This window comes from Heterodontus francisci, chromosome 42 (assembly GCF_036365525.1).
Source record: "Heterodontus francisci isolate sHetFra1 chromosome 42, sHetFra1.hap1, whole genome shotgun sequence".
In the NCBI taxonomy this organism is placed as follows: domain Eukaryota; kingdom Metazoa; phylum Chordata; class Chondrichthyes; order Heterodontiformes; family Heterodontidae; genus Heterodontus; species Heterodontus francisci.
The window spans coordinates 15,755,719-15,899,897 of NC_090412.1; the positions used below are offsets into that span (position 1 = coordinate 15,755,719).

A 144,179-nucleotide genomic window follows, 5' to 3' on the forward strand; every position below is an offset into this window, starting at 1 on the left:
GTGATCTGGAATGCATTCCTTGAAAAGGTGGTGGAAGTAAATTCAATAATAACTTTCATAAAGAAATTGGATATATACCTGAAAAGGAAAATAAAATCACAGTGCTATTGCGAAAGGGCAAAGGAATGGGATTAATTGTATAACTTTCAAAGAGCTGGTAAGGTACAATGGGCAGCAAAGCCTTCTTCTGTGCTGTATGACTCTTTGGCTCTAAGCATCTCCAAAACCCCATCAGAAATTGAAGCTACTCTGCATAGTTGCCAGTTTTACTGAGTTTTATTTTCAGTAACAAAAAGTAGCTCTTTTAGCGAACATTGGCAGCTTGTAGAGTTGCAGCTGTACTACTGCAGGCTATTGCCAGCCATTGTTACTGGTCTAGCGATGTGCCTACCAGCAGGAGCTCAATCAGAGCTGGGAGCTCATTGTGGATATATAACATGAGAAATCCAGCAAGGCTGGCTTTGTGATGTTGGAGAGTGCCAAGATTCTCTCCGGTCTAGAAAATCATCCAAAGTGTGGTTTGCAGTGCACTAAGCTGGATTTAGTAGCTGAATCCTGATGATAGGTCATTGACCTGAAACATTAACTCTGTTTCTCTCTCCACAGATGCGGCCATACCTGCTGAGTATTTCCAGCATTTACTGTTTTTATTGCAGCTGGGTCAAAGAGTTACTTGTGCAATCGGGGTCCTGTGCTAATAAAGAAAGCTTCAAATATTGGAAATTCACATTAGATCATCTGTAAAGAGAAAAAGCAGGCTCACATTTTGGGCAGAACTTTCTTCTGCACTGCGTAACCTCCAGTGCTGGAGGGGGCGCTGTGTCTGGAGTCCGGGCTCCGTGTTGTGCAGGGGACGCTGTACCTCCTGTGCTGGAGAGGGCGCTGTGTCTGGAGTCCGAGCTCCATGTTGTGCAAGGCTGCAGGGGACGCTGTTTTATGTCAGTGTGTGGAGGAGCTGATGATGAAGAGGCGTTGGGCTTCCCTGGGCGTACATCTGACATAGGGGCCAGGCTCCAGTTTTGATTGAAGAAGCAGAATCCTGCTCCTGACGCGGAGCGGATCTTTGGGGTAAGTCACAGCCCCGAGGGGTCTTGGACCAACCGACAGCGGGGCTGTTGTCAAGGCCCAGCTGTATCGGATACGCGCGCAGGGCTGCAGCTGGGGCTCAGAGCTCTATCGCTGACTCCTGTTACCTTTCAATGCCTGAGCGACGCTGCCTGTATATTCTCAAGCCTTTGCCAAAAGAACATGCCTTGTGCCATGAGAAGCAGGTCACTAAGAAATCTGTCCTATTTATTTTATTTACTTAATCTGGATGAAGGTCAGTGAAACCTAACATACAGATAAATACTATACTGACTGGCAAATAAGTTTTAGAAGCTCCTCCCATTTGTTTCCAGTGAGTAGATTGTTTTCTAGATCTGAATTGCTTCATCTACCTATGTACATATACTCCAATTTTCTTTCCTGTGCAATGTAAGTGGGAGCTTTGTTCGTTATTGCTCCGACTGGAAAATATAATTGTTGATATGGAAGTTGTTGATGCAGCAAACTTGATCAGACAGATATTAATTCTAATGTATGTAAATTGGCTTGGTTTCTCTTTTTGGATCGGATAGGCAGTGTCATTTACAAAAATAAATATGATTTAGTTGATGAGGTGTGTTGGTATCAATGGATTTTATTCGAGAAGGCAGTTCCTCAGAAAGATGGAAGATTAGTGTCAGATTTGTAGCACAGTGTGTGAAGTGTAACATCAACTTACAGTATGTAAGTTAATATTTTTCATGTGATAGATGGCACTTACTGTAGTGAAACCTTGTTTGTGACAAACAATTCATTGATTGAGGCTTGGTGTCTGTTTAAATTCATATTCTAACAGACAACAGAACTTGAAATTAATTAACTCTCATGTAGTTAAATCCTGGTACAGTATTCTCTTTCTCCTTAAGCCTAACATTATACTCTTTAGGAAGGTTTCTGATATTGAGATAGTTTACTTCAAAATGTACAAGACTATTGCAGTCCATCTGATTTATCCTGTAATCTAGGAAATATTGTATCCTATGATAGGTGTCATGCCCCTTTCCAGAAATTCTTCCAACTCTCTTGAATTTTATGCAGCCCATCCCACTGAGGCTTCTCGCAATGTTACTTTGTGAGGTCTGTTGCAGCCAATCTCTACCCCACGCCAGGCAGACCCACTTGCCAGAATAATGTAAGTGACCCTAAACCAGAAAATGAGCTGTTGTCAGGGGTGCATCTGTGGAAGGGGGCCATGCCACACTGAACATTTACTCAATTTCTACAAAAATTTAATATTTAAGCCAATATTATATCATAGGCCATGGCATACATCTTAGTGGCCCACAAAGACAAAATGTTTGAATGCTTTATGAAATAATTAGCTTTATGCTTGAAGAATGTTATTTAATTTGGTGTAACCTATTTAGAGTTGCTAATGTCATTTTGTATTAATCTGTCATTTTTTTTTAAAAGAAAAGGATTCAACAGTAGAATTAAGCGCTTGCTTCTCCCAAGAGCTGCCAAACTGAGAGAACTGACTTCATGATTCGTATCAATCTGCGAACTGGCCTGGGTTCTTGGGCAGTGGTGGAGCAACAGTCTGATGAACATTTAGTAACAATGTGGTTTTGTTCATTGCTCAAGTGATAGTGACATCATCATGGGCCTCCTTATTCTGACTCATGGTTGTAAAGCTTGTGATCTGTAAATGGCATTCAGACTTTAGTTCCTTCATCACCACCCTTCAATGTCCTGTACTAGAATAGGTTTGGACTGTTGTCATAGCCAAATGCAGTTCTCTTTACCCATGACAACCAGTGTTTACAAAAATGTTATGAAGTTTGACGCTTTGAAAAATAATATTTAGCATTTCCAGAAGTCATGCAGCAACCAACCGCTACAGCCGTGCTGGTTGCCCTTGATCACTATCAACACTTTGCCTCTGAAGGCATGAAGTGAAAGCCTTTTGGCAGCTCTGGAGTAATACAGGTAGCACTATATTAATAGTGAGCCAACGTGCATGCCTTCACATGTGGCAAATCAGTTAAGAAGTTTATCCATATTCCCCCCACCAACCAGAATTTTCCCTCTGTTTTCTTGACTGAAATTGCATCCAGAGATATGCATGTAATGCGATATCAAATATGCAGAAAATAAATGCAGGCTGTGCAACATGTATTTTGTAGGCTCAATTTAAACTTTGCAACCTAAAGTAATCAGCTGGTGTAAATGAATGAACATGTGAAGTTTTCCTCATAACAATTCTAATGCTATTGCTGGGCATTACTAAAAGCAACCATCATCTGGTCTAATATTCTAGGCTTCTAAAATAGTGAATACTGGTAAATGGGAATGGCTATGGCAGCTGCATATTTTGCTTTATGCAGAACATGCATTCGAGCAGAAGTCTGTGTTACGGAACACTTATGAATATGGAAACACCAGTTTTGCATTTTGTGTCTCTCTCGTCTTCTTTTGCCTGTAAATAGCCAATTAGAAGGAGATCCATAGGCAGGCAGTAACCTATTAAACTTGGCGAGTTCCTGAGTTAGCACCTTGGAGACATTTTCTGAAAACTTCGGAAATTACCTGTAACATCCTATGGATATTTGGGGAGCTTGATGCAAGCAGGAGAGATACAAATTTGCTCATTTTTGTTCAGTAGGTGAACTTGAAAGCAGTTAGAATGTATGATTAGAATAGGTTTGACCCAATTCAGTTTTTCTAAAGCTATCAGAGAGCAAGGGAGCTGTGTGAATAGTCAGCAAGGCTCCCTCCCCTCTCATAAAGTAATGGTAAGGATCCAGTTTTACATAAAAGTTTTAGTGAAATACAGGTAACTGATTTTCTATGTTCCCAGGCAAGAGAAGCTAATTTCTATGAATCTGGTTGGCCTTTGCTACTGTTTATTTATCTATTTACTATAAATATTTTTTCTTTTGGGCCTCCTTATCTCGAGAGACAATGGATACGCGCCTGGAGGTGGTCAGTGGTTTGTGAAGCAGCGCCTGGAGTGGCTATAAAGGCCAATTCTGGAGTGACAGGCTCTTCCACAGGTGCTGCAGAGAAATTTGTTTGTTGGGGCTGTTGCACAGTTGGCTCTCCCCTTGCGCCTCTGTCTTTTTTCCTGCCAACTACTAAGTCTCTTCGACTCGCCACAATTTAGCCCTGTCTTTATGGCTGCCCGCCAGCTCTGGCGAATGCTGGCAACTGACTCCCACGACTTGTGATCAATGTCACACGATTTCATGTCACGTTTGCAGACGTCTTTATAACGGAGACATGGACGGCCGGTGGGTCTGATACCAGTGGCGAGCTCGCTGTACAATGTGTCTTTGGGGATCCTGCCATCTTCCATGCGGCTCACATGGCCAAGCCATCTCAAGTGCCGCTGACTCAGTAGTGTGTATAAGCTGGGGGTGTTGGCCGCTTCAAGGACTTCTGTGTTGGAGATATAGTCCTGCCACCTGATGCCAGGTATTCTCCGAAGGCAGCGAAGATGGAATGAATTGAGACGTCGCTCTTGGCTGGCATACGTTGTCCAGGCCTCGCTGCCGTAGAGCAAGGTACTGAGGACACAGGCCTGATACACTCGGACTTTTGTGTTCCGTGTCAGTGCGCCATTTTCCCACACTCTCTTGGCCAGTCTGGACATAGCAGTGGAAGCCTTACCCATGCGCTTGTTGATTTCTGCATCTAGAGACAGGTTACTGGTGATAGTTGAGCCTAGGTAGGTGAACTCTTGAACCACTTCCAGAGCGTGGTCGCCAATATTGATGGATGGAGCATTTCTGACATCCTGCCCCATGATGTTCGTTTTCTTGAGGCTGATGGTTAGGCCAAATTCATTGCAGGCAGACGCAAACCTGTCGATGAGACTCTGCAGGCATTCTTCAGTGTGAGATGTTAAAGCAGCATCGTCAGCAAAGAGGAGTTCTCTGATGAGGACTTTCCGTACTTTGGACTTCGCTCTTAGACGGGCAAGGTTGAACAACCTGCCCCCTGATCTTGTGTGGAGGAAAATTCCTTCTTCAGAGGATTTGAACGCATGTGAAAGCAGCAGGGAGAAGAAAATCCCAAAAAGTGTGGGTGCGAGAACACAGCCTTGTTTCACACCACTCAGGATAGGAAAGGGCTCTTTAACAATATTAATATACTGTTATTAAACCTATTTGGTAGTTTAATAGCATTAGCTGCATTTTTAATTCAGTCACTTCTCAAAGACAAAGGATTCACATGAAAGTGTGTGATGTACTCAATAAGACAAAATACAGTGAGTTTTTATTCCAAAGCTCACTGCAATGACCCAGATATTGGGTATGTTAAGGCATACTCCAAGTATGTAGTGAGGGCTGCTATACAGATATGGTCTCTGTTGCTGATCATGAGGAAAAAGGTGAAAGGCCAATAAAATTTTGTGTGGATGTCTACTTACAGTTAAGGGGGAGGCAGTGGCGTAGTGGTATTGTCACTGGACCAGTAAACCAGAGACCCAGGGTCATTGACCTAAAACGTTAACGCTGCTTCTCTCTTCACAGATGCTGCCAGACCTGCTGAGTATTTCCAGCAATTCTTGTTTTTATTTGATTTCCAGCATCCGCAGTATTTTGCTTTTATATTATTATGACCCAGGGTATTTCTCTGGGGACATGGGTTCAAATCCCACCACAGCAGAAGGTGTAATTTGAATTCAATTAATAAAAGATCTGGAATTAAAAAGCTAGTCTAATGAAGGCCATGAAACCATTGTCGATTGTTGTAAAAACCCATCTGGTTCACTAATATCCTTTAGGGAAGGAAATCTGCTGTCCTTACCTGGTCTGGCCTACATGTGACTCCAGACCCACAGCAATGTGGTTAACTCTTACATGCCCTCTGAAATGGCCTAGCAAGCCACTCAGTTGGATCTAACCGCTACAAAGTCAATAAAAAGGAATGAAATCGAACGGACCACCCGGCATCGCCCTAGGCACCGGAAATGACTACGGCAAACCCAGCCCTGCTGACCCTACAAAGTCCTCCCGACTAACATCTGGGAGCTTGTGCCAAAGTTGGGAGAGCTGTCCCACAGACTAGTCAAGCAACAGCCTGACATAGTCATACTCACGGAATCACACCTTACAGACAATGTCCCAGACACTGCCATCACTATCCCCAGGTATGTCCTGTCCCACCGGCAGGACAGACCCAGCAGAGGTGGCGGCACAGTGGTATACAGTCGGGAGGGTGTTGCCCTGGGAGTCCTCAACATCGACTCCGGACCCCATGAAGTCTCATGGCATCAGGTCAAACATGGGCAAGGAAACCTCCTGCTGATTACCACCTACCGCCCTCCCTCAGCTGATGAGTCAGTACTCCTCCATGTTGAACACGATTTGGAGGAAGCACTAAGAGTGGCAAGGGTGCAGAATGTACTCTGGGTGGGGGACTTCAATGTCCATCACCAAGAGTGGCTCGGTAGCACTAGTGACCGAGCTGGCCGAGTCCTAAAGGACATAGCTGCTAGGCTGGGTCTGCGGCAAGTGGTGAGGGAACCAGAAGGAGAGAAAAACATACTTGACCTCGTCCTCACCAATCTGCCTGCCGCAGATGCATCTGTCCATGACAGTATTGGTAGGAGTGACCACCGCACAGTCCTTGTGGAGACGAAGTCCCGCCTTCACGTTGAGGATACCGTCCATCGTGTTGTGTGGCACTATCACCGTGCTAAATGGGATAGATTTCGAACAGACCTAGCAATGCAAAACTGGGCATCCATGAGGCATTGTGGGCCATCAGCAGCAGAATTGTACTCAACCACAATCTGTGACCTCATGGCCTGGCATGTCCCCCACTCTACCATTACCATCAAGCCAGGAGACCAACCCTGGTTCAATGAGGAGTGCCGGAGGGTGTGCCAGGAGCAGCAACAGGCGTATCTCAAAATGAAGTGTCAACCTGGTGAAGCTACAAGACAGGACTACTTGCGTGCCAAACTGCGTAAGCAGCATACGATAGACAGAGCTAAGCGATCCCACAGCCAACGGATCAGATCTAAGCTCTGTAGTCCTGCCACATCCAGCTGTGAATGGTGGTGGACAATTAAACAACTAACTGGAGGAGGTGGCTCCACAAATATCCCCATCCTCAATGATGGGGGAGCCCAGCACAAGAGTGCAAAAGATAAGGCTGAAGCATTTGCAACAATCTTCAGCCAGAAGTGCCGAGTTGATGATCCATCTCAGCCTCCTCCTGAAGTCCCCAGCACCACAGATGCCAGACTTCAGCCAGTTCAATTCACTCCACGTGGTATCAAGATACGACTGAAGGCACTGGATACTGCAAAGGCTATGGGCCCTGACAATATTCCGGCAATAGTACTGAAGACCTGTGCTCCAGAACTTGCTGAACCCTTAGTCAAGCTGTTCCAGTACAGCTACAATACTGGCATCTACCCAGCAATGTGGAAAATTGCCCAGGTATGTCCTGTACACAAAAAGCAGGGCACGTCCAACCCGGCCAGTTACTGCCCCATCAGTCTACTGTCAATCATCAGTAAAGTGATGGAAGGTATCATCAACAGAGCCGTCAAGCAGCACTTGCTTAGCAATAACCTGCTCTGTGACGCTCCGTTTGGGTTCCGCCAGGGCCACTCAGCTCCTGACCTCATTACAGCCTTGGTTCAAACATGGACAAAAGAGCTGAACTCGAGAGGTGAGGTGAGAGTGACTGCCTTTGACATCAAGGCAGCATTTGACAGAGTATGGCACCAAGGAGCCCTAGCAAAACTGAAGTCAATGGGAATCGGGGGAAAACTATCCACTGGTTGGAGTCATACCTAGCGCAATGGTTGTGGTTGTTGGAGGTCAATCTTCTGAGCTCCAGGACATCACTGCAGGAGTTCCTCAGGGTAGTGACCTAGGCCCAGTCATCTTCAGCTGTTTCATCAATGACCTTCCTTCAGTCATTAAGTCAGAAGTGGGGATGTTCGCTGATGATTGCACAATGTTCAGCACCATTCGTGACTCCTGAGATACTGATGCAGTCCGTGTCGAAATGCAGCAAGACCTGGACAATATCCAGGCTTGGACTGATGAGTGGCAAGTAACATACGCGCCACACAAGTGCCAGGCAATGACCATCTCCAACAAGAGAGAATCTAACCATCTCCCCTTGACATTCAATGGCATTACCATCGATGAATTCCCACTATCAACATTCTAGGGGCTACCATTGACCAGAAACTGAACTGGAGTAGCCATATAAATAACGTGGCTGTAAGAGCAGGTCAGAGGCTAGGAATCCTGCGGCGAGTAACTCATCTGACTCCCCAAAGCCTGTCCAGCATCTACAAGGCACAAGTCAGGAGTGTGACGGAATACTCTCCACTTGTCTGGATGGGTGCAGCTCCAACAACACTCAAGAAGCTCGACACCATCCAGGACAAAGCAGCCCGCTTGATTGGCACCCCATCCACAAACATTCACTCCCTCCACCACTGACACAGTGGCAGCAGTGTGTATCATCTACAAATTACACTGCAGCAACGCACCAAGGCTGCTTAGTACCTTCCAAACCCATGACCTCTACCAACTAGAAGGACAAGGGCAGCAAGTGCATGGGAACACCACCACCTGCAAGTTCCCGTCCAAGTCACACACCATCCTGACTTGGAACTATATCATCGTTCCTTCACTGTCGCTGGGTCAAAATCCTGGAATTCCTTTCCTACCTCACATGGACTGCAGTGGTTCAAGAAGGCAGCTCACCACCACCTTCTCAAGGGCAATTACGGATGGGCAATAAATGGTGGCCTCACCACAGACGGCCTCACCACAGACGCCCACATCCCATGAATGAATTTTTAAAAAACTTGGTCAGTTAATAAGACTTTGTCATGCATATTGTTTATGGATTTCTCTAATTAGAGCCTATCTAAGGCAACATCTTCAGAAACACGCCTGAACAACTTTCTGAGGTGGTCCTCAAGACAAGAGTCTGAGACAAGAGTTCCGAAGAAGGGTCACTGACCTGAAACGTTAACTCTGCTTCTCTTTCCACAGATGCTGCCAGACCTGCTGAGTGATTCCAGCATTTCTTGTTTTTGTTTGAGTCTGAGACACTACACAGACTCAAATAACCTCATGAGCTGAATGATATTCTAGAATGTTTTATTAAGTAGCCAAAAGGTGCTGAAAAGCCCCTAAAATGTGAGATTTGTTTGGAATAGAAAAAGTTATTTCTTGCTTTTCTTCAGTTGGATTTTTGAAGATAGATGTCAGCTTTTCGGACAGATCAGAATATTATGTGTTCGAGGGATTTTGGAACAAATTACTAAGTGTTGCTGATGCTGAGACTTGTTGGGATATGCTTTAACAATGCTCTGAAAGACCTGGCCAGTGCTATGATTGTACTGAATTCCACTTACATCTCTAGTTGAGAGTGGGACTTCAGCATACTGAAAGCTGCAATGTAACATGAGTACGTAAAGTTGCTTTTAGCCCCACTGGTCTACTTTACCTGCTTTCTTGTATTTATTTTCAAATCCAGGTTCTGTACAGATCAGATCAAGTTTCACAAGTAAGCAGTGGAGTTACTTTGAAAGTAAAATTGCATACTTGCATTGGAAATTGATTACCAATGAATTTTACATAGCTCGTGCATTTGAAGCTTGGCGATAACAATATGAAAGCAGTATGGGGGAAAAAATCTGCACACCTTTTTAGTGCTAATTATTGACGGCTTTCAATTGGCAAGGAATAATTGCATTATGAACAAGGGTGATTTTTATACTGTTGCCAAGGTGGTGGCGTAGATAAGAACATAAGAAATAGGAGCTGGAGTAAGCCATTTGGCTGTTCAAGCCTGCTGTGCCATTCAATAAGATAATGGCTGATCTATCTCAACTCCATCTTCCCGCACTATCCCCATATCCCTTGATTCCCTGAGTATCCAAAGATCTGTTGGTCCCTGTATTGGATATAGTCAATGGTTGAGCATCCACAGCTCACTAGCTGGAGAATTCCAAAGATTCATAACCCTTTGAGTGAAGCAATTTCTCCTCGTCAGTCCTATTCAGAAACTGTAACCCCTCATTCTGGACTCCCCAGCTACCGGGAGCATTCTTCCAGCATCTACCCTGTCACGCCCCTGACGAATTCTCTATGTTTCGATGAGATCATGTCTCATTCTTCTAAACTCTTAGGAAATTATTGGCTGAGTCTACTCAATCTCTCTCCATAGAACAATCTCCTTATCTTAAGAATCAGTATGTGAACCTTTTTAGCACTCCCTTAATGGCAGATTTCATTCTTAGGTAAGGAGAGCAAAACTATACACATTACTCCAGGTGTGGTCTCACCAATGTCCTAAATAATTGCAGTATTATACTCACTCTTATACTCCAATCCCTTTGTGATAAAGGCTAACATACCATTTCCTAATTTCTTGCTGTATCTCCATGTTGGCTTTCTGTGATTCATGTAAAAAGACATCCAGGTCCCTCAGAGTACCAATATTTGCCAGTCTCTCTCCATTTAAAAAATACTCTGCTGTTTAGCCTACTGAAGTGGATAACTTCATGTGACTCCGCATTATATTCCATTTGCCATGTTTTTGCAACTCACTTAGTCTATATCTCTTTGCGTCCTCCTGACAGCTTACTTTCTCACCTAACTTTGTAAAGTCAGCAAACTTGGATACACTTGGTCTCCTCAACTAACTCATTGATATAGATTGTAAATAGTTGAGACCCAAGCACTGATCCTTGCAGTATGTCACTAGCTATAGTCAACCCAAAAATGACCTGCTTTTTCCTATTTGATTTCTGTCTGTTAACCAATCCTCAATCAATGTGACTATATTGCTCCCAGTCCCATGAGCTCTAATTTTGTGCAATAATACTCTTAAAACCTACTTATTCAATCATCTTCCCTAATATTTCCTTATGTGGCTCACTGTCAGATTTCTATTTAATAATACTCCTGTAAAGTGCCTTGGGATGTTTTATTATAAGTACAAGTCATTGTTATTGACACCTTATCGAATACTTTTTCAAAATCCAAATACAGTACTTTCACTGGTTGTCATTTATCTACCTTGCTTGCTACAACCTCAAAAACCTCACAGATTTGTCAAACATGATTATTTTTCATAAATCCACGTTGACTGTCCCCAATCATATTATGAATTTCTAAGTGCCTTGTTACCACAGCCCTAGTAATAGATTCCAGCATTTTTCCTACTACTGATGTCGGGCTAACTGACCTATATAGTTCCCTGTTTTCTCTCTCCCTCCTTTCTTGGAAAAAAGGGCTTACATTTGCTAACTTTCAATCCACAGGGTCCATTTTAAAATCTAGGGAACTCTGGGAGATCAAAACCAATGTAGCCACTTCTTTTAAAATCCTAGGATGTAGACCATAAGGGATTTGTTGGCTTTTAGTCCCACTAATTTCTCGAGTGCTATTTCTGTACTGATACTAATTTCTTTAAGTTCCTCATTCTCACCAGGCCATTGGTTCCCCACTTTTTCTGGAATGTTTAAATTGTGTGTGACAAATCTGTTGGAGGTTTTTGAGGTTGTAACAAGCAGGATAGATAGAGGGGAACCAACAGCTGTACTGTATTTGGATTTTCACCATCACAATGGATACAAAGTATTTGTTTAATGTCTCTACCATTTCCTTATTTCCCATTATAATTTCTCTTCTCTCCACCGCCCTTACCTGGTCTGGCTTACATGTGACTCCAGGCCCACAGCAATGTGTTTGACTCTTAACTGCCCTTCGAAATGGCCTAGCAAGCCACTAAATTGTATCAAACTGCTACAAAGTCTAAGACGAGGAATGAAACCAGACAGACCACCCAGCATTGACATAGGCACCAGAAACGACTATGGCAAACACAACCTTGTCGACCCTGCAAAGTCCTCCTTACTAATATCTGGGGGCCAGTGTCAATATTGGGAGAGCTGTCACACAGACCAGTCAAGCAGCAGCCTGACAGAGTCATACTCACAGAATCATACCTTGCAGACAATGTCCCAGACACCACCATCCCCATCCTTGGGTATGTCCTGTCCCACCAGCAGGACAGACACACCAGAGGTGGAGGCACAGTGGTATACAGTCGGTAGAGTGTTGCCCTGAAAGTCCTCAACATTAAATCCGGACCCCACAACGTCTCATGGCATTAGGTCAAACGTGCGCAATGAAACCTCCTGCTGATTACCACCTACTGCACCCCCCTCCCCCCACTACCTCGGCCGATGAATTCGTGCTTCTCCACATTGAACACCAATTGGAAGAAGCAGTGAGGGCACAAAATGTACTCTTGGTGGGGACTTCAATGTCCATCATCAAGAGTGGCTTGGATGTACCACTACTGACTGAGCTGGCGGAGTCCTAAAAGACATAGCTGCTAGGCTGGGTCTGCGGCAGGTGGTGAGGGAAAAACCTACTTGACCTTGTCCTCACCAATTGACTTGTCGCCGATGCATCTGTCCATGACAGTCTTGGTGGCATGACCACCGCACAGTCCTTGTGGAGATGAAGTCCCTTCTTCACACTGAGGTTACCCACCATTGTGTTGCGTGGCACTATCACCATGCTAAATGGGATAGATTTCAAACCGATATAGCAACTCAAAACTGGGCATCCATGAGGCACTGTGGGCCATCAGCAGCAGCAGAATTGTATTCAATCACAATCTGTAACCTCATGGCCCGGCATATCCCGCACTCTACCATTACCATCAAGCCGGGGACCAACACTGGTTCAATGAAGAGTGCAGGAGGGCATTCCAGGAGCAGCACCAGGCATACCCTAAAATGAGGTGTTAACCTGGTGCATCTACAACATAGGACTACTTACATGCAATAGACAGGACTAAGTGATCCCACAACCAACGGATCAGATCTAAGCTCTGTAGTCCTGCCACATCCAGTTGTGACTGGTGGTGGACAATTAAACAACTGACAGGAGGAGGAGGCTCCACAATTATCCCCATCCTCAACGATGGGTGAGCCCAACATATCAATGCAAAAGACAAGGCTGAAGCATTTACATCCATCTTCATCCAGAAGTGCCGAGTGGATGAGACATCTCTGCCTCCTTCTGAGGTCCCCAGCATCACAGATGTCAGTCTTCAGCCAATCTAATTCACTCCACATGATATCAAGAAATGGCTGAAGGCACTGGATATTGCAAAGGTTATGGGCCCTGACAACATTCCGGCAATAGTACTGAAGACTTGTGCTCCAGAGCTAGCTGCGCCCCTAACCAAGCTGTTCGAGTACAGCTACTGGCATCTACCTGGCAATGTGGAAAATTGCTCAGGTGTGTCCTGTACACAAAAAGCAAGACAAATCCAACCTGGCCAATTATCGCCCTGTCAGTCTACTCCTTATCATCAGTGAAGTGATGGTCGACAGTGCCCTCAAGCGACACTTGCTCAGCAATAGTCTGCTCCCCGACGTTCAGTTTGGGTTCCACCAGGGCCACTCAGCTCCTGACCTCGTTACAGACTTGGTCCAAACATGGACAAAAGAGCTGAACTCCAGAGGTGAGGTGAGAGTGGTTACTGCCCTTGACATCAAGGCAGTATTTGACTGAGTATGGCATCAAGGAGCCCTAGCAAAACTGGAGTCAATGGGAATTGGGGGAAAACTGTCTGTTGGTTGGAATCATACCTCGCACAAAGGAAGGTGGTTGTGGTTGTTGGAGGTCAGTCATCTGAGCTCCAGGACATCACTGCAGGAGTTCCTCAGGGTAGTGTCCTAGGCCCAAACATCTTTAGCTGCTTCATAAATCACCTTCCCTCCATCATAAGGTCAGAAGTGGGAATGTTTGCTGATGATTACACAATGTTCAGCACCATTTGATACTCCTCAGATATTGAAACAGTCCATGCCCGCTTGCAGCAAGACCTGGACAACATTCAGGCTTGGGCTGATAAGTGGCAAGTAACTTCTGTGCCACACAAGTGCCAGACAATGACCATCTCATACAAGAGAGAATCTAACCATCTCCCCTTGTCATTCAATGGGATTACAATCGCTGAATCCCCCACTATCAACATCCTGGGGGTCACCATTGACCAGAAACTGAACTGGACCAGTCAGATAAATACTGTAGCTACAAGAGCAGATCAGAGTCTGGGAATTCTGCGGCGAGTAACTCACCACCTGTCTCCCCAAAGCCTGTCCACCATCTACAAGGCACAAGTCAGGAGTTTGATGGAATATTCTCCACTTGCCTGGATGGGTGCAGCTCCAACAACACTCAAGAAGTTCGACACCATCCAGGACAAAGCAGCCCGCTTGTTTGACACCCCATCCACCACTTTCAACATTCGTTCCCTCCACCACCGATGCACAGTGGCAGCAGTGTGTACCATATACAAGATGAACTGCAGCAACTCACGAAGGCTCCTTAGACAGCACCTTCAAAACCCACGACCTCTACTACCTAGAAGGTCAAGGGCAGCAGATGCATGAGAACACCACCCCCTGCAAGTTCCCCTCCAAGCCACACACCATCCTGACTTGGAATTATATCGCCGTTCCTTCACTGTTGCTGGGTCAAACACCTGGAACTCCCATCCTAACAGCACTGTGAGTGTACCTACACCCCAAGGACTGCAGTGGTTCAAGAAGGCAGCTCACCACCACCTTCTCGAGCAATTAGGGATGGGCAATAAATGCTGGCCTGGCCAGTGACGCCCACATCCCCCAAACGAATTAAAATTAAAGGGAACCCGCGTTTACTTTTACTAATCTGTTGTTTTTTTATATACCTATAGAGGCTACTACAATTTTTTTAATGTCTCTTGCTAGTTTACACTCATTCTATTTTCTCTTATCAATTCTTTGATCATGCTTTGTTGAATTCTAAAATTCTAAAATACTGATCTAGAAAATTATCTTAAATGCATTCCATGAGCTCGTCCTTGACACTATTACTGCAAATTTGGTTTGCCCACTCTATATGAAGATTAAAGTCCCCAGGATTACTGTATTACCCTTGTTACATGCATCTCTAATTTTCTGATTTATGCTCTGCCTGACACTACAACTACTGTTGGGGGGCCATTGAATTACTTCCGCTCATGCTTTCTGTCCCTTGCTGTTGCTCAGCTCCACCCAAATTGATTCCACATCTTGTTTTACCAAGCTATGATCCTTTCTCTCTACTGTCTTTATCTCATCCTTTATAATCAGGGCTACCTTCCCCCTCCTTTTTCTATCTCTTTTAAAAGTCAAGTATCCTGGAATATTTAGCTCCTAGCCATGGTCACTCTGCAACCACGTCTCTGTAATGACTGTTAAATACAACCCATTTATTTCTATCTGTGCTATTAATTCATCTATTTTGCTGCGAGTGCTTCATGCATTCAATTATAGTACCTTTAGCTTTAACTTTTTTCTTTTTTCTCCTGATGTCACCTTCATCATGCCTACCCATTCTGCTTATTTTTACTCAAACTGCTACTCTCCTGTTTGGCCTTGACATTTTTCTTACTACTTTACCCTTTTCTGAATCCTCCCCCCCCCCCCCCCACCCCCCCCCAGCCTCTTCATTAGTCTGTCTACTGCCCTAGTTATCCGATTCATCAGGTCAGTGGTCCCATCCCGGTTTAACTGAAGCCTGTCCCAGCAGAACAGTTTTGATAGAACAGCTCCCTCTTTCCCCAGTACTGGTGTCAATGCCCCAGGAAATGAAACCCCAGCCTCCCACACAACTTTTTCAGTCATTCATTTAGCCTTCTAATCTGTTTGACCCTATGCCAGTTTGCGCATGGGTTCGGTTACAATCAGAGATGTTACCTGGTGGTTACGTGTTTTAATTTCCACCCTAGCTACTGAAACACTCTTAGCAGAACCTCAGTCCTAGTTCTATCCATGTCATTAGTTCCTGTGTGGGTCATGACAACTGGATCCTCACCCACGCACTCCAAAGTCTTCTCCAGCCATAAGGAGCAATTCTTAATCTTGGTATTTCTGATGTTTGTTACTAGGTGGTTAGCTAATTTGTCCTAACTAAATTCTAACTCCCACAGGAATATGCTTCTTGCATCTCAAAATCTTTGTGAATGTGAACAGACAACACAACATTCAGAACTCCCTATTGTGGCAGCAAAGCACAGTATCAATATTCCCCTGACTATGCTGTCCGCCATCACTACAACATTTCTTTTCATTCCTTCCACTTGCATGACCTCCTGTACCACAGTGTCATGGCCAGTTTTCTCATCAGCCCTGCAGACTTTGCCCTCATCCACGCAGGCAGTAAGAACCTTGTACCTGTTGGATAAGGAAAAATGCTGAGGCTCCTGCAGCATTGGGCCTGCGTCCCCTTATCTGCCTGACTCGCAGTCACGCACTCCTGTAACCGACCACTAACCAGACCTGTACCAGCAGCTAACCTAAGGGGTATAACTGGCTCCTGAATCAAAGTGACCAGATAATTCTTTCCCTTCCTTAATGCCCTGCAAATGTCTGCACCTTTGATTCTAGCTAAACAATTCTGAGCTGAACTTCCCCGGGATGCAGATGCTTAATGTGGATGTGCTTCTCTGGGATCCTGATGCTCTCTGCAAACTCCTATAGAGGCTACTACAATCTTTTTTTAATGTCTCTTGCTAGTTTACACTTATTCTATTTTCTCTTATCAGTTCTTTGATCGTGCTTTGTTGAATTCTAAAATCCCCCCAATCCTCAAGCTTACTGCTCTTTTTGGCAACATTATAAGCCTTTTCCGTTAATCTAATACTGTCTTTAACTTTTCTTAGCCACGGTTGGACCACTTTTCCTCTGAGGGCTTTTATTCCTTAATGGAATGTACGTTCATTGTGAATTTTGAATTATTTCTTTAAATGTTTGCCATTGTTTATCTACCGTCATATCTTTCAATCTAGTTTCCTAATCTACAATAACCAACTTGTCCCTTTACCGACGTAGTTTGCATTATTCTGATTTAAGACCCTAGTTTCGGACTTGGGTTAATCACTCTCTGCCTCAATATAAATTTCTATAATATTATGATCACTGTTTCCCAGTGGCTCCTTTACTACCAGGTTATTAATTAATCCTGGCACACCACCTGCACTGCCATCCCTATCTAACCTTGTTTTATTTATTTAATTCATTAAAATTAATGTATTTAATCAACTTGGCTTATATTTTTTAGATTTTTAAATAATTACTTGATCTAAAGTTATTGGTAAGTTTGCTTTAAATATCTACCTGTAACTTACCCCACATCTCCTCCTTGTTTTCACTTTGTGATATTTCTCCTGCCCTTTTCAATGCTGTACTCTCGGCCTCACCCTTTTCTCTAGTCATAATTGAGGCTTTGAAATACACTTTTCCCGTCTTGCAACATGTTTCCTTTTTACAAACGCATAATGAAGGTAGTTTGTTCTGTTGCAAAATTGCTGTATTTATATTTCTGATGTTTGTTACTCGGTGGTTAGCTAATTATTCCTAACTAAATTCTATATCCCTCAGGAATCTGCTTGCATCTCAAAATCTTTGTGAATGTGAACATTGCACTTTTGGAATGGCCAATTGTCAGTAGTTTTACTAACTGAATTTGAGGACACCTTCCAGAACTTTAATAGCCGGATCTACTTTTCTCACTGAAGACTGCCGGCCATACCTTTTTTTGTGGCATTGAAGCCACGCTGACTTCAAACTGATGTTACAAGTTAATTCAAGCTGCAGTGAGCCCCTTAACTTCTTGGATTGATGACTTGCACCCATTGTATTTTCAGATAACTACAATTATAGACTAATGGTCTAATCTGTAATGAAGGTCCAACCGTAATTCTTACACGAAGACACAAAAGAATCAGTGCAACGTGGACTTTAATGTTGTAAAAATGCCCCAGGCACTTTGCAGTGAAGAAGTGACATTGAGCAGGAAATGGGAGGAAAGATTGGGGAAAGTAACTGAAGTGTGGTAGAAGTGATGGGCTTTGAGGAGGTTTTAGAAGTTGGAGAGACATGTCGTAAGGAGAGAGTTTTAGGAAGATTGCAGGGGCATGATGGCTGAGGCTCAGTAACTGGTGCTAGAGAGGAGAGAAATGATCAGTAAACCCGAATTAGCAGAGCCAAGAGTGTGAGCTTGGTGCTGGGATTGGAAGAAATTCCAGAGAGTTTGAAACTAAGATTTCATCCATGCACTGGGGCTTCCCAAAGGCATATTTTGAGAGAGGAATGAAGCGTGATAACTTTGTATTTGGTACATGGAAGTATGCGTGGAACCTTCTGAATATATTACACTTTTGTGAAAAATTGTTGATGGGTGGTTCTGTGGAAAAGCTTTTCTGTGTGAGAGATTTTAAACCGAGTCTATCTGGTCTTTTGCTGAGGAATGAGTGCTGCTTCTGTGTATTTCATAGAGTTTGCAGTAAAACTTTGGTTAAAGTGACTTTTGTTCTTTGATCTTAATTAACATTCTACAGTTGTATTTTGTCACTTTGTTTAATGAAAATTATTACAATCCAGTAGGTAGACCTGGGCCCTCTACTGAAAGAACCCAAACTCCTTTTCTGGCCTTGGAACATAGGACATAGGAGCAGGAGTAGGCTGTTCGGCCCCTCGAGCCTGCTCCTCTATTCAGCTAGATCATGGCTGATCTTCTACCTCAATGCCATTTTCCCGAACTATCCCCATATCCCTTGATATCTTGAATATCTAGAAATCTATCGATCTCTGTCTTGAATATACTCAATGACTGAGCCTCCTTAGCCCTCTGGGATAGAGAATTCCAAAGATTCACTGCCCTCTGAATGAAGAAATTTCTCCTCATCTCAGTCCTAAATGGCCTACCTCTTCTTCTGAGACTGTGTGCCCTGGTTCTAGACACTTCCAGCCAGAGGAAACATCCTTCCTGCATCTACCCTGTCGAGCTCTGTAAGAACTTTGCATGTTTGAATGAGATCACCTCTCATTATTCTAAACTCTAGGGAATATAGGCCTAATCACCTCAGTCTCTTTAAATCCTGCCTGAACTGGGGTCAGGGGTTAAGTTTTAAGGTCATTGGCTGAATAGTGCTGCAGTTCACTTGAGCACTCAGCTGTCATGGTATACTTCATCTTTTGAGCGAGCGAGAGAGGAGAAAAATAATGCCGATTAGCCTACCTACCTGTACAACATGCCATTTGTTTGCTGAAATGCTGTTAATTGTAACTGTAGAACAGGCTGTATCCTGAACTCCATCTGAATCTTCTGGCGCCCAGTCTAATACAGCATAGGTGAGACAGCAAAATATCAAGGTAATATTTTTAAAAAGCACGTCCATTCAAATTGTTTAATTTTGAAACAGTGCAATCCATTTACTTTATCCATAAACGGGTGTCCTAGTGTTATTTGGCATATCAGTAATATGTCATTATCATCACTATCATTATTAATAAATTGCAATCATTAAATATTTGTAGGGATTGAAGTTCTTACTATGCACATGCAGTGGAACAAGCTGCAAAACTTGCATATGGTTTGGAAAGTTACGATAACTCTGTAAATAATTAGAAAATATTTAAATATAAAGCTTGAAATATTTGCTGATTATATGTCACTGTACTAATTTAACCTAACTTTGTATTGTGAAATCCTGAAAGCAAGATACGTGGGTTAGAGCTAGGCAGACTTTGGATAGCTGCGCCAACATAATATATGTTGAGCTACACGTTCAGTTTAGTTTCATTCCTGGTGGTTTTTGAAGTGCTTTTATTGTAACCTTTGCATTTAAAGATTACAGCCAGTGGCAAGTGCTGCTGCCAGATTTGCTGGTTCAGCTTCTTAAAAGTGCTTTATAGTGACGATATTTTGTTGGCACAAGGTATGCGGGATTCCTATCGGTAAAACCTGACAAGATAAGGCAAGTAACTGCTGCCTCACGTATGTCTGTCATACAGGCCCTACCAAGTCCTTCCTAATTACTGGTGGCAGTACTGATGGTTTTAAAAAGTGAGAACAGTGTTTGTAGCTCATGGTATTGATTTTGACCATATCAAGCATTGCTGTTCTCTACCAAATTCAATCATTACACTCTGATCATCCTGGAAAGCAAGGATAGTCTTCAGATGACTTTTCTCCGAACATCTGCTTGCCCCACCACCCTTGCCTCCAACAAGTGCAAAGAGCTCATGGACTGTTTTGTCACTAAGATTGCGACCATCTGTTTAATGCTTCTGCTGCAACTCTACCTCGCCTTGTTCACCATGTCAAACCACCTTCAAGGATTTTCCCCCTGCCTAGCCTTAAACCTGTATTTTTCTATCATTTCTCTCCTGTTTTCCCTTGTCCTCTTTCCATACTCTCCTTGGCCATTGAAACCACTGCCGGCTCACTTCATCCCATTCCCATTAACTGCTGACCATCCTGGTTCCCCACCAATACTGTAGCATTGTAAATAAATCCTGCTGTTTCGGTACTGCCCCTCTTCTTCATAACCTCCCTCCTCAAAAGTATCCACACATGACCCTAGTGTCCTTGCAAACTACAGTCTTGCCTTCGTCCTCCACTGAGTCCACTTTCCCTGCAACTCAATCCCTGAATCTCTTCAGTCAGGTTTCTGCCTGTACTACAGCACTGAAGAGTCCCTAATCAATTTCATAAATTACATCAGCCTTGACGCGGTTGACCATACAATCCAGCTGTGTAGGATTGATCTTGCATGGTTCCAATCCTGCCTATTCAATCATAGCCAGAGCATCTCCAGCAATGGGTCTCTTCTTGTCCGTACACTATTAGCTTTAGAATCCCCTAAAGATTTGTATTTGGAGCCCTCGTATTCCTCATCCATATGTTGACACTTCTAAAAGCCCACTGCTTGGTCCAAGCTTTTAGTTACCCCTGGTAATGTATCCTTCTTTGGCTTGACATCCAGTTTTGTCTGATTTCACTGTTATGAAGTGTCTTGAGATGTGTTTCTAGATTAAAGTTTTATATAAATACAAGTTCTTCTAGTTTCTTAGCATCAATTTAGGAGTGCCTTTTTTGTATTTCTCAATCTTTTTCACTTTACCCACTGTCTATCATTGCAGTTTTTTAAAAATTCATTTTTGGGATGTAAGCATAGCTGGCTAGGCCAGCATTTATTGCCCATCTTTAATTGTCCTTGAGAAGATGGTGATGAGCCCCCTTGAACTGCTCAGCCTATGTGGTGTAGGTATACCCACACTGCTGTTAGGAAGGGAGTTCCAGGTTTTTGACCCAGTGACAATGAAGGAACAGCAATATAGTTCCAAGTCAGGATGGTGTGTGACTTGGAGGGGAACTTGCAGGTGATGGTGTTCCCATGCATCTGCTGCCCTTGTCCTTCTAGCTGGTAGAAGTCGTAGGTTTGAAAGGCACTGTTGAAGGAGTCTTGGCGAGTTGCTGCACTGCATCTTGTTGCTGCACTGCGCCTGTGGAGGAGGGAATGAATGTTTAAGGTGGTGGATGGGTTGTCCATCAAGCAGGCTGCTTTGTCCTGGATGGTGTTGAGTTTCTTGAGTGTTGTTGGAGCTGCACTTATGCAGGCAAGTGAAGAGTATTCCATCACACTCCTGACTTGTGCCTTGTAGATGGTGGACAGGTTTTGGGAAGTCACCGAATTCCCAGCCTCTGACCTGCTGTTGTAGCCACAGTATTTATATGGCTAGTCCAGTTAAGTTTCTGGTTGATGGTAACCCCCAGGATGTTGTTGGTGGGGGATTCAGTGATGGTAGTGCCATTGAATGACAAGGGGAGATGGTTAAACTCTCTCTTGTTGGAGATGGTCATTCCCTGGCATTTGTGTGGCACAATTATCATTTGCTATATATCAGCCCCAGCCTGAATGTTGTCCAAGTCTTGCTGCAAGCGGGCATGGACTGTTTCAGTATCTGAGGAATCGCGAATGGTGCTAAACATTGTGCGGTCATTGGTGAACATCCCTACTTCTGACCTTATTTTGGAGGGAAGGTCACTGATGAAGCAGCTGAAGATGATTAGGTCTAGGACACTACCCTGAGAAGCTCCTGCAGCAATGTCCCGAGGCTGAAATGATTGACCTCCAACAACCACAACCATCTTCCTTTGCGCTAGGTATGACACCAACCAGCGGAGAGTTATTCCCCTGATTCCCATTGACTTCAAGTTTGCTGGGGGCCCTTGATGCCACGCTCGGTCAGATGTTGCCATGATGTCGAGGGCAATCACTCTCACATCACCTCTTTTGTCCATGTTTGGACCAAGGCTGTAATGAGGTTAAAAGCTAAGTGGCCCTGGCAGAACCTAAGATGAGCATCGGTGAGCAGGTTATTGCTGAGTATGTGCTGCTTGATAGCACTGTCGATGACACCTTCCATCAACTTGCTGATGATTGAGAGTAGACTGGGCAGTAATTGGCTGGATTGGATTTGTGCTGATTTTTGTGGACTGGACATACCTGGGCATAGATGCCAGTGTTGTAGCTGTGCTTGGCTTGGCTAAGGGTGTGGCTAGTTATTGGAGCACAAGTATTCAGTACTGCAGCCAGGATGTTGTCAGGGCCCATAGCCTTTGCCGTATCCAATGCACTCAGCCATTTCTTGATATCATGTGGCGTGAATAGAATTGTCTGAAGACTGGCATCTATAATGGTGGTGACCTCAGGAAGAGGCCAAGATGGATCACCCACTTGGCTGAAGATGGTTGCAAATACTTCAATTTTTGTACTGGGTTCCCCCATCGTTGAGGATGAGGATGTTTTTGGAGCCTCCTCCTCCAGTAAGTTGTTTAATTGTCCACCACCATTCATCACTGAATGTGGCAGGACTGCAGAGCTTTGATCTGAGCAGTTGATTGTGGGATTGCTTGACTCTATCACTTGCTGCTTCTGCTGTTTAGCATGCATGTAGTACTGTGTTGTAGCTTCACCAGGTTGGCGCCTCAATTTTAGTTATGCACAGTGCTGCTCCTGGCATGCTCTCCTTCAATCCTCATTGAACCAGGGTTGGTCCCCTGGCTTGATGATAATGGTAGAGTGAGGGATATGCTGAGCCAAGAGGTTATAGATTATATGTTGTGATTGAATTCAATGCTGCTGCTGCTGATGTCCCACAGCCGCTCATGGCTACCCAGTTTTGATCTGTTAGATCTGTTCTGAGTCTCTCCCATTTAACACAGGATGTCAGAAATGCTCCATCCATCAATATTGGCGACCACGCTCTGGAAGTGGTTCAAGAGTTCACCTACCTAGGCTCAACTATCACCAGTAACCTGTCTCTAGATGCAGAAATCAACAAGCGCATGGGTAAGGCTTCCACTGCTATGTCCAGACTGGCCAAGAGAGTGTGGGAAAATGGCGCACTGACACGGAACACAAAAGTCCGAGTGTCCTCAGTACCTTGCTCTACGGCAGCGAGGCCTGGACAACGTATGCCAGCCAAGAGCGACGTCTCAATTCATTCCATCTTCGCTGCCTTCGGAGAATACTTGGCATCAGGTGGCAGGACTATATCTCCAACACAGAAGTCCTTGAAGCGGCCAACACCCCCAGCTTATACACACTACTGAGTCAGCGGCGCTTGAGATGGCTTGGCCATGTGAGCCGCATGGAAGATGGCAGGATCCCCAAAGACACATTGTACAGCGAGCTCGCCACTGGTATCAGACCCACCGGCCGTCCATGTCTCCGTTATAAAGACGTCTGCAAACGCGACATGAAATCGTGTGACGTTGATCACAAGTCGTGGGAGTCAGTTGCCAGCATTCGCCAGAGCTGGCGGGCAGCCATAAAGACAGGGCTAAATTGTGGCGAGTCGAAGAGACTTAGTAGTTGGCAGGAAAAAAGACAGAGGCGCAAGGGGAGAGCCAACTGTGCAACAGCCCCAACAAACAAATTTCTCTGCAGCACCTGTGGAAGAGCCTGTCACTCCAGAATTGGCCTTTATAGCCACTCCAGGCGCTGCTTCACAAACCACTGACCACCTCCAGGCGCGTATCCATTGTCTCTCGAGATAAGGAGGCCCAAAAGAAAGAAAGTGCCACACAACATAATAGTGGGTATCAGTGTGAAGATGGGCTTTCGTCTCCACAAGGACTGTGAGGTGGTCACTCCTACTGCTGCTGTCATGGACAGATGCACCTGCGACAGGTAGATTAGTGAGGACGAGGTAAATGTAGGTTTTTCCCTCTTGTTTGTTTTCTCACCAGCTGCCGCAGGCTCAGTCTAGCAGATATGCCCTTTAGGATTCGGCCTTCTCGGTCAGTAGTGGTGCTGCCAAGCCACTGTTGAGTGATGGACATTGAAGTTCCCCACCCAGAGTATATTCTGTGCCCATGCTACGCTCAGTGCTTCTTTCAAGTGGTGTTCAACATGGAGGAGCACTGATTCAGTGGGTTTCCTTGCCCCTGTTTGACCTGATGCCATGAGACGTCATGGGATCCGGAGTCAATGTTGAGGATTCCCAGGGCCACTCCGCAACCGACTGTATACCACTGTGCCACCACCTCTGGTGGGTCTGTCCTGATGATGGGGTAGGACATGCTCAGGGATGGTGATGGAGGCTTCTGGGACATTGATTGTCTGATTCAGTGAGCATGAATATGTCAGGCTGTTGCTTGCCTAGTCTGTGGAACAGCTCTCCTAATTTTGGCACAAGTCCCCAGATGTTGGTGAGAAAGACTTTTCAGGATCAAGTGGGCATTGTGCCTTTGTTGTTTCCAGTGCCTCGGTCAATGCCGGTTGGTCCGTCATATTTGGCTTTTCTGCTTGATACAATTGAGTGGCTTGCTGGGCGATTTCAGAGTGTAGTTAAGAGTCAACCACATTGCTGTAGGTCTGGAATCACATTTAGGCTAGATTAAGAAAAGCAGGAAGGACATGAGTGATGTTTTTTACAACAATCTGGTAATTTTGTGATCATTATTAATGAGACTAGCATTTTATTCTGCTGTGGGATTTGAACCCATGTCTCCGTAACATCAGTCTGGGCTTCTGGATTACTAGCCCAGTAACATTACCACTTATGCTACCGTTCCCTTATTTGATATTGGTTATTCAGCACTAAAAGTTTATGTACTGGGTGGTCTGAATTTTGTATTCCAGGAATGTACACAAATCGTCATTCTATGTTGGACCTTTTACCCTGGAGTAATGCAATCTGGAGCTCTTGGTATCAAGCCAGGTCTTATCAGACCTAATTCAGCTCCCTTTCTTTTCAGAGCTAATGTTGGCATGCTGAAACCACCCACGGGACTGTGAAGAATAGCAGAAGTTCTGGTTTTCTGTTCAGTATTCCTCTTGCAACAAATATCACCATGTCCTAATAGACTAGCTGGTCATTCAGCTTCGTGTTTTTGCCCACTAACAGTCACTGCATTGCAAAAGTAAATCACTGTGGGAAGCACTTTGACCAGAAAAGATGCAGTGCTCTGCTTTTGTAAGTATTGTCATCAGCAGGAACAATTTGGGTTAGAGTCCTGAAGTTGTCATTTGTTTCCCTTAAATTTCTGCCATTTTCTGTATTGTATCCATTTAAAAAAAAATTAATCTGTGTTTTTTCTTGTTTATTGCCATTGGAAAATGCCCATGTCCGAATTAATTCTTCAGTTCTTGTTCATATTTTGCAATTGCAACATGCATTAAATAGGAATTCCAGAATATCACTGTAGTTTCTAGGGGTGTCACAATTTCCAATTTTCATCTGACTAATACAATGCAGAAATCTTGTTTATCATTCAGAAGTGTCATTTAAAATCTTTGATCAATTGTCTTCTAGAATCAAAACTTTGTGTTGTAACAGAGGGGAAAGAAAACTGACATGAAGCAGGAGTGACTAAGAGATAGAAGAGAAAAATAAAATCTGTGGAGGAGTAATTTCTGTCACAATTGCCTAAAACATTCAGTTGAAGGTAGACTGTATAGTAATTAGAAGTATAATGCAATGAGACAAAACTAATGTAGTGTCGCTTGCCTGCTGAGGAGATGCTTATGCGGTCAGAGGATTCAGGAGGAAATATAAAAGCTTTTATTGAACAGTAGACAAGTACTTTCCAAAACCAAGGTAAAAATGTTATATAAGCTCACTGAGGACAATTAACAATACAAAGAGAACAGCATAACAGCACATTTTCTCATTTTGAATCTGCTTGACTGTTCATGCAGGGCGTTGGTGCAAATCAGTTCTCAAAATAAAAGTATTTTTCTTGCATTGAAAATTCTGCGGAGTACCTTTAACAGTTTTTCAATTTATCCATGTTCAGTCCTTAATCGTCTTTTAATGCCTGTAAGTCGTTTTGGACATTCAAGGAATGAAGCTAAAGATTTGCCTCATCTGCTGCAAGTTAAGTAGAAAATGACCTGTTAAACTTGTCTTACTCAGTAAAACCAGTCGTCTTAAAGTACAAGGAAAAGGACCCTAATTGCGATGTTGAAACATGAAGCTACTTTTATACTGCCCTTGTGCTGCAGACTGCTGATTCACTAGTCTTTTGCAACTGGCAGGAACCTAAACAGGGCAGACTTAAGTCTGTGGACTGAAAAGCTCTTTTTATTTTTAAATTGGAACTTCCCCACCGCTGCAAGTCTGCCTTTCCCCAGCAAATTAACTTGACAACTGCCTGATTCCCTGCAGTGATGCAGTACCATGAAATCCGCATACAAATGTGTGTGCTGCTGATTTGAAAATGGTGTGACACAGCCTGTTTACGCATTCACTACATGCTGGAATCCACTGTGCAGCTCGTTTGCAGAGAATGTCTCTACTCTGTTTGAGCAGAAGTATGGGCGAGCAGCGTACTTGCATTGCTTTTCTGAGACTCGGTTAATATATTAAAAAGAAGTTGGTAAGCCAAGGATGAGTGAAGATCATAATCACAGTAAATTCACTGCTGCAGCTGATTTGCACTTTTGGGGTGAGTCCTTTCATTGCCCAAAGGTATCAGTTATGGATTGCAAGGCACTACAACTATTGTGGAAAGATATGACCTCACGTCTTGGGCTTAGTTTGAAGTTTCAGTTGATTTTAGCTCAGGGCAGCGCAGTGGTTAGCACCGCAGCCTCACAGCTCCAGCGACCTGGGTTCAATTCTGGGTACTGCCTGTGCGGAGTTTGCAAGTTCTCCCTGTGACCGCGTGGGTTTTCGCTGGGTGCTCCGGTTTCCTCCCACAGCCAAAGACTTGCAGGTTGATATGTAAATTGGCCATTATAAATGGCCCCTAGTATAGGTAGGTGGTAGGGAAATTGAGGAAAGGTGGGGATGGGGTAGGAATATGGGATTAATGTAGGATTAGTATAAATGGGTGGTTGATGGTCGGCTCAGACTCGATGGGCCGAAGGGCCTGTTTCTCTAAATAAAAAAAGTAAAATAAAAAATAAATAAAATAAAGAACTTTAGCGAAGACAGACATCTGTACAGAACAGTTCGAATGTGCTTATAACTAGGTTGAAAGAGCATGTTTAATAATTGTAATGGCTATAAGAGATATAGCATTACTTGGTGCTAGCTGAAGTCAATAAAGATTCCAGATGACTTATTGAAGGCTTAACTTAGATCCCAGAAGCAACACATCACAGAAAAAAAAACAAACCAGTATATTACAGCAAAAAGGCTGTTCTGATACGACAGTTAAATTATTTGGTAGGTTCAAACGTAAACTGGAAGATCGTAATTGGTGCTTTTGAACTTGTGATATATAAGCTAAAAAATACTAACCTTCCCTATTGTGCTACATTATATTTTATCCCACTAAAGTTGTAATACCGTAACTTATACAGTGTCAAATTGAATACCATTGATGAGTTGCTGTAATTCTTGTCAGATTTGTTCTGTTTGTGTTGGTTAAATTAATGGTTGTTTTATCCTTAATTATAACAACAATATTTACATTTATATAGTCCCTATAATGTAGAAAAATATCTTAAGCTTCAGAGGCATAATCAGAAATAAATGGACACTTGGCTAAAGCAGGCAGGGTAGCCAAAAGCTTGGTGGAAGAGGTGGTTTTAAGGAGGGTTTTGAACGAGGAGAGACTAGTGGACAAATTTAGGCAGGTAATTCCAAAGCATGGATCTTAGGTGGCTAAAGGCATGACTGCAAAAGGAGGGGGGATGCAAATATAGCCAGAGCCAGAGGAATAGAGAGGGTAGAACAGGGCTGGAGGAACTTGGAGGTGGGGAGAGGCAAGGCCAAGACAGGATTTAAACATGACGATCAGAATTTTAAACTGGTTCCCAGTCTCCCAACATCTCCAATCAGCAAGGCCTGGCGCAATGGATGAGTGGGACTTCATGCAGGATGGGATACAGGCAGCAGAGTTTTGGATGAGCTGAAGTTTACAAGGGTGGAGCATGGGAGTCTGGCCAGAGAGTATTGAAACAATTGAGTTTGAAGGTGATAAATGCCTGGTTAAGTGTTTTAGCTGCAGATGGACTGAACTGGGCGGGGGTAGAGGTGGGTGGGTGGTGGCAGCAGGCACCTTCGTGCTGGGAAGAATATGGGGTCAGAAACTCGGCTCTGAGTTGAATATGACTGTGAAATTGCAAACAATCTGGTTCATTGGAAATGGGGTTGGAAGGGGGTAAGGGTACCGTGGGTGGTGAGTATAAGAAAGTGGTCAAAGATGGCCTTTTTCTACAATAGATAGCATGGGAGTAGAGATGCCACAGGAGATGGCAAAGTTTAGGGGTGACAGTGAATATGGGTAGGAGAGTTTATATGGAAGCAGAGATTTAGGGAGCAAAAGAGGGTAGTGAATTCAGAGGATAGCTTGCAAAGGGAGCTGAGATGGAGATTAAAGTCAAGCAATATGAGTCACGCAGTGCAAAGGCTGAGGGGGGGACAAGTTTTGGAAGAGTGTCATAATATGTTGATTGACTATGAAATGATGTATCTTTGTTCTCTCGATTTTTGAAAAGCTGAGAGTTAATTAGTTTCTTTTGAGTTGGATATGTAAGATGTCTCAGGAGCAAATCAAATGAAGTATTGCATTTATACATTGGACACAAAGGTAAAAAATTATTTTTTCCTACAGCATTACAGTAACTCTTGCATAGCTGTGTTGGTAGCTTGACTTATATTAATGATCCCAGCACCTTGTTACTTATGGTAGAATATTATGTTTCTTTCCAAAATTTCTCTTTGGCATCTGTTCTTTAGTCACTGTTTGATATGACTGACTGATTTGGCTGTGCTGCCTTCTCTGGTGTAGATTATCCCCTGAAGTCCTGGAAAACATTTAATGGTCCGAGCAGTACTACAGATTCTCTTTTACATTTCCGATAGCCACAGGAGAACACTGAGTTTTTAATAAAGTTTTTAATCAAGATACATATTTGGCATTGGTAACAATATTTGAAATGCTCGTTTGCTAGATTTTTTGTACTTTTTACATCTGAGGAGCAGCTTGCTCATTGCGCAGGGTTGGGCTGAAAGTATGAGTCACAAATAGCAGAGAAAGCAATCCGAGGTTGACACCTGAGTTAGTTTTTCCATTGTGCAGAGTATTGAGGGGTGGGGTTTCATCATTTACCTTTGACAGGATTACCCACTTAGTCAATTAGGATATTTTTGTGCAAATACAACCACTTTCAGTTCAATTATGTTTTTCACAAAAATATTTAAGTCCAAAGGTGAGTTCCAAAAAATATAAATTTTTCAGTAAAATATAACAGCATCTTGTTAAATGCACATCTGATCCATCTTGATCTTTTTGTGTGTAATGGGAGTGGTTGTACCAATTCTAATGGAACTAAGGACTTGATTTCAAAACATTTCTGAAATGTAATGAATCTCTTTGTATATGGATTAAACTTTATGAGGAGCACCTGCATTGATGGGCTTGGAGGCTGCACTAAAATTTGTACGAGTAAAAACAATTCTTTCCTTCTGAGACTGCAGTGCAGCTCATTTTTATTAGCCTATGTTTCATGACCCAAAGATTGTGGTACCTAGAGTTAATTCAGTTTATATTAAAGGGCATTCTAACTTCAAATGTGTACACCTTCTGGGTCAAGCAATCTCTTGTGTTGAAATGCTCATGTAAACTGAGGATCGTTCATCCTTAAACATTCTCTAATATAGGAGTAAAAATTATTTTTACTCTGGACTAGATATTCTGCCAAATAATCAAATATGGGATTCCATACAGTTATTTGACTTTTTGTATTTTTATTTTGCAGTTGAAACATGACGGGAAGCCAGCTTAATATCAGGCGCTGGACCAACAAACATGTGGCCAAGTGGCTAAAGGAGGAAGGCTTCAGCGAATACGTTGATCTTCTATGTATTAAGCACAGACTGGATGGTATTGCCTTGTTAACTTTGACTGAATATGATTTACGCTGCCCACCTTTAGAACTGAAAGTGTTGGGTGATATTAAAAGGCTTATGGTATCTATTCGGAAACTACAAAAACAGCACAAAGATATCTTGGCGGAGATGGGCTATATCAGTGATGAATGCCTTGCTGGGACTGTTGTACATGCTGTTAATTCCACACAAAACAAAGACTGTCAGTGTAATGGTGTGGATCATTCCAGGGACACTGGTAATTTTGGTCAAGACTTGAGGACTGAACACTATCAGAATGGTAAATACTACAAACAACAAACAAGAAGACTTGACCCAGAGTTCTGGAAGACAGTTCTGAGTTCTATTTATGTATTCGTAGTCTTTGGGTTTACATCGATTGTCATGGTAGTGGTTCATGAACGTGTGCCTGACATGCAAACTTACCCACCCCTACCAGACATATTCCTGGATAGGTAAGTATTAGTTTAATATGGTTTTATTTTATACTTTTAAAGTAACTTCAGTACTAGTACAGTGCATGTTTTTAGGCACTAGGACACAGCTACCTCTTGAAATCTAAGAAACTATTTCTGTAGCCTGGGCACAACATCTGGGGCAAGCAAATTTCTGTTCAATTATTGTTCCCAAAATACTTTAGTATTCCATTTTGTCTTATTGTGATCTCTTATCTTCACTTGCTATTTACCATTAAAGAGGTATGGAAATTGAATGAATGTAATCATTTCTCTGCAGTTTTACCCCTTTTTCTAAAACATATTTACGCAAAAAGCATGATTCTAATATGCAAGCTTCAATTTTTTTTAACATTTTGGATAAGCTCCCTCTATTCCTCTCCAGCTGTATTGGAGAGGGATGAGGCAGAATCTGTTCACAAGACTTTCCAAGTGCTATTCTGAACAATGCATGCTGACAATCCGTGCTAGACTGTCCTGATAATTTCTCTTTGTGGTGATCTGCCTAGCCTTTGCTTGCCACCACTCTATCAAAACATATTGGAGATTTTCTAGTGTGGTGGAAATCAAACTGCTTTCCTGTGCTCTCTGGCATCTCTTTTTTAAATTCCAAAGCTGCACAGTTGTGATGCTCCCCAAATGAGGACTGGCAAATTATGGGTTTGAGTCCAACTCTACTGCTGGAGACATTGTATATTGATTCAATTTCAAAGACTAAGGAAAATACATTCTCAGTAACTAGTATATAACTCGCAGATGAACTGTGACAACTCCAGGGAACACACAGAATTGCGGCTGTCATGATATGGACACTGCTTTCAATTATTTTAAAATATTCCTTAAATAGCTGCTTCATTTCCTTGTGGGTTTGGATTTCAAATTTCATTACAGTCACCACAGTTTATTTACTGTTGAACTATTGCAAAAGTATTAGTACATTGATCAGAATCTAGGTGGAAGTAAAAGATTCCACGGTGTTCTTCAAAGAGCAGGGGGATTCTCTTGGTATACTGGCCAATATTTATTCCTCAACAAGCACCAATGAACAGGATTAACTGGTCATTTATCTCATTCGTGTTTCTTGGCAGAAATTGGCTAGTGTTTGCATTCATCATAACAGTATGTTTTAAAAGGAATTCATTGGCTGTAAAGCATTTTGGGACATTCCAAGGATGTGAAAGGCGATATACAAAGGCAAGTTATGAACATATACAAACATGCAAAAAAGGGCGGGAAAGACCAGCTGGTTCATCAAGCCTGCCACATAACTGACCTGTTACAACTTACACACACCATCAAACTCCTTACTCCATCTCTTCCCCTGCACCACCCAAGTCATGTAATCTCCTGGAAGAAGTGAAAATAGAAATATGCCAAATTTAGGGGAAATAATTTTGGAAAATGCCCCCTCCCCGTCCCCCGAAGATTTCAGGAGACTACAGACTGGTGTCACTAGTCCATGTTAGCTTGCCTGTCTTCTATAACTCAAGGTGTCTTCTATTTGTACGAACTCGTTCAATTCTGTTTTGAAATTCTGCAGCAAATCCAAACTCGGGGCACATAGCAACAACAGCAACTTGCATTTAAAGAGCAACTTTAACGTCGTGAAACTTCAGGGCATAGGTTTAACCTGTACACACTCAATTTCAATAGCGTGCAAACTGACCTCTGAAACTAAGCAAGAAATGTTGCAATTTCAGAATCTCACAGTAATATCAAGTTAAGCTAATTCTACCAATGTTATGTAGAAAGGGTATGAACATCAGGTCTAAATGCATTCATTGCAAACTAGATGACAAGGACTTCAAGTTATCAGTAAAATCTCTAATTTTAGTCCAGTTGATTGGGACGATGCTTTCTCTTTAAATTTCAGCTGACGCTGTAGTTAGAAACAAATATTTTTAACCAACACAAAGGCTTTTGGTAGGGTGTAGTACGATCTCCTGAAACCAGTCTCAAATCTTAGACTTGTCACGTGCAGTGTAATTTGCTGATTTGGCACAATCCCGGAACTGTGAAAATAGCAGTATCAGAATCATAACCAATTGCTTGCCCTAGATCCAAGTAATGAACTGAAGTAAAATAAGCAGTTACCAAGCTCTGTGTAAAAAAAAAAAAAAATATTCCCCTCTCAGGATCTAGTGAATCGTAACCACTGAGTGAGTGACTGGTCAGAATGTAGGGGACCACTGGTATTAGACTGAAAGGAAGTCTGTCTTCTGTTCTGAATTTTGTTTTTTCTATTTTCTGTTTATCCTCTCCCTAATGCCCTCTCCCCCCGAAAACATTATATTTATACAGAATACGAATGTGTTGGATATGGATAGCATTTTTTGGCTTCATACTGTCTGTACCTTTAGTGAACCATATCCAATTTGAAATTCTTTTGAATGCATTCATGTACTTGAATGAAATACTTGTATTTCTTTTAATTGTGAGCTATTTTAGTAGCATAAAGAGATTTGATAAGCATCTACAGAAAAACTCATACTTAGAAAAATTCTGCATATCTGGTTTTCGTTATTATTCTCAGCTCAGAAATGTAGACAATGTAAAAGTTATTTGATAGCAACTGAGAATTTACTGTGTATTCCGTCTCTCTGCACTTCTTCATAATAGACTCGGTGTTGTTACTATTCTGACTGTTGAGCAAAAACAATGTCAACATTTGGAAGCTTGGTATAGAGTTTAGCCAGGGTTATGGAACATTTGCACATGTGATTGAATAAGATCAAAATGAAATCATAGAATGGGTATAGCACAGAAGGAGGCCATTCAGCCCATCGTGTCAGTGCCGGTTCTCTGCAAGAGCAACTCACCTAGTCCTACTCCCCGGACTTTTCCCTGTAGCCAAGCAAATTTTTTCCCTTCAGATATTTGTCCAATTCTCTTTTGAAAGCCATTGAATCTGCTTCCACCAAACTCTCAGGTAGAGCATTCCAGATCCTAACCACTTGTTATGTAAAAAAAAAAAAGTTTTTTCTTCATGTCATCTTGGTTCTTTTGCCAATCACCTTAAATCGGTGCCCTCTGGTTCTGGATCCTTCAGCCAGTGGGAACAGTTTCTCCTTGTCTACTCTGTCCAGACCCCTCATGATTTTGAACATGTCTGTCAAAACTCCTCTTAATCTTCTCCAAGGAGAACAGGCCCAGCTTCTCCAACTTATCCATGTAACTAAAGTTCTTCAACCTTGGAACCATTCATGTGAATCTTTTCTGCACCCTCTCTAATGCCTTAACATCCTTCCTAAAGTGTGGTGCCCAGAACTGGACACAATACTTCAGCTGGCGCCGAACCAGTGTTTTATACAGGTTTATCATAACTTCCTTGTTCTTGTACTCGATGTCTCTGCTCATAAATCCCAGGATCCTGTGTGCTTTATAACTGCTTTCTCAACCTGTTCTGCAACCTTCAATGATTTGTGCACAATTACTCCTAGGTTCCTCTGCTGCTGCACCCACTTTAGAATTGTACCCTTTAATTTATATTTCCTCTCCTCATACTTCCTACCAAAATGAATCACTTCATACTTTTCTGCACTAAATGTCATCTGCTACTCCTCCGCCCATTCCACCAGCCTGTTTATGTTCGCTTGAAGTTTATCCCTATCCTGTTCACAGTTCACAACACTTCCAAGTTTTATGTCATCCGCAGATTTTGAAATTGTGCCCTGTACACCCAAGTCTGTGTCATTAATATATATCAACAAAAGCAGGGGTCCGAGCACTGACTCCTGGTGAACCTTCCTCCAGTCTGAAAAACAACCGTTCACCACTACTGTCACTCAGCCAATTTTGTATCCATGCTGCCACTGCTGCTTTTATTCCAGGGTTTCAATTTTGCTGACAAGCCTGTTATGTGGCACTTTATCAAATGCCTTTTGGAAGTCCACGTACACCACATCAACCGCATTACCCTATCCGACCCTCTCCGTTACCTCGTCCAAAAACTCAAGCAAGTTAGGTAAACACGATTTGCCCTTAACAAATCCATGCTGACTTTCCTCAATTAACCCGCATTTGTCTAAATGATTCTTAATTTTGTTCCGAATTATCATTTCTTAAAGCTTTCCCACCACCCAGGTTAAACTGACTGGCCTACAGTTGCTAGGCTTGTTCTTAGACCCTTTTTGAACAAGAATGTAACATTTGCAATTCTCCAGTCCTCTGGCACTACCCCTTATCTATGGAGGATTGGAAGATTATGGCCAGTGCCTCCACAATTTCCACCCTTACTTTTCTCAGTACCCTTGGATGCACCTCATCCGGTCCTGGTGACTTATCAACTTTAAGTAAAGCCAGCCTATCCAGCACCTCCTCTTTTTCAATTTTTAGCCTATCCAGTGTCTCAACTAACTCCTGTTTCACCATGACTTGGGCAGCATCTTCTTCTTAAGTAAAGACAGGTGCAAAGTACTCATTTGGTGCCTCAGCCGTGTCCCCTGCCACCATGTGTAAATCCCCTTTTAGGTCCCTAAGTGGCCCCACTCCTCTCATTACCATCCTTTTGCTATTTATATGCCTATAGAAGATGTTTATGTTTCCTTTTATGTTAGCTACTAGTCTCCTCTGATACTGTCTCTTTGCTTCTCTTATTTGCTTTTTCACTTTCCCTCTGAGCCTTCTATATTCAGCCTGGTCCTCAATTATATTGTCCACCTAACATCTGTCATATGCACTCTTTTTCTGCTTCAACTTACTCTGTAAATAACGCAGCTTTGAAAGATATTGGATGAGCATTAGTTGATGAATGTTTAATGCGTTCTTATGAAATTCCTTTGTCTGCTATTTTGACTGTGGCATTAATCTGTTTATTATAAGCCACTAAAATAGCAAACAAATGAATTTCATAAAAATTAATTAAGCATTTGTACATTAATATTCAGACATTGTAATTTCAAGGCCTATGCAACTGTTGCTATTTGGTGATCTTGGACATAACTGCCCTGCGTCCTGATAAGATATATTCCTTTATCAGAAGCTACCAACTGTTATATTACTTGTAGAGTTCAAGGGTGCAGACTATGTCCGATACTGGTTAGAAATTGAACGATGACTACACTTCAGAGGTAACTTGTTCTCAATAAATCACTAATCCAAAGCTATTGGAAATGAATATGTAGTCAAATGGCCACTATTTATCAAGACACATAGAATACTAACAAACATGACCAGTTACAATGTGTACTTTAATGGTTCAGTTAAAATACAACTTTAGTGTTGATGCAATATAAAATCTACAGTACAAGCAGAAATGAAGTCACCAACCTTGCACAGTAAATTTTGGCAAGTGATTTAGGCGCAATTCAAGCAGTGTCAAGTTGCATGGGCTTTATAGTGACTGCAATATAACCACATGTTGAGCTTTAGATTATCACTGACTGTTCGTTGGATCTTCCATTAACCATCTTGAATAATATTCCATATGTGCATGTACAGAGCCTGAGAGCATAACTCTGTTACAGTGTTGCTGTGTAAAATGAGTACTGGGTTAAAACCTGTACATGAAGTATAATAGGGCCCAAAGAATATTCAAAAATTAAATGAGATTCGTTATAGTGCTGAATGGCCACCATCCTGTCTAAAGCTAGAAGTACAGTATGTTTATTGCTAGTTAACTAAAATTTGTAGTTTAGAATTTGGCACAGAATTTTCTTCAATGATTCTTGTCCATTGGATTTTTCAATCCTGCCAGTGGAGAGCATTTTCCATAATCTTGGATGATCATTTGAAAAGGTTCTAATCAGGAACGACTGAAGGTAACCATCCTGTTTTTATATAGTGTGTGTGATTGACTGTTATACATGGGTTGAAATCTCAGGTGACCCTAATGCAAATGAACAATTTTACAAGTTCAGCATAAGGTGCTCCACAGCTGTGTATTTTATTTAAACTGTGCCCCATTTTACAGATTAAGCTTCATCCATGTAGTTTTTCTCTCTCTCTATCTCCAGCCCAGTCACATTGTGCCACACACCTTACCTGGTGAAAAAACAGGCTGGTGTTGGTGCAAGGTCTTTACCACTCTATAAATGGTATGTTAAGCCGGTGGTACCTGGTTTTCCAAATATCTTCCTGTGTGGAACTACTATTGTTTACTGCCTTTCTGCAGTGGCGTTGGTCAGAGTAACATGAGAGTTCTGGACTGGAAAAAATCCATTTGGCTGATTGAAGTGGTTAGAAAATATGGTATCCCCACAATAACTCATGTATACACCAATTATTAAATTTTCCATCAAGCAGTTGTCCCAAACTCATTTGAATTTGCTGATTTAATTAATTTATTTCTAGATACAGCACTGAAACAGGCCCTTCGGCCCACCGAGTCTGTGCCGACCAACAACCACCCATTTATACTAACCCTACACTACCCCCATATTTTCTACCACATCACCACCATTCTCCGACCACCTACCTACGCTAGGGGCAATTTACAATGGCCAATTTACCTATCAACCTGCAAGTCTTTTGGAGGTGGGAGGAAACTGGAGCACCCGGCGGAAACCCACGCAGACACAGGGAGAACTTGCAAACTCCGCACAGGCAGTACCCAGAACTGAACCCGGGTCGCTGGAGCTGTGAGGCTGCGGTGCTAACCACTGTGCCACCCATATCACCACAACTACCATCCTTGGCAGTCCATTCTGTACATTCACCGTTCTCTGTGCAAAGTAGTTAAGAGAATGCCAATTCAAACTTTTGAACACTCTCATCTCCACTCCAGTCTCTGCTTATTACCTGGATATTACTATCCTCATCTTCCATCCCTATGTTACTTGAGTTTCCATGACCATTCATGTGTGGGTTTTGGCTGCTGCCTCAGACCCAAGCCCATCACTTCTATTTCCCCTATACTCTCTTCTTTTCTCTTTACTCCTCATTAGATCCCTCTCTCTCCTGTCATCTTGCCTCCTTTCCCTTCTCCCATCTCGGGTATTTGCCTTCTCAAATTCCTACCCAAACCCTTTAACATTCCTCAATCTTCCTACTTTTCTGTCGCTGTCTCAGGATTGACTCCCTCTTAGATAAGCCTACAGCTTTCCTCTCTGGTTCTCTTGAATAGCCCATCAAGGCACTTGTTGCTGCCTCCAAACAACAGCAACTCCAGTTGCTGCCCCCTACTCTCTCACAGACCTACCTTCCCCCACCCCAATGTGCACACGATGAGCGCATCTTGCCAATCTCCTTGCCTTTTCAAGCCTCCCAGCACTGACCTCATGGATTTTGACAGTGGGTCAGCTATCACCACCCCTCTCCACAGCTCCCTCCAGAAATCTGCTTACTTGCAAATGAGGCTGCTGCCATCTATGAGCTATTGTGGATGATTACATTGACATCATGGCCTTAATGGAAGTGTGGCTGAGGGGTAATGACACCTTCCATCTTAAGCCCCCATTCCACACCTTGCCCCCCCCCCCAAGTATACCTTCCATCACGCCCCATCCAAACTGCAGTGGTGGCAGTGTAGCCCATATCACCAAATCACACCTTGGTCTGCCCCCTAGTCTTGGCACATTCCCTCCTTTGAGTATCTCACCTTGTTCCATCCTTCTCACCTCTCATTTAAAATCCTCATTTTCTACTGCCAACTACCAAATCAAGTTTTTCACCAAGATATCATCACTGCTTTCCTCCCTCAGCCTCTGCATCAAACGATTTCTCATCATTTGTGATTTCAACCTTCATCTTAATTCATCGTGCTCTCTCTCTTGAGTTCACTGCCCTCCTACCTTCCCTAAATTTTTTCCTCCATATTAACTCCCCTACCTATATTCACAGCCAACCCCTTGACCTCGTCATCTCGTGGCCTGACTGCTCCCATCATGTCGATCACAGATGTGGCTATCTCTGATCATTTCCTTGTATCGTTCACCACCCACATCCCCCTTAACCCTCTGAACTCCACTTCCTTCTGTGTTTGTCTCTGGAAAAAACTGCTCCCCCAACTGTGTAGCTTTTGGCCCTCTATTCACCACTGCAGTTCTGCAGCTACTGATCTGCTCAATCACACCCTCACTTCCACTTTTGATGCGCCTGTCATTATTAAATCCATTACTTCCTCTCAGGCTGATCTTTCCTCCAGTATCGTCCTCATCTCCACTCCATTAATTGCAAGAAACGCAGACTTAAATGTCTATGGTGAACAACTGGTTTAACCATTGCATTGCCTGACCTGCTGAACCACATAAAGCACTACCTAGTCCTGCTCTCGTCTGTCAAAACTGCTCACTATTCCAAGATCATCCTGGAATGCAAAGATAACTCCCGGCTTCTCTTTTCACTACAAACAGTCAAAATGCCACAGGATGCAATGGCAATCAGAATTCTTCACATTGAGTTCCACTTCATAGTCTCAAATTTGTAACAGCAGAAGTGAAAGAGCAATTTACAACAACAATTTGCATTTTTATATCACCTGTAATGTAGTAAAATATCCCAAGGTGATTCACGTAAGTGATTATTAGACAAAAATTTGACTCCACGCCGCTTATGGTGATGTTAGGACAAATGACCAAAAGTGGTGACTTTGATCCAGTGAAGTTTTATACCACTGGTGAGAGTTGGGGTGCAATGACTATGAATTCTCTTACACCAACAACAACTTGCATTTATATATTCCCATTAATATAAACAAATGTCCCAAGTTGCTTCACATATACAGAGCCAAATAAAAATTGACCCTGAGCCGAAGAAGCTGTGAATAGAGGATATTAAAAGCTTGGTCAAAGAAACAGATTTTTAGGAGAGCCTTAAGGGGGGGGAGAGAGGTGCAGAGGTTTAGGGAGCAAATTTCAGAGCTTAGGGATATTTTAATACATCAAAGGCACTATGTAAATGCAGGTTTTAGTTGTGGGGACTAGACAGCTGAAGGCAGGACTACCAGTGATGGGGTGAAGGGATTTTGGGACGCACAAGAGGCCAAGGTTGGAGGAAAGGACTAGAGAAAATGAAGATGCAATTTTACGAAGAATCACGACAGTTGTTTTTTTCCCTCTTCTCCAATCTTGTTTCTAGTTGGGAATTAGCACAAAATTAAGTTGATTAAAAAAATTGAATTGACAGGATCTGAATTTAGTTTGCTTTTTTCCCATTTCTGATCAAGTTTGCAGTATATATAAATTCAGGAAATATTTGGTCTGTGTTATTTTCTTTTAGCAATGAGCATCAACCCGGCCCTAGGACAAAATGAAATTCAACATTTTATGCAGGCTTAGTTTCATTTGATACTGTAGTTTGCATGACAGGGAATATATTGTTTACTTGGATTTCATTTCAAATTAATGTAATTAGCGTAGTTTGTAGTGGATTCTTTCATTTGAACTGACTGCTGCCATGTAGTTGCTTTAATGACCTTCAAGGCTTGTTTATCTGGGACATTTAGCTTGCAAACAAAAAGTACTGTCATAGGGTCGGATTATAAGAGATGTGAACAGTGATTCGTTTAAATATTGGAACACCAGTAAAAAATATTGTAGAAAGGAAAATGAGGAGTTTCATGTGCGTATTTTCCAAAGGAACAAGAATGTTGTGATGAGTTGAGAGTTGAAGGAAATGCCAAACGGTGATTTATATACCAATCTGGAGCAAGAATCCAGTCTTGAACATTTGCAAACATTACCTCATATTCATAAATAGGTTTGTTTTATAACATGAGGGGATGAGAGGCAGACTGATCCTTTTTCACTTGTGAATTCCAGTCTGTTGCCTGTTGTTATATGTAGGACTCCAAACTTTATTTCTTGATTTATTTTTCATATCAATAAAATGGCATAACATTTGAGGTGCAAAAAGGAGCCAAATTATCACTCAACATTATTAATGTAAGACCAGAAAATTCTTAGCTGGCAGCGAGGGAAATTTTTCTCCTGTTAATGAATTTTATTGAAAGTGCTAAAACTGAATAATTAAATCTATCTGGGGAAATATTATAAATGAATCAGCCAAGATACAATGAAGCAATATCTTTGTCTACTGATTCCTGTCGTGTGGGCCTCCCATGGCCCATTGGACAGAAAATGACCAGATTTCATTCGACCACGAAAGCTAGTTTTTTTCACTGTGTCTCTGAACCTGTCATTGGCCTTAGCCCGGTCACTAAAAGTGCTGTGTGGCTGCAGTGTGAGGTGGAAGAATTTTCAGAACTCCTCCAAGTGCTGATGTGATGCACGCTGAAGAAAGCATGCACCTTCTCTGCATCGTAACGAATCACAACACTATTGAGTTGCACTGGTGCAGTGGCCACTTTTGCATGGCTGTGCTGCCACATGTGCATCACCTGGAAAACTGTGCCACTGGTTCAGAGGGAAACTGGCAACACAACAGCGATGTACATTTGTGAGATTGGTGTTCTTGGAATATGCACCAAAGACCTCCGTATTATAAAGGACTTTTAGTTGCAAGGTGGCATCTGATGAGCTCTTAAGTGTATTCTAAATGTGGTCTAATCAATGCTTTGTACATATATTTCATTACTATTTTACTGATGTGCTCAATGCACATTTCTAAAACCCAAAACTTCTTTTGGCTTTACCTATACTTGCACTGTCAGGGAGTAAAGTATTCATGTTAACGTAGCCAAGAGTCAGTAGCAGTCAGCTAAAACTATTAACAATTAACCTGCCATGGAGGAAAGTGTTTTGACAGATGGATCTAAATAAATTTAAAACCAAGTAGTCCTAAATTGATGAAGAAATTATGAACTGATTATCTTGAAAGAAGAAAAAGAGGATCTATGATCAAGAGCTATAAGGAAAGGATTCTGCTTTTGTTGGGTTTGTTCAGGAGTTTCTTTCCGTTTTGTTGGTGTTACAGTGATGCAGAAAAAGCTGAATCATGTCTAGGCAGATTTTAACCATGCTCGTACATGAAAACCCAAGCTTGAGCCCTGTGGGATAGGAGCATCATAATCAAGATTCCAGTCTTTGCCCAAGGTGTGTTAATTATTTCCTGTTGTTTACATGTTGGATCAATTTTCAGAAGCTACAAAAATCCATTCCAACCTCTTCATGTGGTCAAGAAGCTAAAGATTCTTTCTTTAATCCCAGAGAGCATAACTCTGACCTTTTTACATCTTCCTTCCTATGTCTCGATTCTTCTCTCTAGTGGGGTGAAGGTGGGGAATGGGGATGCACTTAAGGCTGGAAAGATGGGGTGGGTGCTGGTGTGTAGGACTGGGCTGGAGGAGATCACAGAGATGGGGAGGGACAAAGGCATGAAAGGATTTAAACACAGTGGTGAGAAGTGTAGTTTTAAGCATTGCCTCTCAAATTCTTGAACTTGCTAGTGCCTCTGAAATCTGTGTCCATGTTCCCTGCTACTCTGTATTTGAATGTTTACAATCAGGTATCCGCCCCTGATATAATTAGGGCTGATTAACCCTAATTAAAGTCACAAATGACATCCTCTGTAACTGTGACTCTGATGCACTCGCCCTCCATGGCACTCTGTAGACTTTGACATGGCCGATTGCACAATCTTCCTCTAATGTCTCTATCCCCATTGTCCAACTGAGTGTGTCTCCCCTCTCTTAGTTTGTTGTAGCTGGGGTATCTCCAGAAATGGCTTCTTTTCGCCCTATCACTGTCACCTCCAGAGACACCAACGCGCTGTTCTTGGTCTCTGCTCTTCCTTATCTACATGCTGCCTCTTAGTGACATCATCGGCAGAAATAGAGTTGGGTTCCATATGTATGCTGACAATATCCAGCAGTACTTCTCCAACACCTTTCTCAACCCCTCCACTGCATCTATGTTGGCAGCGTGCTTGTTTTACATCCAGATGTCGAGATGAGCCACAGTTTGCTGCAGTTAAACATTGGCAAGACCAATGGCATCATCGTTGGTCCTTGCCACAAACTGCGCACCCTCGCCACTGATTCCAACCACCTGCCCAACCACTGTCTCTGGGTGAACCAGGCTGTTTGCACCCTCCTATTTGACCCAGAGCTGAGCTTCTGACCCCATATTCTCTCCATTATAGATCATTTATTTCTACCTCCATAATATTAATCGTCTTCTCCATGCCTTTGCCACCTCCAGACTTGACTATTCCAATGTCTCCCATCCTCCATAGATTTCAGCTCATCCAAAAGCCTCATGCCCATATCCTACCCCGTACCAAGTTCCAAGCACCCCTGTGCTTGCTAATCTACATTGGTTCCCTGTTTCTCAATGTCCCAAATGTAAAATTCTCATTCTCATATACAAATCCATTCATGGTCTTGACCCTCCTCATTCCTATAACCTTCTCTAACCCTACAATCCTCAGAGAACTCTGTGATCCTCTGAATCTGACCTCGTTTGCACCCACCATTCCTTTGATCTAATATTGGTGGCTGTGTATTCAACTGTCTAGGTCCAAAGCTCGGGAATTCTCTCCCTCTCTACCTTCCCTTTTTTCTGTAAGACCCTCCTTAAAGCCCACTACTTTGACCAATCTTTCAGTTGTCCCAACTAATATCTCCCATTTTGGCTTGGTGTTGATTTTTGCCTGATCACACTTCTCTGCAATGACATGGGTAAATTGAGAAAATGTTTATTTCTATCTTCTGGCCTGATACAGGTTCCCAGATGGGCACAAACATCAATGCAAGTAGCTCACTATCTCATTGACCACTGTATATTAATCACAGATAGGATGGCGGGTAGCTTCACTATATTAAGGAATTCTGCAATAAAAATTTCACATTTATTTATAAGATTTGATCACCACTCTTAGGGATAAGCACAAGCAAATAAATAACATTTTTAAATAAGATAAATTCCAAATGACTTTAAGCGGAGCTTTACTCCAGGTACAGCACCTGGGGTTGCAAATGACAATAACTTGCATTTTATATAGCACCTTTAATGCAGTAAGGCTTTTCATAGAAGAAACATGTTGACACAGAGCCAAAAGAAGGAAATATTTGGACAGGTGACCAGGAGCTTGGCCAAAGAGGTAGGTTTTAAAGAGCATCTTAAATGAGGCAGAGAGGTTTAAGCAGGAAATTCCAGAACTGAAGATCTAGATGGCTGAAGGCATGGCTACTAATGGTGGCTTGAAGGAGTGGGTAATGCACAAGAGGCCAGAGTTGGAGGGATGCAGAGTTCTTGGAGGATTGGAGGAGGTTATAGAGATGGCAAGGACAAAGGCCATGGAGGAATTTGAACATGAGGGTGAGAATTTTAAAATGGAGATATTGCTGGATTGGGAACCAATGTAGATTGGTGACCATAAGCCAGATTGTGTTGAGCTGTACTGCAGGTGAAAATCCTGATATCTTAGTGAACATCTCAAGCGTAACTCTTTTATAGTCTGTTATTGTACTCTGCATAGAACACATCTGGATGGACCAAATGGCCGCCTTCTATGCCGTTATGCCTCTATGACATCTGGTTCAAGTCTCTTATTTAGAAATATACCTCTTGTGAGCTTCATGTTTTGCATCTCGCTATAGCAGCCTTTCTTTCCTGAAGATTATTTCTCAAAGTTCATTTTCCTGTCCAGTTTCTGTCAAGTTTCTGAGCTGGTACACATTTGAGTTCCTTTTATTACCTCTTCTTGAGTAAGAAGCTTTGTTTTTTGTAAACAGTGGTTCATTTCTATATTGGCTGTTTGCCTCGGACATCTGGATTGCATGTGATTTAAGGGGGACAATTGTCTTTTGAAACTGTGGCAAACAAAATTTATTACTGGAAGGCACCCTTTTTTCATTTGCTGTGTTGTACATGTCCATCTAGTGATTGTAACTAACTGTCACTTATAACAACAATTACTTAAGGCATCTCATTTGTCTCCATAGCAAGAATGGACCCAATACAGCCCTGCAGCATGACATTTGCTTATTTCATTCATCTCATTGCGATACTGACCTGAATTTAAATATGTGCGTTTAATCTGATCCTAGCCATGACTCAGAGAAAGCTCTATGCTGGAGAAACCCGTAGTTGGAATTCCTGATTTCCCATTCTGCTGCTTCCTCTGGTTTCTGTTCCAGATTGTACATGTATTGAATTGAAGCATCTCCTGTGTTTCTCTGAAAAGAGTTCATATAGGTAGGGTTATGTTCTGAGATTCACCTTGCCTTGCATTTTTGTACGGATTACTGGTGAAAACGTGGAGGAAAATTGTGTGTAGCCTGTACTATACTGTCATTGTGCTCTTAGTATTGAATGAGGATAGTAGACTTTGGGTCAAAATAGCAGGAGTTTATTTACGGGGGCCTTCTCACTAAGGTATCTACATGAACACCGAGCAGCATGAGGTACAGACTCGTGACATCACATCCTGTGATGATGCTTAAGGTCAATGTACATAATCTGGTGAATGGGCTTTAAACATCTAGAATTTGTGTGCTTGTTGAGCCTCATTGTGCAACCCAGTCTATAAATTGTTAAAAAGAAGCATCAAAATGAAACAAAATTCTATGTCAAAATTAAATATATTCCCAAATATGTAATTTTGTATTGTGCTGTTTCTGTTGACAGTGTCCCTCGGATACCCTGGGCTTTTGCAATGGCTGAAGTCTGTGGTGTTGTGCTTTGCACAATTTGGCTGTTGCTGCTTCTGCTCCATAAGCACAGGTAGGTTTTAGCACTCCTCACATTGAGTTTTAGGACTCCTTTTGTTGGGTTTTTGATCATTATAAGCAGTTTTTTCAACTTAAATGTTGAAGTCTTGATTTTTACTGCATGTTTTGTGGAGCTGGAAAAAGAAACTGACAAAAGGGAAGGAAGTGTTACCAGAGTTCAGAGCTCCCATTCTAAAAGTCAAGGCATTGCAAGTGTTGAACTGTGACAAATAAGAATGTTTCCTCATTGCTTTGTGAGACTGAGGATGTTAAAGCTGTAGCAGTAATTTTTTGGAAAACAATCCATTTTATTTTGCTAAAGAAGCAACAAAACTATATTCCTGCAAATGGAGTCCTTCCTGTACGCTTTCCTGGAAATTCCTGTTTTAGTTTAATCCACTGATCCTCCAGGATTTATACCTGCTCTGCAAAAGTGGAGAAGGGAGATGTTTTTAGGATATATTGCATGAGGATTCACACAACATAAAACATTGCTGAGTACTTTTTAAAATGCAAGTCATTGGTCGCAACCTGATGCCCACTTCTCCAGTTGCTTTCCTCAACCAGATGCAGCATTCTTCACAAAGTTTGCTTCAGTTTCATGGTCAGTTTGGTCAGATTAGCTTCCTTGCAAAATATCTGACCATATTTCAAATCTATATTTTTTTAAAAAATTTCCTCACTGTCAAACCTGCTTGAAAGTGAATTATGAAATCACAACTGAACGATTAGCATTTTAAAAGTATTAAAATATTTAAAATAATTTCCTCTAAACATGTAACTTATCTGATAATGGTCTGTATTTTTAAAAGGACAATAATTAATGTAGTATTTACCTCTAATTATTTAAAACTAACCTTTTTGTCTGAAACAGAACAAATTTGGTTCTATGATGTGGTACTGCGCTGTCCAGATCAGGAAGGCCCCGGTTTGATTCCTGCTGTATAATCTGAGCAGGGATTAATTGAGGCACAGCAGTTAGGGAAGGGAATAAACAGCAAGGCTACCCATTCCTGCTGTGTGTCCTGTGGCTTCACCTGGACTGCATTAATGTGTGGGCATTGGTTGAAGTCCAGTTGGGATCAGGCTTGCTGTTCTGTTGTTTCCCCCCACATCCCCCCGCCTCCCAATCACACTCATTACTGCTAATTCTCATTATCTGGTTTGTACATGGAATGGACTTGGCTGATGTACCAGGGGCCTGTGTAAGCGCACATATCCCAGAATTACTCACTTTTACAGGAGGGCATGGGAGCAACTGCAGGGGGTGGGGGTGGGGGGTGGAGAAAGAGCAGCCTCTAAGGTAAGATGTTAAAGTTCCAACCAAAGTGCACAACATTTCACAGAGCCTTTAAATTTAATTCATATGAAATCCCTCTAGGAGTGTACCATATTTAGGTATATATTATACGATGGACTGTAGCGATACTAAACCTGTCACCATTTGTTGCTCATGGGTAACGGGTGCTTGGCTATCCCGGTTCTCTGTGCATGTACGTTCTGCACTGTTCACTTCACTATCTGTGTATGTCTGATGCTGCAGAGCATATCCTCAGGAATACCGAATTTCTAATTTAAAAGCTACTGATCCTGTTGGAATTATGTCACAGAAACAGATGACTGGTTAGGACTATATTATGCATGAAATAACAACCCTAGTTGGTCTACTGCAGTGGAATGAATTGCACGATGGCTGTACAGTTGGGACAGGAATATTAATATTTTGGGAATAGTGTTACGACCGGGTGATAAAGATGTCATGGGGTCCCTCTCAGACGTCACCTGGTCTTACTGTAACAGGGTTTTATTTTTAAACACAATGTGTGTTGAGCTCCCCCTTGGTGAATCCTTGTTCACCGCTTTCCAATTATAAGGCAAAGGAACGAGCACAAATGGCGTTCTTAGGTGTAAGAAGAAAGTAAAATTTATTAAACTTAAACCTTAAACGCTAATTCGGTTAAAGCCTACGGATCCATGATTCACCCAAACTAGCATGCATACGCGATACACACATGCAGATAGGGACAGAAAAGAGCAGAAAAAAAAAATAAAGTGGAAAAGTTTGACGCAATCTCTGAGGAGGTTTTTTTGTTACTGTGCTTCGAACTCGCTGTAGAGTCCTTGATTGAAGATATGGTCTTGCTTTTCATTGGGGCCCAGTATTCTTCTTAAACCCTTTTCACTGTAGGAGACTTTTCTCTCTCTTGGGGTTCATGTGTCTTCACTGGGGTTTGGAGTTCCGTGAGAAAGAGATGGGAGCAAACAGGAGGAGAGGAGGTCTTTTTCAGTCCAGGAGCAAAAGAGCTTTCTGTCTTCAAACACTGGTTCTCCAATTTAAAACTCTCAGTTCAAACTCTGCAACAGCCAGTTAGCCATGTGACTAAACTGGTCTGACCACATCTGTTCTGTGTAGTGGGAGAAGGGACTGGTTCCTTTGTTCCAAGCAGTGCCTGTTACTATGCAAAAAATATCCTGCCGGCCAGGCGCCTGGCAATTCCTTGTATCAGGCCTTCTCTTCTTCCCAGCAACAATTTGAAGTTTAATGTCCATGTGGCGAAATTAATGTGCCTCGTTCTTGGCAGGTGAGGGCCTGCATGACATTAGTTATAAACAACATATGACTGTCTAATCAGAAAACACCACTGATGTCATAATGAGAGTGGTGTTTCACTGAAACTTCCAGCTAATTTTTACTTTAGGCTATATAGTAAATGACCTGTTTCTTTTCTGAATCTTACCTCCCATATAGAAACTTATTTTAAGTGTTACATTGAAAGTCATGGTCAGCCATGTAGTATGGGACTGTATTCAGTAAATGGGAAAGAGAGGGGCCGGGCTGCGTATTTTAACATTGAACTTTCATCTATGGGATCTTGGTTTGAATCCAGCCCAAGATGGGATGAAGGATCCTCTGTCTGCCAATTTGTATAGTTATTCAGTATTTGTCCCATGTTGCTGATAATGAATTCAACATCAAGATCATTCCAAGACCATGAAGTTGACTATTGAAGGGGACTGAAGTAGGAATACTTTTAGGTTGGTTTTGAGCAATTTGTTGGAGCAAATGAGGGGAGCTTTGTTCCGAATCTGTTCAGTAATAACATCAAAAGTGAAATAATTAGCTATCCCACCTTTTTTTCAAAAGAAATTGACAACTAAAGCAAAAATATGATTGTTTCAAAATTATTTTTTAAACTTTTTAGATTTTCTAGTTTGGGTGAAAAAATTTATAAGATGGATGGATTGTAAATGCAGCAGATGTTTTTAACTGAGGTGGCCTACCCTGAACTGTACAGAAGAGTGATGTAGGATCACTATGTTGGTGCTCTGACATGCAATGTGTTATGGCTGACTGTGATATGGGTTTAAGTCTGCAATCGGAGGGAACTCATTAGCTTGTCTGTGCTACAGTGCCAAGTGGATAGTCAATTCAAATGGGAATTTTCACCTGGGTGACACCCATGTGCCTTCTCATAGAATAGGCAGGATCCTGGGTGTGGGTTGCATGTTGATTTATTCTCAGGTGAGTAGGGCAGAGAGACCACTGCAGGAGGGGGGATAAAGAAGGTTTAAAGAGAACTATTTTGTGGTCTCTTTTTCATTATGACAAGTAATTTAAAAAATGTTAGCAGTTGTCATATAATCAAAACTTTGTAAAGAAGTATACAGAAATAACCCAAGATGTACTCTTCGAAAGGTTTTTTTCTACAGGACCCTTTCTAGTTTTAGTGCTTAAGATATGGTTGTGATAAACACCAACAGTGAAAGTTAACAAGTACAATGTGCAGAAAATCAATCAGTGCTCTTAAATCAAGGGAACTTGCAATTCCATCTTCTCAGAGGATTGGAAAATGTAAATGTGTTTTGAATGTAATGGTAAAAATAACTTCATAAAAGTTAGAGTTGTGGACTGAACTGCACTGCTTATTAACTGTATTTTTGGCTGTTTTTTTTCACTACACTGTAGGTCTATCCTTTTTCGTCGCATGTGTAGCCTGATGGGAACAGTGTTCCTATTGCGCTGTGTTACTATGTTTGTTACCTCACTCTCTGTGCCTGGCCATCATCTGCAGTGTTCTGGAAAAGTAAGTTTGTGTAAACGATGCTGACCAAACAGTCAGTTGTACTGTTAGATGGCTCATGGTAGTAACCTTAAAAAAAAAAGTCATTGCAAGATTTCTTGTTGATAAATCAAATGTGTGGCTTTTAAATTGCACTAGTTTTATTTTGGTATGATAAGGTTTTAAATGAAAAGTCAGCACGTCCGATTTCTGCCCAGTGTTTGCAAAGCTGAATATGAAGGACAAGGTTTGTGCATTTGAAAATGACAAACACAAAGCAATCTATTATATCAATAAACGGGGCACTGTGACAATTCACTTGATGAATATTTAACGCTTTGCGTCGGGTCACACTCTAGTCCAGACACTCACCATGCATATCATAGTGATATAATCATCATCTAAACTCATGCAAGAGGTTGTAAATTAGCCACCAGATATGTCAAGAAAAGCTGTGTAACTACCCTTTGATCAACGATGGATGTTTTCCCTTTCAGCTATATGGGGATATATGGGCCAAGTTTCAACGGGCTCTTGCAATTTGGAGTGGTTTTGGAATGACGCTAACAGGCGTGCATACTTGCGGAGACTACATGTTCAGTGGCCACACAGTTGTCATTACCATGCTTAACTTCTTTGTCACAGAATGTAAGTATAAAAATGCTCTTAACCATCTTAGTTTACCATAATGGGACAAAGACCTTTATTAGGAAAAGGCAATGATTCACGATCAGCTAGTGCATTAACTCAAGCTATTGCGTAAATTCTTAACCTACTGGTGACTAAGATCCTGGAAACAAATATGTGAAGAGTTTAATTTTTTTTTGAATGAGAGAGAAGACCAACGGAATAGATTTACTTGTGAATGAGTAAACATCAAACGTTACTTCTTAAGTCTCATTTAAAGAAGGCCTGGTGCAATTGTTGTATTATGTGCATTCTTCCTAATATAAAAAAAATCTACCCACAGCTCATTGCACTGTAGTTATGTGCCTCTAACTGCTAAGTTTTGAATTGTATGAAACTCAATGTTTTATCCCACAACTTCCAAAATAACCCTGTTTTTTTTGTGTTATAAAGGGAACAATGTCTTTCAATACACTGTTTTCCCTGAGTGTAAACAGGTGTATATTTATGTATTATCAAATTAAACTTATTTCCACAATTAACTCTTCACAAGCTACTACATGAGAGAGAGAAAGGAATAGAAGGAGAGGCTGATAGGGTTAGATGAAGGAGGCTCATGTGGAACATAAGCACTGGCATAAACCAGTTGGCCAAAATGACCCGTTTCTGTGCTGTAAGTTCTCTGTAATTTTACATAGTTGTCATTAATTAAGTCTATTTTCTTCCAACTTATAATCATTTTTTTGAACCTGTGCAACTTCATTAAGTCAACTTTAATCTTTAAACTGTCAAACATCAATTTGCTTGTAGGAAAATTTGAAGAGGCAGAAATTCAGCTTGGGCAGGAGCACAAAGTATCCCATCAGCCACCTGTTATATTCCGCACCCAATAATGAACTTGGTGGAACAGAATGTCGGGTGGGGTGTGTAATGAGCACTTTATAAAACCCAAGTGTGACACTATATTGAAGATATATTTTGTGTGATGACAAACCCAAGCAGTGTGAGCTTGGGGAATGTAATGCAGTCATACATCCCTGCCCCCTTGTGTCAGAGCAGGATCTGATTCTACACTTACAGTGCAAATTTGGTGTTGCTGTAGAGTGGAAAGTACAGTGATGCATGCAGAAGTTGCAGTCTCAGCATTCGTGCACAGTAACCAGTATTTATTCCTGAATTGGCATCTCTATTTCAGTTCAGAAGTGACCTGACATCCTCAGGAAACAGAATGAAAATAATGTGAAGTAATTTCATAAACCATTTTAATTTTGGCTGTGTAAGTCTATTTTGTAAAACGTAATACTATTGTGTACGGATCTTTTTCACCTCATTATCATGCCTGCACAGCATAGATAAGTAGGGTTTTAAATCATCAAAGTGATTCTTGACAACGCAGCCGATGGGGACGTCATTGACTGCGCCAACCTGCGCACATGCGCAAATGGGTTGCTGCTCTCTGCGGGTGCGCTGTGTTCCGCATTGCCAGGACCGGTTGGCACATGCGCGGATGATGTCATCACCTAAATTGCCAGTATTGGTACACGCATGCCCAGATGACGTTATCGCATAACGCGGGAGAGAGAGCAAGCAGGGAGAGAGGGGGGTGGGGGTGGGGAAGCAGGGAGAGAGCGGTGGGGGGGGGGGGGGGGGGGGTGGAAAGCAAGGTGTGGGGGAGAGCGGCCGAAGACCTTGGTGGCGGCGGGTGCACTCTCCTCCTGCCTCCCAGCCCGCTCTCTCCGGCAATCCCCCCCCTCCCCGCCCATCTCCCGCTCTCTCCTGCTCTCTCCTGCCATTCCTCCCGCCACCTCCCTGGCCCGCTCTCTCCAGCCATTCCTCCCACCACCCCCCGGCCCGCTCCCTCCAACCATTCCTCCCGCCCCACGCCCCCCCCACCCCGGCCCGCTCCCTCCAGCCATTCCTCCCTCCCCCCCCCCCCCCAGCCCGCGCTCTCCACCCATTCCTCCCGCCCCACGACCCCCCCCCCTCCCCCCCCCCCCCCCGGCCCGCTCTCTCCAGCCATTCCCCCCTCTCCCCCACCCACCTGCTCTCTCCGGCCATTCCCCAGCCAGCTGATCTCTCTGGCCATTGTGTGCTGCCATGTGTTTACATTGCCTTTGTGTGATTATTTGAGCAGCACCATCTTTAGTCTTGGCAGCAACCTGAACGTCGCTGACTGTGATGTTTAGGTTGAACAGGCTGCATTTGCGCATGTCAGTGCAGCGCCACCTAGTGGCTGCGTTGTCAGCAAACGCAACCTTAAATCATTTTACTGCAGGAGCTCTGAAACAAGAGTGCCCTCTAGTGCAAAGAAAAATTAAAACAACTGCTGATGCTCGTAATCTCATGTAACAGACCCGTAACGAAATACTCTGAAAGCTCCATACCCATTCTTTCCACAAATACTGCTGGACCTTCTGAGTGTTCCCAGCATTTTCTGTTTTTGCCTCTAGTACGTTTTACTTGGTTCTGCAAGTTATTCAATGCAGTTACCCCATTTAGTACTCCAAATTACGTACTCTATTCTCCCCTTCCATTTCTGCCTCACTTCTTCCCTACTCTCCTTTGGGCATTGACTGCTGAGTACTGGTGCCTCTGGTACCACAGCCAAGTGCACATTTATCAGGTCTGAGCCTTGTTTGTGAACGTCAGTATATTTAACAACAGGGCAGAAATTAGAGCCATTGCTTGTGCTTACAGGAAGGTTGTGTCACACTATTTCTGTTATGCCTGGGAATTATTTTAATTTATAAGGTATGTATAATGTATTTATTACTCCAAATGCCTGATAACATTGCTGCTCACCATTGTGGGCCTCATCCACTGCTAATTGGGCCTATTGTCTGATCTACTGCATTGTTCCAGGTTTCCTACTGATATCTGATTTAAATTTGAAATAAAAACAGAAAGTGCTGGAAATACTCAGCGGGTCAGGCAGCATCTGTGGAGAGAAAAGCAGAGTTAACGTTTCGGCTCTGTGACCTTTCATCGGAACTGATTCGGTTCTGATGAAAGGTCATAAACTTGAAATGTTAACTCTGCTTCTCTCTCCACAGATGCTGCCTGACCTGCTGATTATTTCCAGCACTTTGTTTTTATTTCAGATTTCCAGCATCTGCAGTATTTTGCTTTTATTTTTGGGTTTAAATTTGAAAGCAATTATGTAATTGCCAATTACAGGAACTTTGCACAAAAACTAAATACAAACATCAGTAAAGGTGGTTGTTTCAAAACTATCTGAAAATTGTTAATTTTTCAGTTCCATATGTTTTGACGTGGTATAAAACGTTTCCCTAATCCAGACAGTTTTAAATAAAAATGGACAGGAAAGAACACTTTAAGGTTAGTTTTTGAGTTGGTTTGATGGGAACAAAGTAAGACACTCCACTATCTCTCCTAGCACTGCCCATAATTTAAAACTTCTATGCAGTGTAATGTAAATGTAATCATTTCACTGAAGGAGCAAGACAACCTCAATCCACGCTGCAGAATATATTTCCATGTTTGTCCGTCACCCTCTCTGACAGTCGTGACTATGGACTGTGCCCGGCATGAGAAACTCTGCATCTCTCTCAGTTCTTGCAGGCATCCAGGGCAGCCAATTCATGTCCTGAACACTAATTAGCATCTGGCCAGTCTTGGCCTGAGCCACACAATAGATGCTGGATAGAGATCGAGGTTTCATCTAGTTATTAAACCCCCTTTAGCTCGATTGATCATTAATGAACAAGTTGTATTAAGTAGTTTCCAACTGAGGTGGATCCACACTTAAATTAATAATCAAGTATTCACATAAGAATGCTCTATTGTCCAAAAAGCAGAATAGCAAATTCCTAGTTTGAGTTAAATGTAAAGAACCATATGCATTGCCTAATAATGCTGTATATTCAAGTTAGCCTTTCAGATGATAACTTAAACTGAGACTCGTCTGCACCCATTAAAAGATTCCATGGCACTGTTTGAAGAGCACTGAACAGTCCTGGTGTACTAGCTCAAGTTCTACCTCAACCAACATTACCAAGAATAGCGTAATTGATTACTGTTGTGGGATCTAGTGTGCAAATGGCTGCTGTGTTTGCCTATGTAAGACGGTGAAGTTTTATGTGAAGTGCTTCAGAATGTTCTGAGCTGTCTTGAGATGTTCTTTATTTTCCCAAATTTGGGTCTTGCATATCTTGGTTGCTACAGAAGAATAAAATATAAACAGCATAAGTTGAATTTAATCTTTCTTGGGCTGAGAGGCTGATCTATGTCACACAGAAAGAGAATGTCAGGACCACTGTTTATGGTGGTGGAATTCTGCTTTTATAAGGATTTTTCAGGATTTTGAGGGGTCATGTTTCACAAAGAGGCAGGCGGATATGATGAGGACTGCTGCTTACCTGAAGGATAAACACCAACATGATCCAGTTGCGCCGACTGACCTGCTTGCATGTTGGAATTTCGAGGCAATTCTATGCCCTATATCAGGCCTGACTTTGTAGCAATACATGTTTGGGTATGCATATGCCAACAGTTCTCTCTTCTGGCTTCCATTGAGGTGGTGTCAGTATACAACCGATAGGATAGTGATGACTTTAATTTCTGAGTTTAATTATGTACCAAGAACGTGGAACTTAATTATCTGTAGCGATTAGAGAAAGTGGAATTATTCTCCTTGGAGCAGTGAAGGTTGCAGGGAGATTTAATCGAGGTGTTCAAAATCATGAAGGGTTTTGATGGAGTAAATGAGGAGAAACTGTTTACAATAGCAGAAGGGTCCGTAACCAGAGGCCACAGATTTAAGGTAATTGGTAAAAGAACCGGGATGGGGGGGATGAGGAGAAATCTTTTTCCACACCTAGTTATGATGATCTGTAGTGCATTGCCTGAAAGGATGTTGGAAGCAGATTCAATAACAACTTTCAAAAGGGAATTGGACAAATACTTGAAGAAAAATTTGCAGGCAAGAGAGTGAGATTTAATTGAATTGTTCTTTCAAAGAGCTAACACAGGCACAATGGGTTGTATTCTTTCTGTGCTGTATGATTCTGTGATTCTAGGTAAAGTTTAATCTGGAGATTTTTCTAAATTAGAGCAGATTATTATTGTATGAAGGGTTGCAAAGTGTTAACTCAAGATCACTATTACATTTAGCCCTATATTTGTTTGCATTTTATGAATACTGGTGTTGGTAACTGAGCTGGAATGGAAAATTAAACATAAATCTTAATGTTTCTTTTTTTTAAACTGTCACTTAGATACACCAAGAAGCTGGAACTTCTTGCACACCTTGTCTTGGGTGTTAAACCTGTTTGGGATCTTCTTCATCCTTGCTGCACATGAACATTACTCAATTGATGTCTTCATCGCATTTTATATCACCACAAGACTCTTTTTGTATTACCACACACTAGCCAATACTCGAGCATATCAGCAAAGCCGAAGAGCACGGATTTGGTTCCCAATGTTTTCGTTCTTTGAATGCAATGTCAATGGTCCTGTACCAAATGAATATAGCTGGCCTCTTTCTCGGCCAATGTTATTGAAAAGATTAATTGGATAATTAGCAAGTCACACTAATGAGTTATTTTATATTTGTTGGACAAAGAAATTATTAATGGAACAATAGCTGGTTTTATACCCAAGATTAGTACAACGGCTTACGTCAAACCAGGTGCAAATGAGAAGAGGGAAGGAGACTTTGATATACAATTGGTGGTTAAGTTGGTTCATGGTTATTCCACTAAGTTGGAACTGTGCTCTTTTTTTTCCCCAATAAGTCAACTGTCTTAATTTGAGAATCCTTACTCCAGTTGGTGGCCTTATACAGTGTGCGTGTTTTGAACAGGCAAGCATTTCACCAGCAGTGTAACCGTACCTGATGGGCTGTCACTGCACAAAAAGTAATGCTGCTAAATTTGAAATAAGTTTTGTTTACCTGAAGAGAAGAGTTCACACCATATTTTTTTAAAGGTCAATGAGATGCTTGGGGTTGTTCAGAAGATTGACATCTGAGACCTTTGAAAGAAGTTTTTCTAGTGGCAGGTTTTTGAAAATGTTTACTTATGTTATAAAAAAAATCCTTGTATTTACAGTGTTGTTCATGAGGTTTTATTTCAGGGAAATGTAGTTTTGCACTTGTTTAAGGAAACACTGCGAAGACATGTGGCAAATCGGGAAAAACCTATAAAAAGCTAATGGGAAGCATCTTCATTATATTGCATCATCTGTGTTCCCCTGAACACCGCATGGGTATTTAACCAAAAATTACACAAAGTATCTGTTCTTGAAGCAATAAAAATATAGTTTGTCCAATACTGTCCCTTTGTGGGGTATATCTGATATTGGTCTTAATCATTTTGTTTTGAGGTGTTTAGCTGTTAGCTACAGCTTCACTGCATCGCTACAGACCTAAAAGCTTTACATGCATTATTAACTCTTGGAAATTAGCCCTCACAATGCACTCATAGACAAAAAAAACTCAAAGAACCACTTGTATTTTACATAGGTGTGTAGAGTTTATTAGAATATGCTGTTTGCAGTTTATATCTATTTGAATTATCTAAAGCATAATTAGGCACAATTTCTAAAATAATTGAGTAGTTCTCATCAACTTTTAGATGGCATTTGGTAGTTTACTACACAGAATCCAGTTCTAGGAGGTAGAATCCCTCCTGTAATATAGGAGGTGTTGTGATGGTATTTAACTTCTAGTGGCCTGTCATAAGCACTTTTTACATGTTAAGTTGCAGGGTTTAGTTTATTTTGCCTGGGTTTGTTAGTTATAGTGGTGTAGTACTTTTGCAGTAATAAGACACCAGGCATATATTGCTGTTCTAAAAATGAACATATTTTAACAGCTATGTCAAGAAATTAACATACCAGCTATAGTTTTAGCTTTCTTCAATTAGTTACTATAAAGATATTTTACAATTCATTTTGACTAGATGGTAAACTTAAGCAGAGTTCCACTAAATTTTAATGCAAATAATTACCCTCATAATTTACTTGTCAGAAGACTGCATGGACAAATAGCGACGGTTTCCCCACTTTTAAGTTTACAGGTTAAAACATAGGAAAAAGCTGTGTATGAATTTGTTGGATTCTTTTATCACTTTTAGAATTTTTTGAAGTAGCTGTATGTCTCTTGATACTGTTAGTTATATTATTGGAAAAGAAATGGCGTCAACAATACAAATGACCAGTAAAACAATCTTTGTTGCAGGATCTGCTCATCATTGGCACTGTAGTTCCTTGAAGTGCTTTGTTCAACTCACTTGGATCAACAATTGAAATATCTCATTAATTTGAAATGTTCTAATTCATGTTCTGATGCAGTGGGTAATGACTAAATTGAATGTTAGTTGTCACTTGGGCTACACCTACAAATTTTAGTTTGCTATCCAAAGTATATTGCAATTCAAATATTCATTCTCCAAATTGTCACGGAACTTGTACCACTGCCTGGTTTAATGTAGGTGTCATGCAAGGTAATGTGTTGCCATTGTACTAAATAACCTCAACACATTAAGATTTGGCTGTTTTTGTCCACATCATATATCAAATACCCAGGTATTAAACTGAAAAGCAAAGCATCTCACTGCATGTGTGATTGATTGTAGAAGTCTTCTGTATATAGAAGCCACCTGTAGGACTGGATCTGAATGAGTTGACAGTACCGTGCTTACAACTGGTTTGCTCAGTAATTATTTACATTCCATTCCCATTGACCGATAGCTGCCTAATGATGCAAAATTCAAATTCTGCTCAGCTTTAATATTCATTCCCTTGAATTGTATGTGTTACAAATCTTTGTAGTAGAGTACCCACTCACAGAATTTTAGCTTTAGAATGATATGTTATTTACCAATGAGAGTGTTTTTGCATGCACTGAAAATTTTTTTAAAACTTTAAAATTCTTGATGGTAACAGATTTTATAAGGCAAGTTCTTAATACCTGGTTGTGTTATCACATGGCTATGTTATCAAAAATTATCTGCAGTCATCCAAACACTGCTAAATGTTTTTGATATTGAATGTTATTTCCCTTGGTCTTCCTGTGTCAATTATTCCAGTTTCCTATTTTAATTCATAAATGAAAGTCACTAGCATTAGAAGAGTTAAAACCTTTTCTTCCCATTTGTTGCAAAATGTTGAGTTTTTTTATGCAGCTATTCTTGAATAATATTTCATGTTTAAGACTACCCCTTTCCTGCAGTTTAGTTTTTGATTCACTGTCAAAGCAGAGTTGCATTCAGTAACCAGTGCGATAATTGCCACTTTTGGAAAAAACTGTTACTGCTTTGTCCTGTTTTGTTCCTGCTTGTTCTGCCACTTGGTTCCCTTTCCTGATTAACCACTTTTATCAAAATTTAACTTATTGTCGTTTCCTTGGCGCGTCAGGCTGACTGATGCAATGATTAAGTAACCATCCCTTTGTGAAACGCCAATAAATTAGGTTAGACTGTGAAAGAACTAAAGCAACCAGATGCAGTTTGTAGAGTACAGGAGTGAAACTCTGCCTACTTTCCAATGTATCCAATGTCACTGGATGGTAATAGATGAAAGTTAACTTTTAATTCCTTTTATGCCATAAATATAAGCATTAAAAACTTGCATATGCCTGTAAAAACTATTGCAACAATTGCATTGAAAGAGTTTGATCAGGAAATGTAGTCCACTTAATTGCCCAATAATTCTACATGTTTGCAAAGGGAGGTTCCAGAGAAAAGCTTAATTCTCATTCCATCCTGATTTATCCTTCTTTAGAATTGTTGATTGGTAGCTGCTATATTTTGTGTAGAACTCTTCAACGCACCCCACTGTTCGCCCAGTTTCCTCATGTAATGCAACTAAAGTTTTGCACCAAGGATATTGTTGCTGGGGATTGCTGCTCACAGTTCACTCCTTGACACCACAGGAACCAAACTGTGACGCACAGAACAGGGACTTTGACACAGAATATCTGCTACCTTTAGGCATTTTACAACAGAAAAGCACTGAGGGATAGTGATATGTTCTAACGGTACTTGAGAATTATGTGACTGTTTTAATCTATTGTACACATCGTTGGAGGTTCTGATGAGCTTTGAAATGACTGTGCTATTCATAAGTCTGCTGGGACTCTGATCTTGTTAGTGCTGTAGCGCATCAGTTTTTTTTCCCTCCTCCCTCAAATCATGTGCCATTCTCCAGAAAAGACGGTGAGCCAATAACTTGTTCCCAAGCCAATGATGTTCCTGAGCTGGATGTTAGAGGTGTTTATGACATGGGGTAATTCTGGCTAATTACATGGCCATCTTCTCAATGGGAGGCAAGGGGAGCATTTGAATCTATAGCAATACACAACATCAGCCATTTCCAAAGATAGGGCAGCTTAGTAAAACTTTATACTGTAAGGAGCATAATCGGGGTCCATATTACCATGTGAGTTTTCTTTCCCTAGTATTTGTACAACTAGAAAAAGACCAAAGTAGTTTTAATGGTATGTTAACTTCCTGCCAGCTAATACCGATGTGATCCTTGATAATGCTTCTGCAAAGCAAAGCTTAATAATAGTTATTGCCAAGGAAAGCAGGAATTGTTCGTGACTATAAAACTCAAAATGTGAAAGCTTTAAAATTACCACATTAATTATTCTAAAATGACTAATATTGTATTCCAATCTTTAATACTTGGTTTGGGTGACTACTTGTGCTTTGTGCCACTTCAGTACCTCTTCTCAACCCAATCCCACGCCACTTTCTCCACACCCCGAATGTGCCATCATCTTGCAATGTAATCTTGCATATCTGATATAGTACCATTTTTTTGAAAGATTAATTAATCTAACCTTTGTTGAGGCGACCTTATAAAGAAGGGATAAACAAACCTATAAGAGGTTTTGAAGGAAAGAAAGCACCCCAGAATATGAGAATAAGAGCCATTTATATTTTTGTAAAGCAGAAACTGCATGTACCAGCTGTTCCAAGTGAATCTGAACCTTGTGCTGCAAGGATCTGGCCAGTTATTTGAGGTAGAGTGGGAAGTCAGCCTTCTTGCAAGACTCTAAAATAGCCTTGTGTTGTATAGGATTTTAAAATAAACATTCAATGTCAAAAATTCCAAAACTTTGTTCAGTTTACCTGGTCTTGGACATTTATATGAATGACTGTGTAATACAGAAGTTTTTGATGTGAACCAATGACAAAATTAGAAAAGAAACAAAACCATCAGTTCATTTTTTTCCACAAGCACCCAATTATTTACCACTTTATAAACTATATAGCTATCTAAAATGAAACACTAAGTTTAAAAGACGTGTTATTGGGCTGTTTTCTTTTGGGTTTAAATGCTGTTCAGTATTAATGTTAAGTTCAGATAAGAGGTATTTAATGTTTACATTTGTATTGTTTGTTCTATTAAAATTAAAGTAAATTAAGTAAAACAGTAATGATGTGCCGATTTCTGTGCATCAGCTCAGTGTAATTCCATCTTTATAATGATGCCTTTTGTTGCATTTGCTGGCATCTAGTAAGAATTCCAGAATGTTTTTGTGTACAACTTCTGAATAAATTTGTTCAATACTTAATGGTTATCAATGTTTTATTTTTTCTTTCTCTTCCACTCCTCTCCCCTGTCCCAACTAAGCTGAGAGCTGGCAAAATATTACTGATAATTAAGTTCACGTACGTGATAACAGTTAAGACTGGAACTTGCACTTGGAGCTTCAGCATGTGGTGGCAATTCTCTTATCAATATGTGATCCATCCATTCAGTTAATGGGCAGAAAATCCAGCTGGATGTATTATTTGGCCTAGCATTTCTATTTACCATCATGGTAAATGAGATTATATGTAATTTGAAAATTGTCTTGATGGTGTTTTATAGGTCAAATGTCATCCACTGCTGCTCAGATTGAATTGTTTGTTATTTATCTAGATTTGCCAAATACCTCCTAAATTTAGATTCACTGTTTTTCTTTTTAATTTGTTGTAATTTACACATTTTTCCTTTGTGAGATGAATATCTATAAAAGACACGTATTAGTCATCAAGAGTCAGCTTGGCTCATTTGATAGCACTCTTTTGAATTTGAAAGTTGTGGGTTTAATTCTATCTGACACTTCAGTGTAGTACTAGGTTTTTGGAGATGCTGATTTTCGGGTGAGACATTAAACCAATGCCCTGTCGGCCTGTTCTAGTGTATGGAAAAGATCCTGTTGGCACTATTCAGAAAAGAGTGGGTTCTTCTTGTGGTGTTGGACCCAGCGATCTCCCTTCACTGTCACCATGCAGATTAACTGCCATTCATCCCACTATTAGTGAGACAATGTGCACAAATTGGCTACTACGTTTGCCAACATAATAGTGATTACACTTAAAATTTGCCTTGGGAGCAGCCCCCTACAAAGGTTTGATTTGGTACCTCTATATTTTACTCGAGAATAATACCAAGTACAACCTACATAATCTGCTGTCAAATCTGTACACACGCAGTCATGAAAAAGCATGTTTGTAATAGGTAACAAAAAATAGTTGACAAAAATGATGAGCAATGGATAACACGTGTATTTGACTAATAATGATAGAAGCCTTGAAACACCAATGTTATTTCTGTATATGAGCAGTATGACACCTTAAAGAAGCTTTTTGTGTCAAAGCTGCATTGAATGCTTGTATATTATCTGAGTAGAAGAGCCTTAGCAGTTGGCAGGAAAAAAGACAGAAGCGCAAGGGGAGAGCCAACTGTGGAACAGCCCCGACAACCAATTTTATCTGCAGCACCTGTGGAAGAGTCTGTCACTCTAGAATTGGCCTTTATAGCCGCTCCAGGCGCTGCTTCACAAACCACTGACCACCTCCAGGCACTTACCCATTGCCTCTCGAGACAAGGAGGCCAAAGAAGAGTCACTTAAGAACGGAATGTTGTCGTCTTCTCCCACCTCAGTCATGACTGCAGGAAAATGCTTGAAAGTGAACGCTGAGATTCGAACCTGTTGTGCACTCCCTTGATTACTATTACTGAGAATTACGATTCTTCTGATTTGTTCAGTTACTAACTCAGACTCATTCTACTGTACTTACTAACATACTTGTGTTCACTCACATTCATTGATTCACACTCTTCACTCACTCAAATTCTTTCATTCTTACGTCAGTTTCATAATCTCTCTTTGACCGTCTCATTCTCACTCTCATGCAGTTTTTTACTTGAGCGCTTAATCACTTTGAGGAGTTACATTTGTGGAGAAAAACCTCTCAGATCCTACTTCTAAAGAAACGGCAAATATGTTTAGATCCCAGTCCATACATTTTCAGGGTACCCTTTTTAAAAAGAAAAATGCCATACTCAAGTTTGTGAGTGCAAGTGCTGGGTATGAGAGTGGGAGCTTTATGTATTAAACCAAAAGAAAACAAAATTCCATTGCTTATTACTTGTGCTCATCCAGATTCCAGTTACTGGGAATCTTTTCCATTCTAGTAGCTGGATTTTTGGAATCAAGAACAATACAGATCAAGAGCTCGCCTGTGTGCACAACCTTTATTTTCAGAAAAACTGAGCCAACTTTCAGGTATTATAATTGTGCGTAAAATGCTGAGTTAGTCCCATTGTTCCTATTGCTACTTGCTGTCAGTGGCCTGTTGGTAAATCAGAGTGTGCAGTCAAGTGATGTACCTACACTGACTGCTGAGATTGAAATGAAAAATAGTCACTTAGATGAGGTGCTGCAGAATCGCAAGACATTGGATCTGCAGAACCATTGCCCAGGGTTAGCTGATGCCTGGAGGTGATCATTCTGAGCAGGGAAGGCAAAAGTGTTGATGTGTGCTGACTTCTTTGGCCTCCTTATCTCGAGAGACAATGGGTAAGCGCCTGGAGGTGGTCAGTGGTGTGTGGAGCAGTGCCTGGAGTGGCTATAAAGGCCAATTCTAGAGTGACGGGCTCTTCCACAGGTGCTGTAGAAAAATGTGTTTGTCGGGGCTGTTACACAGTTGGCTCTCCCCTTGTGCTTCTGTCTTTTTTCCTGCCAACTGCTAAGTCTCTTCGACTCGCCACACTTTAGCCCAGCCTTTATGGCTGCCCGCCAGCTCTGGCGAACGCTGGCAACTGACTCCCATGACTTGTGATCAATGTCACAGGACTTCATGTCGCATTTGCAGACGTCTTTAAAGCGGAGACATGGACGGCCGGTGGGTCTGATACCAGTGGCGAGCTCGCTGTAAAATGTGTCCTTGGGGATCCTGCCATCTTCCATGCGGCTCACATGGCCAAGCCATCTCAGGCGCCGCTGACTCAGTATTGTGTATAAGCTGGGGATGTTGGCTGTCTCGAGGACATCTGTGTTGGAGATACGGTCCTGCCACCTGATGCCAAGTATTCTCCGGAGGCAGCGAAGATGGAATAAATTGAGACGTCGCTCTTGGCTGACATACGTTGTCCAGGCCTCGCTGCAATAGAGCAAGGTACTGAGGACACAGGCTTGATACACTCGGACGTTTGTGTTCCATGTCAGTGCGCCATTTTCCCACACTCTCTTGGCCAGTCTGGACATAGCAGTGGAAGCCTTTCCCATGCGCTTGTTGATTTCTGCATCTAGGGACAGGTTACTGTGATAGTTGAGCCCAGGTAGGTGAACTCTTGAACCACTTCCAGAGCGTCGTCGCCAATATTGATGGATGGAGCATTTCTGACGTCCTGTCCCATGATGTTTGTTTTCTTGAGGCTGATGGTTAGGCCAAATTTGTTGCAGGCAGCCGCAAACCTGTCGATGAGACTCTGCAGACACTCTTCAGTGTGAGATGTTAAAGCAGCATCGTCAGCAAAGAGGAGTTCCCTGATGAGGACTTTCCGTGCTGACTAACTATGGTGTATTACAACAACTTGCACCTTTTAATGTATGTAGTAAAATGTCCCAAGGCTTTTCACAGGAGCATTGTCAAACAAAATGTGACACCAAGCTACATGCACTGTTGGGACAAATGACCAAAAGCTTGATCAAAGAGGTAGATTTTAAGGAGCGCCTTAAAGGAGGAGAGAGAGAGATTGAGAGATTTACAGAGGGAATTCCAGAGTTTGGGGCTTGGACAACTGAAGGCACAGCTGCTAATGGTGGGGTATGGAAATTGGGAATGCGCAAGAGGCTAGAATGGAAGAACACAGTTCTGTGAGGGTTGTAGAAAGGACAAGGCCATGGAGGAATTTGAATTCAAGGATAAGAATTTTAAATATGATGCATTGCTGGACTGGGAGGCAATTTAAGATAGCGACAATAGGGGTAACGGGAGAACGAGACAACTGTTAGAAAATATGCAGTATAGTTTTGGGTGAGCTCATGGTTACGGATGGTAGCAGATGGGAGGCCACCAGGAGAGCATTGGAATAGTCTAGTCTGGAAAGAACAACGGCAAGGATATGCATTTCAGCAGCAGATGGGCTGAGGTAGGAGCAGATTCGCATATTATGGAGTTGGAAGTAGGCAGTCTTGGTGATTGAGAGGATATGGGTTAGCGGAAGCTCAGTATATGGTCAAATAGGATGCTGAGGTTGCACACATTCTGGCTAAGCCTCAGATAGTGACCAAGGTGGGGGATGGATCGGTGGCAAGGGAATGGAATTTGTGGTGGGGTTGGAATACAGTGTCTTCAGTCTTCCCAATATTTAATTGGAGTAAATTTCTGCTCATCCAATCCTGGATGTCGGACAAACAGCGTGACAAATTATAGGCAGTGGATGGGTCGAGAGAAGTGATGTCGAGGCACTCAACATCAATGAGGAATGTATTACAATATCATTTCACATGGGTTGGTGGTATTGTTAACCTGCTCCTCATCAACTACAGTGATAATATAGTTGGTGCTCAGCGACAGGACAGGATGCATACTGGCAGTAAGTTTGGAACAGTATAATTGCCTTAAAGAAGCACAGCCATACTAAAAAAAAACTTGCAAAAAAGTTTTTGTTTTCTAATGAAGATATGGTAAATAGAATAAATTGTATCAAATACTGATACTTCCGGAGCAAAAAAAAAAGCTTGCAAATTATTTTTTCCAAAAACATTGGAACTGCCAACCCAACCCAACTGGTTCCCTCTCCCCACCCCAAGCCCCTCCCAGCACACAGCCCATGGTGCAGATATAATTGTTTCAGGTTCACTAATATGTCCTGGGAAGTTTCCAATAAGTGCATGTTGGTATTATCATTAAATGCGCATAATTTATGTTTCAAATGCTAGAGGCCTGGAATTTAGAAAGTGAAGAATGGGAATATTATCTTTGCAAGAGGTAATTAGTAGCAGGTTTGCAGACTGATCTACTGCTGACCTCCACATATTAAAGCATACCCTGATAAATGGATATTACTCTTATACGACTTGCACAATAGCTTACATTTATATAGCAGTAAAATGTCACAGGAGCGATTAGCAAACAAAATTTAATCTGCACTTCAAAGGTTAATAAGCATTCTTCTCCCTCCTAACAGAAACAGACTGGGCATAAAAATAAACTGGATTATATGTTTTTTGACTGCCACGTCTGACTGTTACTGAAATTATTACGGTTTAAAAGATATAAAAAAAACTTTAGTCAGTGGCCCCAAATAATAGGAATGAGCAAGTCCTCTCAGAAGTATTTTTGGAAGACAAAGTAGAGTTTTTTTTATAGGCCTACATAAATCATCTGGCAAGTTCAGTAAATTAATTTGTGCCACATTGAAACTCCGTGTTGTACATCAAATGATTTTCTCTGGACTTAGAATCTAAATATTTTTTATGAATAAACAGCCATGCCAGGTGAAAATATCAATGTCAAACTTCATGGAGTGGTGTGTCATACTGAATACTGGTGGAATTAGAGAAACGTGCTGTAATTACATCATGGCTTTATGTCTTGAAAAGCTATATCCAATTTGTTATACTTTTCAACTTTGTCCTTTGCATTCCCTGTGCTGCTAGATTGGTGATGTGACTGTTAGATTTGTTTTATGCTTATTGTTTGTCCACAGGTGTTGTACAATACTGGTTGTTGGTCATCCCACCAAATTATGCTATTTGGACAAACAGGAGTCACAGATGATCTGAATTTAGCCTTCTGTCTGACAAAGAAAGTCAGTGATACATATCTTAAACTCTCACAAGATCAGTACAGATGTGAAATACTATTTGACTCATCCTAGCTTATCCAACTGGAAAAAAATCATTATCACATACTTCCCCCTCTCCCTGCCACTCATTGCATCCAACTCCTTATTAAATGATTCCAAGATTTTTGCCTCAAATATCCTGCCCAGAATTCCATTCATATGTTGATTCCTCTTTGTGTGAAGTACCTCGAGATGTCAGAGCCATATTAGTTATTCACAAGTTTATCCTGTGCTCCTTGTCACAGGGCTTGTGGAGTTAGGTCACAGATCAGCCATGATCTCTTTGTATGACAGAACAGGCTTGAGGGGCTAAATGACGACCTGCTGTTCCTATGTTACTGTGGTCTTGCACTGTAATTTGGGCTACAATTCTGGATTTACCTTTTCTATACTGATTTACCATTTTATACATCTTTGAAGCCTCCTTTAATCACATTGTTTCAAGCATGGAATACATTTTTAACAAACTGTTCTCAAGAGAATCACAAGACTGTCATGCAATGTGATTACATTTGTTTGATTTGATAGTAAATGCTGAATAAAGAAAGACTCCAAATTGCATCTCTCTCTTCACCATTCCATCAATATATTCCACTACACTTTGTGATGATTATAGCCAGGGTAGACTAGGTGGCCCTTGAGACTCCCAATACCATATCTACTGCATCCATTGCTTCCTCCTTAGGATGGAGGAGAAATTTCTTCTGATAAGGAAGCCAGATCTATAGACAGAAAATGTTTTTTGTGAACCCAGTAAAAACACATAAGAACTTAGTTAAAACAAAGGGGAACAGCACACAGATAGCCGAGGAATTGTAGATTTGATTATGGACAAGGTATTGAGGAGGATCCCAGAAACTAGGAGTCGTCATGGACACCAGATATGATTAACCTCATAATATCCAATGAGAAACAGTGAAGTTTTGAACAGGTTCTCACTGAGCCAAATAAGGAATTATCATTATGTCATTATACCAGACCCCTATGAGTAAGTAAGAGGGGCGGGTCTTAGAAACAAGATTTAACCCCTGACTGAAATTAAGGAAGGTACGGGAACCCCGGGGAAGAACACTTGAGAAGATATCCTGAGCCAGGGGCTCAGAGAACAGAAGAGCAGCCGCAAGTCCGAGACTGATCACCTCATGTCTTGACGGGTAGTATACTGTACAAGTAGTGAGAGCTTGTACTTTGATGATTTAGTGTGTGAATAAAATATTGATATACCTTTCACCAATCGGATTCCGTGGATTCTTTAAGAGTAGAGTGCGTGTTAGGCACAACATCTTCACTGCCAACAAGTTTCAGAGAAACTTCTGTTCAGAAGAATGCATTTAACTCATTAAGAGGGTTTGTGTGAAGTAATATATTTTCTGTTATGAAAATAAATTGATGTGAACTGAGATTTACTTAAAAATATTGCTCTGCTCATTCACTAATTAGTTGTAAATTAAATCTGTTTGTGAATTCACATTTGGCCTTGTCTCACCAAAGTGGTAATTAGTTTACCTTTTGGAAGATTGGAGAAACAAGAAGCTGGAGAGTGTAAAATTACAGAATCCACTTCATTTATCAAGGGATTTCATTGTTACAGTTTTGGATTGTGCCATAAATAATTAGATATTGGGCAGTAAAGATAAACTATTGATCATAAGTGATACAGAAAGTCTAATTACAGGAAAGACCAGTGATGCTGCATCTGAGAAGACATCTCATTCACACCCAAATATATGTATTTTTTATGGCAAGAATGGATCTGTAGAATTATTTCACAATCTAAGCAAGTACAAGAATTATCTAGAATGCTACCTTTAATAGCTTGCTTTCATACAGGTAATTCTTTGGTTTGTTCCTTAAGAGTGATTCTGTGGTTTAAAAATGATAGAACATGTGGAATATCTTTTTGTTTTTATAGTGTGAATGCCCCTCCTTTGGAGTTTTGACATGTAGCCTGGAACCATTTCTAATGATGTTTACATTACAAAACAACTTGATTTGTTCAACTGGGGGTTACACTTAAACCTGTTTAAAGTGCTGTTTCAGAAGTGTCTGAGCTTGGAAATTTTAATACTATGGTGTACACAGTACTACGCAGCTAGCAGTTCGGTTTCCTTGCTCAGCACAGCTTCAGACCAACCCTAAATGCCTCACTTGAGTAGAAATTAAGTACTCCAGGATTCACATAGTCACCCAGATAATCAACATGGCTCCCAAGGGCAACGGAAACCTGAAATAGTAGGTCTTACTACGAAGGGACATGGCATTGAAAATAAAATTTGCTACCAGGTCAGAGACAGATTCAATTTTGAAAAATAATGACCATTAAATGCCTTGGGATGTTTTTTCTATGTTAAAGGTGCTATATAAATGCAAATGATCTTTTTGTTGATATGGAGGAGTATATTGTACTGAAAATAATTTTCCTTTGCATATTCTTAGCTGTTATATTCAGAAAGGATGTTGGATCGTGATACTTCTCTTCAAATTAGGAAATTAGAAAATTTAAAACAAATTAATAACATGAAACATTGTGATAATATGGTTCGAATTATAACTGTAAATAAACACATCAACATCAAGGAAATAATCCGGAATGAGATGTGTGATCCAAGTGAGTGACACAGAACCATTAAAACATAAACATAGACCCATATGTTTAACAATGAAGGACTGGGCGTCATAGTCTATCACCTCTGCGAGGCAGGTTTGCATCTCATTCTAACTGATGAGTTAACAGCTTTATTTCTCTTATCTGGCCCAGTGTGAAAAGAGTTTTTGATCTCAAATTCAATGGACATTGGCCCTTAGAAAAAATTCAGTAGTAGAATAGCAATCTAGATTTATCCACTCAGTCATGGGCATGTCACAAGTTCTAACTGGTGCTGTTGAGATTGCATTTCTTAAGTGTTGTGTTGGTCTGAATTTTGCAGTACTAATAACAGAGAGGGTGTCCGTGCTCGTCCCAATTACAATGTAAAACTGACAGCAACGTCTGACGTCTGCATAAAAGCAGTTAAATGCGGACAGCTGGATGTTGCTGTCAGTAAGTTTTAACAGTATATTGTGTTAATTATTGATAAGCAACCTCTCTGACCCAGCAAAAAAATAATTTTACAAGTGTGGAGTCTCATTCCTTCAGAAGAAAATTAATGTTGGATTGCTGCCTTGGATTGGACTCCTGAAAACTAGAATCTCCACTGACAAGCCTGCACCAAGTCTCTGGGTAACTGCAGGCAAGGTGAATGATGAAAGCTGACCTCTCGCCGATCAAAGCTATTGTCTTTGCGTGCTTTGTTTAAAGCACAGGGCTGCAAAATGTTGCCTTGTAGTAACCAGAAAGGGAGCCTGAGGCTGAGACAAAACTGCCAGCATAGCAGCAGAGAACATGTTGGAACCTTGGCAGATAGCTGTCCAGCGCACTGCCTTCATCAAAACAAGAGAAAATATTTTCTTGCATTCGCCATCTATTAGCACGTACATCAGAGGAAAAACAAAAGGAGAATCACTGTGCGTTATTTTTGATTTTTTGGGGAGTTGGTTTGGCTTCAGGCGGTCCCCGGGGCAGAGGCCCGGGGGTCCTTGTGCAGTGGCCCCGCCCCCTCCCCGGTTATTTGTCACTGCGCAGGCGCAGCGCTGTCTCCTTCACTTCGCCCTTAAAGCCAGAGAGAGCGACCGAGTGCAGGCCAGCCCGCCAGGTAACACCGGGGTTGGGGAAAAGGTAGCGGCCCAGCCCTTTAGCGCTGGAGAGAGCCCTGCACTCACTCGGCGGGTTAAAGGTGTGCTCGGCACCGAGGCCTGGATCCGGGAGCGAAGCCGAAATCCTGGCCCCGGGGGGAATTTGTCTCCTTACCGCGGATCCTCTTCCTACCGACTGCCCCCCGGTCGGCGCAGTGGCCTTTAGTTCTTCAGGGATTTTGATCGGAAGCCGCATTGTTGAGTGAGCGAGCTGGCCGCTCCAGGGCGGGGAACATTCCCAGCGCGGCCTGGAGGGGGAGGAGGCTGGAGCCGGGCGTAGGGGAAGGCCGGGGGGTGGGGGTGAGGATACCGGGGCCGGGAGGAGGCCTGACTTCAGCAAACGCCCAGCCTGAAAGATGGCGCCGGCAGCGCTGAGCTTCGGGAGGCCTGGGCCGGGGCGATTGCCAGGGCCGGGCAGGAAGGGATGTTTTCAGGCGAGGCTCGGCTGATTCTAAAGCCGAGTCAAGGTGATTGCTTTGACCTCCGCATCATCCGGGCGAAGGGGCATTTGCTGGGGCGGGGGAATTTTTATCCCCTACATTTCACTGAATTTGGGTTTTCTTTGCTGTAACATTCCCCCGTCCCCCCGTTTTAAATATGGGGCAGTTTTTGGCTTCCTGAAGTGTTGAGACCTCATGGTTTTTTCATTAAGGCCTCTTCCTTAATGGGGAAATGTTGTAAAATGCTGCATTGCATGGAAGGACGACATGTGTATGTAGGAGGTTTGGCAAACTCAATGTCATTCGTTTCTGTTGGGTCACGCCTTTTTTTTTACGTCGATGATGTGTGCTCTATTTGTAATGACTACCCTGCACAGCCCATTAGAATTGCCTGTTTCACTAATAGTCTACAATGAAAGAGGACTTGCTTCTGTCATCTCCTTTATGGGGTGGGGGTGGGGGTGGGGGGGGGGGGGGTGGGATGTGGGAGTATTTTTGTTCAAAAAGCCTTTTGTGTTGTCGGCATCCTTTCATTTTCAAGATGCATCATTGTTATAAAGCTGGGCAGCAAGCATGGAGACTGAAGTGTTAAATATTTAACTGGGACTGGGCGGTTCTAAATTTCTAGCTTTACTTTCAGGGTTTGTTAGCTGACATTTCTTATTCTGCAGGCTGTTGAAGGTAATTATGGTTAGGTGGGTAAACCTTTGAGTGTAATCAGGTGCAGTCTTGTCCAGTTATTTGTGATGGCTGCACAATTTTAATGTAGTTTTTCAAATTCATGGGAACTCAGTGCAAGCTCTCTTGCATGGACTGCATAGGTACATAAGTGGAGCCTCCTGGGGGTCAGTGGGGAGGGAAGAGAGATATATAAAGCTTAATTCCATATTCCCAATAATTTGCATGAGTCTCTCGTCGCTGATACTAGGATTTATCTACCAAGGAGCCAACTGCACTAATAGTCCTTTCTGATACATTCCTATCTATTGTAGATAAATCAAGGTTCTGCTAAGCTTTGGCTACTTCAAATTAGAAACTTTTAGCCTATTTGTTTCAAAGTTGTAACTTTTTTTATTTTCATCATTTGACAGTGCTAAGATATCATTTATTGTGTAGAAGCCTCCATAAAGGTGGTGTTGATCCTTTAAGATGTAACTTTACCAAACCAGAATTTTCAGTTTTAATAGTCTGTTTAAAAGCTTTGTACAAACTAAGAAATCAAATATGTAGTTCAAGAGGAAATTGTATCTATTACACATCAAGTGAATAATGTGCCTAGCCATTTACATTTTTAATTGGGCTGAATGGCTTATTTATCTGCTGTTCGTTGGCATCCTTCCGTCTACAAAAGATGGACACAGCAAGCAATCCATTTTAGATGGGGTAAAAACAGGAAGTGCTGGAAATACTCAGCAGGTCAGGCAGCATCTGTGGAGAGAGAAGCAGAGTTAATGTTTCAGGCCTGTGACCTTTCATCAGAACTGGGTGGGGTGTCTTCTCTTGCACCTTGCTGATGGCTGTGGAGGTCAATTCTTGAGAGGCAGGTTCTGCCACAAGTGCTACATGTGATGCTGCCAAGTGATGCTGAGAGTTGTCTTCCATGTTGGTGCCTGTAGCCACTGGTTATCATAGTGCATGCCAGTCCACAGGATGTGTCGCCATTTCCCTCTTTCATCAGCTACTGACTGCCAGGTGTGATAGTCGACATTTAGGGTCTTGCCGACATCCTTGAAGCAAAGCTTTGGGCACCCCACTGGTCGTATGGCTCTGGCTACCTCACCATAGAAAAGGTCATTGGGTATCCGACCATCCTCCATCCTGCACATGTGTCCGATCCACAGAAATCATTTCTGCTTGATCCATGCCAACGCACTTGGGGGCTCAGCCTTTGAGGCGCCCTGTGATTTTTGTCCTATTAGGGCGTTCCCATCTTCGTTGTCTGTGGCACATTATGGGTGTTAATGAGCTTTTTTTCCCTGATAGCTGTAAGTTGCCCATTTTTCACAGCCATACAGCAAGATAACACATGGTTTGCAAACCATCAGCTTGGTCATAAGGGTCAGCTTGGTGTTATCCCATGCACGTTTTGCAAGTCGGCCAAAGGTAGTAGCTGCTTTCCCTATGCATGTATCGAGCTCTGCATCAAGGGACATATTGTTAGCAGAGCAGGGCTCTGCAAGATTTTAGGAAAAATTGGCTGTCCACCAAAGCTCCTCCGTCTCATCCACTCCTTCCGTGACAACATGCGCTGCACTGTACTGTTTAGCTCTTTAGTTTCAGAGTGAAGAATGGAGTGAAACAGGGTTGTGTCCTAGCCCCCACTCTGTGTTCAGCATCTTCTCCATGCTCCTGACTTTTGCCTTCCCTGCAGATGTGGAAGGAGTCTTGCACACTAGGTCAGATGGTAAGCTCTACAATCTATCAAGGCTGAAAGCAAAGACAAAAACACATCACATCCTGATCTCTAAGCTGATGATGCTGCACTAGTCGCTCACATGGCAACTCAGTAGCTACAAAGACTCATGGACTGTGTCTCCCATGCCTCTGTCAAGGAAACTGTGGTCATGGGACAAGGTGTTGCATCTTTTTCCCCACCCCACCCTGATAACACCCCAATGGCAGTGGTTAGCAAATGCTGCTGCAGTGGGTTATCTGCTGTAAATGCTGTGTAATTCTATGTAAATTAAGATGTAATCCGTTTTGATTTTATATTTAATTGATTCAATTACTTTATCCATCTTTCAAATTTGTTTTGTACACATTTTTTAAAGTTGGAATAGCACCCCATTAAGTATTACCAAAACCTGTTCGTAAATGCAGAAAAGATTGGAAAAAGGGTTGCATTTTAGACAAAAATGAAGCCCTGCTAAATTGAAGCAGTCAGTGCCTTGGCCTGACACACCCTTTACTGCGAAAGAGAATCTAAATTCCTGGTTGCTATATGTTACACTTGATTAACCTTAATCTTTACATTCAAAAGCTGCCTAATCTTCACATCATGGACACAAAAATCACCCTGCAAATGTAGTTATAGCATAAACTAAGTATTAAAGTTCTGAAAACAAATACTGGTTGTGGATCTACGTTCCAGTCTTCTGTAACCAGCCGTTTTTCCATGTGCTTCCTCCATATTGTCTTTTTGCTCATTTGGGTGCCGCAGGGCCAAGGTCGTTTGAGTGGAGAAAGGAGCATGTTTATTCAGTGCTGCTGCCAGCAAGAGAGGAAGTTACTGTTCAGCAAACTAAAGCCTATTGGCATAAACTTGTGCATACTTGGGTACTCCCCATATAACTTTCACAATGAGCATGTATTAAAAAAAATAGTTTCTATCAGCAACAATGTTAATTGCATAGATTAACCACAATTAAATTATGACCCTTGTACATACATTTCAAATTTGCCATCCCTAATGTTGAAGACTACTTGAACTACTGTAAAGTGTGATTCTGCGCAATGTGATACCAAATGCAGCGATTTAACACTCTACATTGCATTTCTATACATGATGCTCTTGGCTGCTGAGGGTGCTTGGAATTGGCCTTCATGGTTGAAGCTGAAATGCTTTTATTCTAACATCAAAACTGCAATTACTTCCAAATCTTGCTGAACTATCTTTTTCTATAGTTAGAAACTGTAGCAAGTGGCTTTACTTTTTTCAGTCTTTCTGTAGCTGCTGTTATCTAATAACTTTTCCTCAGTTATGTAGATTTTTAATTGTGGGCTAGACAAAATTCATAATGTAAGACACTAGGGATTTAAAAGGTTGGATGGAAAATTGAAAAATAGTGACTGGGTGACTAGCAGCTTGGGACTTAAAATCTTCTGAATTGTACTGAAGAGGAAAATAAGGAGGCCAGAGCACAGAAGATTTATTTGTTTTATTTAGAGATACAGCACTAAAACAGGCCCTTCGGCCCACCGAGTCTGTGCCGACCATCAACCACCCATTTATACTAATCCTACATTAATCCCATTACCCTCTCACGTCCCCACCTTCCCTCAATTCCCCTACCACCTACCTATACTAGGGGCAATTTATAATGGCCAATTTACTTATCAACCTGCAAGTCTTTGGCTGTGGGAGGAAACCGGAGCACCCGGCGAAAACCCACGTGGTCACAGGGAGAACTTGCAAACTCCGCACAGGCAGTACCCAGAATCGAACCCGGGTCGCTGGAGCTGTGAGGCTGCGGTGCTAACCACTGCGCCACTGTGTCGCCCTTGATTTCAGTACAAAGGGTGCAGAATGGTGTAATTTGAACTTCATAAGAATGAGTTCATATGAGCAAAGGCCATGGTATTAAAATGGAAACAAACAAGGTTGCCTGGGGAGGAGAAGAAAGAAAGACAATTGCCTGGGGATTTGAGTTGCTGGAAGAATTGGCTGTCAAAGTATTTACCTTTATTCTGTCTGGGAGAATAGGATCTTCAGTGGGGGCTGTATCTGGTACATCTTAATTTTCAGTATATATACCAATTTCATTTCGCTTATTTTGTGTCGGTAATATACTTAGATTGGATTCATTCAGTTTGTGCATTATTACACTCTTGCTATTGACGTGTTCATGACAGTTGCACTATAGGGAGGAAGTCTCCGGGTCACAGTCCTTTCTTTGCATAGTCATTTTTCAAATCTGGCTTGCAAGTAAAACAGAAATTGCAGTGCATTCTTTGGATCTACCTCTTCTGACATAGTCAAACTTTTGCTACTTGCTGTAATTGAATGTGGAGCTTCCTCAATTTCAATCCTGGCAATGAGACCAGTTCCACTGTATTATACACTTGTTAAATATTTAATTTTTTTTTTCCACCTGTCCAGTTATAGTTAATGTCTGCAGTTGCAGAAAAAGCAACGCTTGTTAATTTGTAGGTAATGGAGCAAATTGAAGGCAGATCACTCAAATCTTTTTTTTCAGTGGAATCTCCTATTAATCACAATCAATGGGCTCTTTTTGTAGATGGAAAAATTGAGTATCAATATTTTTTGTGTATGGTAGATGAATGAAGGCTACATTTCAAATAGATTGCTTTGCATGTTTTTAGGCAGATTGATTTTTATGTCAGACTGTTGGTGTTAGCGCGCAGTGTACTGAGGCAAATTGGTAGCAGGTCTTATCCCATGACTCTTGGTAGATAATTGGAGCAAATGTGAATGTCGCAAGTCAACACTGAGCTTAATTTTTATTTCATGATCTGCATTGACCACTCTTTGGTCTGTTACAGGATTTAGCATTGTTAGTGATTGGAGAGAGTAGTGTACATGGCTGCACCTACTGATGGGATGAACATTTTGATGTACCCGATCGTTGTCTCTTTCCCTTTTTTGCATGTTGATTATTGCCTCACTGCATGTGGCTCCTCCTCAGAGCCCTTTCCTATCCTGAGTGGCGTGAAACAGGGCTGTGTTCTCGCACCCACACTTTTTGGGATTTTCTTCTCCCTGCTGCATTCACATGCGTTCAAGTCCTCTGAAGAAGAAATTTTCCTCCACACAAGATCAGGGGGCAGGTTGTTCGACCTTGCCCGTCTAAGAGTGAAGTCCAAAGTACGGAAAGTCCTCATCAGGGAACTCCTCTTTGCTGACGATGCTGCTTTAACATCTCACACTGAAGAATGCCTGCAGAGTCTCATCGCCAGGTTTGCGGCTGCCTGCAATAAATTTGGCCTAACCATCAGCCTCAAGAAAACGAACATCATGGGGCAGGACGTCAGAAATGCTCCATCCATCAATATTGGCTCTGGAAGTGGTTCAAGAGTTCACCTACCTAGGCTCAACTATCACCAGTAACCTGTCTCTAGATGCAGAAATCAACAAGCACATGGGAAAGGCTTCCACAGCTATGTCCAGACTGGCCAAGAGAGTGTGGGAAAATGGCGCACTGACACGGAACACAAAAGTCCGAGTGTATCAAGCCTGTGTCCTCAGTACCTTGCTCTATGGCAGCGAGGCCTGGACAACGTATGTCAGCCGTCTCAATTCATTCCATCTTTGCTGCCTCCGGAGAATACTTGGCATCAGGTGGCAGGACCGTATCTCCAACACAGAAGTCCTCGAGGCGGCCAACATCCCCAGCTTATACACACTACTGAGTCAGCGGTGCTTGAGATGGCTTGACCATGTGAGCCGCATGGAAGATGGCAGGATCCCCAAGGGCACATTTTACAGCGAGCTTGCTACTGGTATCAGACCCACTGGCTGTCCATGTCTCCGCTTTAAAGACGTCTGCAAACGCGACATGAAATCCTGTGACATTGATCACAAGTCGTGGGAGTCAGTTGCCAGAGCTGGCGGGCAGCCATAAAGATGGGGCTAAAGTGTGGCGAGTCGAAGAGACTTAGTAGTTAGCAGGAAAAAAGACAGAGGCGCAAGGGGAGAGCCAACTGTGCAACAGCCCCGACAAACAAATATCTCTGCAGCATCTGTGGAAGAGCCTGTCACTCTAGAATTGGCCTTTACTGCCACTCCAGGCGCTTATCCATTGTGTCTCGAGATAAGGAGGCCAAAGAAGAATGTGGTAATATGACATGGGAAGACAGGAATGAAAACTGTTACCAAATAAAAGACATCCTTTGTAAATCTGTAAATAGATCCTTGTGCAAATGTTAAAATATTGCAATTATTTAATGCATAGTATTAGATCACAAGCAGTCCATTTTTGAAGCCAATGTTAAAGTATAGAATTTACAAATGTGTTCTTGCCATGTAATAAAGATAAAAGTGAAGGATAGGGATGTTTGTTTGATGGAGGAAATGTTTGAAGAATTGCACAGGATGTCTATGATTCTGTCTACTGGTGCATGATTTAATGTGTTGTGCCATGTGGTTTGTTGATTTGCCCCTTTGGTTTCCTTGTACTAAATTTTTAATGTTGACTGGTTTGCTGAAAGGTACTTAATCAGCAGGGGTCGTAAGTTTCTTCATACTTCGTGACCCTCCGAAGCAGCTGGCTCTCAAGTGATCAGAGCAGAATAGGCCATCTGTTTTTGCAGTGTTTTTGGATAGCATATGATTGGGGGAAAGATAGAATATAGAGGATTGCAGTGAAAATGCAGGTTTGTCCTTTTGCAGCAATATTTTTAATGAAAACTAATGAAAGCATAAAAATGTTATTGGGATATTTGGAAAGCTTTCTGTATTTATCCTTTAGCATGGCAGGATTCAACTGACTGCAGCCACAAACTTGTACTACTGGGAAAGAGGAAAAGCATTGCTGTTTAAAACTCTATTTTTAATGTTAAGAGTAAGTCTCTTTCATTCTGGCCTGGTAGTTGAGCTTCGATCAATTTTTCATCTGTCCGGTAGTGTCCTAGAGCCTTGCAGTGGTGCTGTTGGCTATTCTATCTCATTTGTAAGTAACTATGAAGCCTTGTGACTCGCTTGAAAGGCAATGAACCGAGTAGTTATGACCTGATAGTTATGTTGCCTTTAAGTCATTATGATTGTCTGATTGAATCTTTGGTTGAGACAGTATATTTAAACTTCATTTGCCTAGTAGAACGTGAAAATTAGGAGCAGGAGTAGGCCCCTTGGCCCCTCAAGCCTGCTCCGTCATTCAACAAGATCATGGCTGATCTGGTTGTAACCTCAACTCCACGTTCACGCCTACCCCCGATAACCTTTCACCCCCTTGCATATCAAGAATCTATCTACCTCTGTTGTAAAAATATTCAAAGACTCTGCTTCCACATCTTTTTTTGAGGTTAGAGTTCCAAAGACTTATGACACTCAGAAAATATTTCTCCTCGTCTGTCTCAAATGGGCAACCCCTTATTTTTAAATAGTGACGTCTAGTTCTAGATTCTCCCACAAGGGGAAACCTCCTTTCCACATCCATCCTGTCAAGACCCCTCAGAATCTTGTATGTTACACTCAAGTAGCCTCTTACTCTTCTAAACTCCAGCAGATACAAGCCTAGCCTGTCCAACATTTCCTCTTAAGGCAACCTGCCCATTCCAGGTATTAGTCTAGTAAACCTTCTCTGAACTGCTTCCAACTGCATTGCATCCTTCCTTAAATAAGGTGACCAATACTGTATACAGTACTCCAAATGTGGTCTCACCAATGCACTGTATAACTGAAGCACAATCTCCCTATCGTATTCAATTCCCCTCGCAATAAACAATCTATTAGCTTTCCTAATTACTTCCTGTACCTGCATTAGATTCATTCACTCGGACACCCAGATCCCTCTGCATCTGAGTTCTGTAATGTCTCACCATTTAGATACTATGCTTTTTTTATTTCTGCCAAAATGAACAATTTCGCATTTTCCCAGATTATATTCAATTTTTCAGCTCTTTGCCCACTTACTTAACCTATCTATATCTCTTTGTAGCCTCCTTATGACCTCTTCACAGCTTAACTACCTATCTTTGTGTCATCAGCAAATTTAGCAAACGTACCTTTGGTCCCTTCATCCAAGTCATTTATATAAATTGTAAAAAGCTGAGGCCCCAGCACTGATCCCTGCAGCATACCACTCATTATATCTTGAACCAGAAAATGACCCATTTATTTATGCCTACTGTCTGTTTCCTGTTAAGCTAACTGGCCTGTAAGTTCCTGCTTTCTGTCTCCCTTTTTGAATAAAGGAGTTACATCGGAAGATAGCTAATCTAATTGAACCTTCCCAGAATCTAGGGAATTTTGGAAAATTTAAAACCAATGCATCAACTATCTGACTGAGTTCCTCCCTCCCTTCCATTTCCTGAATTACACCTATTTCTGGGATGTTACTTATATCCTCTGTAGTGAGGACAGATGTAAAATACCTGTTCAATTCATCTCTCCTTATTTTCCATTATTAATTCCCCTGTTTCCCTTTCTATAGGACCAATGCTCACTTTGTTAACTCCTTTTTAAAATATCTATAGAAAGTCTTACTGTATATTTTTATATTGCTAGCTTTCTCTTGTACTCTAATTTTTCCATCGTCATTAATGTTTTAGTCATTCTTTGCTGTTTTTTATATTCTATCCAATCTTCTGATCTGCCACTCAGCTTTGTGCAATTATATGCTTTTTGTTTAAGTTTGGTACTATCTTTAACTTTTTTTTAGTTCACCATGGCTGGTGGGTCCTCCCCTTGGAATTTTTCTTTCTCACTGGAATGTATCTATTCTGTGTATTCTGAAATATCTCCTTAAATATCTGCCACTGCATCTTTATCCCTTAACCTAATTTGCCAGTTCACTCTTTTGCTAGCTCTGCTTTCATGTCCTCATAATTGCCGTTATTTAAATTTAAAATACTAATCTTAGACCCACTCTTCTCTCCTCAAACTGAATGTAAAATTCAATCATATTATGACCATTGCTGTCTAGGGGCGTCTTCACTGAGGTCATTCATTAATCCTATCTTGCCCAATACCAGGTCTAGTATAGCTTACTCCTTGGTTGGCTCCTGAATGTGGTGTTCTAAGAAACTATCCCAAAAACATTTATGAACTCCTCATTTAGAATACCTTTGCCCATCTGCTTTTTCCAGTCTGAATGTAGATTAAAATTCCCCCCCATGATTATCGCTGTACCTTTCTGATAAGCTCCCATTATTTCTTCCTTTATACCCCACCCTACAGTGTGGTTACTGTTAGGGGGCCTGTACACCACTCCCACTTCTTGCTGTTATCATTTCTCATCTCTACCCAAACCACTTCTACATCCTAGTTTCCTGAACTTCGGTCAACCCTCTATTGTGCTAAGACCATCATTCATTGACATCCACCCCTCCACCTTTTCCTCAGCACATATTTAATGCAAGCTGTTGCACAGTGCGTAAAAGGCAATATTTTAATGCATTAAGTGGGATATTTTCTGTAGAAAATCTGATTTCCATTCAATTTAGTTAACCATTTCATTTTCAGAACATGTTTAGTGTAACGAGAACCAAATTCATTTTTCTGTATTGCTGAGGGTAAAGCTGGGAGTTATCTTTGAGGATAAACTACTTGATAGAAGCTTGTGAGGTTCATCACTGAGTGCTAATGGGCTTTTACATTTGGCAGATATTGGTTAGGATATTCCATGCCTGTTTAAATTTGATGTTAGACGTAGTACTGGATATGTAATATTGTGATTCTATGATGGTCGTGTGCAGACTGTTTTAGAATCATTGATGTTTACAGCACAGGAAGGAAGCCATTTGGCCCATGCTTATGTTGGCTCTTTGCTCGGACAATCTAAAACGAACCTTAGCAGAGAGGTCAGTGTCTAGGGGGCATAGATTTAAAGTGGTAGCAAATTAGAGGGGAGATGAGGAAAAACTTTTTCACCCAGAGGGTGGTGAGGATGTGGAACTTGCTGCCCGAAAGGGTAGTTGATGCAGAAACCCTCAACTCATTCAAAAAGAGTCTGGCTATGCACCTCAAGTGCTGTAATCTGTAAGGTTACGGGCCAAATGCTGGAAGGTGAAATTAGAATGGGTGGGTTGTTTTTTCGGCTGGCGCAGACACAATGGGCCAAATGGCATCTTTCTGTGCCTTAAACTTTGAGATTCTATGATTCTATAATGTGTATATATATCCCTGTAGTTCGCTTTGTTTTAAATGAACTGATTTAAGAATATTCAAGGACTTGAAATTCGCATTTGGTAATTAGTAATTGATCTATCTAACAATTAAACTCAGTGTATTGCAAGTGTTTACTGCATTCTCAGTTGTGGAAGTTGGATTTTCAAATTTCCTCCTAGAGATAGGAACCGGAATAGGCCATTCAGCTACTTGAGCCTGTTCACCATTTAATTAAATTATGACTGATCTGTGCCTCCCCTTCATTTGCCTGCATTTACTTGGGCTGCACTGTGGTTAGCACCGCAGCCTCTCAGCTCCAGTGACCCAGGTTTGGTTCTGGGTGCTGCCTATGTGGAGTTTGCAAGTTCTCCCTGTGACCGCGTGGGTTTCCTCCGGGTGCTCCATTTTCCTCCCGCATACCAAAAGCTTGCAGATTGATGGGTAATTTGGCTATTGTAAAAATTGCCCCTAGCATAGGTAGGTGCTAGGAGAGTTGAGGGAAGGTGGGGATGGAAAATGGGATTAATGTAGGGTTAGTATAGATGGGTGGTTGGTCGGCGCGGACTCGGGCCGAAGGGCCTGTTTCAGTGCTGTATCTCTCTGACTCTACTTCATATCCCTTTTTAATACTCTTACATAACAAAAATCTGTTCAGTTTTGAAGTTTGTGATTGACACTAACCTCGATTAGCTTTTTGCGAGACCTGCAGATTTCCATGACCCTTTGTGAAGAAGTACTTTTGACATTCCCCTTGAATGGCCTAGATCTGGAGTTAAGTTTGTTCCTCATTCTGGACTCTTCCAGCAGAGAAAATAGTTTCTCTCTCTGCCCTATCAAATTCTTTAATCATAAACACCTCAATTGGATCACCTCTTAAATCTGCCGTACTTGAGGGAATACTTGCTTAATCTATGCAACCCGCCCTCAAAATATAACTGTACAGATGTCTGTTAAATTGTGCATTTGTTAAACTGCTGTCAGCTATACTCAGTTATCTGATGCAGCGTTAATTTCAAGTCTTCCATGTGAACTGAGTTAGTAGTTGAGGCCTTTAAGTAATTTCTTGGGGGAATTCCTGAATCCGGCTGTTCAGTTTAGTAATTATGTGGTTGGTTTTGGAATGAACAGTTGTGATGTCTGCCCTGTTATCACAGTCATGCCTGGTTAAGTAAAAACTGCTAACATCGCTTTGTATGGACTAGGCAGTTGGCACTTCTAAGCCCATCCTGTTGAAACCAATTGTTTCAGTGAGCTAGGAATGATAATGGTTTTGTTGTATTTGAAAGGCCTCTAAATGATAACCTAGCATTGTAGTTTGTATCAGAGTGTTAGATTTTCCAGCAGAATACTCTTTTGGAATAGAACCTAGGAAGATGATTGCTGAAGAGAATTGCTGCAACTAACTTCCATCCCCCCCCCCCCCTCTAATATTTACAAATAACAGACTTTGGGAAAAATCCATAACTTGGTTAATCTCAAGTAGGGTCCAGTGCAAACTGCTTGAACATATTCCTGTAGATGTGGTCTATCTTGCCCTTTATTTGGGGTGTAGAGAACAGTTAACATTTCAGGTCTGTGACATATCAGAACTAGGAGAAGTTAGAAATGTAATAGGTTTTGAGCAAGTTAAAGTGGGAGGCTAGGAAAAAGAACAAAAGGAAGGTCTGTGATACTTTGGTTTATCATTGCATGTTTTTCTTTGCAGATATAATGGCTGTACCTCCATCATATGCAGACCTTGGCAAATCAGCCAGAGATATTTTCAACAAAGGCTACGGTACGGTATTTCTACATGAGCATGTTTATAAAATTTAGATTAATTTGTAACTTCCCTTTTTTTGTCCCCTCCCAGTTAGAGTCCAGAAGGAAGCCATTCAGCTGATCACATTCATTTGTCTTGTAGCTTGTCATCTCTGGCTATTGACTAATCCATTTTTGTACACTGTTTCCTGTTTCTTTTTATAGTCTTCCTTTTTAGTACTGAGCTCAATTTCTAGTAAATTGTTACTCTCTCCCCCTATTAGCCAGTTTTGGTAAAACATTTTGTAGTCCCCATAACTTTTCCCAGCTTTCCCCTTTGTTGTTCTTGTGATTGGTTACAGATCATATGCACAATTTGTAAAGCCAATGGAAGCAGTCTTTAATTATTTACCCCCTCAGCCATTCATAATTTTAATTTCCCTTTAGCTTCCCCTGTTCCAGTTATAAGCACCAATTTTTCAAGCCTTTCTTCAGAACTGTTGCCTGTTTGTTTTCTCATTTGGTCAGAATGGGCCCTGTGCTTTTGCCAGGAATTTTAACTCCACCAGTATGAGGTGTGGCTGACTTGTGGTGACTTCCTCTTTCCATTCAGAAATGGCTGAATTCTTCTCTGCAGCTCCATGAGATTGTTCACTGCTCTGACACAGATGAATGGGCAAAAGAACAGTTTTCTTAATAGTAAAGCTAAGGGCTCAGTTGTACAATGTTTTGGTAGAGAAGGGTTAGAGTGAAGTGTGGAACTTGGTGTGCATGCATGTACCATTCACTAGATCAGTGTTGTCCAATAAGTTAGCCACTATCCACATGTAACTAATTGGGAATCCAGGTTTGGCTAATTGTATTGCCAATTAATAAAAATTGGGTATGAGATATCAGTTCTCATTTCCATGGCTGTGCATATGTACATTAACTGTGTGCGCGTGTGTGAAATGATAAAATGCAAAACAGTGGGCGAGTGTCTTTTGACTGTTGCAATGTTTTACTTCCTTGTGATGGATGTTAGGACAAGGTGACAAAGGATGTACTGATAGGTAGGGTTTGGCTTCTTATCCATACTAATTAGTGTAAATCTGGCGTCAACAGTTCAGCCTGAACCAGAAGGAATCTGAAACTCTCCAAGAGGTAGTCTTAATTGTTTTGCTTCAGAATCAGTTTGAGCCATGGCACTTGACTTACAGTGCAGATTTATGGTCGGTACACATCCATCCATTTTTAATGCTGCAGGAAGTGTGCCGATTGATGCAATCGTGCAGTGTAAAAACACTTTTACCAGTCTTTAGGCACTGGCACACTCAAGTATGAACTGATCACCCTTGACACATCCCAATGTGCACAGCTTTCTGCAGGTCAGCTAGTGGCTGATTTAGTTGCCCATACACAATCGCCCTGTCTTATTTTATTAAAATTACATTTTAAAAATTATATCTTTTTGCTGTGGCAGTGACCAGAATTGGTAATCAAAGAGAATGAGATGAGATTGCAAGTAGTTTTTTTTAGGGTAAGTATGATTCTGGGTGACCTGGAATGGATGTGTCTCATCCCACAAAGCCAGTTTCAGTTTAGCAGGACCATGCAGAGGTAGCTATTTGAGCAGCAGATTGCTTGACTATATGGAAAAATTGCTGATGTGGCATTGAAACCTGGAGTTGTACTTGAGTGTCAATGAGAGGAGAACTGTGTACCTGCCACCAATCATGCTTTCAAAATAGTCACCTTTAAAGAGTTTGCTACTTGGCAGTGAAACCCTCTGAGTGGTTTTTTTCACTTACTGCCTGGTTGGTGAAGTTAAACATCTCCTGTTGGTAACTTTGTATTGGGTGCACCACTTTGGGTCTAGCTTTGGAAGGGCTAATCTTATCAACCTACTTGTCTTAGCCAGTAATGCCCTTAAACACTGGGGAGACTCCTGGCTACATTCGCAAAGTCACCGACATGACTGTTCACTAACTGTGAAAATCCACTACATGTGTAGTCCCCCTTTTGTTGCTGAATCCATCCTACAGTGTAAATGGAGAGATTGCTACCATTGACAGCCATAGAATCATAGAAAAATTATGCACAGAAGGAGGCCATTCAACCCATTGTGTCTGTGCCGGTCAAAATATTAGCTGCCCAGTCTAACCCACGTTCCAGCACCTGGTCCATATCCTTGCTGGTGCTGTAAGTGGTATAATGATGCATTGGTTACAATAGATAAAAAGATCATTTACTAAAACCTGTACTGTATGGGTAACCAGGTGACTTATTTTAAATATCAGAAAACTTGTTCAAAACTATTACGTAGTGTTTACACCACAGAAACAGGCCATTGGGCCCAAAAGATCCATGCAGTTTTTCATGCTCCAGACCAACCCCCTCCTACCCATCGTCACCTAACCCAATCAACATGTCCTTCTCTTCCTTTCTCTCTCATTTGCTTATTTAGCTGCCCCTTAAATGCATTTATGCTATTTGCCTGAACTACTGCTTATGGTAGCAAGTTCAACATTCTAGCCACTCTTTGGATAAAGAAGTTTCTCCTGAATTCCCTATTGGAATTATTAGTGAGTATCTTATAATTATAGCCCCTAGGTTATTTTTTATTCATTCATGGGATGTGGGCGTCACTGGCCAGGCCAGCATTTATTGCCCATCCCTAATTGCCCTTGAGAAGATGGTGGTGAGCTGCCTTCTTGAACTGCTGCAGTCCATTTGGGGTGGGTATACCCACAGTGCTGTTAGGAAGGGAGTTCCAGGATTTTGACCCAGCGACAGTGAAGGAACGGTGATATTGTTCCAAATCAGGATGGTGTGTGACTTGGAGGGGAACTTGCAGGTGGTGGTGTTCCTATGTATTTGCTGCCCTTGTCCTCCTTGTTGGTAGAGGTCACGGGTTTGGAAGGTGCTGTCGAAGGAGCCTTGGTGCATTTCTGCAGTGCATCTTGTAGATGCTGCCACTGTGCATCGGTGGTGGAGGAGGGAGTGAATGTTTGTAGATGGGGTGCCAATCAAGCGGCTGCTTTGTCCTGGATGGTGTCGAGCTTCTTGAGTGTTGTCGGAGCTGCACCCATCCAGGCAAGTGGAGAGTATTCCATCACACTCCTGACTTGTGCCTTGTAGATGGTGGATGGGCTTTGGGGAGTCAGGAGGTGAGTTACTCACCTCAGGATTGCTAGCCTCTGACCTGGTCTTGTAGCCATGGTATTTGTATGGCTACTCCAGTTCAATTTCTGGTCAATGGTAGCCCCTAGGATGTTGATAATAGGGGATTCAGCGATAGTAATGCCATTGAATGTCAAGGGGAGATGGTCATTGCCCGGCACTTGTGTGGCGCGAATATTACTTGCCACTTCTCAGCCCAAGCCTGGATATTGTCCAGGTCTTGCTGCATTTCGACACGGCCTGCTTCAGTATCTGAGAAGTCACAATGGTGCTGAACATTGTGCAATCATCAGCGAACATCCCCACTTCTGACCTGATTGAAGGAAGGTCATTGATGCAACTGAAGATGGTTGGGCCTAGGACACTACCCTGAGGAGCTCCTGCAGTGATGTCCTGGAGCTCAGATGATTGACCTCCAACAACCACAACCATCTTCCTTTGCGCTAGGTATGACTCCAGCCAGCGGAGGTATTTCCCCCTGATTCCCATTGACTTTAGGTTTGCTAGGGCTCCTTGATGCCAGACTCGGTCACATGCTGCCTTGATGTCAAGGGCAGTCACTCTGTCCTCACCTCTTGAGTTCAGCCCTTTTGTCCATGTTTGAATCAAGGCTGTAATGAGGTCAGGAGCTGAGTGGCCCTGGTGGAACCCAAAGTGAGCGTCACTGAGCAGGTTATTGCTAAGCAAGTGCTGCTTGATGGCACTGTTGATGACCCCTTCCATCACTTTACTAATTGAGAGTAGGCTGATGGGGCGGTAATTGGCTAGGTTGGACTTGTCTTGCTTTTTGTGTACAAGACATACCTGGGTAATTTTCCACATTGCGTGGCTGTGGTGGGGAAGAGACGGTTGCCTACCTCCTCCTGGAATGTGTCTTTGCAAAGCAGTTGTGGAAAGAGATGCAGTGGTTTTTGTCGAGGTACATCCCAAGCAGCTCTGTAATACAGGAGTCTGTGCTTTAGGGGCTGTTCCCAGGGATGCACACTGAGACAAACAACTGCTGCTGGAGGACTATCAATTCGGTGAAAGTCGCCCTTTGGTCTGCCTGAAACTTGCTGGTCTTTCAGCGCAAAGAGTTGTCCACGACTGAATGTTGCAGACTGGCACATTCCAAGGTTCAGGACTACGTGCTGAGGGACGCACTAAAGCTTGGGGGAGCTGCAGCAAAGGCTCAATGGGGAAAGATCACAGTGTAAGGTCCCCCCACCAAGCTGAACTGAGGGGCTGGATCCATGGGAAACCCCTCGAACTGTATCGGAAAAATTTTCATTTGCTGTAAGATGTAAAAATGTTAATGGCATGACAAATGAAATGGAAGGGTTGTGAGGCAACTCATGGTTGTAATGAAGCAAACGGACTGTCTTTGCACTGTTTGTATTTTTGACTTGGTGCTGTTTGAAACTGTTTGGCAATGTATTTTTCACAGATTTTTATGAATAAAGTATATTTTGGAAATAAAAAAAAAATGTTTCCACATTGCAGGGTAGATGGCAGTGTTGTAGCTGTACTGGAACAGCTTGGTTAGGGGCGCGGCAAGTTCTGGAGCACAGGTCTGGTTCTGGTCTCGCCCACATTTTCATAACCTTAAAGACCTCTATTAGGTTACCCCTTAGTTTTGTCTCTTCTAGAGAAAAGAGCCTCAGCCTGTTCAGTCTTTCAGCTGGTATAATTCTAGTTTTTTAAAAAAAAAAGAGTTGCTGATCATGTAGCAGTAAATACACAATTTTCACGTCACTTAGAATTAACAGTTTTTTAATGGTACCTTTATTAGAATAGACCCATTTGCATTTATCTAACTTAACCCTTTTGGGTTTAAAATTAAGCTTTTATTTTGAAAATCTGCAGTTTGATTTGTTAAATTCCTTGGTGCATGTTTACTTGCTGTTAAAAGGAATTAAGGTTAGATTTGAGTTGGTGACTAATCTGTTCTACAGCAGAGTGCAAATGTACCTTTTTTATTAAAATGTAAAGATGTTTGTTTTCTAGGTTTTGGTTTGGTAAAGCTTGAAGTGAAAACTAAGTCACAAAGTGGAGTGGTAAGATCAATTTACTTTTATTCACACTACTATTGAAAGTGTTGGTATATAGTACAGTTTCACGCCCCTGCTCTTAATGGGCAAAATATGTGCATTTTATAAGCATATCATGTTCATTTTGCTGAACCACATTGAGGAGCTATTCAGCAGCACTTGTTCAAAATCATAAGGGGTCTGGACAGAGCAGTTAAAGAGAAACTGTTGCCATTGGGTCAAGAACCAGAGTACACCAATTTAAGATGAATGGCAAAAGAACCAAAGACAACAAGAGGAAAAACTTGTTTACGGCGTGAGTCGTCGGGTCCTGGAATGCACTCTTTGTGTGGTGGAGGCAGAATTAATCATAGCTTTCAAAAAGGAATGGATAATTATCTGAAGAGACAAAATTTGCAGAGCAACGGGGGAAGGGGGTGTGAGACAGGAAGGGCCAAATGGCCTCCTGTGCTGTAACCATTCTATGATATGACAGCTACTGCTCTGATTTTGCTCAGTTTATATTACAGACTGGTTCAGACCACAGGTGTAACAACATTGAAGCAAATACATATTTGCAGCATTGTATGTTTGCAGTTCAAACTGTTCATGACTTGGTGTTTCTGTCTGAGTTTTCTTCCAATGTTGGAGGGAGGTATGTACAGAGAAACAACATTTCAACAAGGAAGTGTAGTCGACTTCAAAGGATTGTTTGGGTGCCTAATCTAAATGGCACTGGATTCATCTAGTGGAAATTCTTGAACTCCATAGAGTCTTTAAAAATCATTCAGATCTTGATGTTACCTCGCCAGTATTGTGGCACTAATAAACAGGGATCATTTGTTAATTCTATTTTAATGCTGCATGGTATCGAATAATTCTAAACTGAGTGCAGTTGAGTGAGAGTGAAGCCTAGCAGTTCTTGCCACCTTAATGGCATGTAAATAGAGCAATCCATGCAGTATTCAACCATTTATCTCTCGTTGATGTTGTGCTTCAGTTAAATAGAATTCGTAGAATTTTACAGCACAGACGCAGGCTGTTTGGGCCCAGCAGATCTGGGTAGGTGTACATGCTCCACAGGAGCTTCATCTCACCCTATCAACAGATATCGATGGAAGAAATGAGGTTTTCTACTAACATTTGTAATATAAATGAGGTGCCAGGCATGACTTGGGAAGCAAGGATTAGCACTTTACAAGATGGTCAGTTACCTGTCAATGGAAGCTTGTCACATAAATGATTGCCCTTCCATGTTGCTGTCTGCTCAGCTTCATTTATCTTGGTCTGGTTCAGACAGAGTAACCAGTCTGCCCTTTTCTCAGTGAGCAGATTTGGAGATTAATGCAATTGGATTGTCATAATGCTACATTTCTGCTGATGCTGAAACATGTTTTGTTCCGATGTGAAATATTTTTTGGTGGCAAGTGCTGTTTGTCAAAATTTACATGTAATAAAATGTAGTGCTGCAGTCACAGTTCTTGTGTAACTTCGCATAAGTAGCTGTGGCCAAAAAGTATAGCCATTCAGAATTCAAAACCATCTTTTCCAAGAATTCGAATATTCACTTTTCTTGTAATTAATGTTACATTTTGAATTGCTTTCTGAAGGAATCCTTTTTTAATTGTGAATTTTTCTGTAGTCATGTAATTTCTTGGATCAACTGATCCAAAAACTACTGCTTCACCAGAGGATAGGTCAGTATACTTAGAGCTCTGATCAAAATATGTTGTCCTCAAAAACTGTAGTAAGTATTGAAATGTCAAAGATGTAATCCATTGGATCCTAACAATTTAAATTTGTAGTATAATTAAGCATTTGAGTGGTACATTGACGGTTGAATTTTGGTAACCAAATGAGTATTGAAAAGCAGTATCTTTTAATGGGTTTGTTTGTGTAAATGTGTAGTCAGGCCATTTTGCAGCATTTATTGGTTGTTTTTCTTCTCCCACTTTACCCTCCCCATTCTGTCTCCTGAAGTTGTTAGCTTCGTTTCACAGTTAGTTAGTTCCAGCCCTCTGGTATGCCACCCAAGTGTCTGTTGTTATGGGCACCTAAATAGCGAGTGATACCTGTCCTCATGCATTTACTTGTAGAAGTCATTGGACTGTGGGCAGCAGTGAGGATCCTTCCTGAATCCACACAACCTCAGCCAGCCAGCCAGCACCCCCTGCTCCCCACCACCCCCATCCCCACTGCTGTCCCATACCCCAAGCCTTTGGGTACTGTCTCCTTGTAGTAGTCCTAAAGTTATCCAAGCTGAGATCAACTAGCATGGTTCGGATGAGGAATTCAATACAAAGTGTGCTTTTACAAACTGTTTTGAAATGTTTGAGATGTTTATATAAATACAAGTCTGTCTTTGTCCCCATAGCAATTATTTTAATGTAGAGCAAAATGAAAATCTATATTATATAATGGGTAGCTCAGTACCAAATAGCTGGAAGTTTTAAAATGACAAATCCATTTATAAATCTGCAAAACCCTTCATTTAAATTGGTCTGTTCAAAGGCAGCATTGCATAGATGTTTGCACACATGGATAAGTGTTTTTATGTCCAAGTGAATGCAAATGAGTGTAAAAGGTATAAATTGCTCTTTCTCCACTCAACAAAACAGGAATTCACAACTTCGGGTTCATCAAACACTGAAAATGGTAAAGTATCTGGAAGCTTGGAAACCAAGTACAAGTGGTCTGAATATGGCCTCACATTTACAGAGAAGTGGAACACTGATAACACTTTGGGCACGGAAATTGCAATTGAAGATCAGGTAAACATTTGATCATGTTACAGATCTAAGTTTACTGTTGTATTTTAGTTTATGCCAGATTGTGTTGGGAATTGAATTGATTGGGGAAGAGACAAAGAACACAAGGTTGCGAAAATACCTGATGGTGCCAGCACTGTATGGCTCACTAGGAGGTGTCGCTGATGTACTTAATACTGACTTCTGCGGAAGAAACTAAGTACTCTAGTTGGGATATTCTTCATTCTTAAAATAATGGGCAGTTGATCTTTACATCCTTCATCCAGCTGCTTTTTTTAAAGTAACTTCAGTGACACTAGAGAGCAGTAATTTTCTGTGGTCTCGTTGAATTTTGCACTGAAACACCTTTTTTCTTTTCCTTTTACCAGCTTGCCAAAGGTCTAAAGCTGACATTTGACACCACCTTCTCGCCTAATACTGGGTAATTATAGCAGTTAAAGATGGTGGGGAATTATTACTGGTTTGCCTATACATTAGATACTAAATTTTCCTATTTTTGCCTCTTCAGCAAGAAGAGCGGCAGAGTGAAGACCGCCTACAAGCGTGAATATATCAACTTGGGCTGTGATGTAGATTTTGACTTTGCAGGCCCAGCGATCCATGCTTCAGCAGTGGCTGGTTATGAAGGATGGCTCGCTGGATACCAAATGTCCTTTGACACGGCCAAGTCAAAACTGACCCAGAACAACTTCGCAGTGGGCTACAAAACTGGGGATTTCCAGTTGCACACTAATGTGTAAGTTGCACTTGTAGTATAGTGCTTAGTTTAAGCTCACTTTCACTCGTGACTTGTTGGAGTATTTTTGCCTGTAGAGTACAAATACTAATAACCTAGTGAATAGTCTTGGTCTGTACAATAGAAACATTTTTTTCTCATAGTTGAATTTTTATTACTTTGGATCCGGCATTTGTCTTGACACTCAAACAAAATGTTTTAATCTATAGGAATGATGGTGCTGAATTTGGAGGTTCCATCTACCAGAAGGTGAGCGATAACCTGGAGACAGCTGTAAATCTTGCCTGGACTGCAGGTAACAACAGCACCCGCTTTGGCATTGCTGCAAAATATCAACTTGACCCTACTGCTTCCATTTCTGTAAGTATGACTTTCTTCTGTTGGTGTTTAAATGTATTTGGATGGTTTTTGTGTTGCTGATTTCTACTAATGTGTTTCAGGCAAAAGTCCACAACTCCAGCCTAATTGGAATAGGTTACAGCCAGATTCTTAGGCCAGGTAAGTTTCCACTTATGTTGGTTCGTTTGTTTTGAGATCGTGGCGATGGGTAGTTAATTCAACTCTATAGTGGTCAGCGTAGAATTCCTTTGAAGCTCGGTGAAATCCTCCATTTTCAACTAGATTCAGATTAAAGGTGCTTTTAGGTTGTAGCACTGTAATCCTCAGTTCATATTTCTTCTAACTGGCACTGATGTCATGCTTAGCAAAAGCAGAACTGGGAAATCTGACTACTCCTTGAGGCCAGTGAGAAAGTGAATGTCTGGAGTTCCTGGAATGAAACAAATAGCCTGACCTCAGTGATTCCAATTCCAAGTGCAGCTGATGACAAGAATTATTGCCTGCAGTATCTCTAACTAAGCCCACTAAGGTTAAATAACATTAGATTGCTACCTTTGGTTTCCTGAAGGAAATCTGGTTCTAAACAGCATGTGTAGATAGATATTCTCAAACTGTATAGTTGTGCTAACCCAATGTGCTGCAGTTATACTGGGTGGGATTAAATGATGCTGCTGAAGAGCAACATAACACATCCTATCCCAGCTGTTTTACTTCCATTTACCAAGTAGCCTGTGAATTGGGGTTTGTTTGCTTTTCAATATTGATATGAATGAAACAAGCTGGTCACTGATGCCTCATTCCTGACTTCCTGTCTTTACCAAAGGGGAGCAAAGTCTGGAGAAGGGCTCATCCTACATCATTACTTTACAGATGTTTTGCTTGTCTGATCAAGATTGGACTGTGTCCTGTTTTTATATGGATTGTCATTTTTTTCCAAACGCTTAAAGCTTCTGTTGTAAATATTCACACTATCTCCTCACCGATTTTGTTCTGGTTCCTGCTTAAAATTCAGCTGCCAACAGTTTTGTTTAAATTGGACTCCGAGACATAGGAAGTGAACTAGTATGGCACTAATATTTTTAACCACCTCTGATTTGTCCATTGCAGGTATAAAACTCACTCTGTGTTCCCTAATTGATGGAAAGAACATCAATTCTGGTGGTCACAAACTTGGTCTGGGTCTTGAATTGGAAGCTTGAGATGTGCACCTTTTATCTTTGGCAAAGGGATATCGGAAGAAAGCAGCATTTGGCCATAACATGTAATTCCAACTTGACCAACGGGCTTTTCTGGAAAGGAAGTTTCAAATCAACCGCGTACCTGTATTTTTAGTACTTTAAAACTGTAATTGTTTTTTTGAGTGAAATTGGTTATCTAGAAGGTGATACAGAAGTCATACATCACTCATTTATACATAATTTAAAAATGTATTTAACTGTTAATACCAGTCCTAATAATGGAATAGGCCTTTACAAAACTCGTCATGACTGCATGTTTCCCGGTTTAATGTCTATTTTGAGACGTTGTGCTGTGTCAATTCACATAGTTGGATAAATTGAAATTATCCAAGTTGCAATTAAAAAAATTTTATGGATTCTGTGTATAGCAAAACAAAAATTCACAACTATTTTCGGTATCCCGAACCCATACAATTGATGCTGAATAAAAAGAATCAAATACAGTGAGTTGTTTTATCCCTTTTCCTCTTTAACATTTGAAGCTGCTTACCACCGTGCATGCTTCTCCAGGAGGCAGCAATGAATTAGTTGGTGCACTTTGTGGTGGCTGTGAAAGATGATGAGCTTATTATAAATTGGGTTTGCATTTCCTTCGCTTTTGCTCAGCTGTATGCAGGCCACACTTGCACACAGAGTTCTGTGCATTGAGTTTGCTGCAACTCTAATGTGCCAGGGGGTTGGTGCAAGATTATATTCTGTCTCTGGTGTAGAATGTGCACTACAAATGCCAATGTTGACATTGGCACAGCAATACCTTGTAGGTACATGGTGTTTTTAATATAGAAAAACATCCCCAGGTGCTGAGCTGTTGTGGGAAAAATTGAGATAACCAGGAGATTAGTGGAAGAGAGATTTTTAAGAAGGCTTTTAAAGTTGGAGACCTGCTGAAGGCTGTAACCAATAGTGTGGGAGTGATGCACTCAGGCCAGAGTCAGAAGACTTGATATAGTGTTTACCTTTTGATTTCCATTATTTGTGAAGTGTAATCTGATGCACTGACTATATTAAAGTTCTGTGTAATGGCATTGCTTAGAAAGAGGAGAAGCTGGGTGCCTTAATTATAAAAAGTTTGCTTTTAGTCTGGTGCAGACAGTTTGCACCCAGGAGGCTTTAAAGTGGGTGCAGAAATGAATGAAGCTTTAACTGGTTTTGTCACTTCATTAAATTCTGGAAATTGGGCAGTATTAACATAATTACATTTTTAACTAGGTTCAGACATTGAGACACCAACAAGTATATTATTGAGTAAACTTACTTGTGGGTGGTTGAGCTTTTCAGAAGTCAAGTTGAGCAAATTTCTTGGATTGTCAGGTTTTTTTCTTAATGTAGTTGATCTGTACATGGAATTTTGGAAAGCTTTTGATAAGGTTCCATGTATGTGATTAATAATGTGAGCAGTCAGAAGATAGTTAAAAGTATGGCAGATATAGTTTTTTTTTAAAAATTGGCTTAGTCACAAAATTGGCTCAGTCATGCTGTTTTTGTTGCCTGCTGTGGACTTTACTTTTAACCCTAATGCAACATTTTTTTCCATTTATGACCCCATCTTTAAGGGTGAAGATAGCTGTCATTAATTCAAATGAGTATTGTGTAGAGGTGTTTTATTTTACAACCGTACTGATGTAATGTATCAAGCTTTACTTGTAGTTTTGCTTGGGATGGTTGGTGTAGTTCTACCCTCACTTGCTATCTTCTATACTTTGCTTTTCCAAAGATCTGCCTATGCAGTGACAGTTTATTTTGATTACCTGTTGTCAAATAAAGCTGAGACATCTGAATAATCTATGTTCATCTTGCAACTAATAAACTATAGTCCGTGTTCCCTGCACGATTGCCCTGGTGTAGTGTTCGTCCGTGACAAACTACCCCGGGCAGCAACATCAGTCTTATTGATGCAGAGTGCAATACCTGAATTTATCAGGAATAAACCTAAAAGATTATCCTGGATGATTCAGATGCTCCCAGCTTCCTTTCTCCATCTTCACAAGAGAAGGCAGTTTCCATAAATCTAGCGTTTGGGCATAGCAAAGTAGTTTTTTTCCTCCTTTAATTTCATGTGTATTTATGCAATGTATCCCATACAAACCTTCTGTTCCATGCTCTCTCCACCTCCATCTTTGATTCCAGGTAGGAGGGAGAAATAGGCACATGCCATAGTTAAAGCAGCCATATTCATGTATAACATTTTTAATGACACTGGACATTTGCATAATCTGTTTGCATATAATTTTGAGAACGACAGTGTGGCTCTGCTTTGCTGCCTTTTGGTTGGTGATCACTAATGCTGGGAAGAGCCTTTTTTTTTTGCTGTAAAACAATTTTACTTGCCTTGACTCATCTATAGCAACAAATGGAAATCCTGCACATACCTGAAGTTAAAATTTGTATACTGATAAATGGCTATAACATCACAGATCTAATAGGGATGAAGCAATCTTATCTATTCAGTACCAATAATAAAATCCTAGAAAGTATGAAACTAAACTCCAATAGCTTTCAACGCTGTTGTGTGTCTAAACATGTTGGTACGTCTATGGATTTGTTAAAATATGCTGTCAGTACATAATCCTATTATCTGAAAAATCTATGGCACCAGGGCTATGGAAAGTCTGAGACTTTAAGAAAAACAAATAAAGCTGAGAAATCTGAATAATCTATGTTCATCTTGCAACTAATAAACTATAGTCCGTGTTCCCTGCATGATTGCCCTGGTGTAGTGTTTGTCAGTTTTCAGTAATTAATGGTTTTCTCATTGTGGGTGTTTTCCTTTCTTTGGGCCTCCTTATCTCGAGAGACAATACATATGGAGGCCCAAAGAAAGGAAAAGAAAACAACACCCACAATGAGAAAACCATTAATTACTGAATTAATGGTTTTCTCATTGTGGGTGTTGTATATTCAAATTAAATAAAGATCAAATGCCCTCAATCTTCATGGGTGTGAAAATGGCAAGATGGTGGTGCAGGGATGGTCTATGCAAGGTTTGGAAATGGCTACTGTGATCTTTAGTGTAGTAGTATTTTGACAGCTGTTTTAAAATCACATGCAACGTGTGACAGTATAGCAGAGCAAAAGTGAGAGTCAGAAGAGGCTAATTTTAAGTGCATTCTACTCATTTTAGAATGGACAATTTTAATGAGTTATTTAGATACTTCTAATTATGTGGCCTTATTGTGCTTCCAGAATACTGGTGCTTTTTCATGTGTCTGTATTTAAACCTGTTTAGCGATGGTCTGATTATCCTAATAGTAAGGTTGCTGTACTCCTGTTGTGGGGTGGGGGGGCTCGGTCAATTTCAATTCTCATCACTTGATTTATTTCTTCCTATTGAGAGTGTCTCTGTCTCGAGACTAACGGATGGGAATAGGCTGTCAATGTGAAATGCTCCATTGAAGTAGAAGCTCTTGCATCAGCTGTACCCCACAGGAGCAGCCGATCAAAGGATCACTGAGTGGTATGGTATCTGCAGAAATCCACGGACATGTTTGATCTGAACTTCCAGCTGAAGGATGAAATGTATTAACACTGAAGTATAGATATAGCGCTACATGCTTAATGTGCTAAATAACATGGTGTTGGGGTTTCTGTGGAACAAAATTGATGCCAATAAAGTTGATATTTACTGCATCTTGTAATCAAGTGTATTAGATAGTATAATTAGGGCTCTTGCAGTATAGATGAATGCACTTATAGGAATTAAAGTTTAAGCAGAAATAATTAGAAAATATTGTTAACCTTGAATACCTTTTGTTACATGCCTTTTACCCAGCTGAATTTTAATTAAATGAACAATAAAGAAACATGCACATAGCAGAGCTGAGATCTTTGTAAAGCTAATTGTCTCCATACATTTGTTTCTAAAGACTGGTTAATGTGCATATATTAACGTTGGCCAGGACACAGTGTCCCCCTGCTCTTCAAATAGTGCCATGGGATCTTTTGTAGCCACCTGAGATGAAATTTTGGTTAACATTTTATCGAAAGACGAATTTTCTGCAGTCTAGGTTTTTCCTGTGGTTGGTTATTATTTAGTGTTGCTGAAAATGTTAGTGTGACTATTAGGTGATGGTCACATCAATTAACTTGAACTTGTCAAAAATGACTACTGGAGCGTGTGGTTGCCGCCGTTCACATAATTGTACCTCAAGTTTAAATCTTCAGAGGAAAGATGGGGAAGGGATTGAAGGGAAAGAATCAGCCTCTTCCCCCCCCCCCCCCCCCCCCCCCCAAACTGCAAAATATTGCAATATCTCTCCTTTGGATGCCTGTTCCTGTAGCTGTTAGACTTCAAGACTAGATCTGTGGGTTGGTGTGGAGATGTATCTGTGTTGACCCATAGGTGTAGAATCATGGCAGCAAACCACATTGCCAGTTCAGAGTTGCAGCTCTTAACACAATAATTCCCTAGAGGGAATGTCAGCTGAAGGACAGTAGCAACAGCTGCTATATATTTTCCTTTGTTTTCATAGATGAAGTTCAGAGCGTCGGGAACAATAGCAATCTCATGCTTTTTCTTTTAAGTGTTTAGTGCTATTGGTCACAGACACAAAATAATGATTAATAACTCCCAACTAATCTTCATGTTTGGAAAGCACAGCAAGCTTAGGGTCACAGACATGAAGACTGTGTCAGATGTAGCCAGATCAGGTATGATGCTACTGGAAGTGTCCCAACATATGAAGGACATGTAATTGGTATAATGAAAGGTGGGTATTGGTAACTTGTCAGCAGAATAACATCTGAAAGCTGCTGTATTGTTATGTTCACCTATTGGGTAATGGGGCACAGGTTGTTACTGATATGGAAATCTACTAACCACCACCTTCTTGAGGGCAGTTAGGGATGGACAATAAATGCTGGCCTTGCCAGTGATACCCACATCCCATGAACGAATAAAAATAAGTGAACAATTTACTGATTCTTGGAAAACCCCCAGTTAAGCTAGCTAATTGGGAAAGATGGGGGTGCTTGTTGATCTATTCATTCAGGTAATTTAGTAGTTTTTGGTTACTTTAGGCTTGTGGATCAATTGCATTTAAGTGCAGAGCTAGCACCAAGTGCGTGAGGTCTTTGCTAGACCTAGCAGCAGTCCTGAAGTTTGTTCTTTCAGCTGAGCGATGGGACATTGCAACCCGTTTCAGTAAAGGACTCCCTTGCCCAGGCAAATAAAAATTCTGGCTAATCCCACCACACACAGCCCCTGAAAGCAATCGAGCACCTGTATAAAACATTACACAAACATAGTTTCATAACACAAAAAATAATTGGCCATAGTTGAACCAATTTAATCTTTTGTTGTACCAGTTACATAAACTTACTGTTGCCCAATAACAAGTTGCATTTCCATAGCATTCCTAATGTATAGAAAGTAGAGTCCAGGCCAGAGGAGAAAAAGAGAGACTAAGTGGGCGGAACAGAATGGTGGGGGTGGGGGCAGGGTGGAGCAAGATGAAAGCGTTCTTGAAGTGGGATTTTTAGTAAGCAAGGCAGATAAGTCCTTCCCAATGAGAGTTTCATAGTATTTGGGAGAGTAGTTGTTAATGGAGCAGGGAGTGAGGCCGTGTGCCAGGATATACGGTTAGATGAAATGCAGGAGTAGGAGTGGATGAGGCATGAAGTGGGGAAAAGGATATTAAAATCAAGTAACTGCAGCAAAGGAGGTGTGGGGCACTGGGAAGACAAAACTTGGCGTGTGTGAGGATGCAAGCCAAAGTATTCTGAATGAGATAGCTTGTGGAAGTTGAGCCTGTGAGGAGAGTAATATATCCACATGATGAAGGGATGAATCAAGGTTTGGAAGCAGTGAGGTAGAGATAAGAGCAGAGTCAGTTGACATTGAAGAGAATGCAATTGATCCGATGTGGGGAAGGAAGCTGAGCTCGTGGTTGAGTGGACCTCCCATCATCCTAGATCTCTGTATTTAGCAAAAGGTGGCAGTGGGAAATATTGATGGAGAAATGGCTGGAGGAAGGGAGGGACTAGAAGGAGCCATGGGAATGGTTTCATTTTTGGCCCCTCCAGATATTAATGTCATCAGGCAGTTTGTGAAGTTTAGCAATGGTCATGGAATTGATAGAGGAGGTGGAGAGATAGAACTGGTTGTTGGTAAATGTGTGGAGGCAGGTGTAACTTTATTGGAGGAGGATGAAGTGTTGATGGAGAGATCAAAGAGGATGAGCAGATACAACGGGCCATGTTTTCAATCACATAGAATCCTGTTTGGGATTTAACCAATGCAGTCTGAATGCTGTTGGTGAGTAGGAAGCTAGATTGCAGGGAATTGTATAGGAAGAGGGAGGCTTGAAGTGAGACTAATTGTGATGGTGACACATGGACTTTAGAGAGAAAGCAAGCATTGGAGATAGGACAATAATAAGAGAAAATGGGTTACTTTATTAATCCAGAAATATATGTACTCAAGTAAACAGAAGTAAATTGCATTCTTTGCATGAACCGCACACATGCTTACTGCGTAAATTTTGGGCTCTCCTGTGCAAAGCATATATTCTCACCATGCGGTGGTGCCCTCTGAGCTCTTGTTGGGAAGTCAGTACCACTGTTGGATAATAACTACTTTGATGATATTCACTCTATTCACAGGGAATGGTAGAGTCATTAGTGACATTTCCTGATGGTAGAGATGAAGGTGAGAGAGCTGCTGAAGGCTTTCTTGGATAGTGGAGACTATTGTGGTGCAGTGACCTTAGCAGAGGCTGCTGCAAGGTTACTTTGACATTCAGCTCTGTAACTCAAGGGTGCTGGCTGGCATTGTGGAAATAATTCTGCCTCAATCTCTCGAATTTGTGGGTTTAAGTGCCTTTAGTTATGCTAGGCTTCGGGAGCTGCGTCGTTTACATCTTCATTTTTACAGACTAAAGAGTAATTTAATCAAAGAATTTAAACTGATGAAACCAGACGGTGCAGACAGATTATTTGAACTAGATAGATTAGGGAAAATGAGGGGTAGTGCAGATAAGCTATGCAAGCATAAAACTCGGTTAGACGTTTGGAGGATTTTTATTCAAAGAGCAGTTACCAGTTCATGAGGTCAGTGTGGATTCCTGAATTGATTCACCACAGAAGGAGGCTGTTCAGCTCTTTGCATCTGGGCCGGATTCACTGCAAACAGCTCAATAAACAGTGCTTGAGTTATTCGCTCTGGATAGTATCATTGTGTACAGAAGATAGGAGGGATATTTGGTATGTATCTCAAGGTCTATGTGTTTTCCTGAATTTGTTTTGATTGGGGTCGAAACTGGAATTTCCCAGACTTTCCCCCTGAATTAGCCAAGGGTTTATTTTTTGTAATTGTTCTTTTTTAGCCTCTTCCAGGAGACTACATGACTGCTGGTCAAAGGGACAACTGGGATCATGATGCTCAGGTATCATCTTGATTGAGTGGGATAGGCTTGATGAAGCAGCTGGACCATCTTTCCATTCTTATGGTGTGCTGTGACTGGAGATGCATGGTGGAGCTTTGAGTTCGCACATCAGCTGATAAATCAGCTGCATCTTGTGGACAGGAGAAGAAGAACAACGGGCGTGAGTGAAGAGAACAAAAATTCTGGCAGGATTTCGCTCCCATTATCTGAAAATCCTCCTGCATAATCCAGAATTTTTATAATAGCAATGCTGATAATTAACAATCCGCTGTATCTCCCTGTTTCAGGAGCAGCCCGGATTCATTTTTGATTAATGCACTCCTGTATGATGTGCTCAGTTGAATTATGAAATTTGCAGCCAAAGCTTCAATTTAAAACCAAAAAACTTTATTCGTACTTATTTTCAGTAAATAACCTAGAAAATCAGAGTTGGGGGTTTATCTAGTTAACTGATTAAAAAGCTAATAATGGGGTATTTGAATTTCAACTTATTCAACTTAATCCAACACCTGCCATTGATAACTAGCTATGACATTCTCACAACTGGTACTAGAAAGAGAGCACGATGCAGTGGAACTAATTTTGGATTTCTTTAACAAAGAGCTGGCACAGACACAATGAGCTCTTCTGTACTGCCAGTCTTGATGATCTATAAATATCAGCAAGCTGAAATCCCACTGCTCACTCTCCAGAAATGTAAGAGTGGATTAAATGCTGTTTAAATCAGGATATTGAAGCTTTTTCGACATTTAGTGCAACAATGGTACGAGATTAGAAAGTGTAGATGTACAAAGGGACCTGGGACATTTTTATTCCTAATATTTTCAGTTGTTAGAAATCAGTCATGTGGATACGTGATGCTCTAAGTCAAACATATAGCAAAGTGCATAAACTTGTAGTGCAGCCAAACCTTGGGACCACTCTTAATATCCTGCTGAGCTGCTGCAGAGGGAACTCTCAGACAGAACTATAACAAGATTTGATCTGAAGTGACTGTTAAAACTAGGATTCAGGCTCTCACTGTCTGACAGCGCCTTCTGGATTTCAAAATATAGAGAGAATAGCTCATTTATACAAGGATGATTTCTTTAATAAAATTGTCAATAAGTCACTGAAAGCTAACATGCAGGTGCAGCAAGCAATTAGGAAGGCTAATGGTATGTTAGCCTTTATTGTAAAAGGATTTGAGTACAGGAGTAGTGAAGTCTTGCTTCAATTGTCTAGAACCTTAGTTAGACCGCACTTGGAGTACTGTGTGCAGTTTTGGTCTCCTTATCTTAGGAAGGATATTATTGCCATAGAGGGAGTGCAATGAAGGTTCACCAGACTTGTTCCCGGCGATGGTGGGATTGTCCTATGAAGAGAGATTGGGGAAACTGGGCCTGTATTCTCTATTCGAAGAATGAGAGGTGATCTTATTGAAACCTACAAAATACTTAAAGGGATAGACAGGGTAGATGCAGCTAAGATGTTTCCCCTGGTTGAGGAGTCTAGAACCAGGGGACACAATTTCAAAATAAGGGTGAAGCCACTTAGGACAGAGATGAGGAGAAATTTCTTTACTCAGAGGGTTGTGAACCTTTGGAAATCTGTACCGCAGAGGGCTGTGGAAGCTCAGTCATTCAGTATGTGTCAAGCAGAGATGAACAGATTTCTAAATACAATTGACATAAGGGGATATGAGGATAGTGTGGGAAAAAGGCATTGAAGTTGATATTGAATGGTGGGGCAGGCTTGATGGGCAGAATGGTCTACTCCTGCTCCTATGTTCCTAATGCTTTTTCTTGCACTGAACTGTTTAAATTTTATTAAAGAAATCATCCTTGTATAAATGAGCTATTCTCTCTATATTTTGAAATCCAGAAGATGCTGTCAGACAGTGAGAGCCTGAATCCTAGTTTTGACAGTCACTTCAGATCAAATCTTGTTATAGTTCTGTCTGAGAGTTCCCTCTGCAGCAGCTCAGCAGGATATTAAGAGTGGTCCCAAGGTTTGGCTGCACTACAAGTTTATGCACTTTGCTATATGTTTGACTGAGAGCATCACGTATCCACATGACTGATTTCTAACAACTGAAAATATTAGGAATAAAAACAGAAAGTGCTAGAAATACTCAGCAGGTCAGACAACATCTGTGGAGAGAGAAACCGAGTTAATGTTTCAGGTCCATGACCCTTCATCAGGAGTTCTGATGAAAGATCACAGACCTGAAATGTTAACTCTGTTTCTCTCTCCACAGATGTTGTCTGACCTGCTGAGTATTTCTAGCACTTTCTGTTTTTATTTCAGATTTCCAGTATCTGCAGTATTTAGCTTCTTTGAAAATATTAGGAGTTATTTTACAGTTACTATTAGAATGATGGGAGTCTGCAAAGGACCAACTAAACATCGTTGAGCTAAAAATGAGAGTAGAAAAAGTTGTTAAAAACCCACTACTTCATTAATGCCCTTTAGGGAAGGAAATCTGTCAACTTTACTTAGTCTGGCCTATATATGATCCCAGTCCCACACCAAGGTGGTTGCCTCTTAAATGTTCTCGGAAGGAGCTTACCGAGTCACACAGTTGTACCAAATGGGGCTTGCTGGAGAAGATGTTCCACCACCACCTCAGGGAAGCTAAGGATGGACAATATATGCTAAGCGACGCCCACATTTTGAGAATGAATATAACAAGTTTTGGTGTGCATTTGTCTGCATGTGTGACCATACTGTTCATAACCAACAGATGCAATCACACACCCAGGCTATTTACCTGCATTATTAACCTGCAGAGGCCATTGCCCCGAAATTACCAAGTTCTGTTGATCGCTTTGAGTGAGTATGGGTTAGGAATCAAGAGCTCATGGGCTCTTGTCTGAGTCATTGTACCACAATTCATGATGAGACATAGTCGGACAAAAGGAGCCTTAGCCAATGTCAAGGAGGAGTACGTTAACGATGGAAATTTACTTTGTTTGGCAATCTCAGCTTGCGGAGCTCCTCAGGTTCATATTAAATTAAATGAATTAATAAGGCATTGATTTGCCATGGTGTAGTTGGATTTTTAAACTTGCCCATCCATCCAGAAAGTGCATTGAAACATTTTTGGTAGAAGTAGATATATTCAGTTATATTTGCTTCCTGCCTTTAGGTTATTTTGATGCAGATGTTGCGGAATTTACATATTTCTTTAGTTTGGCCACTTTGGATGTGAACCATTCCTCTGTTTGCTGCATGTTGACATTGGTGTATCCTTCCATCTGAGCTCGAATCTCTCTCAGGGCTCCTGTCAGATCAGGCTTCATGAAATCTTTCATTTCAACACTAACCTGTGAAGCTTGGATCTGAGAGCTCTTCCTTGTGACTTCATGAGAAACATGATTACATCCATGAGTGCTTGTGCTTTCCTTTCTAACTCTAATTGAATTATAATGGCATTGACTCTGTCTTTCTTGTAGGCCTGAATACATGCTTTATCATGGTTGAAATTTTGTATTTCCCATATTTTCCTCTCAGTCATTGGAGATCCTCTGGAGGTGATTCTCTGTTTCCAGTGTTCTCTGTTTTTATTTCAGATTTCCAGCATGGGCAGTGTTTTGCTCTTTTGTCCCTCCAATTGAGGTGGATTTGTGTTTTTTGGCTAATAGTTTTTCAAATAAAGCGGTGCAGATTTGCCATTTCTGGCTCCATAGCATCTGCAAGATGAGCAGGAGAACTTTGCCTTTATATCAGCTCTCTGCTTTCTGTTTCCAGGTTCGAGCGCAGTTGCTGAAGCTTATGAATCTTCTTAAGATAATGAACAAATCTGCTGTAGAACCCTTGTGTTAATGCCCTCTCACTTACACCCATGCTTGCTGTAATCACTTCCAAAGATATTGGAGCAATGATTGCCAAGGTTTTCCAAGTATTTATACCTACGAGGAATGGAGGGTGTGTGCAGCTTCAGGAGCAGAGTCCCAGCTGTAATTCATTGCCCTGCAGCACTGTCAGTAACACAGAAAATGGCCACATTATGGAGGGAACACAAATCCTGCACTTTAAGTTGAAGTTTAGAAGGATGAGAGGTGATCTTATCGAAATATATAAGAACCTGAGGGGATTTGACAGGGTGGATGTTGAAAGGATGTTTCCCCTTGTGGGATGGATTAAAACTGGGGGGGTCACAGTTTAAAAATAAGGGCTGTCCCATTTAAGACAGAGATGAGGAGAAATGTTTAATCTCAGAGAGTCGTGAGTCTGTGGAACTCTCATCCCTGGAGAGACTGGGTCATTGAATGTTTTTAAGGCAAAGATAGATAGATTCTTGACAAACAAGGGAATCAAAGGGTATCCGAGGTAGGCAGGAAAGTGGAGTTGAGTCCACAAACAGATCAGCTATTATCTTGTAGAATGGCAGAGCTGGCTCGAGGGGCCGAATAGTCTACTCCTGCTCCTAGTTCGTATGTTCATATGTGTGTATGCTTGTCTGTACTTTAAGTTGACTCCTTTGCTTGCTTAAGGGAAATTTCTCGTGCTCCTGATCTTCTCTTTTGCATTTAAATTGGTAATGTAGGCCTTTCCTGGGCAATCTGAAATTACTCTTGTTTTAGTTCAATGGTATTCACTTTTTCGATAACTACCCCTTGCGTTTAATTTTTGAAAAATGTTTAAAGCATCTCTCCTTCTCTCATGCAACTCTGCCCATCCCAGAGTTGGCTACTCTGCACTCAGAGACACAAGTATTGGTACAGCGGGTCTGCTGACAGCCACTGGTGAGGGTGAGGTTGGTTGCTAATGGCCTCTGGATTTCAGAATGCGTATCATTATGTTAATGTAATACCAGCTAGAAAAAATATAATATCCATCATGAAAATATTGCTGCATGTGACTGAATATTTTTCTTTTGTCAGAATGTTTTCCTCTTCCATAATTGAACCCACAATGAGTGTGAATTTGCTGAACTATAGGTATCTTCAACTGGAAAGCTATAGGGTATATGCGGATACTTGTACTTTGGAGGGTGGTGTTGATTATTGGGATGAAGACTCTTCAGTGTTGAGTTGATAGTGTATCCAAAGATCTATTCTAATTTGAAAATAGATTGGAGACGTTTTCTAGCCTCTGCTTAACTGGAACTATGTTTGGTCACTTAGACTTCAATTACACATCACTGCAACTCTGTTCTTGGCACAAAAATGACCAAATAATTGTGGAGTGATGTCATCAAGCTGACGATGCATCAAATTTGTGCAGAGTGGTATGTGATCAATGGGAAGTTAGTCTCATTGTTAGATATTTCCAGCAGAGTATATTTAATATTTTAAAAGATGGCTGGAATACAGTAGATGAGGTACGACCTCCTTTCTAAATCATGTCAATGTAGTAGGCCGCAGTTAAATTGTGCAATGTATATGTGATCCATGTTAATCTAATGTACTTATAATCTGGCCTTGGTTTGCTTGATGCTATTATGACGAGGATTGTCATTCCCCAGTTTCATCAACACCTTGTCTAGCACATATGCACCAAATAAATGGTTGGATAAATACATAATATCAATCAGTGTTTTACATTAAATCTGGAGATGGGAGGGTGACATTTGATACAGGTAAGTGTAAGATACACATTGGAAGAACATACATACTCGATGATTGGCTAGAACTTGTTAAGGGTGAAGTTGAAGGTGATCTGGATGTGCTAATAACCATGGCACTTAAAATGCCAAATTATTGTGGAGCAACCATCAACAAATTGCACTGTGGTCTGATCGAGATGCACCTTAAATACTGTGTCCAGCTCTGATCACTAAGATACAAGGGACACCTTTAAGCCTTGGGTGTGAAGCAGAGAATAGCCACAAGGTGATGCCTATTGTGTGAGGATTGAACTTTCAAGGAAGGCCAAAGCAATGAAGGCAACTGTGATGGGTCTCTACAGATGTATGTAAGATATTAAATGGTACAGGAAAGGTCAATTCCAGTTTTCCTTTACAACAGTGGCTCACTTCAAAAGTACTTTGTTGGCTGTAAGACGTATTGGAACAACCTGAGGTCAGATGAGGCTATATAAATGAAGTATTTATTTTATTAAAGACTACTTCAAATATCGTAGGACAAAGAGCATGGGCTCAAACTGGTGAAAGGCAAGCTTAGGACTGATATCAGAAAACTCCTCATGTAGTGAATGATCAACACTTGGAATAGACTTCCAGATAGAGTCATATAGGTGAAAAGCTTAAGAGTGATTCGAGAAATAGTTGGATGTGAATAGTTGAAGATATCCAACTAGCAGGGAGGGGGCTTTAGATTTTTCTTTCTGGTTGGTCTTCCTCATCAGTACCTGTTTCATGATCTTATACTTCCATTCATGTCGAAAGTATAATAGGTATCATGCCAATCTCGACAGATAAGTAAGTTATGCCGTAACAAAGAAAGTCAACACTTAGCTCGGCAAGTGAATTGCTTTGTAAAAGGAAAACAGTAAAAGCAAAGGTAAAGAAAAGACCAGAGAAACTCCGAAAATCTGAAAACTGTCTGCAAATTAATTGAAAAAGAAATAAAAAGCAAAATGCTGCAAATGTTGGAAAGCTGAACCGGATAAAGTTGGAAATACTGAGTGTCAGATAGCATTTGTGGAGAGTTGTGATGAAGGTGTGTATCTGAAACATTAACTGTTTGACCTCTCCAGACGTGAGAGACTTGTTGTGGGTTTCCAGCTTCTCCTGTTTTTCAGATAATTAATAAATCCGTGCTGGAATAATGGGAGTAAAGAGGTAATTAATTTCAGAATAGATTGCAGAGATCATAAGCATCTAATCTAAGTAACTTACAGCTCGTATTGTCTGAGGGAAAGGCTGAAAGGATTAAGGCTGATCTGAGTGACATATTCTACTATTCCCTCTTCAGTGATTTGAAGTATGACTGCTTATTTAGCTTATTTAGACATCAATTAATCACGTTAAAATCAAGCAGTGTTGCTGTCTAATGACAACAGTTCTATCAAGGGAAGTGACTGTCAGTTGTGTACAGTCTTAGATGCTGATATTGTTAGATTTTAATTGAGCAGCTGATAAATCAATTGTTTTTCTACATGTGGCTGTAAATACTTGCACTGCACATTGGAAATAGTGAATTGTCATTTCAATGGCCCATATCTCTCAATCTCAGCAGCCACATGCTCAATAATATTTAGGATTGACGAGAAAATTGATGTTTATGTAGTCAGGAAATTTTGATTGAAAAATATTTGTGAGACAGGTATGTTTACAAAGGATAGTCAGAACTTACAAAGCTTGTTAGATGGATTCTGCTATGACAAAAGACTGATTTTAATTATATAACACCCATGCACCATGCAACAGGTTTTGATCTATCAGCTTACCTTCATAAATGTGACAAACTTTGGGCATCGAAGATATTTCGCAACCACATATGTTTGTGCTATTTATGGTCCATGTTTCTGAGGTGTCCACTGTAAAATCGTGTGCCATTTCAATGTATCTTTCAATGCAAAAACAGCCTGACTGAGCTTACTTTAATGTAACACTCATACATTTGAGGATTAATCTATGGATGGACAATGGCACTTGATGGTAATGAGGATATAGCAGCAATCAATGTTGTGCATTTTTCTGCATTATTACAAATGCAAGTCTTTGCTGTTCTTTTGACAAATGGTATATTGGTTGGCCAAACATATTAATGTCCCACCTAAGCAGTGAGTAAAAATATCTAATTGAAGTTTCTTTTATTAGCACGTGTTTATATACATTGAACATCAGGAAACTTCAGTTTCTCACAGTCAAGGATATATCACTTGTTTATGCCTGCAATATTTACCAGTGCAATTATACATGCAGCAGCAAATTAACTAAGTTATTTCTCTGAGACTATCTCATTTTCTATTTTATAAACAGATACTTCATTCTGTAATCTCTCTGATTGCTGAAGTCACAACATTTAAGAAGTATTTAAATGAGCACTTGAAACGTGATAGCATACAAGACTACGGACCAAGTGCTGGAAAATGGGATTAGAATATTTAGACTTGATGGCCAGCACAGACAAGGTAGGCTGAAGGGCCTGTTTCTGTGCTGTATTACTCTATGACCTTCTGTCCCTTAACATGCATTTCTCATTGTACCATTTCAGTTTTTATTTTTATTAGGCATTTGGCAATAGTTGCTGCTAGCCTTTCTCTTGTTTAACCACTTGTGGCTTATATTTACTTCTCGGCTTTCACTGCAGAAGCTGGTTAATGTTTACCTTCTTAGTTTTTGTTTATTTTTGTTCCTGGTCTATCATGAGTCCCTATTGAATTAGTGCCAGTTGAATTAGGCTCATCTCCCACAGTTGATGTTTCTGTTTTTTGAGCAGCTTCTTTCTCAGTCTTTTTTTTTTGCTTCCGTGGCTTTTAGCTCTTCACCCTTTTCTTTTAGTTTCGCCACACCTTGTTCTACATCCTCTACTTTTGGATCAGCAACCTTTTCCTCTTCAGTCCCTTTTGGTCCAGCTGCTTCCTTCTCTTCAGTTTCTTCTGATTTAGGTCTCTCCTTCTCTTCAGCCTTTTCCTCTTCAGCCTTTTGTTCTTCAGCCTCCTTGTCATCCCTTTCTTTTTCAGTCTTTTCTGATTTAGGAACTTTCTCTTCAGCCTCTTGTGATTCAGCTGCTTCCTTCTCTTCAGCCTCTCCTTTTGGTTCAGTCGCCTCTCCCTCTTCATCCTTCTCTTCAGCCTCTTGTGATTCAGCTGCTTCCTTCTCTTCAGCCTCTCCTTTTGGTTCAGTCGCCTCTCCCTCTTCTTCCTTCTCTTCAGCCTCTCCTTTTGGTTCAGTCGCCTCTCCCTCTTCATCCTTCTCTTCAGCCTCTTGTGATTCAGCTGCTTCCTTCTCTTCAGCCTCTTCTTTTGGTTCATTCGCCTCTCCCTCTTCATCCTTCTCTTCAGCCTCTTGTGATTCAGTAGCATCCTTCTCTTCAGCCTCTTCTTTTGGTTCAGTCGCCTCTCCCTCTTCAGCCTCTTTCTCTTCATCCTTCTCTTCAGCCTCTTGTGATTCAGCTGCTTCCTTCTCTTCAGCCTCTTCTTTTGGTTCAGTCGCCTCTCCCTCTTCAGCCTCTTTCTCTTCATCCTTCTCTTCAGCCTCTTGTGATTCAGTAGCTTCCTTCTTTTCAGCCTTTTCCTCTTCAGCCTTTTCTTTTGGTTCAGTCACCGCTTCTTCTTCAGCCTCCTTCTCTTCATCCTTCTCTTCAGCCTCTTCTTTTGGTTCAGCTGGTTCTTTCTCCACAGCTTCTTCCTCCTTTTCAGCAGCTTCTAGCTCTGCCATATCAACTTCCTTTGTTGTTGCACTAATAATTTCTTCTACAAACCTATATTGTGGCATAGCCTTTGTAGCAGTGGCTTTTGTCTTAGTTGTCACAGAAGGCTGTGGTTTGTATATATGTGATGGGGGAGTGAAGTCACCAAATCTTGTTTCTTCACCTTCAAGGAGTTTCCTTCAAATAAAAAGTAAATAACATGAGTATGTCAATAACATAATAATGAGGCAGGAGACATATAGAATTATAAAAAGCAATTATAAATTAATTTTGTAATTAAGATTAAAGAATATTAAATTAGGTGGAATGAGTGAGTTATTTGTTTTATTTAATAAACTGGATTATGATATTTTCCATCTGATACCAATGACACAGTATGTTAGTCTGCTGTCCTTTCACCTCTGGGATTATGAGTTCCTATCCATCGCATTGTTGAGTTGTACACTCCTCTTTCTGGTAGCTATAAGGGCTGTAACTGAAATAAAGTGGGGCAAACTCGCTGGCCGGAATCTTATCAGCCGCGCAGAACCAGCTTTAGAGGCAGGAGGGGTGGAATTTTAGTATGATGCATGTCAGGTCAGGTGGGATTCCTGAGACGATCCTGTGTCCGAGTCAGCTCGCAGGAGGTGGGGCCATACCGGCACTGGTTACTCGCCCAGCAGCGGGTAACCAATTAGTGGCAATAAAGTGGCGGGGGGATGGGTGTGGGGTGTGGGGGAGGGGGGTGCCTCCCAACCTCACCATAGCCTGCCTGACTGGGCGCAGCATCCCCAGACCCCACTTACCTGGTTGGGAGGGCATTCCTGGTTCCATGGCGTCCTTTTCTTCCAGGTGCAGTCCCAGGATTGGCCACCGCTCCCGGTGTCACGCTGAGACTGAAGAGCTGCTGGCCCTCTGATTGGCCGGCAGCTCTTGGAGGTGGGCGGCAGTCCTTTAAAGGGACAGGCGCACCGACGGCAACCAATTAGTTGCCGGATGGCCGAAAAATGAGCCGAGGTGGTGTTGCTGGTTTTCGGGGCCTGCGCCGCAATGATAAAATTCCAGTCATACTGTGCGATATGTTCAGTTATGTTTGAATGTAAGTGTTAGTTATTCAATCCGCAGCTGTTGGGTAAATACTAATATCACGTTGAGCTGAGCTGTGCAAAACTGCAGAAAGAATCCACTTAGAACCCTCAACAGTCAGCTTCTGCAATGCTGAGAACTATAGGACAAAATAGATCAGTGTGTAATTAAAGTATAAATTTAAAAGGATAGTAATGTAAGAAGGGATTGCAACTTCATTTTCCTTTTAAGGAGCTAATAGTATAACTTTTACTGTAAGTATAGACATATTACATTACTTTTGTCTGTTCACTTGATGATCTTTTGTTCACTAAATGTATTTGATAGTTTAGTCATAAAATGAGGCGTGATATGATACACGACTGCTTATTGAACACAAGAGAAGAATCCTGTGGAGGCACAGCTTCATTCTAGTAGCTAAAATAATTAATCTTTTTGATACCCTGGACACATTACAGTAATTTTACCTAGTTATTGTGGCCAGTTGAGATGCTGTCAATACAATAGGGAGCTGAGATTTGCCTGGAAGAGGAATCTGAAGCAGGAAAGCTGTATCATCTAGAATATGAAAGGCAGAAAGTCTTACTATCCCTGGGTGTATTTGACATCAGGAGTTGCAGGATTGTGATTATAGAATCATAGAACTGTACAGCATAGAAGGAGGCCATTCGGCCCATCAAATCTGCACCAGTTTTTTCAAAGAGCAATCCAGTTAGTCACACTCCCCTGCTCTTTCCCCATATCCCTGCAATTTATTTTCTCCAAGTATTTATCCAGTTCCCTTTCAAAGGTTACTATTGAATCTGTATCCACCACCCTAACAGGCAGTGAATTCCAAATCCCAACCACTCACAGAGTGGGATTTTACTGGCCTCCGGGGGGAGGGAGCTGGGCTCGGAGGGGGGGAGGGCTGGGAGGCCCTGTCCTGATGGTTGCCTGATGCAGACCCGCCGCCGGGGAAGTTTCCCAGCAGCAGGAATGGCAGCAGCTTGGCTATCCACTGACCAGAGGTAGGCGACCAATTTAGCCAAGTAAAGGTCCAATTGAGGGCCATCTTGGACCCAGTTACATGGGGGTGTGGCTGCCAGCTGTATGGTGGTGGCCTCCCTGTGGCCTCCTGCGGGGGGGAGGCTTGAAGGGCCAAAGAGGGGGCCATGGGCAGCAATGGCTGCCCCAATGGGACTACTGCAGGAGCTCCCCCTCCAAATGCCGGAGCGTGCCTGCTTGGCCTTGGCAGAGAAATGAGGTGTCTTCCTCCCCTGCAAGGACATCTCAAGATGAAGGTGCCATCTCTATTCTTGCTGCCTTAGCAGTGGCCATTGATGCTGCTGAGACTTCTGAGCTGCCGACCCTCTGATTGGATCGGCAGTGTGGAGAGCCCACCCGCCATCATTAATTAGATGGCGGCCAATTAAGAGGCTACCTCCGGGACGATTGCCACTGCCCTTCTGTGCGGGTTCGGGACCTGCATATGATTCTGACGTCAGGACTTACCCCCTTCTGAGAAAATCCCGGCCATAGAATCATTACAGAACAGAAGCAGGCCATTCGGACCACTGAGTCCATGATGGCTCTCTGTAGAGCGATCCAGTCAATTCCATTCCCCCCACTCTATCCCTGTAACCCTGCAAGTTATTTCCCTCAAGTACCCATCCAATTTCCTTATGAAATCATTAATCGTCTCCACTTCCAACATCCTCGTGAGCAGTGAGTTCCACGTCATTACCACTTGTTGTGTAAAAAGTTCTTTCCCCCTGAATCTATTGCCCAAAACCTTAAATCTGCTCCCCTAGTCCTTGTGCTATCAGCTAATGTGAACAGCTTTTCTTTGTCTGCCTTATCTAAACCTTTCATAATCTTGTACACCTCGATCAAATCTCCTTTCAATCTCCTTTGCTCCAGGGAGAACAACCCCAGCTTCTCCAATCTAACTTTGCAGCTAAAATCCCCCTTTCCTGGAACCATTCTGGTAAATCTCCTCTGCACTGTCTCAAGGACCCTCACATCCTTCTTTGCGTTAAAAAAGCTTTTCCTCATGCCGCCTCTGGGTCTTTTGCCAATGACCTTATTGACCCTTTAGCCATTGGAAATAGTATCTATTTATTTACTCTATCTAAACCCTCATTGATTTTAAATAACTCTAACAAAGCTACGGTTAGCATTCTGCGCTCTCAGGCGAACCTCAACGTCTCCAGTTTATCCAGGTTGGCAGCAGGAACCCTGCTTAATGTTTGTTTTTTTACCCCTGCCCTAGCCTTTGGGTACTGAGGCCAGCTGTAGTACCCCATTATTGCCCAACAGTGATCAATGGATTCAACACAGGCCAGGAATTGAGTCGAGGGGAAAGGGCGGTGCGGATTTCACTTTTGTTTGCTGTGGTTGTAATTCAACTAACGACATCACCAGCATATAAATGTGTGAGGATTTTTTCTCGCTCTGCTAACAGTCCTTAAAACCTGTCCAGCAATGCTGGTTTTTTAGCAATGCTAATTTGGTTCAAAATGATACAGAATCACTTTGACATCAACATAATGGAACTGCATATTTGTGTGAGTAGCACTTCTGTTATGTTTCCATATTTGTAGGAGAAATTGCATTTGAGTGTTTGATGCAATCTGAAGGATATTGGACAGATTGTGAAACTTTATTTTAATTTTATTAATTCAGTTCTGATTCTTGCACCAATCTATACACTGTACTTGCAACATCAATACAACTAAATCAGACAAATCCTTACTGTTAATTTTATTTGAAAACTCTTCCTTTTTGAACCGTTAATCTCACAGTCAGTTTAAGTACCAATTGTGATCCGTGGCTTTCAAAATGTATCATATGAATTGTAAAAGATTAGCAAAAAACTATCATTATCTGCACATTTCTATTTTGTATATATTATAGGATGACATTCATAAAGGTGACAGACCATAGGGTATTTCCTTATTTTATAGGTTCACTAAACTAAATTATATCGAGCTAAACTGAACTAAACTAAATGGAGTTGATCAAAACTAAATTCCTGCATTGCTGACCTTCTTACTCTGGTGCAGCTCTACTGCAGCTCTCCAAGATAAATTATTCCAGCAGTCGATCCAGCATCATTTGGCAGAGAGTTAATTTATTGATTGCATGTCACGATTATATATGTGTTCTCCGTAAAGTGCAAAATAAAATGGTGATTGGTTATACTGCAATTTTAACCCTTTCTTGTACTTTTTTCTTTGTCTTACGTTGGGAGAAAATAGAGTTATTACCCTCGAAATTCCTTGGCAGGTGGGGGGTTGGGGGGAGGTAGTGGGGGTGTTGTTTAGTGGGAGTGGGGGAGGGGATGGGGTGGTAGTGGGGGTGTTCTTTAGTGGGAGTGGGGGGGATGGGGGGCGGTGGTGGGGGTAGTGGGGGTGTTGTTTAGTGGGAGTGGGGGGGGGGATGGGGGGAGGTGGTGGAGGTAGTGGGGGTGTTGTTTAGTGGGAGTGGGGGAGGTGGTGGGGGTAGTGGGGGTGTTGTTTAGTGGGAGTGGGAGGGGATGGGGGGAGGTGGTGGAGGTAGTGGGGGTGTTGTTTAGTGGGAGTGGGGGGATGGGGGGAGGTGGTGGGGGTAATGGGGGTAGTGGGGGTGTTTAGTGGGAGTGGGGGAGGGGATGGGGGGTTAGTGGGGGTGTTGTTTAGTGGGAGTGTGGGGGGATGGGGAGGTAGTGGGGGTGTTGTTTAGTGGGAGTGTGGGGGATGGGGGGAGGTGGTGGGGGTAATGGGGGTAGTGGGGGTGTTTAGTGGGAGTGGGGGAGGTGGTGGGGGTAGTGGGGGTGTTGTTTAGTGGGAGTGGGAGGGGATGGGGGGAGGTGGTGGAGGTAGTGGGGGTGTTGTTTAGTGGGAGTGGGGGGATGGGGGGAGGTGGTGGGGGTAATGGGGGTAGTGGGGGTGTTTAGTGGGAGTGGGGGAGGGGATGGGGTGGTAGTGGGGGTGTTCTTTAGTGGGAGTGGTGGGGGTAGTGGGGGTGTTGTTTAGTGGGAGTGGGGGGGAGGTGGTGAGGGTAGTGGGGGTGTTTAGTGGGAGTGGGGGAGGGGATGGGGGGTAGTGGGGGTGTTGTTTAGTGGGAGTGGGGGGGGATGGGGGGAGGTGGTGGGGGTAGTGGAGGTGTTGTTTAGTGGGAGTGTGGGGGGATGGGGAGGTAGTGGGGGTGTTGTTTAGTGGGAGTGTGGGGGATGGGGAGGTTGTACAGTGGGAGGTAAGTTAATTCTGGTTTTCTGCTGTTACATTCACTTGCTCTGCCTTCGGTTCAGTGTGGCTGCAGTGTGTGCCATCTATAAGATGCACTGCAGCAACTCACCTCGGCTCCTTTGCCAGCATCTTTCAAACCCATGTCCTTTACCGCCTAGAAGGACAAGGGAAGCAGGTGCATTTGAACACCAACCCCTCCAAGTTCCCCTCCAAGTTCCACACCACCCTGACCTGGAACGATATCGTCGTTCCTGCATCATTGCTGAGTCAAAATCCTGGAACTCCCGGGAAGTCATGGGATCAGGCTTATCCATGATTCCTCACAACTCCAGCTGCAGGAATAGCCAGCTGCCGGAACGGATGAAGGAGAATCGTGTCAGGTTGGGTCGGGTCGAGCGCGAAAAGAAATTAAAGTGCTTGGGCTCGGGTTGGATTCAGGTTGGCTGTGATTGGGTCAGGCCCGGGTTGGGTTTTAATTTTATACCCGAGCCAGGCTTTACTTCATCACACAGACTGCAGCAGTTCAAGAAGGAGGCTCACCATCACCTTCTCAAGGGAAGTTAGAGATGGACAATAAATGCTGCCATTGCCAGTGGCGCCCACATCTCATGAATGAATAAAAACAAAACTTTGGTGGGAGAGTGCACGAACAATTATTTTTTGGCAGATTAGCCCCCTTGCCAAGAGGGCCAAGGAGGCTGCGGTTGGAGTTGGCGCAGTTGCAATTAAAAGAACTCAATCAAATAATTTGGTATGTTTCAGCCTGTGGAGTCAATGTGTGGCATGGTCATCTGACCAAAAGAATTTTATCACAAAGCAAAATTATTTTGCTCTCAACATATTTTTTCAAGTATTAAATCAACTCAGCTGAACACCATTCTTCTTCATTTATTGAATAGTTGCAGTTAATGGCATGAATTTGTTCTGATACGGAGGATATGATTATAATCAAGGCTTTAGTGACTCTTTTCTGACAATCATATTCAGCAACATTGCATAATTACATTAAACAATAACTGCAGCACAGGAATTAATTGTACAAGTTGTCAGGCTCTGTTTCAGAGACTATCACAGTTCGCTTGCAATCTTTTCTTCTGTAATTATGCTCATTATCCTTTTGATAATTATTACATTGCAAATATTAAATCACTTTTCACTCTGTAACTAAGTATCAGTACAGCTCTCAACACATCCTACCTGTAGGAGGCAATCTCCACATCCAAAGCCATTTTGACATGCAGCAGATCATGATACTCTCTCAAGTGAAGAGCCATTTCCTGCTTTGTATTTTTCAGCTCGCTTTCTAATTGTTGAATGCTATCCTGTAAAACAAACAGCAAATTGTTTTTTATGGAGCAAATGGAATTGAAACAAACAATTTCATATTACAGTGTAGGAATTCTCACCTGATATTGGATTAATTCTGCATCATGTCGGTTTTCAATATCATTCAGCTGTTTCTCCAAAGACTCCTTCCTGCCTCTTACTATCTCCAGCTCGAGATTCTTGGACTGCAGTTGCCGATTGTACTCACTGATCTCTTGTCTTGTGCTCTGTAGAGCTTCTTTGTTGATTGCTGCTGCATCATTGAGTTTGGCCACTCTGGATGTGAACCATTCCTCTGTTTGCTGCATGTTGACATTGGTGTATCCTTCCATCTGAGCTCGAATCTCTCTCAGGGCTCCCGTTAGATCAGGCTTCATGAAATCTTTCATTTCAACACTAACCTGTGAAGCTTGGATCTGAGAAAACAGATCAGCCACCTCTTCCTTGTGACTGTTCTTGAGAAATATGATTTCATCCATGAGAGATTGTGCTTTCCTTTCTAGCTCTAATTTAATCATATTGGAATTGTCTCTGTCTTTCTTACTGGCCTGAATACTTGCTTCAGTGTCATGTCGAATTTGTCTTTCTTCCTCATATTTCTGCTTCAGTTGTTGGAGATCTTCCTCCAGGTGATCCCGCTCCAGGTGAATTTTCAATTTCTGATTTTCAGTTTCTTGGATGAGGTTTCGTATCTCTGACAGTTCTGGCTCATAGATATTTGCAAGGCCAGATTGGGAAGTTTGCCTCTCTCTGAGTGCTGTGATTTCTGCCTCCAGCCCCTTGTTCTGTTGTTCCAGCTGCCTGACCTTGTCAATATAACCGGCAAAGCGGTCATTAAGTCCCTGCATCAACTCCTTCTCATTGATACTGACCACTTTGTGATCTCCATTGAAGATGCCAGACTGATAGAACTGCACATTTTCTGATGATCTGTGAGCTGGTACATTGTATCCTCGAGTCACACACGAGCTACTGTGCTTGAGGGATGAGGCAGTTCCTCTGGACCAGCTCTGAGTGCGGGAGCCCATCTCTCGAGGCAGATTCCTGGAGGAGTCTGAGTGCAGCTTTCTTGTTGGAAAGGCATCAAGAATATCCCAGCTGTAACTCATCTTGCTGCAACAGGACTGTTCGTAACAGTGCAGAGCCACATCCTTCACTGAACCTTTTATTGGGAAACCTGATGCTGACGCTGCTAATTTGATTATTTTCCTACTTAAAGGAAATTTGTGATGCTTGCACTCTTTTACTGCTTTGCATTTAAAATGGCAATGCACATTTTATGTGGACATTCTGTTCTATTGTTTTTCTCTAATGTAATTCTAGCTGAAATAATCAACTGATGCATTTAAATAGAATTCTCATAGTAATTACAGTAAAAAGAGGTTTTTCAAATGGGGTTTTCTCTTTCACTGCTCCTGAATATGTTTACCTACAGAAGCTGTCTTGTTTGTGAATTAACCTGTGTGATGCCAGGACATATCCATGAATATTAGTGATGTAAAATGTTATTGGGAGCCAAGGTTATACAGGGATTGGACGGATGCAGATTTGAGTTCCACTTTGCCCAGGCCTCACAGAGTGTGGTATTGAATGAGGGATGTGCCTTGGAAGTTCATTCAAAGAGAAGAATTAAGAAACTAGAGCACAGGTTCATTCTGGGTCCCCTCCCTTCCCTGGGGCTGTCCACCGAGGATATTTATAGATGTCATGGAAGCAGCTCGGTTCCGCTTCTAGAACTGTTTTCTTCAAATTTAATTCAATGATGGAAAAAAACAATTTTTGGGAGCATCTGTCAAATTTCACACTCCAAAGTCAAAAATATTTTTATAAACTTGGAGCAAAGGCCTGCAGCATTTTCTGTGACCTGCAGCTGAAAATTTACAAGTTTTTGTCAATCTTCATACTTCTTCACCAAACAGCAATTAAACTCAGACTGACCTCAGGATCTATTTAGACCATTTCCTCACGGACATCAGTGGAACAGTATTCTTAAATGAATAGTCAACCTCAGCAGCTAAACACCACAATCATGCTACAGACCCCAGACTACTGATGAGCAATGCCACAGGAGATCATCTAAAAGGCAAGACCACACCGATTTTTAAAAAAGCGTCCTGAGACAGCTTTTGGAAGGGCAGCTTCAAAGTAGTTATCGGATGTCGGTGGATTATACGTAGAATCTACAGCAATGAAACTGGCTATTCAGCCCAACTTGTCTACGTTGGTCTTTCTGCTCCACACAAGCCTTCGCCCGTCCTATTTTCCCTAACCCTATCATGCGATCTGGCACACACTGCCTGACAAGGTGGTGGAAGCAGATTCAATCGAAGCCTTCAAAAGAGAATTGGATAATTATCTGAAGAAAGAAAATTTGCAGGGCTAGGGGGAAAAGGCAGGAGGAGTGGGACTTGGTGAATTGCTTTTGCAGCGAGCTGACACAGACATGACGGGACAAATGGCCTCATTCTGTGCTGTAACCATTCAATGATTCTATGTAATTTTACATACAGTAATACATTTTTTCAGATAAAAAAGGAGAGAAACTTACTTTAAGACAGTCCCAAAAATAACCCCAAGAAAAAGTGTAAAAAAGAAATTGTAGCGAACTTCCTGTTTAATTTTTGATGGCATTTTGGATGTCAATGTGCAAGATGTTTAATGAACTAATCATTTCATTATTCCAGATAAAGTGAGATAAACAATCAGGAAAGTAGAGGGAACCTCACCCCTTTAAGACTTTTCTGTATAGAACAGCTCACTTTTCCCTTGCTGCATTGATGAGACGTCTGCATTGCTGACTCATATGCAGCTCTCTTTCTCTTGCCATCGGCAACTTTTGCAGCAAGAGCTGGTCTCCTGTGTGTGAGCAGCAGTCTTGGCAAAATGATGGAGCATGTTTGTAACAATGAAAATCTTGCGTATGTTTAGAACTCTTATAAATTAAACAGCAAGTTAAAGGAGTATAATCAAAGGAAAAGTCACCAAGTCTGAAAAGCTTTCTGTTATACAATCCACCCAACACTGTGGTGCTGGCCAATGCTGCAGAGTTAAAGCAGCAACACTTTGTACCTTTACTTGATGATGATTGGGAGGACATCTCGGGATCAGTGACCACAGACTAATGCCAAAATATCTGTCGGGGGCAACTATACTCACCCACCTCTTGGAGGGGCAGCAATGAGGCCCACTGCCAGTGAAAGAAAAACTTGCATTTATATAGCACCTTTCATGACCACCAGACAAAGTGCTTTACAGCTAATTATTTTTGAAGTGCGGTCACTGTTGTAATGTAGGAAACACAGTAACAAATTTGCACACAGCAAACTCCCACAAACAGCAATGTGATAATGACCAGATGATCTGTTTTTGTGATGTTGATTGAGGGATAAATATTCACTGGGACACCAGGGATAATTCCCTAAATAGTGCCATGGGATCTTTTACATCCACCCAAGCAGACAGATGGGCCTTGGTTTAATGTCTCATCCAAAAGCTGGCACCTCTAACAGTGCAGCACTCCCTCAGCGAAGGAAAAGATCATTGCTCCCTATCTTGCCAGACACCTGCGATCCGCTACTGATTGAGGAGCAGGACACCATTCGAGTGAAATGACACCGAGTTAGAGCCTGACTACCAACCATTTAGCAACCACTGAATTAGTATAATTATTTTCCTTTGCTGCTAGGCTAGGCTAGGATATCTTAGAGTGATCTTGCCATCCCATGCTTCCCAATGGGGGGGCCTCATTTGACAAGAACATGGATAAGAGAATAGGGGCTAGAGTGTTGTAACCCTACCTCCAACATGCACTACCATTCAGTGAGGCCCATTTCTGTGAGCACAGAATGTGGAATCTCTTCTATCACCAGATGGGATCAATGCAAACTTGCCTGGGGCCGAGTTATATAGTTATGTTTTAGGTGTGCCTCTCGTTAGCGTACAAGGACTGACAGAATCAATGTACGAATGGTTGCTTTTCTCCATCATATCTCTTGAACTATGTCTACTGGGACAGCAGACAGTTGAAGTTTCATGACATAGATCCCAGTGCCCACGTGAATACCAGCACTCCTGATATCTTCAGTTTAATTCAGATTGCTGCAGCTAAATCCTGGCCACCATTCTATAATTGTCTTTAGGAGAGTTTAACGCAATTCAATAAGAGGTCGTGCATTGCATTGGTCCAAAACCTAGTGATCCTTAAAGAATTCACCTCTTTAAGTACATCCTGTGGGATAATGTTTATCTTTATTACTACTGTACCTACCTTCAGCATCTACAAAGATTTATTTCATCTTCCAAAATATTTATATATTACTTTTTTTGTCCTAAGTAGCCAAATGACAACAGAAATATTATGTAAATTTGGAAATGGAAAACCAACCTGTAGTCTTAGTGAAGTGTCTATTGTAGTCATGTAGAGTCTCCAGGAAAAATGTTTGTGTTACAGATTTCTACATAATGAAGGAATTAATACACACAGTGACAACAATACTTCTCTCCTGAGGATCAAAATATCCAACAACAAAAAATTCAATACAAGCAATTAGTAGATTTGTAGTTGACTAATTAGAGTCTGCACAGAGACTCAGTGGTAGGGGACTAGCCCTGCCTACCTGAGAGGAATCTGACAGCAGATATTATGCTGATTGGAACAAAGTGTGCAGTCTCTTGTTCAGTCCTCATAATTAGAACAGAGCTTAAGAGAAAACCTAGAGTAGCTTTGAGGTGTAGATAAACTACACTCATTCAGTCGAGCTGGGGAGAGGTGGACCTCCTTTAATAATTTTTGAAAGATTTTTCACGATGATATTAAGAGATGTCTAGAAGGCTGTGCAGTGCCGACATTTCAACTGATCTATGACTGCCCAATACCGTTACAGTGAGAAAAAGGACTCAGCACTTTCATCCCTGACTGACAGCTTGCCTAGCGGCACAAACCTAACACAGCTATAGAGATTGAACAGCATTTTATGCATGGGTGTCTGAGGAACAGTAAACAAGAATTGTAGCAAATGAAAAATAAAGTGACAGCAATATGGAGGTTGGAGAGTGGGTTGTTCAACACATCAAAAAGTTAAGAAAAAAAAGAAATAAAACAAGACAGAAAAATGGAAAAAGGAAAGGACCCAGGTAAGCAGAAATCAGATAAACAATAACAGTAATAAGAAAGGGAAAAGAGACAGGAAAGCTCATATTATTAAAGGGAAACTATCACATTTGAAAATAATTTGTAGAGTAGTATTTTGGAAAGGATCTTATTGCACTTGAGAGAACACAGATAAATCAGTGAAAATCAGTGCAGGGACATATTAAGGTTAGCAGTAAGAATGCAGTCAGTTCGAACTTTCTTGCCCAAGTGGCAACAGCTTGGTGGAATAAGTTATTAGGAATACCATTAAAACTGTAAAATGGGTTCAAGAGGTAATAAATGTCTGGAGAAGCTCAGTTGTCAAATCTCCAGGATTGTCCCCGATTCAACAGTAATTTAAGATTCATTTCCTGGACACAGCTGTGAGCAAACGCAGGAGAAAAATCATATGGACAGTAAAAAAAATGCGGAGTTTTTTTTTTCATTTTCTCTGAACACTTTTGTTCATCAGTTATACAAACATTGGATATGGGGACAAAAGTTGTTTGAGCGAGTGGGGCTGTTGGAGGTGGAAGGTTCATATGATGAAACCTCCAGGAATATGTCCACCAAGTGTTGGCAACTCTAAGAGGTGCACTGAGCAGCAGGTTTTGTCGAGGACCTTAGGTGAAAGAAAGTGACGCTTGGACCATGTTATGAGGGCTGCAAAAATAGGCCAGTAACTGAAGGGCAGTTAATGGGAAAGGCAACAGAACAGGGAAGAAAGGGAAAGCTTTGTAGGGTTGACTTTGCAAATTAACAGAGGAAAAACAAGATCAAAATTTGAGTGACTCAGAAAGGCACAGTTCAACTCACAGCTGACAATATACTCGTGGTACAACCAAATGAATCGCTGAATGGGAAACTTGGTTCTGTTGTTTACAATAGCAGTTTGAAAAGAGATATATAAGCGATGGCACCTTTTCCCCAAATCAAACCCTCCTGTTTTGTGTTGGTGACAAGAAGATGATGGTCCAACATTTAATGTGTTCACCTGAAATTATTTCCTCTACTATTTAATTGAAATAAGTCAAAGTAGCAGAGAGTAGAACTTCAGACAAACGTGTGGGTAATTTTATGTTCAGCATAGTTCTGTGGTTGAACTGTTTCTGATAGTTTTATCTTTCAGATGTTCCTGTGTATTTCGATGTACTCTGATGATATACTGCACTTCTATACTGCAAAGGAATGTCCAAGGACTTTAGGACAATTCATAAAGAGAGGAAAGAAAAACTCACATTTAGATAGCACCTTTCACAACTCCAGGACGTCGCAAAGTGCCGGTGAAGTACTTTTGACATGCAGTTACTGTTGTAATGTAAGCGACACAGCAACCAATTTGCACACAGCAAGCTCCCACAAACAGCAATGTGATAATGATCGGATAATCTGTTTTTGTGATTTTGATTGAGGGATCAATATTGGCTGGGACACCAAGGTATAACTCCCTTACTCTACTTTGGAACAGCACCATGGGATCTTGTACACCCACCTGAGAGTGCAGACTGGACCTCATTCGAAAAGTGACACCTCTGACACTGCTGTGTTGTCAGCCTTGATTATTGTGCTTGAATCCTGGAGTGAAACGCAAACCCACAACTTCTGCCTCAGAGGGGAGAATTCTACCAACTGAGCCACTTCTGACACAATAGCTGGTTGATGGAATGCCCAAGTAAGCCCTTTAAAAAATAAATAGGACTGAGTGCTCAGCCTCTCAGATAGTGAATCAAATCCCACTGAGATACAAAAAAGAGAAAAGGAAGTGAAAACTGAAGCTATTTTTTGTATGTGAGGGTGGATGTGATTCCAGAATGGAATTGATGATGGTGCTTGTGTTTTATCTAAAGTTCTGTTTAAAAGATGATAATTGTTATTATGAGAATGTCTTAGTCCTTCTAATTCCAATTGTTATGTAGCTCCTTATTCCTCATGGATTCCACTCCTTACATAGATCACCTACAGTTGAAGTATGTGGATATATAATTTTATTTATCTCAGTTCAATACCAGAAGATTTTGCAAAAGCTTTCAGAAGGTTTACTGAATCAGTTCCCAATTTAGTCGGTAAATGTGCACAGTGTGGGGATTATTGAGCAGCAGATAAATGGGGATTAGAAAACCGATGCCAGTTGAAATCATTTTGGTTCAGAATATCAGGTACTGGCTACTGTTCACTAATACTTAACTGTCATTTAACATCCACTATCTCTGTAACTTCTTCCAGCCCTACATGCCTCTGAGAACGTCTGGCCTCTTGTGTAATCCCTGACTTCCTTTGCCCCACCATTAGCGGCCATGCCTGCAACTCTCTAAGCCTAAAGCTCTGGAATACCCTCTCTAAACATCTCTGCCTCTTCACCTCTCTCTTCTCCTTTAAGTAATAAAACCTCCTCCTTTGACCAAGCTTTTGGTCACCCATCCTAATGATTCTTTCTTTGACCTGTTGTCATTTTTTGTCCATTTACGCTGATGTGAGGCACCTTAGGACACTTTATGAAATTAAAAGCTCTAAATAAATGCAAGTTGTTGTTGTTGTTGTACTGTCTCAACCTGAACAGCTAGGTGTAAAGCGACAACTATTGTCGAGGAAGGAGAGGCTACAGACAATAAACCGATTTTGGCAAATTGGGTCCAAAATTGGCTTAGTGGCAGGAGGCAGAGGGTGATGGTCGAGGGTTGTTTTTGCGATTGGAAGCCTATAACCAGTGGTGTACCGCAGGGATCGGTGCTGGGACCCTTACTGTTTGTAGTGTACAGTGATGACTTTGATGTGAATATAGGAGATATGATCAGTAAGTGCGCAGATGACACAAAAATTGGTGCTGTCATAAATAGTGAGGAGGAAAGCCTTAGATTACAGGACGATATAGATGGGCTGGTAAGATGGGCAGAGCAGTGGCAAATGGAATTTAATCCTGAGAAGTGTGAGGTGATGCATTTTGGGAGGACTAACAAGGCAAGGAAATATACAGACCCTAAGAAGTACAGAAGGTCAGAGGGATCTTGGTGTACTTGTCCATAGATCACTGAAGGCAGGTAGATAAGGTGGTTAGGAAGGCATATGGGATACTTGCCTTTATTAACCGAGGCATAGAATATAAGAGCAGGGAGGTTATGATGGAGCTGTATAAACCGCTAGTTAGGCCACACCTGGAGTACTGTGTACCGTTCTGGGCACCACACTATAGGAAGGATGTGATTGCACTGGAGAGGGTGTAGAGGAGATTCACCAGGATGTTGCCTGGGCTGGAGCATTTCAGCTATGAAGAGAGACTGGATAGGCTAGGATTGTTTTCCTTAGAGCAGAGAAGGCTGAGTGGAGACCTGATAGAGGTGTACAAAATTATGAGGGGCATTGATAGGGAAGATAGGAAGACATTTCTTCCCTTAGTGGAGGGGTCAATAACCAGGGGGCATAGATTTAAGGTAAGGGGCAGGATGTTTAGAGGGGATTTGAGGGAAGATATTTTCACCCAAAGGGTGGTTGGAATCTGGAACACACTGTCTGAAGGGGTGGTAGAGGCAGGAACCCTCACAACATTTAAGAAGTATCTAAATGAGCACGTGAAATGCCATACCATACAAGGCTACGGGCCAAGTGCTGGAAAATGGGATTAGAATAGATAGGTGCTTGATGGCTGGCACGACACAGTGGGCTGAAGGGCCTGTTTCTGTGCTGTTTTACTCTATGACTCTATGATTTTAATTGTTTAGATTTTTAATTCTTCTAAAGCACATGGCTTTGACATGGTTTCAAAAAAGATATTTTAAAAAATATGAATTAATTGAGATGTCCTTAAACCCTGGACAGGCTTTCTGCCGAATCGAAAGTCTCATGTCACAGAATTAAATTTGTGTTACCACACAGAGTGGCCTTGAGGTAGTGTGGAATTCGAGACTATGCTTTATTCTGAAAAAGTGAAATTGCTGGAGTCAGAATGAATAATGTGACAATTTTACACTGTCAGCCTGCTAAATGTTGAATGTTTGTTTTTTGTTTTTAACCAGTGATAGATGGTTGACTTGCACAATGACAAGACATAATATTTTGTGTGATTCTACATGGGGTAACCTGGGCTTTAGGTGTTATATCGGCAACTGAATCAACTTTTGTAGATGATAGTGAGAGGAACACATTCAAAATTCATAGGATGTTATCTTTGGTCCAGTGACGGATATAAGGTTTGGGGAAGGGAAATGTTTAAAAACTCCCTTGGTGGTAGGGAATAAAAAGATCTATAGAGAAAAAGAAGCACTTTTAATAGGCTGGAAAATAATCAGATCTGAGGAGTCCATTAGCCAAAAAAATGGATTGCGATTCATGTTACAATGTGGGCAAGTACTGCTACTGTTCTCAGATGCCAACAGCTTTATAGTTGCTAAATCACATTAACTGGAGTATTAACAAACTGTACACTTTCACAAAACAGTCACTCAAATAATTGTTTCTTGGTAGCTGTGTGGGTTAATAGCTTTTTTTCTCATGTAAAAATATATGTAAAAAATTGAGTTCTTGCTAAAATCCCTGCTTAACACATCATTTTTGGAACACAAGGGAATATAAACAAATTTCAGAAAACTGCTTTTTAAAAATTAATTTCAGGTATTTAATCACATTGGTAATATTTCTGCAACATTTCAGATTACTGTTCAGTTAAAAATATACTCCTCTTACCACATGTATCTTCATCTCCTCTGGCAGTACAAATCATCCTATCTCACATACAAGGCAAAGCCGAGGCAGGAGAGATCAATCTGTCCCATTCAGGCTGCTCTCTGGCATCTTGTTCTCTGTTAGTGACATTTTCAAGCAGCTGCAGCTAAATTGCAATCAGATGATGTGACACGGCCTCTCACCCAACCCCCCATTATATGTCCTCATCTCCTGTATTCTGCACCGTTAGCTGGAGTCTCCCTTTGTCCGCCCAACAGACGCACTTTGAAGTAGCTCCACATTCTGTCATTATTTCATTGGTTGGGAATTGATTTTGGATCACTGTGTTAAGGAGCCAACTAAAACTGTGATACTTAGAAAGGCCCTTCACTCATATTCCCTGTAAAAAATGTGGGATGTAGAATATAATAGATTATCTTGTAATTAGAAAAGAGCCTAAGGCGGCATGAGGAAAAACTTTGTTACGCAGTGAGTGGTTAGGATTTGGAACACGCAGCCTGAAAGGGTGCTGGAGGCAGATTCAATTGTGACTTTCCAAAGGGATTTCGATGGCACCTGAAAGGAAAACTTTTGCAGGGCTACGAGGAAAGGGCGGGGGAATGGGACCAGCTAAATAGTTCTTGCAGAATGGGCTAAATGCCTTCTTCAGTACCGTAGCCATTCTCTGATTTTATGGCTCTAAGCTCTGCCTTGTCCTGTCAAAACCTGTATCACATCAATCCACACATTACATTACAATATCCATTTGCAGGAATATTAAGGATTATCCAAATAAAATCATTGGGAAAGAAAAATAAAGAACCGGTATGTAAATATATTTTAGAATAGTGCACTTATTTTCAGAGCATCACTGTGGCAAGTGGTCCTCAAATAAGTTGCACCATTCGAAAATATATTCGGCAATATGGGTGAATGGTCTTTCTCGACTGGACAGTGCTAATATGAAAGTTATCATTTCACTTGAGACCACCAGCTGAGAAAGCAAGCCAGATCACTTGTTCTGGTAACTTATCAGATAAAGAAGCCCCACATTTGAGTGATGCCGTAGATTGTGCTGGGGTTAATATCTCATGGTATTGCAGTCACTGGATGTCATTCCTCCATGAAGCGTAGTGGAAATCTAGAATTCCCTCTCCCAAAAGGTGATGGAAACTGGGAGCCAATCCAAATGTTGATCCAAAAGACTGAGATCAACAGGTTTGTATTAGGTAAGGATATCAAGGGATATGGATCAAAGGCAGGAAAATGGATTTGAGTTACAGATCAGCTGTGATCTAATTAAATGGCAAAATGGACTCAAGGGGCAGATTGGCCTGCTCCTGTTCATCCAGGATAGTATGCTATTTTTGTGTGTTTGTTCTGATTTTGAATGACAATTCAAAAAGCTGTCAGAACCGGAAACTAATAAGGCTTTTGCTGCTTGTTTTAGTTTAGCTCGCTTACTTGTACCATACAAGCACATTACTGCATCATTCATGGGCATTGCAGGCAAGGCCAGCATTTATTGCCCAGCCCTAATTGCCCTTGAGAAGGTGGAGATAAGCTGCCTTGAATAAAGCTGAGTGGCTTGCTAGGCTATTTCAGAGGACATTAAGAGTTAACCACATTGTTGTGGGTCTGGGGTCACATATAGGTCAGACTGGATGAGAATATCAGATTTCCTTCCCTAAATTACATTATGAACCGATGTGTTTTTACAACAATCCAGTAGTTTCATGATCATCATTATTTATATTCCTTTTAATTCTAGATTTATTTAATCAATTGAGTTTACATTCACCAGCTGTTGTGGTGGGATTTGAACTCATATCCTCTATTCTATTATTCTCAATCTCTAGATTACTAGACCACTAACATAACCACTATGCTACCATAGCTCCTCAACCCATGGGGCTGGATTTTCCAGAGGGTGACAGAACTCCAATGTCAGCCCAATGTGGCAGGGTGGGGGGCGTGGGGGTAGGGTTCCGAGCCCACCCATGTTGGCACTGCGCATCATGGCGCAACCTTCTGGGAGGTGGCCTCTTAATTGGCCACCTCTGTGCTTGCTGTCCTATTAAGGACAGCGAGCGGGCTCCTGAGGCTGCAGACACAATCAGTAGTTTTGCCAGTCTCTTGGAAGGCTGCATCAACCAAACCAAGCGGCTGGCAAAACAAAAGCTGAAAATACAAGCATTGAGGTTGGTGGTGACTTTAACCACCACTGTCAGTACCATCCTTATGGTCAGCTTGGATGCAGGTGTCCTTGCTTCAAATGGTAGCACTCTGCCACTGGCTCTGTGTTGACCTGGAGCCTGAGGAGGCAGTTGTCCTCACTCATTCCCTGGAAGATGCACCAGGACCTGTAGATACTGTTGGTGGTATAGACAATCTTGTTCTGGTATCAAGTGGTCTCCTGTGATGTCCTCGGGACTGGAGTAAGGTTCAACTGAGTTTAGTATATGTGAGACAGAGACTGCAGACTGTTAGACACAAAGGCTTCTTCTTTATTCTGTTCTACTTTCACTTTCCCTTTGCTAACATGTGTGTTCTACAGCAGCCTCTAGAGTACACAATGCACAATCCAATTGCAATTTCAAAATACTACAACACTACAGTCTCCCTGGAAAGTCTTTCATCATCTTGCATGAATTCAGCCATGAAATACTATATTTGGGATTATTTAAAAGAAATCCCCTTTATTAATTTTATCTTTACTTGCAAATATCAGTGGTCTTGACGGGAATGTCTTGTCACTCACTGAACTACAGTGAAAGTTTGTATTGTCGGAGGCATTTCATATCCTCTCTTCTTTTACATTCTTCCTGCTCTTCTGTACTCTTCCAATTATAGCCAGATTTCTGGCAGATTTGCAGACTATATTCAGCTAATTTTGTTTCCACATAAAGATTTCCTGCAGGTTCTGATGCCTCCCAAAAATCTGAAAATGATTTAAAGGCACATAGCATCAAAAAGCCACTAGTAGAAATGAAAATTTTTAAAAATGACAAAAAATCCTCTGCACCTTTAAGAACTCTTTTGCACATGAAGATTCCCTTTTCACCTTGTCCAGATGGGTGAGCAGAGCATAGCATGTGATCCTGTTCCAAACAGATGGGAAATCACACAAGGGGCCGTTAGTAACCATCATCATATTCAAATGAAGCACTTTGACATTTGCGTTGAAAGCTCAGGTTGGTCTAAAAAGGCAGCTGGACAATCATGGCAGTGCTAATCGAGGGGGAAATCTAGTGAAAGGGATGCCCACCTGAGTTCCCAGCCCTGGAATGTTCATGACACAGCAGGCTATCAGCCAGAAAATATAGCCTATTAAGTGTGAAAGGAATGCACAGTTCATGCATTCATTCACCTATCACTATAAATAGGAACCAGAGGATATCTTGCCTCAGTGATTCCAAGGTTTGATTTTTGGGAGACTTGAGCCAATAGGTGGTGCTGCAGTTTGATATTTCAGTCTACTTGTAGCTAAGTTTGCTGTGTGTGAAAAAAAAACTTGAAATGGATGCCAAAAAAATGAAGTAAGTCTTTGTAGAGAAGAAGGAAGTCAAACTCTCAGAGACTGGGAAAGTACATTTAAATTCAAGATGGGCAAAACAAAAATGTTCAAGCTGAGCTGAAAAATAACGAGGAGTCTGATTCTTAAAAAGGGAATTTTCGTATGGAAGGAGAACATTGGTAACAGAACAGAACAGCGCCCATTTGTTTTGTAGGATTCGGGAGGTACAAAAATGGAATCCAGTCGACTGGGAGGTCCAAAAAAAGCAACAAAAGGATACAAGGAAAGTACTGAGAGGTGCAAGGCGGCAATATGAAAAAAAAACTTGCAAGAAAACTGTTAACATTTTTATCAATATATTAAAAGAGTGTGGTAAAGGGGTTTGTGGACCCATTAAAGACAGATGTAGATGAGACTATAATGGACAATAGGAAAATGGCAGACTGTGTGTCCATTTACACAGCAGAGGAAAAGAACAGTGGAACCTAAAAGTAAGTTCGGGGGGAGGAACTTAGCGGACTTAATGTAAGTAAAAAAATGATAATTGAGAAAATAATGGGACTTAAGATCAACAAATTTCCAGAACCTGATGGTTTCCATCCAAGGTACAGAAATTACCAATGCATTTGTCATAATTTTCCAAAGTTCTCTACATTCTGGAGTTATGCCTTTGGATTAGAAAATTGAGTTATCTACTTAAGGTAAAGTGGATTTGAAAATGTTTATTTTTAATTTATATTTTCCAACATTTATTGATTACTGGCGTTACAATTTATAATTCCCTACTCTTCTGAAGGAGTGTTTTTGTATTTCAGTCATTTACAATATCCAGTTTGGACTACCACATGTCCACAACAACATGTACTTTTTTTAAACACCTTTAAACACAGTAAAAAGTCCCAAAGTACTTCACAGGAGCTTTACGAGACAAAATTTGACACAGAGCCATATAAGGAGATATTAGGACTTGGTCAATGCAGTCGGTTTTAAAAAACGTCTTAAAGAAGAAGTAGAGAGGCTGAAGGGAGGGAATTCCAGAGCTTAGGGCCCAGGCAACTGAAAACATGGCCACAAGTGGTGGTGCGATGAAATTGGGATGTGCAAGAGATCACAAAACACTGAGTGGCTCTCTGATCCATCAGGAAACATGACTTGTGTGGCCAGGAATTTTCATGGAGGTGCTCCCACTCTACCACTGACTTCACTATGTGCGGCGGAATGCCATTTGTTTGTACACGGGCTTTCTGCTGCACCTATGGTAATGTTAGTTTAGACAGGCATCAAGATTGGCGCAGGCTTGGAGGGCCGAATGGCCTGTTCCTGTGCTGTACTTTTCTTTGTTCTTTGTAATGCCGATGCAGGAGCAGATCTGAGGACATTTATACTGGACCATCTACGGGGGAGGTTTTCATATATGCCGAGCAGGATGTATATAAATAACACAGCAAATGCTAGTAGAATTTATTGGGAATTTCTTGGAGCAAAAACTGCCCAAAAAGCTGTGGATTCCATTGGACAACTGGAGATTATATTAATAGTTTGTGTTCAACTGAACCGGAAATAAAAAACACTTTGTATTCAGGTTGAAGAAAGTCAGGATGCTGAGGAGGAGTGGAAGAGCTCACAAGTACAGTATAAGTAAGCAAATCCAAATCATTCACATCAACAGATCATGACTTTTCAAACCCATAAATCTATTGTGGAACAGAATGAGGCGCATTTGTATATAGAGGTTGTGGATGCGGGGCGACATTATAAAAGTAGATTTTCTGAGGAATTTAGGTACCAAAGGCAAGTGTACCTGGTTTATGGTCTGCATGATTTTAATGGATTGGGAATCGAGCAGTCTGCAAACTGAGCGTGCCAACCTTGTGTCAGAATTCCTGATTTGCTCTCCCGATTATCCTTGGTGTCTCTGAAGTAAAGATGGGAAAAATCGGTTGGAAAGTAGCAGGTTGTGGATGTTGTGTGAGAATAAATATGGGCTGAGCTGTGATGACTCATGTGGTTGAGCAGCCAATCAACTTAAACCAAAAGAATAGTCACTTGGGTGCAGTGCCCGAGGATTCCCAATATCATTCAAATCACTGTAGTCAGTGGTTTCAAGAGAGGAGGGGAGAACACTGTGTGTAGCTTATTGTGTGGCACAATTCTATGTATTTCAAGGTCTTTGGAGTAAAGAAGATGCAACAACCTAAAATAATTGGCAATGGAACAGATTTTCTTTTAACACGGCATTTAATTGTGAGCAAGAAATTTGTTTCTATTAGATTATTGACTTTGCATCCGTAACACTATTACTGTACGATATATTCAGTAGTCTGATTACAGCTTCTGTTTTACCACATATTTAGATAGGTTAGGGCGGGTTTTAACTCACGCCTGTCTGACCGATAGAGCAGATGGGCCGCCCACTCACTCTGACGGCAGGCTTGGTTCATTTTGAGGGCTGGGCCTTGTTGCCAAACTGTTGGCAAGATGCACGGATGTTCAGCTACAGCTTGTCAGCTCAGGTTAATCAAACTTTTTCATTAATTTTTTTATGTCAGCTGACAAGGTGATCACTGGCTTATCTTGTTAATGGCCTGCTTGCTTATTTTTCTCCTTTTTTCAGTATAATAATGTTGTGTCTTGTTTTCATTTGTTATCTTTATATACCAGACTTTCAACATCATTTGGAGGAAGCCTAATTGATTTTTTCTTCAGTTTCAACTTATTTTATTCAATTTTATGATCAAGCCATTGATAATGACCTCAGACATTTTTTGATCAATGGAGTAGCTGATCTTCATTTTTTCTTTCACAGATGTTCTCCAATTTCTTTCGTCTTGAAGCATTTCACTACTTTTCTTTGCTTTCTTTGATTTCCTTTTTGTCATCTTTCTTATTTTCCTTTCCTTTTCTTTTCAATGTTTCTTTGACCTTTGGCTGCTCCTTAAGTTTTGTTTCTTTATTTTCAGGATCAGCTTTTGTTTCACCTTTAGCTGTTTCTTTCACTTCCTGTGACTCTTCCTCTGCTTTATCCAGCTGCTTTCTGTCTTTACTCTCTTCAGCAGCTGATTCAGATTTATTGGGACTTGTTCTTGTTGGCTCCTCAGGTTCTGATTCTTTCCCCTGACCTTTGGCAGTTTCTGTGACCGTTGAATTTCCAGACTCAGTCTGACCTTCTTCAGAACTTTCAGACTTTTGCCTCAGTGCCTTCTTCCTCCACAGCCTCTTCCTTTGTCTGATCAGTTTTTCCTTCCCTTGCATCCTGTTTTGCCTCAATAACTTGTTCCTCCATGTCCTCTTTGGCTTTAGCAGTTTTTCCTTTCACAGCTTCTGCTTTTGCCTGAATAGTGTCACCTTCACTGGTCTTTTCTTTCACCTGAACAGTTTCTCCCTCATTGGTCTCAATACTTTCTTCCTCCTCTTTAGCCTCAGCACCTTCTTCTCCCTTTTTGGCCTCAACACCTTCGCCCTTTTTGGCCTCAGTGCCTTCTTCCTAGTCTTTGGCCATGACACCTTCTCCCTCTTCGGCCTCAGCACCTTCTCCCTCTTCGGCCTCAGCACCTTCTCCCTCTTCTGCCTCAGCACCTTCTCCCTGTTCTGCCTCAGCACCCTCTCCCTCTCTGGCCTTAGTACCTTCTTCCTCCTCTTTGGCCTCTGCACCTTCTCCCTCTTTGGCCTCAGCACCTTCTTCCTCCTCTTTGGCCTTGACACCTTCTCCCTCTCTGGCCTTAGTACCTTCTTCCTCCTCTTTGGCCTTGACACCTTCTCCCTCTCTGGCCATAGTACCTTCTTCCTCCTCTTTGGCCTTAATACCTTCTCCCTCTTCTGCCTCAGCACCCTCTCCCTCTCTGGCCTTAGTACCTTCTTCCTCCTCTTTGGCCTCTGCACCTTCTCCCTCTTCTGCCTCAGCACTCTCTCCCTCTTTGGCCTTGACACCTTCTCCCTGTTTGGCCTCAGCACTTTCTCCCTCTTTGGCCTTGACACCTTCTCCCTGTTTGGCCTCAGCACCTTCTCCATCTTTGGCCTCTGCACCTTCTCCCTCTTTGGCCTCAGCACCTTCTCCCTCTTCTGCCTCAGCACCCTCTCCCTCTCTGGCCTTAGTACCTTCTTCCTCCTCTTTGGCCTTGACACCTTCTCCCTGTTTGGCCTCAGCACTTTCTCCCTCTTTGGCCTTGACACCTTCTCCCTGTTTGGCCTCAGCACCTTCTTCCTCCTCTTTGGCCTTGACACCTTCTCCCTCTCTGGCCTTAGTACCTTCTTCCTCCTCTTTGGCCTTGACACCTTCTCCCTCTCTGGCCATAGTACCTTCTTCCTCCTATTTGGCCTCAGCACCTTCTCCCTCTTTGGCCTCAGCACCTTCTTCCTTCTCTTTGGCCTCAGCACCTTCTTCCTTCTCTTTTGTCTCAGCACCTTCTCCCTCTTTGGCCTCTGCACCTTCTCCCTCTTTGGCCTCAGCACCTTCTCCCTCTTTGGCCTCAGCACCTTCTCCCTCTTTGACCTCAGCACCTTCTTCCTTCTCTTTGGCCTCAGCACCTCCCTCTTTGGCCTCAGCACCTTCTTCCTTCTCTTTGTCCTCAGCACCTTCTCCCTCTCTGGCCATAGTACCTTCTTCCTCCTATTTGGCCTCAGCACCTTCTCCCTCTTTGGCCTCAGCATCTTCTCCCTCTTTGGCCTCAGCACCTTCTTCCTTCTCTTTTGTCTCAGCACCTTCTCCCTCTTTGGCCTCTGCACCTTCTCCCTCTTTGGCCTCTGCACTTTCCCCCTCTTTGGCCTCAGCACCTTCTTCCTTCTCTTTGGCCACAGCACCTTCTCCCTCTTTGGCCTCTGCACCTTCTCCCTCTTTGGCCTCTGCACTTTCTCCCTCTTTGGCCTCAGCACCTTCTTCCTTCTCTTTGGCCTCAGCACTTTCTCCCTCTTCGGCCTCAGCACCTTCTTCCTTCTCTTTGGCCTCAGCACCTTCTCCCTCTTTGGCCTCAGCACCTTCTTCCTTCTCTTTGGCCTCAGCACCTTCTCCCTCTTTGGCCTTTGCACCTTCTCCCTCTTTGACCTCAGCCCTTCTTCCTTCTCTTTGGCCTCTGCACCTTCTTCCTTCTCTTTGGCCTCAGCACCTTCTTCCTTCTCTTTGGCCTCAGCACCTTCTCCCTCTTTGGCCTCTGCACCTTCTCCCTCTTTCGCCTCAGCACCTTCTTCCTTCTCTTTGGCCTCAGCACCTTCTCCCTCTTTGGCCTCTGCACCTTCTTCCTTCTCTTTGGCCTCAGCACCTTCTTCCTTCTCTTTGGCCTCAGCACCTTCTCCCTCTTTGGCCTCAGCACCTTCTTCCTTCTCTTTGGCCTCAGCACCTTCTCCCTCTTTGGCCTTTGCACCTTCTGCCTCTTTGGCCTCAGCACCTTCTTCCTTCTCTTTGGCCTCTGCACCTTCTCCCTCTTTGGCCTCTGCACCTTCTTCCTTCTCTTTGGCCTCAGCACCTTCTCCCTCTCTGGCCTTAGTACCTTCTTCCTCCTATTTGGCCTCAGCACCTTCTTCCTTCTCTTTGGCCTCAGCACCTTCTTCCTTCTCTTTGGCCTCAGCACTCTCTCCCTCTCTGGCCTTAGTACCTTCTTCTTCCTATTTGGCCTCAGCACCTTCTCCCTCTTTGGCCTCAGCACCTTCTTCCTTCTCTTTGGCCTCAGCACCTTCTCCCTCTTTGGCCTCAGCACCCTCTCCCTCTCTGGCCTTAGTACCTTCTTCTCCCTCTTTAGCCTCAGCACCTTCTTCCTCCTCTTTTGCTTCAGTGACTGCTTTTTCTTCGACTTCTTTTGATTCTGTTACATCTTCTCCTGCTTGTTCCTTTGTAACGATTGTTTCTTCCACATCTTTGTCTGAAGTTGCTACTCCCTCTTCACTTTTTTCCACCTCATTTTCTTTCGTTGTTTTCTTTTCCTCAAACTCTTCATCATAGACTTGGCCAGGCTTTAGTTTCACATCAGCATCTTCAAGCTCCGCAATGTCAATTTCCTTTGTTGTCTCACTTATAATCTCTTCTACAAACTTAAACTCAGGGGTGGTCTTTGTCTTAGTTGTGATGTAAGATGATTGTGTCATATATTGGGCATCCCTGTATGTATAGGATGAAGGAGTGAAGCTATCAGCACCTGATCCAAATCTTGTCTCCTCACTTTCGAGGAGTTTCCTTAATAAAGAGAAAAAAACATTAGTCTCAACTTTTTGTCCCATGGAATCAGAGAACAATAGTTGCTATAGAAAGGCACATTTTATCTGTCATTTAATTTTAAAAAGCCTTTAAGTGTGGAAAGCCAAGGCAAATTTTCAAAATATTCATTTCTTTTAAGTAGGATTAACTAAATTATTTCCCAATGAATTTCTAAGAATGTTGCAAAATAAGATTAGATATATGCATTAAATTGGATACCACTGAAATGAATGATGAAAAAGACGCTATGGTGGTGAAATTGGTCTACACCAGGAGCACAAAATGGGTTCATAATGAATTGACAGCTGATTTTTCACTGCACCCAATCTTCTTTCTGTTGAAGTTCACAGAACAATAATTCAAACTCTTTTTGAAGACTCGTTTTCTCATCTCACTGTCACTTTTACTTTGTTTGAAATTAAAAATCTTGGCAATACTTTCCAAATCAATGGAAAATAAGAACTGGTGCAGTGTATAACAGGCTGCTGATTGGCTACCTGCCCTTTTCATGTTGTTGGCATATACCCGTTTCAAGACCGCTGTGTTTGCACTTTTATATTTGGTGAAGAACTACCGGCATTTTCTAAAGAAATCAATTGAGTGAAGGAGGATCATGAAGGGCTGATTTTTTTCCCAATTGATATAAATCTGTCTCAGTAACCATGCAGTAATTTATTTTAAATATTATGACCCTTAATTCATTACCATGATACCATCGTTGCCTTCCTTCATGTGTGTGTTGTATTTTTCAACAGCTCTGTTCTCATCGACTTCCTAGCAGTGACTAAACTCTTCAACTGCCTGTCTGACATCATTGTCAGGATGCCTTGAAATTTGCTTTGGCTCAACTAAACTAGAAGTAATCTCGCTTGCTCCAGTCTGTGCGACTGACATGATCTCCATTGACCTCTCTGCTCTGAGGTTTACCCCAAGGTGTGGTTGTATTTGATGCTGAACTGAGATTCCATCGATGACAAAGATGCTTTGTTTCATTTTCAGGGCATTGTTTGTCTTGCTGCCTGCACCTCCCTCTCCGTCACCAAGACCCTAATCTGTTCCTTCATTACCTCAAGGCTCTACTTCTCCACTGTCCTCCTCACTGGATTCTCCACCTCCACAAACTCCAATTAATTAATTGAAACATATAAGATTCCAAAGAGGCTGGATAGGGTAGATACTGAGAGATTGTTTCTACTGGTTGGGGAATCTAAAACACAAGGGCACAGTCTCAGGATAAGGGGCTGATCATTTAGGACTGAGATGAGGGGAAATTACTTCACTCAAATGGTTGTGAATCTTTGGAATTCTCTACCCCAGAGGGTTGTGGATGTTCCATTATTGAATATATTTAAGGCTGGGATAGACAGAGATTTGGTCTCTCAGGGAATCAAGGGGTATGGCGAGTGGGCGGCAAAGTGGAGTTGAATCCTAAGATCAGCCATGATAGTTTTGAATGGCAGAGCAGGCTCGATGGGCCATATGGTCTACTCCTGCTCCTATTTCTTGTGTTCATGTGTCCTCGTGATTGCAAATCTGTGCCCTCTCCTGCACAAAGTCCTGCACTCTCATCACCTTGTTCAAGCTGTGTTCTGCTGGCTTTCTGTTCCACAGTGAATTGATTTTAATATCTTCAGCCTCACCTTCAATTCCCTCCAGGGCTTAGCCCCACCCTTACACTGCTGTTCTATCATTGGTGGCTGTTTCTTCAGCCAATTATGCTTTTCCTCTGGAACTTTCTCTACCACCTCCCTCCCTGTTTCCTAAAAATCCTTCCCTTTGCTGCTGCTTGTCCACCTCTTTCTCCGTTGTGTAAAATGCTCCTGAACATTTGAGTAATTCCTGGACCCCACACTCTTTTTGGGGAATGCATGTTGTGAAATTGCAGGCACACATCCTGCGATCCTGAAATACACTCCCTGCGAGTGACACTCCCTACTTTGGAATACCAGATTATGAATCACTGCCATTGATCCTTGAGTGAGGAATGTTATCAAAGTTGTTGTGGAGGACAATAAGTTCCATGTGCTTTTTTAAACGTGATCAAATGGGAGGTGTGCAAGAAATTCACTCTCTCAACACCATTAGAAGAACAGGGATCCAGGGAACAATCATCAACATTTAAAAACTCTTTCCACCTTTACAGAAAAGTGCTGCCATTATGGGTTGTATTTATCTTGCCTACTGAGACAGAAGTGGAGACAAGTTTGCAGACTAATACTTTGGAGTAGTTGGGAATCATAACACTACAGTATTATCATTTGAGAACTTGTACAGGCTTGTCCCCCGCTTAAACTGCTTCTCTTTTCGCCCCTTGTGATTTGCACTGGGATATGGATCCACAGATGCTGGAAACTTCTAGACCTCAGACAATTGGCTATTCTTTGTGTAGGAGCCTCTATAGTAAGCATTGGCGGGCTATTCAACTGTGGGGTAATCATGGTCAAGCCTCTCCGTGTATTCAGCCAATGTCGCCATTTCACATAAATCCTTTCCAGCAGAGTAATAATCAAAAATGGGGACTCTGATTGATTCCCCCCACCCCCTGTTCCCTCACCCGCAAACATTTAGGCCAACTGTAGTGTCCTTATTGTCCTGGCTGAGGTCAGCTGACTTTTTTCACTATGAAAGCCTGTGTATGGCATGTTATTGGTAACTTTGAGAAAATTGTTATTCGATGGAAAACAACAAATTAAAATCTTAACTATAAAAAGCAAAATGCTGCAAATGTTGGAAATCGGAAACTATAATTTAAAATTGCTGGATCACAGCTGATCAGTCAGCATCTAAGGAGCGAACAAACAATCGCCACTTCAGGCCAATCTTCAGACGCTAAATATGTTTATTTAAAAGAAAAGAAGCTTCATTTACCAGTGAAACTAAGGATTTGGAAATCTGGAACTCTCTCCCACAAAAAGCTGTTGAAAATGTCAAAACTGAGATTGATGCATTTGTATTAGGCATGGCTATTAAGGAGTTATGAAACCAAGGTGGGTAGATGGTGTTAATATACAGATCAGATATGATCTAGTTGAATGGTGGAATAGATTCGAGGGAATTACTCCTGTTCCTACGAAACTATCAGAAACGGAAGGAGTCATTGTTCATGCCAGTCTGGTGTGTTGTATGTCCCCGCCCACTGCACAATGATTCCAACCTCCAGAGCATTGCACCACGACTAATGCAAAGAGACTTATTACTGAGTCAGACCAAATACATGGCCATGACCTGATTGTTTGCTGCTGTGTTACCGTAATACATTCAAAATGCTCAAATAAATTGACAAGTGACTGTGTAGATGTTTCAGGAAAACTGCAGTTTTAGCCATTTCCCAACTGGAGATGGCCTGGCCAATATTTATCTCTCAACCAACATCACTAAAACAGATGATCTCATCATTTCTCGAATTGTTGTTTGTGGGATCTTGCTGTGTGGAGGTTAGATGCCATGTTCCCTACATTACAGCAGTGACTACACGTCAAAAGTACTACATAGCCTATGAAGTGCTCTGTGATAACTTGAAGCTGTGAACAGTACGACATAAATGCAAGTTCTTTCCTTCTTCAGAAATTTCAATCATTTTTGTTGAGAAGTGACAGCTATAACAAATTTAGTCTCTTCTCTATTAGTTATGGGAGGTCTGGGAAAGAACTAAAAGGGACTCCTAAAACTTACAGTTACTCCACATAATTCTATACTGTCTATTGATCTGAATCTCTATCAATCAGGAATTTGTCCAAATCATTATTTTATTCCAAACACTTTGTTATGATGTTTAAGCAACTTAATACCTTTTATAAATGGCAGTTGAACTTAGTATTATAAATTAGTAATGCCAAGAAAGACGCGTGCATTTGTAATTCCAGTAAGGTGTAAACTTTACTTTTATGCTGTTTTATGACATCCATCAGATATTTTACTTAAGTGTTAGATACAATTTAAGGCCAATACACAGGCCATTGTAGCTCTACCTGTAGGAGGCAATCTCTACATCTAAAGCCATTTTGACATTCAGTAGATCTTGATATTCCCTCAGGTGGTGACTCAGTTCCTTATTTGTATTTTTAAGTTCACTTTCTAATTGTTGGACAGTACCCTGAAAAAAGACAATTTGTTTAAGGATTAGATTGGAAGACAAATGGAAAATGTAATCAGATCACATTACTGTTTAAGAATTCTCACCTGGTATTGGATTAATTTTGCATCATGTCGGTTTTCAATATCATTCAGCTGTTTTTCCAAAGACTCCTTCCTGCCTCTTACTATCTCCAGCTCGAGATTCTTGGACTGCAGTTGCCGATTGTACTCACTGATCTCTTGTCTTGTGCTCTGTAGAGCTTCATTGTTGATTGCTGCTGCTTCATTGAGTTTGGCCACTCTGGATGTGAACCATTCCTCTGTTTGCTGCATGTTGACATTGGTGTATCCTTCCATCTGAGCTCGAATCTCTCTCAGGGCTCCCGTCAGATCAGGCTTCATGAAATCTTTCATTTCAACACTAACCTGTGAAGCTTGGATCTGAGAGAACAGATCAGCCACCTCTTCCTTGTGACTGTTCTTGAGAAATATGATTTCATCCATGAGAGATTGTGCTTTCCTTTCTAGCTCTAATTTAATCATATTGGAATTGTCTCTGTCTTTCAGTTGTTGGAGATCTTTTTTTTATTCATTCATGGGATGTGGGCATCACTGGCCAGACCAGCATTTATTGCCCATCCCTAATTGCCCTTGAGAAGGAAGCAGTGAGCTGCCGCAGTCCATGTGGGGTAGGTACATCCACAGTGCTAGCAGTTAGATACAACTGAGTGGCTTGCTAGGCCATTTCAGAGGGCATGTAAGAGTCAACCACATTGCTGTGGGTCTGGAGTCACATGTAGGCCAGACCAGGTAAGGACAGCAGATTTCCTTCCCTAAAGGGCATTAGTGAACCAGAAGGGTTTTTACAACAATTGACAATGGTTTCATGGCCATTATTAGACTAGTTTTTTAATTCCAGATCCCGCTGCAGGTGAATTTGCATCTTCTGATTTTCAGTTTCTTGGATGAGGTTTCGTAACTCAATGATCTCTGGCTCATTTATATTTGGAAGGTTAGAGATAGTTTGCCTTTGCCTCAGGTCTGTGATTTCTGCCTCCAGGCCCTCATTTTGTTGTTCCAGCTGCCTGATCTTGTCAATGTAACCGGCAAAGCGGTCATTAAGTCCCTGCATCAACTCCTTCTCATTAATACTGACCACTTTGTGATCTTCGTAAAAGAGGTTGGACTGGCTGAATTTGACATTTCCTGACAGTCTGGGAGCTGGTGAGTTGTACCCTCGAGTTGCAGGCAGAGTACTCTGCTTGAGGGATAATCTAGCCCAGTCCTGGGAGTGAATTCTGTGCCTGAGAAGCCTGGGTTCCCACTCAAGGTCCTGGAGGAGACTGAGTGCACTTTCCCGAATGGAGAGCTGCTGAGAGGCTGCCAACTATAACTCATCTTGCGGCTGAGATTGAGCCAGAATGCAGAATCATTCCTCTCCCTCTGCTTTATATAGGTAGCGCCAGTGGTGACTTTGCAAAATTGATTCTTTGCAAACTAAAGGAAAATTTTAATGCCTATGTTTGATTTTCGTTCTGCATTTAGAATGGCAATGTTCATCTCTTGGATAATTTGATTTTCTTTCTTTGTTTTGGGAAGATTGATACTCAATTACGAAAAATCAATTTGTTCTGAGTTTTAAAAAAATTAAATTTGCAGAAATTTTCCCCAACATACAAATGCAGAATATTGTTCCCTTCCAAGATAATTACCCACTCTGTGCTAGGAACATGTCCTGCTGTATTAACCTGCTGGATCCCAGTATATCCATGGCTGAAGTAATCATTGTAATCGATAAATCAAAGTAGGCTTAAGTTGATGCTCAAAACTGCGATTGTGTCAGAGCAAGTTCATTCCAAATCTGAAGTCACTCTATAAAGGGTCTAGGAACATTCAAAGAATTGAATCCTGTGACGTATAGCTTGATAATCTGAGCATCTTGCTCCCAAAGCTCTTTTCAATTCTGGTTCACTCACATTACACAGTAAACCCCTCTTTACTGTGAGACTTTATGTTGAAACTTTAACTAATTGTTAGGGCTGGACAAATCTTCTTTACAAACTTGATTCAGTCTTCCTCTTGTAAAACTTGCTGAGAAAAGCCTTGTAAAGTGTTGTGCCTTCAACTTGCTATAAATGCTACTATCTGTCTCTGTGCTGAGACCATTTTAATTGCTGGCCTCTGAGCTTGTTACAGTGGTTGGACTGGCTGGTTTTCACATTACTCCCAGACTGTAGGCATTGAAACATGCTAATTCTGTGTTTTAATTTTATTTCTGCCCTAAATCATTGACACGAGGGTTGCAGGAACCATGTAGAATCTGTTCAAAGTTACGACCAGCTGCTTTTTACTAACATGCAGCGTACAACAAAATCCAGGTAAAGTGACAGCTGGGATCAGGCAGGTGGTTACTTTGCTGGAATTCTATGGAGAGCGATGTTTGTTTTGTGTAATTATGGTTTTAAACACTGAGCTCTTCTCATTTTGATTAACTATTGACTGATTAATGTGATTAACTGTGCGAAGGGATATCCTCAAGTACAAACAATATAGCTAGGCGATATACCAGGCTGGTGTGGCAGTCCCCCTATCGTCCCGGGACTACAACACCAATACTGAACACCAAACTATCGTTTTGCAGGCTGCAACTGACCTCATCCTCTCTGGAAAACTCCTCATCATGACCTCCACCCCCACATGGCCTGTTTTTAATCCCTCACCAAGATTTCCTTAAATTCTTAGCCACACGTTATGAATGTTGCCTTGAGCAGTCTATACCTATCCTGGGTTGTCAATATAGCTCAGTCTGTGACCAATCATAAACTCTAAACTAAATGAGATTGAATAGATTTCTTCGCCATGAATAGATTTTTGACTGTGGGAAAACTCAGTACTTGGGTAACCAAAGCTTATATATTTGTAAAGGGTTTAAAATATAACCTTGGTTTGTAATCAACGTTGTTTAGTGTACTTGTAGAAATGTGTAAATTTTTATAGGTTCACATTTGCTTAAAACTGTTTAGAGCTCCTTTAAAGATGTTGAATTGGTTAATTAATATTCACAGTAGGAGAAATTTCTAAATGTTATTATTTTAAGTCTGATTTATACTCTAATGAACATAAATTAAACCCTAAGTCAAAGTCAACATTCAAATGCTTTATATTAAGTCCCATATCAGTCAGCCTAACATTGGTCATTGGGAAAATGCTAGAGTCCATTATTAAGGAAGAAATAGCAGGACATCTAGAGAAGCTTAATGCAATCAAACAGAGTCAACATGGTTTTGTGAAAGTGAAATCATGTTTGACAAATTTGCTAGAGTTCTTTGAGGATATAACAAGCAGAGTTGATAAAGGGGAACTGGTAGATGTAGTGTATTTAGTTTTCCAGAAGGCATTCGATAAGGTGCCACATAAAAGATTATTGCACAAGATAGGAGCTCACGGTATTGGGGGTAATGCATGGATTGAGGATTGGTTAACTCAGAGAAGATAGAGAATCAGGATTAATGGGTCTTTTTCAGGTTGGAAAGATGTAACTAGTGGGATGCCACAAGGATCAGTCCTAGGGCCTCAATTATTTACTATCTATATTAATGACTTGGAGGAGGGGGCAGAGTGTAATATATCCAAATTTGCTGATGATACAAAAATAGGTGGTAGGGTATGTTGTGATGAGGACAAAAGGAATCTGCAAGGGGATATAGATAGGTTGAGTGAGTGGGCAAACACTTGGCAGATGGAGTTTAATGTAGGAAGGTGTGAGGTCATGCACTTTGTTAGGAAGAATCAAAAGGCAGACTATGATTCAAATGGAGAGAGACTCCAAAAAAGTGCAGCACAGAGGGATCTGGGTGTTCTTGTGCATGAAACACAAAAAGTTAGCATGCAGGTGCAGCAAGTAATTAAGGCGGCAAATGGAATTTTGGCCTTTATTGCTAGGGGGTTAGAGTTTAAAAATAGGGAAGTCTTGTTACAACTGTACAGGGTGTTGGTGAGGCCGCACCTGGAACACTGTATACAGTTTTGGTCCCCGTATTTAAGAAAGGATATACTGGTATTGGAGGCAGTTCAAAAGAGATTCACGAGGCTGATTCCTGGGATGAAGAGGTTGACTTATCATGAACAGCTAACCAGGTTAGACCTTTATTCATTAGAGTTTAGAAGAATGAGGGGTGATCTTATTGAAACGTACAAGATTCTGAGGGGGCTTGACAGGGTAGATGTTGAGAAGATGTTTCTACTAACGGGGGAATCTTGAACTAGGGGACATAGTTACAGAATAAGGGGACACTCATTTAAAACTGAAATGCGATGGAATTTCTTCTCTGAGGGTAGTGAATGTCTGGAATTCTCTACCCCAGAGAGTTGTGGAAGCTAGATCACTGAAAGTATTTAAAGAGGAGGTAGATAGATTTTTGAAATATCGGGTAGTTGAGGGCTATGGGGAGCTGGAACGAAAGAGGAGTTGAGGTCTGGGGCAGATCATCCATAATCGTATTGAATGGTGGGGCAGGCTTGAGGGACCGAATGGCCTACTCCTGCTCCTATTTCTTATGTTCTTATATCAGGAGGGAAAGTTTAATTGAGGCTTAATCTAAATTTTTATTGCTCTAAATTTAACTAAATAATC

At 41.6% G+C, this 144,179-nt stretch overlaps 4 protein-coding genes and 1 pseudogene across 4 annotated transcripts; 2 read left to right on the top strand and 3 right to left on the bottom strand.

The window, feature by feature from the left end:
* The first annotated feature begins 926 nt into the window (after positions 1-926).
* Positions 927-60,503, top strand: samd8 (sterile alpha motif domain containing 8). Its single transcript, XM_068020624.1, has 6 exons — positions 927-1,068; positions 30,145-30,729; positions 45,198-45,293; positions 49,248-49,365; positions 49,839-49,989; positions 55,206-60,503. Exons 2-6 carry the CDS (start codon positions 30,152-30,154, stop codon positions 55,508-55,510), a joined length of 1,248 nt encoding a protein of 415 aa, XP_067876725.1. The 5' UTR covers positions 927-1,068; positions 30,145-30,151; the 3' UTR covers positions 55,511-60,503.
* Positions 60,504-69,676: 9,173 nt separating this feature from the next.
* vdac2 (voltage-dependent anion channel 2) lies at positions 69,677-93,183 on the top strand. The gene is made up of 9 exons (XM_068020625.1): positions 69,677-69,761; positions 82,454-82,525; positions 87,637-87,686; positions 90,278-90,430; positions 90,796-90,848; positions 90,936-91,163; positions 91,373-91,523; positions 91,604-91,661; positions 92,610-93,183. Exons 2-9 carry the CDS (start codon positions 82,459-82,461, stop codon positions 92,699-92,701), a joined length of 852 nt encoding a protein of 283 aa, XP_067876726.1. The 5' UTR covers positions 69,677-69,761; positions 82,454-82,458; the 3' UTR covers positions 92,702-93,183.
* Positions 93,184-108,177: 14,994 nt separating this feature from the next.
* Positions 108,178-116,925, bottom strand: LOC137355334 (neurofilament medium polypeptide-like). The gene is made up of 3 exons (XM_068020323.1): positions 116,071-116,925; positions 115,862-115,986; positions 108,178-109,565 (listed from the first exon to the last, which is right to left on the bottom strand). Exons 1-3 carry the CDS (start codon positions 116,836-116,838, stop codon positions 108,464-108,466), a joined length of 1,995 nt encoding a protein of 664 aa, XP_067876424.1. The 5' UTR covers positions 116,839-116,925; the 3' UTR covers positions 108,178-108,463.
* A 15,244-nt stretch (positions 116,926-132,169) lies between these two features.
* On the bottom strand, positions 132,170-133,582 carry LOC137355361 (uncharacterized). The gene is made up of 2 exons (XM_068020354.1): positions 132,908-133,582; positions 132,170-132,775 (listed from the first exon to the last, which is right to left on the bottom strand). Exons 1-2 carry the CDS (start codon positions 133,580-133,582, stop codon positions 132,470-132,472), a joined length of 981 nt encoding a protein of 326 aa, XP_067876455.1. The 3' UTR covers positions 132,170-132,469.
* A 1,185-nt stretch (positions 133,583-134,767) lies between these two features.
* LOC137355363 (neurofilament medium polypeptide-like) lies at positions 134,768-141,795 on the bottom strand (annotated as a pseudogene).
* Positions 141,796-144,179: the final 2,384 nt, after the last annotated feature.

What these genes read in the sequence shown, in the direction of transcription:
- samd8 (XM_068020624.1), top strand. Translation starts at nt 30,152, where the DNA reads ATGACGGGAAGCCAGCTTAATATCAGGCGCTGGACCAACAAACATGTG. An exon ending in CTTCTGCTCCATAAGCACAG is followed by an intron (nt 45,294 to 49,247) that starts GTAGGTTTTAGC and finishes ACTACACTGTAG; the next exon opens with GTCTATCCTTTTTCGTCGCA. An exon ending in ATCTGCAGTGTTCTGGAAAA is followed by an intron (nt 49,366 to 49,838) that starts GTAAGTTTGTGT and finishes TTTCCCTTTCAG; the next exon opens with CTATATGGGGATATATGGGC.
- vdac2 (XM_068020625.1), top strand. Translation starts at nt 82,459, where the DNA reads ATGGCTGTACCTCCATCATATGCAGACCTTGGCAAATCAGCCAGAGAT. An exon ending in TATTTTCAACAAAGGCTACG is followed by an intron (nt 82,526 to 87,636) that starts GTACGGTATTTC and finishes TTTGTTTTCTAG; the next exon opens with GTTTTGGTTTGGTAAAGCTT. An exon ending in ACCTTCTCGCCTAATACTGG is followed by an intron (nt 90,849 to 90,935) that starts GTAATTATAGCA and finishes TTGCCTCTTCAG; the next exon opens with CAAGAAGAGCGGCAGAGTGA.
- LOC137355334 (XM_068020323.1), bottom strand. Translation starts at nt 116,838, where the DNA reads ATGCAGGGACTTAATGACCGCTTTGCCGGTTATATTGACAAGGTCAGG. An exon ending in CAGAATTAATCCAATATCAG is followed by an intron (nt 115,987 to 116,070) that starts GTGAGAATTCCT and finishes TTTGTTTTACAG; the next exon opens with GATAGCATTCAACAATTAGA. An exon ending in GTGGAGATTGCCTCCTACAG is followed by an intron (nt 109,566 to 115,861) that starts GTAGGATGTGTT and finishes TTTTATTTGAAG; the next exon opens with GAAACTCCTTGAAGGTGAAG.
- LOC137355361 (XM_068020354.1), bottom strand. Translation starts at nt 133,582, where the DNA reads ATGGCCAGAGAGGGAGAAGGTGTCAAGGCCAAAGAGGAGGAAGAAGGT. An exon ending in AGGAGGAAGAAGGTACTAAG is followed by an intron (nt 132,776 to 132,907) that starts GCCAGAGAGGGA and finishes GCCAAAGACTAG; the next exon opens with GAAGAAGGCACTGAGGCCAA.